Raw genomic sequence first — 144,179 nt, 5'->3', positions numbered from 1 at the left:
AGTCAATTCACTTCATTAATCATTTCCATCCCTGCCTCCAAATACGAAACCTGAGCTTAAGGGAACAATGTCTAAGCTTTATACGAACATATTCGAGATGGAGGACTCGTCACTCTCAATAATAAAGGGGCACTGGGAAAAGGACTTTAAAACAAACATATCAGAAGAGGTGTGGTCAAGAATACTTAAACATTTTCACTCTTCATCTATCTGTGTGAGACACAGGCGTATTCAATTCAAGATTGTACATCGGCTACATTATGTCCAAACTCAAGCTGTCTATAGAATTTTCCCTGAGGTTAGTCCTACTTGTAACAGATGCAAACAAGCCCCGGCCGGTCTGTATCACACATTTTGGTCATGTCCTAGCCTAGCAGCTTTCTGGTCCTCCATATTTGAGCTCTACTCAGAGCTTGCAGGTCGGGTACTTGAACCGTGTCATTTCCTGGGACTTTTTGGTGTTCTCTCTGGGGATTCGTATCTACCAAAAGCACAATTGAACTGTATTGCTTACTCCTCCCTTCTAGCAAGGCGTCTCATCTTCTGAACTGGAAAAACTATCGCCCTCCCTCATTTGGCAGGTGGATTTGTGATGTTATGTATCATTTAAAAGGGGAAAAGATCAAATATACATTGCGGGGATCAAGTGGAAAGTTTGATGTGGTGTGGCAACCCTTTATTTCTTATGTGGAATGGTTGACTATGTCTCTCACCTCCTGAAATAATGACACTGTATAGTAATGATTCTGTAATACGTTTCTTGGTTTTTTGTTTTGTTTTTGTTTATGTGCATATGTTTGTTACATCTGTATTGTCTACTGTAATGTCTAAAAAATTGTAATAAAAACACATTGACTAAAAATAAATAAATATATACCGGTATATATATATATATATATATATATATATATATATATATATATATATATATAAAAGAATTATAAAGAAAATCCTCCGATACCCGATCTAGCTATTTTAGTCATATTGGGACCGATATCCAATATCAATATCGGATCGGTGCATCCCTAGTTTTAGCCATATAGAGTCGGTCTTTGTCCTCTCTGATAGACTGTTACTGTATGTTTCACCAATGAAGTGAGAATCAATCACTCCGTAGCTTGATCAGAGGAGCACATTTAGCTGTAAAGATGTCAGACTGGCAGTAATGACTCAGTCACTTGCCACCTACTGTGAGATGCCAACTATTCGGCATCTCTTTTCTCTTCCACTTGTACACTCTCTCTCGCTCTCTCTCTCTCTCTCTGTCTCTCTCTCCCTCCCTCTCTCCCCCATCTCTCCATCCCTCCCTCCCTCCCTGTCATCTTGCTGTCTCCTTCATCCTCCCTCCCTCTCTGGTTTTCTGTTGCAGTGATGACCAGCCCGCAGCGTTTCTTGGGTAACAGTGTGTTGCAGTGGACCAACATGGCGGTGGTGATGACGGTACCCTGGCATGTGGAGCTCATGTTCCGCACGCGGCAGCCCAGCGCCACTCTGGTCCACATCTCTGCTGGTCAACAGCATAACCTCACCCTACAGGTGAGAGCACACACACACACATGCACACACACACACACACGCATGCATACACACACACACATGCATACACACACACACACACGCATGTGCATATACACACACACACACACACACATGCATGCACACACATGCACACACACACACACACACACATGCATGCACACACACACACGCATGCATACACACACACACACACACACACACACGCATGTGCATATACACACACACACACATGCACACACATGCACACACACATGTGCATACACACACACATGCACACACACGTGCATACACATACACACACACATACACACACACGTGCATACATACACACATGCACACACACACATATACACACGCGTGCGCACACACATATATATAAACATATACTGTCTTTAAATAGCCTACTTCATTCCAGTCAGTAAATCACAGTCACACATACAGGATCCACACACACACACACACACACACACACACACACATACACATACACATACACATACACACGCACACGCACGCACGCACACATACACACACACACCTACTCACTCACATACTCTTTCTTTTAAATGGCCTACTTTATTCCAATCAGTCAATCACAGTCACACATACAGGATCCAGAAACGTACAGAGGTTCAATATGCTTTCGAGGACAAGTTATAGATACGGAAAACATAGTTTCTGCCAGGCAGCCTATTAAAACTGGAGGTTGAACAAAGTCTTGTTGTGGTCCTTCTCCTTGATTGGCCTGCAATAAGCCAATTACAGCAAGTTTATGGACATGGCTGCTGGATATCAGAACCATCAGGCAGAAGCAACGTATGCTGCCCCATGGTGATCCAGTACATAGCCAGATCAACAACGTAATCATATCTAACACACACATACACACACACATGCATGCACGCACACTTGCTCACACACACACACACATACGTGCGTATAGTACAGAGCCCATACGGTCTCATGCTGCTTGAGGCCAAGTTACATCATACTGTACAGTACGTCCCTCAACAGACAACTCCATCACCATTGAAATACTACAATGTATCATAATGTCGGTTTATCCTAAGGGGGAGGAAGTGTAGTGTACATAATGTCACTGGACACTTTATATTTAACAACATATATCTGTACAGATGAACTCATATGGCCAGAGAGAGAGCAGGCAACACTGTATGGCAAAGGGCAGTACTGTATATTCAATTATTTACTGAGATAGTCCATCAACTGAGATATTATTGTGATGAGCTGAGAGATATCGTCAAATAGTGTACTGACCTGGGACCAGTTTGTCTCCGAAGTCATCATGATAATGTTTCTATAGTCATGTGACCTGTTCAGTGACCCAAGGTCAGTATCAGGATATGTTTATCTGGTTGAATGTGTGTTGAATGTGACCAGTAAATGTGTCATCCAGTCTTGCCTGGCTTTATTACACCACACTCCTACGCAGAGCTGTCTCTACGCTCCGTGTGGCTATAACTTTGAATTGGGTGTGTATACTGAGTATCACTAATAACCAAAGATTAAGCTTATTTGAACGTTTATGAGTTATGCAGTGATGTAGTTATCAGAAAAGTAAACGGACAATTTTCTCTGCGTCAGGAAACCATACCTTTATGGCTGCATTCAACACAATTTCTATGGACACAGTGAATAAACAAGGCTGCACAGACGCTGTGAAATTTAATTATTTCACTTTTTTCCAACTCCTTTTCAGTTCTTACTTACAAAAGAGACAATAAATATGGGGGGAACAATAATATAACATAATGTTTGACAATGGAACACAAGTGGAACCGCATCCAACTCTCTGAGGAATGAAGCTCCACCTGTTGGCTTTCTGAATAGCAGCACCACTGTATTAATATACACGGCTGTTGGCCGTCTGAATAGCAGCATGGCTGTGTTATTATACATGGCTCTAAATAATTGATGGCACAGAGACAAAGCAAACCAAATAATGAGCAGCTCATCCTCGCATCGAAGAGCTGCTATTTCCAGTCCCTATGTGTTGTTGTTTAACCTGTCTAGACTGACGCCTCTTTGATGTTCCATAACTGCCCGACATCTATTTCTAGCTAAGAATATCTATCATGAGCAGCAATGTCAGCTTTTTTTTTTATAAGTGAATCTGAACCTTTCTCTTTCCGGTCTCTCTCTCTCTTTTCCCCCTTCATCCCCTCTCTTCCATTCCTCCAACCACTTCTCTCTCTATCCATGCTTTCTGATCTACCTCCGATCCTCTCTCTCTGTCTCTCTTCCGCATGCTGAAGCTGCGTGGGGGCAGCGTGGTGATGGGTCTGCAGAGGGGGGAGGATTCCACCTTGTCCAGGGTGGAGGAGGTGTTGGTGAACGACGGGGACTGGCATCACTTACAGCTGGACGTCAGTGGACACAAGGCAGTCCTCACTTTAGACCATGGACTCTATCTGGTGAGTTAGGCTAGGTCGGGTATTAACCAGTGTTAATGGTTAAATGTTTTCATCGGTGTGTAGAGCAGTGGTTCTCAATGTGGGGTCCGTGGACCCCCAGGGGTCCTGGAGGGGCTTCTAGGAGGTCCCCAGAAAAACGGGGTAATAGAATTTCACTGTTACACCTAATGAATGAGAGACTAAAGAGTGATTATTCTGATATTCTATTCCACTGTTATCTCTATAAAGCACAGACGGCTATGGAATTCTGCACTTAATCATATCTAACAACAACTATCTTCTCAGTTGGGGGGGTGTAGAATAATCCCTTTGGTTTGTTCCAAGACAATATCTTAAATTTCACACCTTGGTTAGAGCCTACAGCCCCGTCCCTCCCTACTCTTAAGGCCAGTGTCTCCTTCTCTCTCTTTGGTATTCTAGTTGGCTAGAGTGGAAGCACTGCTTTTAGCCAAGCTCACTTGATTTACATGTACTTTGATCCATGTGTCTCACTATTAGATCTATATTGATCATGAAGATCTGTCCACGAGCATAATTGATGAATCCGGTTCCACCACAAGGAGGTTCCTTATCAAAGACTGAGGCCTAGTTTGTATCAATCTGGGGGATTGAGGAAATTGTTCGAACCACTGGTATAGAATAGCATGAAAATGTTGTTGTTTTGCAGTCAGCAGACCTGTATTGACTGTGTGGTTCCCTCTCAGGCCAGTATGGAGGTGGATGGGAAGCTGAAAGAAGCCAAGCTGAAGACTGTTAGCGTTGGAGGACTAATGAGAGATGGGAAATTACAACATGGCTTCCGTGGTTGTATACAGGTCAGTCCTCTGCCTCCCACAGCTGGAACCTAAACTCTGTAACAAATACTGTACTTATTAAACTTACTTATTAAACTAAGTAACTTTACTCCAGTATGAAGAATAGCATGGATTGTGCTGATAAATGACGCTCAACAACATAGGAAATATGGCTAGGGGTCCAGAATTCTGAACCTACCCTTGGTTATATTTTTCACTCCTGCTGGCTCTTTTATATGGTCTTTCACATAAGATACAGTAGGTGTGTTTGTTTTCATTGAACGGTGTGCGGTGATGTAGTGGGGGGGGGGTATAGTGGGGGCCCCCACTTTGTATTTTCAAAGGTTAAACTAAATGTAGGCACCCTACACTCTATAAACATAGTCAGACAATAGATGCGCTCCCCCACTTCCAGAACTGGCACTCAAAGACAGAGACTTGACTATCAGCTTCTTCCCCCAGGCCATCAGAACACTCAACACTGATCTCTCCACACACAAGCACACATGAACACACACACACACACACACACACACACTACACATCCTCACTTACACCCTCTCACGCACCCCTACATACATAATATACCAAAAAAAAGTATACATCTTTGCACATATTTTATATTCTAAATCCACTTATTACTTATGACTTCTTACGTTTAGTACTGTATTTTATTCGTATAACTTTATATTTTATTTATTTTATTTATTTTATTTATTTTATTTATTTTATTTATTTTATTTATTTTATTTATTTTATTTATTTCATTTATTTTATTTATTTTATTTATTTTATTTATTTTATTTATTTTATTTATTTTATTTATTTTATTTATTTTATTTATTTTAGTTGTTTTATTTATCCTTTATTTATCCAGGAATGTCCCATTGAGATACAAGATCTCTTCTTCCAGGGAGTCCTGACCAACACGGCACACAACAATTTTCAACATAAAACAGGGCATTAAACAAAAAACATATAATTCAAATATAAATACAGAAGGTAATTTGTGCAGTGGGAAGAAGCATAATCAGATCAGCAATAGCAACAGTTACATGTTTCGTGAAGGGCTAATCGTAGCATACCTTTAAAAGCATTCACAGTAGGAAGTTCCTGTAGACAAAGTTTTACTTGCAGCGTATTCCATAAAAAGGGAGCATAGTGGGAGAATGCAGCTTTACCAAGCTCTGACTGCATCAAAGGAACATTTAAAAGCATCCCATTTGCTGCTCGTCTGGTATTAAAAAAGCAAGTATAAAAGGACAGAAGTCTGGAGATATATAAGGGCAGCTTACCTAGCAATGACTTAAGGATAAAAATCAACATGTGTGATTGTCTTCTTTGGTACAGAGAGGACCATCCTAAGGACTGATACAGAGTGCAGTGGTGGGTGCGAGAGCCTGCACCCGTTACAAAACGTATGGCAGTATGGTACGCAGAATCCAGCTTTTTAAGCAGGGAGGAAGGAGCATGCATATAGATCACATCGCCATACTCTAATACACGCAGAAAGGAACTCTGCACAATTCTCCTCTTGGCTTCAGACGGGAAACATTTCTTTAGACGGAAGAAAAAGCCCAGTTTAGGTCTACGTTTTCTCAGTAGGTTCCCAATAACCAATATGAACATCATTCAAAGGCCATCTTGTCATCAATCCATATGCCCAGATATTTGTAGGATGTTACTTTGTCAAGGTTGTTTTTATCATGTCTATTATTGTTTTTTTGCACAATCCAGGCGGTCATGGCCACCTACATTTCACTGCATGTCTTGTGTACGTATGTGACAAATAAAACTCTTGAATCTTGACTCTGTGTTCTCCTGTGATGCTTACCAGGGTCTGCGTGTGGGGGAGGCTCTCACTCTGTCCCAGGCCAGGAAGGTCAACATTGAGCAGGGGTGCAACGTGCCTGACCCCTGTGGCTCCAGCCCCTGTCCGTTCAACAGCTACTGTAGCGATGACTGGGACAGTCACTCCTGTACCTGCCTCACTGGTCAGTCTTATCTATCATACTACTATAATATACACCTGTCTGCCTCACTGGTCAGTCTTATCTATCATCCTCATCACTACTATAATATACACCTGTCTTCCTTACTGGTCAGTCTTATCTATCATACTACTATAATATACACCTGTCTGCCTCACTGGTCAGTCTTATCTAGTATCATCCTCATCACTACTATAATATACACCTGTCTGCCTCACTGGTCAGTCTTATCTATCATACTACTATAATATACACCTGTCTGCCTCACTGGTCAGTCTTATCTATCATCCTCATCACTACTATAATATACACCTGTCTGCCTCACTGGTCAGTCTTATCTATCATCCTCATCACTACTATAATATACACCTGTCTGCCTCACTGGTCAGTCTTATCTATTGTCCTCAATTATTACTACTTCTATGATATACAATATAATATTACCACTACTATGATATTATATAGTATACTATTAGCACTACTATGATATACAGAATAATGTGTACTGATCAGTCTATTTTGATTTTAGTTATTAATAATAGTAATAATAATAAACTTTATTTGTATAGCACCTTTCATACAAGAAATGCAGCTCAAAGTGATTCACAACAGCAAAAAAAGTTAAAAAAAGAAAAAAACAGGCATAAAATGAGCAAAACAGACAAAGCCAAGGTAAGACATAGAACACCAGACCACAGTTCCCCATATTAGGATCCAACATCCCAACAGGCCTCCCTGTTTATGGCTTGATCGTCACACATAAAATAGACAATTTAAAATGATAAAAGAGTAGCAAAATAGTGCAATAGTGTAGTGCAATGAAACAGTTAACTGGTTAGTCAAATAGAATAGACAGAGTAAAATAATACAATAGTGCAGTTCTGAGAATAGACAACACAAAGGCGGTGGAGCCACACCATCAATACAGGCTATAAAGACAGCTGTCGCTGCCTGTACGTTACTGCAAGCTGGGGCGTGGTTTAAGGTACCCCACCATCTAATCCTGCTGTCCAGGGGTTCCCACCCGTTGTCTCGCTAGGACAACCCTAATAATATCAGATACAAATTATGCAATAGTGCAGTTCTGAATTACAAAACCTGACAGTTTAAAATCTGTAATAAAAAGTAATACAATAGTCAAATAGAATAAAATGGTTATTAATTATTATTAAAAGGCTATGGTGAAGAGGTAACTATTTAGAGATCTAGCCTCCTAATGTCCATAGGTAGGGTGTTTCATATATTTGGTGCATAATTTGCGAAGGCTGCGTCCCCAAAATGTATTTTGGCTGTGGTTGGGAACCTTCAATAGACCAGTAGTAGATGATCATAAATATTCTAGAAGAAGGCACATAGTTGACTAGAGAATTTGCAATGTAGCTTGGTCCTGTTCCATTTAGTGCTTTGTATTTAAGGAGGAGGACCTTGAAATCTATTCTAAATGTTACCGGAAGCCAGTGCAGAGTAGCTAATACTGGACTGATACTCTCTCCTCTTGGTTCTAGTTAGTAGCCTAGCTGCAGAGTTTTGAATGACTTGGAGTCGTTCTGTGTTTTTTTTCGGAGGCCGGTAAGGAGTGCATTGCAGTAGTCAAGTCGGCTTGAGATAAAGGCATGGATAATTCTTTCAGCGTCCTTTTGATTTATAAACGGTCGTACCTTAGCTATGTTTCCAAGATGGAAGAATGATGTTTTTGTCAACTTGTTGATGTGTGATTTAAAGCTTAGGTCTGAGTCTATTATAACACCAAGACTTGTAACTTTGGGTTTGATCCAAGAAGTAAGTTGCCCCATATTGCTCTAACATTTCTCTTTTTGTTATAGGGCCGACTAGTAGGATTTCAGTTTTGTCCTCATTTAATTTTAGGAAGTTGTTTGTCAATAATTTGTTTATTGCTAAGAGACAGGCGGAAATGGAGTTAATAGCTGTGGGATCATTTGGTTCGTCGGAGATGTACAATTATGTGTCATCTGTGTAACTAATGAAACATACATTGTGTTTTCTAATGATGTCTCCAAGTGGCAGCATGTATAGTGAGAATAATTATGGACCAAGACAGCTCCCCCCTGTGGAAGTAGGTGTTATGTTTCTCAGAAGAATGATCTCCAAGCCTCCAGACCAACTCACTTTTCTAAACGATTTATTAGGATATCATGGTCAATCGCATAGAACGCTGTGCTTAGTTCTAATAGGATGAGAATTTAGACTTTATTTGTATCCGAGTTTAGTCTGAGGTCACTAATTATTTTAGTAAGAGCAGTTTCAGTGCTGTGGTGCATTCTGAAGCCTGATTTAAATTCCTCCATCATGTTGTTTTCTTTGACAAAGGAGTTTATTTGTATTGAGACAATTTTTTCAAGTATCTTGCTGATGAATGGGAGGTTGGATATCGGCCTATAGTTGGTCAGTACATTACTGTCTAGTTTGGGTTTATTTAGTAAGGGTAGTAAGTGTCTGGAAAAATGCCTGTCAGAAGTATATTTATAATCTTTAGGACATGGCTTGAAATACTCTGGAATATTCGCTTAATAAATGCTGTGGTTATAGGGTCAATACAGGAAGTGGAGGAGTTACGTTCCATGGCCAGTTTTGTAAAGTTCAGTTGATGTAATGCAAGCAAATCTTCCTAAGGTAACTTTTTTGCAGAGTTTGCTGATGGTGTCCATGTTTCAGGACTAATGCTGACTCTAATTTAACACTTTGATTGCCTAAGGCTAAATTCATGATATACCATCCCTTGCCAGCTCTATTTGTCTATGGAGAAGTTCCCCTTCTTTGCAGGGCTATAACTTTTTAAATTCTATTGCTAAATTGCCATTATTAGGGCCCATTCAATGTCCTATATGTATTGTTCAGGGTGTATGAACGTTAAACTTTTTCATTCACATATTCATACTAAAATATGATCTAAAGTATAAGTATGTTTTCATCTCTTTCTGCAGCTTTCTCCAGAACGTGATTTATAGCCCCAAATGCATTATATTGATGATAAAATACAGTTTGATAGCAATCGGCGCGATATAAAAAAATCCAACTGGACGGACTTCTGGAAGTTACTACACGTCATCTGATGTTGACCGGATGGGCGAGGGGTTTATAGGGCTTATAGGGTTTATAATTCCGTGGGCAGCGTTATACCATTCATCTAATGTGGGTCAAATGTTCATCATAGCAGTTAGTGTCGAACACGGTAATATTACACGCTAAAACTCACCCCAGTCTCCGCGGGCCGTTGGGCGATCAGCGTGGGGTAGACAGTTTTCCATTATGGGATGTCGAAATACCCGGTCCATTTCCATGTTGTATAATACTATACGTCCAAATCATGTTGTTTATCGAGTTATTTGCAACCGATCGATGTCCAGTGTATCAAGATGGAGTCCCGGGACCTATAGCGAGTGCCCGGAAGTAATATGGGTGATCAGCACTTCATCCACATAACTTCCTGTTTGGCGCTTCTGCCGATCGGCCACCAGATGGCGCTCTTGAACCGCTAGAGGATTGAGAGGAGCTCAGAACTGTGTGTGAAGGCTGCGGATGGAAAATATGATTCCGATCACAGATTTTTGAAATATTGATATTAAAGACGAGTTACGGCGTCCTCGGCAACTTGAGCATGGCGGGGAAGGACGCCTAAACACGTTTTCGGCACTTAAAGTGTTAAGTAACAATGTTTTTGTTATTGAAGAATAATGCGAGTTCTTCACATTTTGATGCAGATGACTGTGGAAGGGTGAGGGCAGTGTTGAGTAGCTGGTCGATGGCGGAGAATAATATAATAATTTCCAGCATTCTCTGTGATAATCTCCTTTCTTTCCACTCGTATTTCTTTGTTATACAGGCAGTCATGGCTTCTTTATATATATCGCAGTGGACTGTGAGCTTGGTTGTCCTCCATTTTCATTCAGCAGCTCTACAGATTATCTTAGTCTGACGAACACTGCTATTATTTAACCAGGGGAGATTTTGTCACTTGACTTTTTTTTATAATTAATTTTTTAATGGAGTGACAGCATCCAGTGTATATGATAGGGTGTTGTTGAGATTTTCAACCATGCAGTTTAAAGAGCAGTCCAGGCTGTATGGTTAGTCTCATGATATTTGAGAACTTCTCTTCTGCCAAGTCATCTAGTACTCTTCACTTTACAATGGTTACCGTTTTTGTCTCCGTTAAGTTTAGGTTATCATCAAAAAATACACAGTGAAGATCAGATATAGGTAATTCGATTACTGATACTTTATCAATGTTCAACCTATCACTAAGTCTAGGGTGTTACCATGTTGGTGAGTGGGTTCATTTACATATTGTATTAGCTCAAAGCTGTCCAGTAGGTTGATAAGCTCAATAGCCTTGGGGTCGTTCTTCTTATTTATATGTATATTCAGATCTCCATGTATGATTAATCTTTCACATCTAATGATACCGACTGAGATTAGCTGTGAGAATTCCTTCAGAAATATTGTGTTTTACCACTACCAGCTATAGTTGTAGCTATAAGGTGTAGAATACAACCATCCATTATCATTGTGTGTGTCATTGTGTGTGGTTGCAGCTATTGCAGATTTGCGCTTGTTTTTCAGTGTTTGTATGTATTGTATAAAGAAGGTCTCAATGATGCTGGTCTGAATCTTTCACACAGAACATGAAGCCGCCAATATCCCAGCCTTTTCTTTCAGTGTGAAAAGGGGCTTTAGTAATCCAACATGTAGTCATCAGTTTTTCTTTTAAGATGGCCTCTAATCTGATAGCTGTGTCTTTACAATGACTATGATAGAGTAGCTACTATTTTGTAATGAGATTACTGTAAATCCTGTTAAATGTACGCCTTACTTTCCAACCTTGCTTCCCACAGTGTTCAAGCATTACCCCTAACCTTGAAAACACAGGCTACCTCCTCATTTCCCTTGTGTCTGTATCTTATATAGGTTACTATGGCAACAACTGTACTGATGCATGTTCATTAAACCCATGTGAACATGAGTCGTCGTGCACCAGGAAGCCAAGCTCTGCCCACGGCTACACCTGTGACTGTCCCAGCAACTACTTTGGCCAGTACTGCGAGAAAAAGTTGAGTGCCGCTCTCCAAAATTCACATGAACTATTTCCTATATCAAGGTGTATTGTATTGTTGGTCCTGTACTTAACATTATACTTGTCTCTTCAGGACTGACCTGCCGTGTCCCAGAGGTTGGTGGGGACACAAGACCTGTGGTCCCTGTGACTGTCAGACAGAGAAGGGTTATGATTCTGACTGTAACAAGACCAGCGGAGAGTGCCGTTGCAAGGTGAGCGGAGCAGAGCAGCCCTGCCTGAAGCCTAGTAAGCCTAATGTCTCCCTTGGCCAGGGAGCATGGAGATACCTAATCATAGAAAGCTAATGTTATGCTAGCAGGCATTACGGTCACTAGCATTCTATAAGGTATTGGTGTCTAAGGTGTTATTTGTCATATTAATGATTTTGGTTGGAAGTGACTACGTGATGGTAGGCTATATGGAGCCTTCATCTGCCTTGCCCTCAGAACCACACAGGGTGGCAATAAAGTACCACACAACTTGCTACTTGAATCCGCTGCTGACAGTGGGGGGGGGGGGGGGGGGGGGGGCTGGATAGCTACCTAAGCTTTGTGTTAAACCTACTGCTAGATCATTCACTGTTTGCAATGCTAGCAACCATAATGCCTGCAATTAGCTTTTTAGCTGATGATAACAAACTAGTTCCAGGTATTATTCTGAGTGTCATACGTGTTAACACTTTCCCATGTGGTAAGAAGGCCACCGCTTTAAAGTATACGGATACATGGCGGTGTTTGCGGGGCTCAAACTATATTAAATATCATAGCTATGGAAATAATAATATTGCTCATTTGACATCGAGTATCTATTGTTCAATTTGTGAAAAAGAAATAATTCTTTCATCCATACATTCCCATTTTATACCGTGGTGAATATGAGTGTGACGGCACGGCTCCGTCACTGACTCCGAGCAGCACGCATGCACACATACACACACCAAACATTCATCATTGGACTAAAATCAGATTGGAGACTGGATCAGATTGGACTGAGAACTGCAACCCCCCCCCCTCTCCCCCATCATTAATTTCATATTATCATATACACCTTCATATACATTATCATGCATACATACATTCATCTTATCATACATACATACATTCATCTTATCATACATACATACATTCATCTTATCATACATACATTCATCTTATCATACATACATACATTCATTTTATCATACATACATACATTCATCTTATCATACATACATTCACTCATTATCATATATACATTCATATGTATAATCAAACATGCATACATATTCATTAATCTTATCATACATGCATTCATACATATTACCATACATTCATATATACATTCATACATATATTTATTTATTGGGTTATGTTTATATATTTATTTATTGGGTTGTTGTGAGGGTATTGGTGTTGCGGGTTGTTTGGTATAATGTGTGTAGGAAACGGCAAATGAATTGATGTGTAGCACCTGTTTAGTCTTGTTAATTAATTATGTGTGGCACCTGTGGAGGGGGAGGAGTCCAGGTGTTCATGAGGGCTGCGTGGCCCAAGGAAGTGGGTTCTTGCCCTGCATCAGTTACACTGAAGGTGACTGAGGGAAGCGCCGTGAGTGTTTTGTTAGTCTGTTTGTCTCTGTGTCGGGCTTCACCAGATAAAAGGTTACAGTGTAGGTAATTGAGGGAAACGCCTCACAGTAAGTGTTGGAATGTCATCGTGAAGTTATTGTGGAACACACCTGACATTCGAGGTAGTATAGTATTTTTGTTATTTTGATTACGTCACTGTTTTTGAAATGTTACCTCTGCACCGTGGATGGCCGGCAATAAAGCAACACCAACATATTTTATTCCGACTACGCCATCATTTGTGTGAGTTTGGATGGGAGAGAAAAAGGACCACGTCACAATGAGTATAGTTTTAGAGTAATCCTGTCTAATCCCAGAAAACGACGCTATGCAGCGTTTAGTGCATTTCACTCAAAACCGTGCCGTTTCTCAATTTGAAATCAACGCTATATTATCAGTATTATGGGGGGGGGGGTCGTTTCTCTATGCTTTGATCGCCACCAACGGGATACATTACACACACACATTACACACATACAGTCGGATCGCTGTGAATGGATTCTTGGATCAACGTAAGATTGATACCATATAGCCCTTACCTTGACTAGGATGTACTCCAAAAAGAATATTCCAATTATCTGATCGCCATTCCAAGTATTGATGTTGATCGTGTTGCCAACATAATCCACCAAAGAACATGAACCGGGAGTGCTTGATTCTCCTCAAGCATTATAAACGCTTGTCCTGCTCGACAAGGAAAACCCGGACCGGACTTTTTAGATAGACGCACAGACCAAGCCAGAGAGTTTCCAAGGATGTGCAATACCGGCTGCAAGGCGGCAGGCGGCGGTGTTGGACGTTTGCAATCTCAGATCCATTCCCAATGATAACATCAGGCTCCCTCGATGGATTATGAATGGAAATAGCGAATAAAAGAAATAACGACCAAAACCCGACTATACTCTGGTCTGGCGCCGAACGTTCGGCGAGTTAACCCGACTATACTCTGGTCCGGCACTGAAAGTGTTGAATGCAAAACACATGGAAACATGAATAAATGCTCCTTATTTCTATATATTTTTTTATGTTTGACCGTCGGCAATGGTATAAGCAGGATAATGCCCTTCCAACTGTAGATTAACATATTTTAATGTACTCTGCGGAGGCAACTGTTCTCTGCCTCCATCTCGTCTATTAAAATATGTTAATGTAGAGCTCGCCTGGTGTTATCCCTTCCATAACGGATAGACAGGTGTGATGCTTGAAATTGTACCGTAATCCTGTCTTTTTCCTTGCACCCTGCCAGGATAACCATTACCGTCCTGAGGACAGCGACGCTTGCCTGCTGTGTGACTGCTACCCAATAGGCTCCTTCTCCAGGGCGTGTGACAGGCAGAGCGGCCAGTGCCAATGTAAACCGGGTGTGATTGGACACCAGTGTGACCGCTGTGACAACCCCTTTGCCGAGGTGTCCCCGAACGGTTGTGAAGGTCAGGATCATGCTGTGAAGTGTATATTATTATAGACTCATCTCAGGTAGCCATACGTTCTTGTTCTTGTCAGGAAGTGGGAAGTAGAAAAGGTGCTGCATCATCATTATTCATTAAGTCACATTTTATTCAGATGGAGCAGAGCAGAATAAAAAAATTTATGAACCAGAAATGCCTCTTCCAGGCTGTGTGAGAACTTAAAATTGCTATAGATAAAATATTGAATACATCCATAGAGCTTTTAGAAAGGTGTAGAATAAAAGTATTGCTCCCCCCCCCAAAGAAATGATTGATTTATGAATATATCATTTAAAGAATGTTTTCGTTTACATGTTGCGTGCATGTATCCGCTCCCTACTTCCCATTTCCCCACGTGGAATGCACCTGATTGGATAAACATGCTGCTAACTGAGACATGCTGACATGCTGCTCTAGTGGGACATCTAGTGGCTCAGTGTTATCTATAGCAGGGGTTCCCAAACTTTTCAGGCCGGGGCCCAGAAAATAAGGCGTCAGAGAGCCGCGGCCCAATGCACATCGTCAGGCTTTTTTTTTTTTTTTTTGCCAGGCGACCGATTTTTTAAGCCAAATATCACTTCAATCCTATTAAGTTAGTTCAAGTTAGTTATTCATTTATATGTGCTATTTATGAGAGGGCTAACTTGTTGCAAAATAATAATGATAATAATAATAGCCTCATTAAAATACTATTATTGCTTCGGTTGTTTTCAGCGTTTTATGTGCATAATCTGTTATTTAGTTTGAAATGTTCGTTGAAATAAGTAGATTTTTCGTTTTTGTTTAAGTTAATATAAAACCATATAGTCACATTTTAGAATACAATAGAATATAATTTTAGAATACAACTAGAAACACTGTCCTGGCCTGCTTCTAAGTTCAGTGGCCTAAAAAAAAAAAAAAAACATTTTTTTTTTCTTTTTTAAATCATCTCGCGGCCCTCCCGTGGCTGCTCGCGGCCCACCTTTGGGTCGCAACCCCGACTTTGGGAACCACTGATCTATAGCACCTTTTAAAGCGAAGAGCATTGTTCAAACTGCATTTTAATTTGGAGCCAGTCATATTGCTGCCAATGGTGCCCCTTCCACAGTCACTTCTAACACCGGTTTCTCCAGGTGAGAGCCAGAGGTGTGGCTACATGATAATTATCATAGTCAACAACACTATGTGATATGAAATCTGATTTGACGTTTACTTTTCATTATTAATTCAGACAACAACATTGTGTATCACGACTCATGATGTCAAAGAAATCCCACGATACAGATTGACGAGAAACCATACATATCATTATATTTTCTAGCCCTAATAGACGCAAGCTGGTCTTTCTTTTCCCCCTCCCACACACATATTCCATCTTTCCATTCCATCCCTCCTGTATTTCAGTCATCTATGACAGCTGTCCTCAGGCCATTGAGGCTGGGATCTGGTGGCCCCGGACTAAGTTTGGACTGCCTGCAGCAGTTCCCTGCCCCAGGGGATCTATCGGTAAGATAGGCTTCTCGCATTACAATACCATAATGAAACATTTGCCTCTAGCCCTTTTTTTCCCATTCCATTCCATCTCACATTACATGTCGTCACTCTCTCCTCTCTTCCTCAGGCACGGCTATCCGCCACTGTGATGAACACAAGGGATGGTTGCCGCCAAACCTCTTCAACTGTACTTCTGTCACCTTCACCAAGCTCAAGGCTCTGGTGGGTACATCTTCTCTGCAGCTGCTCTCTTACATTACAGAGCATGTCATCGGACACTAGTAGGAAGAATAAATTAAATGCCATACGAATTCACGATCCTGCATTCACTCACTCTCTTAAAGCTGTTTGTCACCAACGCCGGAGACGCTGGATTCGCCTGTTCGAATCCAGCTCCCAGCTCCGGCGTTGTCACCAGCTTGGCTGGCCGTTCACACTAATACAATTGGCAGGGTCCGGGTCATTGTAAACAGCGACTCCTACAGTTCGGTCAGGGCGCCTGCTCAGCGCGGATAGGATCTAAGGGGGGTAGTTGATTGGCTAGACGTGTGTCGGAGGAAGCACGTGATAGCCTCCACTCTCCCAGACCGACTGTGGGGGGTAAGTGCGCAGCGACCAGGAAGGGGATTGGGAATTGGCATAACGACTAACATTGGGATGGGAGAAAAATCGGAGGAAAAAGGAGGGGGAAAAAGATCACAAAAAAAAAAAAAAAAAAAAAGCTGCACTGCCATAACTACGATTTTCGATAATTTGAAATAAGGACGGTGTAAACCCAATTCTCCTCAAATTCTGTGCTTATTTCGCTTAATTGTAGGCGGTTGAGTCTTCATTCCAAATGATTGAAAGACCTTTGTAATTATTTTTCAACAAGCAGTTTGGACTCACAAAAGTGCTGGTAAACAATGTTTATGTTTTATTTTGACTGTAAAGCATCAACCGGTCAATAATAGTTGCTTGTTGTGTTTTCCACAGTCTGAGAAGCTGTCCAGGAATGTATCGTTCCTGGACTCTGGCCATGTCCAGCAGACAGCCGCCATGTTGGCCAATGCCACCCTGCACACGAGTCAGTTCTATGGCAGCGACGTGAAGGTGGCCTACCACCTCACCCAGAGCCTGCTGCAGCACGAGAGCAGCCAGCAGGGGTTCAACCTCACGGCCACGCAGGACGTGCACTTCACTGAGGTAAACAACACGCTCATCAGAAAACATAAAGAAAGTACTAATCAACCACAGGAAAAAAGGTACATAATGTACATTATAGTCATAAGTAATATATTTAAGTCTTGTATAAGTAATATAGTTACATTTTGTATTGGCAATAGTCCAAAACAAACACTGTGACCAGGAGTCGAACCAACTATGATTTGTGGTCGCGGGGGCGAGTGCTCTCGCCACTAGACTAAACCACCCACCCACCCTGATACAAACACAGCTAGAAATGGAAACGTTTAATGGTTAGGGTTAAGATATAAAGTTAGGGCTCAGTGGTTATGGTTAGTTTAAACTTTAGGGTAACCGTGTGGTTATGGTTAAGGTTTGGGTGAGGCTAAAGTGAGTCTTGGTAGTCTTGAGTTAAAGGCACTTGCCTCCCATGTGAGGACACTGGATTCGTTCCCCAGCAGCGGAGCTCAAACGTTTTCTGAAAATGTTAAAAGTTAAAAGAAAATTGCATATATATCTTGGTCTATATGATCACTTACTGTTTATGTGTCTTGTAAGCCCATATGGGCTGGGCAGTGGGCATACATCTGTATGTAAGACACAAACATTTAAATATCAATCATATAATATATGTACTCATTTGTTATACACTGTGGCAGATATCACCCCCCCCTCTCATGGATATGTGAAGGACGGGAGATATTACTGCCACGTAAGGAGTGGAAACAATTAGGTAGCTGATTAGTACTGATAGAACACACCTGTGCATCATTAGTTCACCCACATCTCACACGCACACACCCCAGACACACACACTACAAATACACTAGGTTAGTGAGAGGTGAGTTGAGTGGAGGTGAGGTTGGAGTTGTTGCATTGAGAGAGAGAGATTGTTATATTCTGAGTTTTGTGAGGTGAGAGGTAGTGAGAGGAGAGGTGAAGGCCAGTAGGTGTTCATTGTGTACTGGACCCTGGACTGGCTGAGAAACCCCCTTGTGTACTGACCCTGGATCGGACCACTACTTAGTATTGAACAATCCCTTTTTTTTGTACGAGAGCCTGTTTTGTGTTTTGACCATCGGACTGTATTACGACCATTGTATTTGCCCATCGAACTATATTCTGCCTGAAATCAATAAATATTTCATGAATGAATATGAATTTGTTTGTTTTTGAACTGTGACGAGTCTGAACACCACCAGGCTCGTCACAGTACACATTGTACCTTTTTGTAAATATGTTAACCCTTTATTCGCCAATGACGTGTTACCACGTCATTCTCCGCCATGCATAATCTGCCAATGACGCCGTAAGGCGTCTTTGAGATCAATATTTCAAAAATCTGTGATGGCAATCATATTTCACCCACGGAGACTTGAGATCTCCTGTTGATCTCCTCTCAACTCTCCAACGGTTCAAGAGCGCCATCTGGGCGATCGGCGGATCGCCCAAACAGGAAGTGACGCACCGGAAGTGGTGCTCATCCATATTCGGTCCGGGCACTCGCTATCGTTAGCGGGACTCCAGCTCGACACACTGGACAGCGATCCGTTGCCAATAACTCGATAAACAACATGATTTGGACGTATATATTATTATACAACCTGGAAATGGATCGCATATATCAACATCCCATAATCGAGAACTTTCTGCTCCACGCTGACCACCCAACGGTCAGAGGAAGCTGCGGTAAGTTTCAGCGTGTTTGAATATTATGATCCATATAAACTGCTGTGATCTATGTATCGCCCATACTACATAAATGATTTAACGTCGGCCACGGACTTATAAACCCCCCCCTCCCCCCTCCGGTCACCAGCAGATGATGAGGCATGACGCTTAGGACCTTGTACAATTGAATTTTTTTATCTGACATCAATCGGTATCAAACTACATTTGATCTAATATATGTATTTGTGGCTATAAATCACGTTCTGCAGAATGCTGCAGAAAACGATAAAAACATATTTATACTTTAGACCGTATTTTAGTATGAATATGTGAATGAAAAAGTAGAACGTTGCTACATCCTAAACGATAGATACTTGACGTTGAATGGGCCATAGTAATGTCAATTTAGCAATACAATTTAAAAAGTTATAGCCCTGCAAAGAAGGGGAACATCTCCATAGACTTACAGTACTGGCAGACAGTGGATTAAGATCAGAATAATCCCTGGCAGATAAAGGGTTAATATATTAATTGTGGCTATAACATAACATATAATATGTACCTTTTTCCTGTACCTTTTTGTAAATATGTTAATATATTAATTGTGGCTATAACATAACATATAATATGTACCTTTTTCCTGTGGTCGATTAGTACTTTATTTACATATTTTAAGCAAGAACGGGCTGGAGGTAAACAACAGCAGACATCTTTTATTTCAATCTGAAAAGACTACATTGACACAGACTCCTCCCAACCACTGCATGAAAACATAATGAAACAATAGACTCCCTCACCTGCAACGAACACCGTCATTAAATATAACCCACTCTGGCTCAGTCAGACATCGGAACGTCACAGTGACACAGTGTGATCACAGCATTATTCACAGGAGCGCGTGGGAGGGAGAGGATGGTAAAAACACAAAATGTCATCTCACTCCCCCCCCTGTTGTCCCTCGTCCCGTCACACTGACCCCCCTGCGGTGTGTTGACAGAACCTGGTGCGCGTGGGCAGTGCCATCCTGTCCCCAGAGACGCGGCCTCACTGGGAGCTGATCCAGTACACGGAGGGGGGCACGGCGGCCCTGCTGCGCCAGTACGAGGACTATGCCAACGCGCTGGCGCAGAACATGAGGAAGACCTACCTCAGCCCCTTCACCATTGTTACCCCACATATAGGTGAGCAGCATTGTCCTGACGTCCTCCAAAGCTACCCAGCATGCAACATGATCACCCCGTGATTCTCTCAGCGTATGACAGTGGATACGTATATTGGTCTTTTGGCAGACAGGTCCTGCCATTTTCATGTTCATTCGAATTTTTCTTTCTATGTAGCTGTGCATTGCTGTCTGACTGTGCCTATATGTCTCCCCACTAGTTATCTCAGTGGATCGTCTGAAGAAAATGAACTTCGCTGGAGCCAAGCTCCCTCGCTACCAGTCCGTGAGAGGCCCTCGTCCTGACGACCTGGAGACGGCCGTCACCCTCCCCGACACGGTCTTTGAACCGGCGGTGGAGACCAAGGGCCACCGGCACCTGGACGTCTTCCCAGAACCCCCCCAGAGTAACCACTCCGCCTCCCGGAAGAGACGCCACCCAGATGACAGCCAGCAGGACGCCGTGGCCAGTGTGATCATCTTCCACAGCCTGGCCTCATTATTACCCGAGAACTACGACCCTGACAAGAGAAGCCTCCGGTAGGAGAAAATAAATGTAGGGAAGTCTTAGCCTTGTCTTGTAGAGAGAGACATGCAAAGAGGAGGAAGGGGAGAGAGGGAATAAAGTCTGACTGACAAGAGAACCTTATGTATCTGCTTTCCTGCTTTTCACATTGGATATTTAATTTGATGTCATATTAAATCCAGGGCTCACTTTGGTCGGAATTATATAAGTTATATATTTTAATCAACCTCTGAGTCTTTTCTCCCCACATGAAATTACATGCAAATGCGTGTCCCATCAGTAATAATTGGGGGGGTTGCTGATTGATTGTCACTTTTCAGATGTAGTGGGTCACAAGGTCAGTTTGTGGAGTCTTTGTAGCCCATCCATGGCATTTGCTGTGAAATGTGCGTTTCCACGTCCCCCTCCCCCAGTCGTCACATGATATTGACGGTGCCCGTGGTGGTGGGCTCAGCAGAATCTCAATTAACGATGCGCTGATACCAGTTCAGAGTCAGAAACGTTCAGTATCGGCCGATAACAAGTACTGATCCAATCCATCATTTTTAGAAGTAGACCATCAGTTTGGGGTCATTCGACAGAAATGATTGAGATATATAATAATCTTTCCCCCATTACAGAGATCTAACACGATTCTATGTGTCAGAAATGCAGCAAATGAGTTAGGACTAGGGATGCTCGATATTGACTTTTTTACCGATACCGATATTCCGATATTGTCCAACTCTTAATTTCCGATACCGATATCAACCGATATCAACCGATACCGATATATGCAGGGTTTCCCCGTCCAAAAAACTGAATAATTTCAGGTAACTAATAATTTCACTGGATATATATATAACAAATATTGTTATTGTTTTTTATTTTTTTTAAACCGATACCGATATTTTCCGATATCACATTTTACTGCCGATATCGGCCGATAATATCGGTCGGCCGATAATATCGGACATCCCTAGTTAGGACTGGTATCAGATACCAGTTTGGTTATGGGTCTGTCCCTGGTCTTTGGGTTGGTGTGGCAGCCAGTCGAGACCTCTCGCAGAACTCCACAATTTCCACGCGGTCCCTTCCTGCTGTGCCTACCGCGGACCGGAACACCACATTGAAGTATCATCATGTAATCTTAAGGGATGGACAATGACCTTCTACGTTGTGTCATGTGAATTCCATCAGGGTGCCCAAGCGTCCGGTCATCAACACCCCAGTGGTCAGCATTACTGTGCATGACAACGACGAGCTGCTGCAGCACACGCTGGACAAACCAATCACCGTGCAGTTCCGCCTGGTCGCCACCGAGGAGCGCTCTAAACCCATCTGTGTGTTCTGGAACCACTCCATACTGTGAGTGCACACACATACACACATACATACATACATACATACATACATACATACATACCTACCTACCTACCTACCTACCTACCTACCTACCTACCTACCCACCCACCCACCCACCCACCCACCCACCCACCCTATCTGACTCGGTCAAATGACTTGTGCTTAACAGTTTGAGTGCCAGCCATTAACATTGGAAACCCTGTTGAATGCCAGCACCCACTTCAATGATAGCGTTGTGAACGCATAATCTCTCTTAAATTATGGCTATGTGTCTAATCTGCCTGTCGTTTATCAATGACTTGTTTGCAGTCAACATTGTCGAAACTGATCGTTTTTTTATCGGTTCATTTTCGTTTTATAGCATTTTGAAAAGCCCTCGTTTTCAAGGAAAATATATAGATTCCGTGATAAACTGCATTTACTGGAATATTCTAGCATACACAAACGTTTTCGGCCTATTTATGAATCGTTTTCAAAAACGCTCGATTATCGATAGTATATGTGTACTTATGCACGCTATAGAGGCGGGCTGAAAAATATATTCTCTCATTTCCTCATCAGCGATCACCGCACACACACACACACACACACGCATAGGGCAAAAGCTTATATCTCTGTGAAAACAGGTCTGATTATCCTAAGACTGGTCAAATAAATTCCTTACCTGAGATCAGATGTTATCCAAAAAGATGATTCCAATTCCTGATCGCCATTCCAAATATCGATCACGCTTATTGATTACAGTGTTGGTACTGTAAATACATAATCCACGCTGTTCTGATGGCCGGCGATCACTTGGTATCTTCAGTTGGCTTGACGGAAAAGTAAAATGAGCAAACTGACCACTCCCCCTGCATCAGTCTAAGTAATGGGGTGCAGTTACACAGGGAGAGACGATAGGGGGCGGTATCTTCCCAATTGAGCTCAGAGAGACTCTGCAGCACTAACCCGAGGCTCGATTGATGAAATATGAATTCAAATCGCCAATAAAGAAAATACGGCAAGCACTCAAAGGTCGGCATGAACTAACGACAAAAAGCGTCCGTGGCATCCAATGTGTTAAAGGGGAACTATCTTATAAATTGCCTTTTCCAGTGTTTAGCATTGTTTTCTAGCAATGTGGGGTTGTACCAACACTGTCTATGTCTCAAATTCAAATGTTTGCGCATTCCTCCAGTTCAGATGAGACAAGGTCCTCCCCCAGTGAACTAAGCCATTCTGAATTTAGCGTACCTGTGACGTGTAAGGATTCTGATCTGCATACCTCAGCTCCTTCTGTGGTTGTAGCCACCGCCCACAATCAACAATTCGCTCAACAACGGAGCGAGTGGAAATAATGCAAAAGCGGTTTCCCTGTCACAGACACTTCCTCAAAAAGAGAGAGAGAGAGGGAGAGACAGACAAATGGAGAGAGGGAGAGAGAGGCTCTCATACGGTGCACTCGTCTCGGAGCATTTACACACACTCACGATTGCGTGTGTGTGTGGGGAAACACACACGCACACTCTCGGAGGATCTCCTCTCTCCCTCTCTGTCTCTCTCCCTCTATCTGTCTCTCCCTCTCTATCTCTCTCTCTCCCTCGCTCGTTGTCTCTCTCGCTCTCTCTCTATCAGCACCCGCGTCACGTCAACCTGTTGCAAAATATCAAAGGGCACGCTCCCACGCGTATTCCGATCCGTGCAATAATATTCACGGGGGTATATATTGTAATTTGAAACAAGTTACCAATGCAATGCATTGTCCCGTGGGATTATGCCCCCTGCGGCGAAATTAATTAGTCTCCCTCTCTATCTCTCTTATCTCTCTCTCTGTCTGCCAGTGCAGACTGTGGGTGACTGTCACTCAAAGCGCATTGGGAGTATGGGCGGAGACCAGCCAAAAACAGCTTGGAATCTGGAAATGCAGAAAATGCTGCTCTAGAGTACTTGATTAGAAATACAAAACAATGCATTTTTTTTTTTTTTTTTTTTTTTTTTTTATAAACCTTACAGATGTGTTCCATAGACTGTAAAATTGCCCAAATAGTGAAAGAAATAGTAAGATAGTTCCCCTTTTAAGGTTCCTCAAGCTTGTTCTGATCTTGGAAGGTCTGCCTTTTCTGTTGATGCTCCTGACTCAGGGAACATCCTTCAATGCACTTTAAAGATCAATACCCTTCCAACCTGCATAGTGCAAAGCCCTGATCACTAACCACTGTGTATCAATCTGTTTTAGCTGATTTTCTTTGTTTTTAGCTTTGTTTTTATCCTGTTGTGTTACTACTTTTAATTCTGTCTAATTTATTTTACTCTGTTTACTCGTCTTCATTGGAGATCAGGACAACCTCAATGTTTAGGAGTTTTAAATAAAGGTTTAATGATGATAGTTAATGATACATTCACAGGCATGTGCACACACTCATACACACACACACACACACACACACACACACGCTCACACACACACACACACACACACACACACACACACACACACACACACACACACACACACACACACACACACACACACACACACACACAGAGAACATATTCAGCCTTTAAACAGGAATTAAATTGAAGTGTCTTCATATTGTTCTCTCTCCATGCTGTTGTCAGAGCGGGGAAGGGAGGCTGGTCAGCCAAGGGCTGTGAGGTGGTTTTCAGAAACAACACCCACATCAGCTGCCAGTGTTACCACATGACCAGCTTTGCTGTCCTGATGGACATCTCCAGGAGAGAGGTTGGTGTAAAGCTGTGCTGGATACAGTCGTGGATGTGCTTCAGACTACATAGGGCAGTGTATTGATTATTATAGTTTATCAGTGTTATCGTATCGTATTCGTTTTTTATACTATAAATTGCAATATACAATTTTATTAATTTGTTGTCTCAAACCCTGCCCTCTTTCTTGATCTTCCAATCACAACTGTTGCTTTCCTTTGACAAACTTTACAATTGACCTATCCCGAGCTCTGCCCTCTCTTAGCTTGACCGAGGAAAGTAACACCTGTGATAGGAGGGTCAAGAAAAGAGGGTGGAGCTCCCTATTGTCCAGCCCTACTTCATCAGGAACAGATTCAGCTCCTACAGTATATTAGATGTATGTAAGTATTATGGACTCGGATGTGTTAAACTGCAACTCCAACCTTTTCAGAATGGAGAGATCCTGCCTGTCAGGCTGGTGACCTGGAGCACGGTGGGCGTGACGCTGGGCTTCCTCTTCATCACCACCCTCTTCCTCTTCTGCCTGAGGGCCATGCAGTGTAACAAGACCAGTATCGTCAACAACGGGGCCACCGCACTCTTCATCTCCGAGCTCATCTTCATCCTGGGCATCAACCAGGCAGACAACCCGGTAAGGCTTTGTTCACACAGCAGGCAAATTATTATTATTTTCACATTCTTTTTAGGCTGACTATCTACTTTGTAAACTAAGGCCCTCGTCGCACGAGGCCCGGAAGAGCTGGACCATTTCACTGTTTTCACCGTTGGGAAGAATATTTCTTCTTCAGCTGAGTTCTGTGATTTAGCTACTAAAGAAGCAATGCTTTTTTAATGAAAAGGTTCCATAGTGCAGAATTAGTGCAGACAGGACAGTATAGTTATGAACATAATGCTAATAAGCAGGATATTTTTAGCAGGTATCAAGTTTAAACACAATTTATCTCTGTGTAGCATTCCACCTCAGTACAGGGCTGTCTTATCTCTCACTTGCAATCTCTCTCTCATCTATATTTGGAACAGGAAGTGTCTGACAGAGCTGACTGATCAAAAGGAAGGATGTGATCATCTTCTTAGCTCAGGATAATTTGAGCCCTGTCATATATTATTTACTACAATGTCTTTAACAACACTTTAATGAACCCCCTCTCCCCCCTCTCTGCCTGTAGTTCTTATGCACAGTCATCGCCATCCTGCTGCACTTCTTCTACCTGTGCACCTTCTCCTGGTTGTTTCTGGAGGGGCTGCACGTCTACCGCATGCTCAGCGAAGCTCGAGACATCAACTATGGACCCATGAGATTCTACTACCTGATTGGCTGGGGAGTACCAGCCTTCATCACAGGTCTGTGTGTGTTGAGGGTGTGTCATTAAAGACCATTGAGTGGAAGTAGGAGGAAGCTGTTCCTCACTGCACAGTATGCCAGGGTTAGGTTTATATATATAAACAAACGTTTTAGGTGAAAATTATGACTTCCGGCGTTGCAGTCATTCCTTGTTCCAGCTGCCTACATAGTGTTTTTTTTCTTTTTTTTTCTTTTTAATATATATATATTTTTTAATATACTCTTAAGGGGGAACTATCTTATAAATGGCCTTTTTGAGTGTTTAGCATTGTTTCCTAGCTATGTGAACTTATATTAATATGATCTATGTCTCTAATTCTCATATTGGCGCTTTCTTCCAATTCTCCTCTCACAATATTCACCCTCACTGAACTGAGTCATCTGAAAATGTGCTGATTTGTGATGTCAGAGAGACTCAGCTGCATGATAATGTGGCTGTGTGGCATCAGGCTCATGATGAGCTGCACACAGTGGTTGGAGCCCAGGCTCAAGACGGCTTAAGATCTTGAGGTAGAAAAATGCTGTTTTTGAGGACTTGGTTAAAAAAAAAAATTACAGAGGTGTTCTCTAGACTCACAGGAATTGTGTAAAAGTGCCCAAATAGTGAAAGAAATAGTAAAATAGTTCCCCTTTAAGGCATTTCTGCTTTATTAAACAGGACAGTGGGTGACAGTAAATCAGGGGGAGAAAGGAGGGGGGGGGGTGACATGTAACAAAGGTCACAAACCACATTCACAAGTGGGATGTTGTCATTACATGGCATGCGCCTTAGTGTGGTGAGTCACCAGGACGCCCATAATCCAATGTGCTTTCCCCTCAACCCCACTCTGTTTTCCAGTTAGATTAATAACAACCACAGAAAACCTTCCCAGGTAGCTAACTACACGTCTATAGTCATGTCCAGTAGCCATTATGCCTCTAACTACACGTCTATAGTCATGTCCAGTAGCCATTATGCCTCTAACTACACGTCTATAGTCATGTCCAGTAGTCATTATGCCTCTAACTACACATCTCATCATATGCAGCCAAGGGCTGATACTTAGATTAGATTAAAATGTATTGTCATTATACAGCGCAAGTACAGTGGGGCGGCTTTGGCTCAGGGGTAGAGCGGGTCGTCCAATGATCGAAGGGTTGGTGGTTCGAATCCCGCTCAAGCCCATGTCCATCCCATCGCCGTTGTGTCCTTGGGCAAGACACTTAACCTACTTGCCTCGTATGAATGTGTATGCATGTGAATGAATGTTGGTGGTGGTCGGAGGGGCCGTAGGCGATGATTATTCGCCACGCTTCCGTGAGTCTGCCTCAGGGCAGCTCTGGCTGCAATTGTAGCTTACCACCACCGGTATGACTGTGTATGAACGAATAATGGACTCTGTGAAGCGCTCTGGGTGTCATGAAGAGCGCTATATAAATCCAAGCCATTATTATTATTATTACTACAGTACAACGAAAATAAGTTTGACATCCAACCAGAGTGCAAATGTAACAGTAAAGTGCAATCGTATGATACAATGTACAGGTGATTAAACTGGGTATAAAATATACAAATGAGTACTACTGAGTAATAGTGCTAATCAGATGTATGTATATCATTGTAGTATTAATGTACAGTGATACAGGTATAACGCCAAGACGGCTAGTTCCATATTGCAGGTCTATTAGACAACCTGTCTCAAGGTTAAGCACTTCTCTCTGATCTTGTGATGTCAGGAGTATTTGGAATATGCACGCATGCACACACACACGCACACACACACACGCACACATGCACACGCACGCACACACTCTCTCACACACACACACACGCACACACTCAAAGGCTATTGAAAGATTAGTAGACGTTGCCTGATATAAGGTCTGGTATTATAGACAGTTTAAGTGGAATTGCTTTGCTAGGGAGCAGCTTGTTTCCTGTTGCAGTGTTAATATCAATAACTGACAAGAAATCAGATGTAGTCCATTTAGAATGTTGGTATTGAAAGTGTCTGTCTCCGGCTCCAGGCCTGGCGGTGGGACTGGACCCAGAGGGATACGGGAACCCAGACTTCTGCTGGCTGTCCGTGTACGACACTCTCATCTGGAGCTTTGCTGGACCCATCGCCATGGTCGTGTCGGTGAGTCTCTTCAGCTCCCCTCAGTCCTCTGTCCCCTCAGTCCTCTGTCACCTCAGTCCTCTGTCCCCTCAGTCCTCTGTCCTGTCTGTCCCCTCAGTCCTCTGTCCCCTCAGTCCTCTGTCCTGTCTGTCCCCTCAGTCCTCTGTCCCCTCAGTCCTCTGTCCTGTCTGTCCCCTCAGTCCTCTGTCCTGTCTGTCCCCTCAGTCCTCTGTCCCCTCAGTCCTCTGTCCTGTCTGTCCCCTCAGTCCCCTGTCCCCTCAGTCCTCTGTCCTGTCTGTCCCCTCAGTCCTCTGTCCCCTCAGTCCTCTGTCCTGTCTGTCCCCTCAGTCCCCTGTCCCCTCAGTCCTCTGTCACCTCAGTCCTCTGTCACCTCAGTCCTCTGTCCTGTCTGTCCCCTCAGTCCTCTGTCCCCTCAGTCCTCTGTCCTGTCTGTCCCCTCAGTCCTCTGTCCCCTCAGTCCTCTGTCCTGTCTGTCCCCTCAGTCCTCTGTCCTGTCTGTCCCCTCAGTCCTCTGTCCTGTCTGTCCCCTCAGTCCTCTGTCCCCTCAGTCCTCTGTCACCTCAGTCCTCTGCCCCCTCAGTCCTCTGTCCTGTCTGTCCCCTCAGTCCTCTGTCCCCTCAGTCCTCTGTCCTGTCTGTCCCCTCAGTCCTCTGTCCTGTCTGTCCCCTCAGTCCTCTGTCCCCTCAGTCCTCTGTCCTGTCTGTCCCCTCAGTCCTCTGTCCTGTCTGTCCTCTCAGTCCTGTCTGTCCTCTCAGTCCTGTCTGTCCCCTCAGTCCTCTGTCCCCTCAGTCCTCTGTCCTGTCTGTCCTCTCAGTCCTGTCTGTCCCCTCAGTCCTCTGTCCCCTCAGTCCTCTGTCCTGTCTGTCCTCTCAGTCCTGTCTGTCCCCTCAGTCCTCTGTCCCCTCAGTCCTCTGTCCTGTCTGTCCCCTCAGTCCTCTGTCCTGTCTGTCCCCTCAGTCCCCTGTCCTGTCTGTCCCCTCAGTCCTCTGTCCCCTCAGTCCTCTGTCCCCTCAGTCCTCTGTCTCCTCAGTCCTCTGCCCCCTCAGTCCTCTGCCCCCTCAGTCCTCTGCCCCCTCAGTCCTCTGCCCGCTCAGTCCTCTGTCTCCTCAGTCCTCAGTCCTCTGCCCCCTCAGTCCTCTGCCCCCTCAGTCCTCTGCCCGCTCAGTCCTCTGTCTCCTCAGTCCTCAGTCCTCTGCCCCCTCAGTCCTCTGCCCCCTCAGTCCTCAGTCCTCTGCCCCCTCAGTCCTCTGCCCCCTCAGTCCTCTGTCCTCTGCCCCCTCTGTCCTCTGCCCCCTCAGTCCTCTGCCCGCTCAGTCCTCTGTCTCCTCAGTCCTCAGTCCTCTGCCCCCTCAGTCCTCTGTCTCCTCAGTCCTCTGTCCTCTGCCCCCTCAGTCCTCTGTCTCCTCAGTCCTCAGTCCTCTGTCTCCTCAGTCCTCTGTCCCTTCAGTCATCTGCCCCCTCGATCCTCTGTCTCCTCGGTCCGCTCAGCTCCCCTCTCTCCCCTCAGTCCCCCTTTCTTTTGTAACCAATGTCAAATCCGTTCTAACACTGATTTTCCGTTATAGGGGATTTTATGACTGTAGCAATAGAGATGTAACGTCACAGTGACCAAATGCGTCCACATTTTTATAGGATTCTATCACATTTTCATAACAATAGCGAATATAACTTACCCTGCGCCGTTTTCATTGAGGTTTCTTACAAATTAACAATGTTTTATTTGTCCTTTATATGCGGATAACATTTAAAATCTTAAATTGTACCATTATGTTTCCCTTTAGACAACAAACATAATGCTAATGATGCACTTTTGTTAAGATAATTAGGTGACCATTCTCGGTCACTGTACTGAGGTCGCATTAATAGTTTAACGCTCCCATGTTCAGATCGCGTTTTCCTCACTTTTAATCCGGTGCTGACCTGTGAACTAAGGTGACAAAGGTCTTAGGACTTGTAGTCATTTTGTTTTGACATACCATTTCACCTTTTAAACCAATGCTGCCATCTACTGACAACAGAAAGATAGTGTACATAACGTTAGACCCCCGTCGCCCAAAACACATTCTAGAGATTCCCACTTCTTGGTAACATACGTTCATATCTAATAGTCTTTAGATGACTAAATATAGATGAATACTAGTGGAATTTGATATATATACTCTAAAATAAGTATTATTTCACATCACCTACCTTTCAACGTCAAAATCCGAGAATGCCACGCAAAAGGGGGCGTGGCCGAATTTGGATAGGTTGGTTCTGAGTGGACGATAATGGCTTACGTTCCGTTATGTATGAAAAGGAGTGAGCCTCTACAAGTCTGTTTCTCTTTCTTTCTAATGTTATTCCATTCACTATAACACAACATTGATTTTCTTTTCCTTTCATACCAGCTGGTGATATTTTATTTTATTTTAATTGACTGCATTCTACAGTCTGCCAACCCTTTCATGTCCCACTACAACACTGAGGAGTGCAGATGGTGGTTCTGAGCCCTGCCTCTGCTACCAAATGCACCCCTTGCTGATCGAGGGTCGAGTCTCACCAGACCTTCCTACTCTTCCTCCCTTCTGTCTTCAATCAAACAAAACCCCAGGAGGAGAGACATCGCCTGCTCTCTCTTGATACAGAATGTCATTGTCTCCACAGATGAATGTCTTCCTGTACATCTTGGCCTCCAGAGCCTCCTGTTCTCTAAGACAACACAGCTTTGAGAAGAAAGATCCTCCTGTGTGAGTGTCCTACTTTCATCTTAATGCAAACACTTAAGTAGGATACATAGTCTTAATTTAAACACTTAAGTAGGATACATAGTCTTAATATAAACACTTAAGTAGGATACATAGTCTTAATACAAACACTTAAGTAGGATACATAGTCTTAATGCAAACACTTAAGTAGGATACATAGTCTTAATGCAAACACTTAAGTAGGATACATAGTCTTAATATAAACACTTAAGTAGGATACATAGTCTTAATGCAAACACTTAAGTAGGATACATAGTCTTAATGCAAACACTTAAGTAGGATGCATAGTCTTAATATAAACACTTAAGTAGGATACATAGTCTTAATATAAACACTTAAGTAGGATACATAGTCTTAATGCAAACACTTAAGTAGGATACATAGTCTTAATATAAACACTTAAGTAGGATACATAATCTTAATGCAAACACTTAAGTAGGACACATAGTCTTAATGCAAACACTTAAGTAGGATACATAGTCTTAATGCAAACACTTAAGTAGGATACATAGTCTTAATACAAACACTTAAGTAGGATACATAGTCTTTATACAAAGACTTAAGAAAGTACTAAAAACCTGATACCAAGAGCCATGAGTAACATGTCGGGCATCAAAACAAAGCTTAATTTTGGATATTAGATGGATATTAGATGTCTCTAATGGGGAAAATGGATTATAATCTCAATTACTTTGGTCCAGTTACCCTTAAGTAATCATGGTCTATACTGTTCAGTTAAAGTAATGGATGAGATTGGTGTTTGGTATTGGGCTATACTTAAGGTTTATAGTTTAGAATAGTGAAAAAGTGGTATTGGGCTTTACCAGCACTAAGGTCTACTTTCTCTCTTGTCAATGGTGCGCTTTTAGGGTCTAGTAATAAAGTATTTTTACTCGAATACTATCTTTAGATTTTGAGGTATGTGTACTTAACTGTTTTTACTTCACAGTTCCACACATTGAAAACGTGATAAATCCATCTTAATTATGAAAGTTTCGACTATAAACGGCCAACTTCAAAGCAAGTAAGACTAAACCATCTATGGGTCAACACGTCAAAGATGGACTGTTTACTAGCGCTGGAATACAAGGACATTGAACATTTGACTTTTGATACACAGGTGCATTTGGTAGCAAATACTTAAATATTACTTTTACTTATACAAAGTACATGTCTAGGCACCAGAGTATTGCCAATTGTATTGAGGTTCTGGATTTCAGTACTTCTTGCACCACTATGTGCTGTTGCACCTGAGGATTGTGAGCCAAACAAAAGAAGGCTTTGTTTCTCTGTCTGAATCTACTGTAGTGCTGATGTTATTGTCCATGCCTTTTGGTGTCGTCCATAAAGTCCATATAAATGCACAACCTGCATCTTGGGGTCACAGGCACATAACTAATTTGTAGCATGTAACAAATTCTTGCTTAGTGTATTTCGTCTTACTACTTTTATCTTTCATCTCTGCATCTGTATGCTGACGTACAGCTATAGTTCTGGCCTGAGGACAGCAGGCGGGGTTCTCTTGCTGGTTACTGTCACATGTCTGCTGGCTCTCCTCTCCGTCAACAGCGACATGATCATCTTCCACTACCTGTTCGCCGGGTTCAACTGTGTGCAGGTAAAGCCTCATGGTTTGAAATGCTAAGTCGCTAGACCTGGATTAAATAGTATTTTACAAGTCATTCTTAGTATTTATTTAAAACGTATATTTCAGATAGTGTCAGGTAAGTTGTCAAACACTGAAAGGCATACTAGTAAAGCTGTCCACTACTTTCTGTTACTCACTATGCTGTTCTGTGTGGCAGACCCCACCCGTCTGGCTCTCAAAGCAGTTTAAAACAAACACCAAGAATTATCACTATATTTATTAAAAATACTATTTAACACTGGTCTGTTTAGAAACTTTAGATTGATTGTTTCTCCTCGTGTTGTGGCATCGCAGGGTCCCTTCATCTTCTTCTTCCGCATCGTCTTCAGTAAGGAGGCGAGGCATGCCATGAAATACTGCTGCAGCCGCAAGCGGCCAGATCACATGATCAAGTCCAAGGCCTCGGTGAGTCTCCAAGTCTAAACACTGAATACACTTTGACTGAGTCATTCCGCCCTACCTCACAGAACTATCTCAGGCCTCTGGAATGTAGACTAATTAAGCTTTAAGTTGCACATTAGGACTGTAGCTAAAGCCATAATACTACATTAAACATATTAGGACTGTAACTAAAGCCATAATACTACATTAACCCATTCTCCGCCGATGACGCGTTAACACGTCATTCTCCGCCATGCGTAATCTGCCAATGACGCCGTAAGGCGTCTTTGAGATCAATATTTCATATTTTCGTCATGGTATTCATATGTCACCCACGGAGTCTTGGCTGGTGCTGTAGGACTCCGCTCAACTCTGCAACGCTTCAATACTGCCATCTGGTGGCCGATCGACGAGTTGCCAAACCGGAAGTGGCCGGAAGTGCTTGGTCCGTCCCCTATTTTCGTCCGGCCACTCGCTCAGCGTCCCGGGGCTCAATACAGACACCGTGGATATTGATCTTTGCCATAACTCAATAATCAACATGATTTGGACGTGTATTAGTCATATACAACCCGGAAATGGATCACATCAATCAACATCCCATAATAGCGATATTTTTGCTCCACTCTCATCACCCAACGCTACGAGGAGACTGGGGTAAGTTTCAGCGTTTTTCTTTACCATTTTCGATACAAACTGCTCTGATCTATATATCACCCATACTACATGAATCATTTAACGTCGGTCATTGAATTATAAACGACCCCCCCCCCCCCCCCCCCTCCGTTCACCCGCAGATGACCAGTCATGACGTTTAGGACCATGTACAGTTGACATTTTTAATCTGGCGTCGATCGGTATCAAACTGCATTTGATGATCTAATATATGCATTTATGGCTATATCTCACGTTCTATGAAATACTGCAGAAAACGATAAAAACATATTTATACTCTAGACCGTATTTTTGTATGAATGTGTGAATGAAAAAGTAAAACGTTCCTACATCCTGAACGATAGATAATTGATGTTGAATGGGCCATAGTAATGTCAATTTAGCAATACAATTTAAAAAGTTATAGCCCTGCAAAGAAGGTGAACATCTCCATAGACAAATAGTGCTGGCAGAGGATGGTTTAGGATGGATCAAAGTGGTGGCGGAGAATGGGTTAAACATATTAGGACTGTAGCTAAAGCCATAATACTACATTAAACATATTAGGACTGTAGCTGAAGCCATAATACTACATTCAATTTGGATCCACCCAGTTTACATCTTTGTTATTTTTACCAATATTTGTGAACATGAAACCGGAGAGCAAAGACTGGTGGAGCCGGCACATTCCAACTCACTGCAACTGCATTAAGATCATTTCAAGCACGTGGGCTGTGCAGCATGTCCACCTGATGCTTTGTGCACCAAACCTGTTATCTACACTGAGAAGGATGCGCCTGTGGACCTGTGGACCATGCGCCTGTGATGGTCATGTATATGTAAATAGATTAGATTTGTAGATTGATTTTTGCAGCCTAATGTGAAGTAGTTTCACTTAACGTTCCACAACCACATCAACTCTGTGTGGCACAACTTAAGCACAAATAAGATGTTTTGAAAGGTGGCACTGGTCTTAGTGGAGTGTGATCAGTCTTGTTCAGAAGTCTTGTTCAGAATGATTGCTGTCATCACATGTATATAGAATTGATCATGTACAGATATCCTGGTTAAATTAATAATAATAATAATAATAATAATAATAATAATAATAATAATAATAATAATAATAATAATAATAATAATAATAATAATAATAATAATAATAATAATAATTTTATTTGTATAGCACTTTTCATACAGAAATTGCAATTCAAAGTGCTTCACAACAGTAAAAAATACAGGCATAAGCGAGCATAAAAAATGTAATACAAAAGATAGAGAGGTAGCAAGGTAAGGTAAATCACAGTTTTTCAGTAATACAAATAATAAAATAGAATAGATTAGATGGAGTAAAAAAGTGCGGATTGATTCAGTTTAAAATAGGCAATTTTTTTAAAAAATATAACGGACAGTAAAAAGTGTGATAAAATTGTCCCAAGACCACACGGATAACTTGTGACCTGTGACTTGTTGTTCTCATATCACCCCCCCCCCCCCCCCCCTCCTGCTCTTCTCTCTGTATTTCAGTCCTACAAATGTAACACCAACTATATGGACGGACGGCTGTACCACCTACCGTTTGGAGACTCCAGTGTGTCTCTGAACGGCACCATGCAGAGTGGCAAGAGCCAGCAGAGCTACGTTCCATTTGTCCTCAGGTATGTCAACCCTACAGGGACTAGAGCTGTCCCCAGGTATGGACTAGAGACTAGAGCTGTCCCCAGGTATGGACTAGAGCAGGGGTGGCCAACCAGTCAGAGACTAAGAGCCACAAAAATTACTGTGGTACCACAAAGAGCCACACCATATGCGTTTCTCAACCTTTTTTTTCAGTCACGGCACCCTTCATGTGTTTATAGGTCTCACCCTCTGGCCTCTGAAGTTGCTAATGTCTTTTTAATTTGGGCCTCACAGGGTTAACCTCTTAAGCCTGAGATATACAGTAAAAGTGTATATTTTCAGCATTACGTTTGTTTACCAATTATTTTAACTGTTAGTGAAATATAAGATTATAGAAATCTCAGGGCATTGAGTCGGAAACCGGCGCATATTGACAGGAGGAAGTGGCACATCCAAAAGTGAGTGTAGTCTTTTGAAGGAAGAGACTCAGGGCTTTCAAATTTCGAAAAACTACCCTACCCAGCTCACACCAGCCCCTGTCAATCATCTGACTTCTGGATTTACTTTTTTATTTCTCTTATTTTTTGGGATTATCTCCCACAAACCTGAACATTATTGCCATAAAACAGAACATAGTTAGTTTCTCTACCTTTCTGTGAACGTCTTGCAAAAAACGGTGTTGCAATATGATGAAAAATGGTGGCGAAATTTACATTATAAAAAAGATGGCAGAATTCAGTACTGTATCTACAAAACCTTCTGTTTAATCATCTTCCCTTTATTCATTTGCTTAGATTTTTCAGGTCTGGTCAATTTTAGCATGGTGTTATTCACAGTCAAAGATAAATTTTTTTTTAAATAGAATTGATATTCTCCTTTGGTTCATTACAATTTACTCAAGCCTAGTAACAGACACACTATTTCTGACACTGATCCATATATGTCCCTAGATTCAGATACCAAGAACATGCAAATGGGCCATTTAAAAAAAAATTGTAAATGTTTATTCTACATCCTTATGGAATGAGTGACATAAAAAAAAAGAAAAAAGAAAAAGTAAAAAAAAAAAATATATATATATTTTATGGATGGAAGAGCCGCACATTGACGGGCAAAGAGCCGCATGCGGCTCGCGAGCCGCGGGTTGGCCACCCCTGGACTAGAGACTAGAGCTGTCCCCGGGTATGGACTAGAGACCAAAGCTGTCCTCTGGTATGGACTAGAGACCAAAGCTGTCCTCTGGTATGGACTAGAGACTAGAGCTGTCCTCTGGTATGGACTAGAGACTAGAGCTGTCCTCTGGTATGGACTAGAGACTAGAGCTGTCCTCTGGTATGGACTAGAGATCAAAGCTGTCCTCTGGTATGGACTAGAGACTAGAGCTGTCCTCTGGTATGGACTAGAGACTAGAGCTATCTATCCTATGGTATGGACTGGAGACTAGAGCTGTTTGCGGGGGGGGGATGCTAAAACGAATTGCCCTAGAACTTGTGGACTAATTGATTTGTTGATTTAATTTACACACAGACTTCCCTAAATCTAGTGCTTACCAGAGATACACTTATCATTGTTTCCAGGAAATTATAAATAATAAATCATTCAACATGGAAAAAGCATAAAAAACAACTAATCAAAGTCAACTAAGACCAAACCGACCAATTAATCGAGTAATAGACTATGAGGGGACAGCCCTAACAGGGACACCCTAATAATAGACTATGAGGGGACAGTCCTAACAGGGGCACCCTAATAATAGACTATGAGGGGACAGTCCTAACAGGGACACCCTAATAATAGACTATGAGGGGACAGTCCTAACAGGGGCACCCTAATAATAGACTATGAGGGGACAGTCCTAACAGGGACACCCTAGTAATAGACTAGGAGAGGACAGTCCTAACAGGGACACCCTAGTAATAGACTAGGAAGGGACAGTCCTAACAGAAGGTTTTCTAAATGAAGGACACCTCATGTATAGCAGCGGTTCTAAATTTGCAGTCCAGGGACCAATAAGTGTCCTTAAGAGAGTTGGTCCCCATCAAATTTCATATTGTTTGATATCACTATTGTTTATTTTACTAGTGAGCACAATTCATTGTTAGTTGTTAGCCAAATGCCAAGGGATTCTTCACATTCTCCCTGGCATCTTCTTCTTCTTTCGTGTAACGTCAGAGGTCCAACTCTGTATCTTGTAGCCATGCCCTTAACTCTGGTCCCACATCAAAGAGGCTGGCTTCCGAGGGTGGTTTGTATAGGGGGCAGATGGTCAGGATGTGGTCAACAGTCTGCTCAGGGTCTCCACACTCACATGCAGCGCTGTCTGCCAGGCCCCACTTCTTTAATGATGCTTTAAAGCGACCAACCCCAGATCTTAAACGATTCAGCAGAACCCATTGCCGGCGTGGAAGATCGTCTCCTGTGGCGCCATCTCCTGGATCCCAGATGTAGTGGTGGATACGGGTTGGCCCAGCACTCTCCCACTCTCTCTTCCAGGCTGCCGCCAGCCATCCATTTCTGGATAGGTCCTCAGTGGTGGAACGGAGCATCTCTTGTGCCACCTTGTTGTAGGGGTGGCGGGACTTGAGTCTGCTCATAGGTGCTGTTGTTGTTGTGGTGTTGTGTAGGATGTGCCAGTCATGCTTCACTGCCTTCCTTGCTAGGTCGAGAGTGGCAGCCTCTCGTCGTAGGCCAGCTGGTGCGATTCCTGCAAGGACTGGCAGCAGGAAGACGGGTGTAGCCTTCAGGCATCCACTGATGATCCGGAGGGCGTTGTTAGTAGCCGCATCAACTTTTTTAACGTGTGGGCTTCTGCTCCAGACTGGTTTGACAACCACTTATATGTACGAGTTGATGTTATTTTAACAGTCCTCTTGTTTATTCCAGGGACGATGGGCTAAATAACAGCCAGGCACATATCGCTCTGAATGACCACGGGTCTCCCTTCCATGAAACTAAAGAGCATTTGGAGGGTATGTTCTCCTGTCTCACTGTACTGTTGTTGATCTGGTCTCACGTTAAATAGGCATCAAATTCAGTCATGTTGTTTGTCTGCGTGTAGATCGTGACAGTGACTCGGACAGCGACCTGTCCATGGAGGACGACCAGAGCGGCTCATACGCCTCCACGCACTCCTCCGACAGCGAGGATGAGGAGGGGCCCTACCCCCCAGAGGAATGCTGGGAGAGCCTAGCTTCCAACGGGCCCAAGAGACCACACTCACATGGTAGGTGACTTCAGCCTATAGGAGGCTCTGGTCACTCTCGTCTTACTGTGTTCTGTCATTTTTAATGAATAGGTAGTTGGGTACTGCAGACTATTTAAGGGATAACAAATGCAGCATTGTTCGTTACAATGGAATAATTTAACAATGCGATGTGGTGCGGTCTCCCAAGTACTACACAACACACTATCTCACCTTGACAGTCAGAAGGGGGGCTATGTGAGATTGCTGTTCATTGACTATAGTTCAGCTTTCAACACCATAGTCCCCACCAGACTGGTTGACAAACTGATCGATCAGGGTCTGAACTCCATCCTGAGCGCCTGGATTCTGGACTTTCTAAGTGACAGGCCCCAGGCGGTCAGGGTGGGGGGTCATACCTCCAGCAAAATCACCCTGAGTATCGGGTCCCCCCAGGGCTGCATTCTGAGCCCCCTGCTGTACTCACTGTACACACATGACTGTGTGGCCAGGTTCAGCTCCAACTCCATAGTGAAGTTTGCGGACGACACGTGGTGGTGGGGCTGAGCTCTAACAATGATGAGAAGGGCTTTCGGGAGGAGGTTGATGAACTGGCACGCTGGTGCTGGGATAGCAGCCTACTCCTGAACATTGGTAAAACCAAAGAGCTGATCGTGGATTTTAGGAGAATACAGCAGGGGACACACACGCCACTGTGGATAAATGGGACTATCAGGGACAGGGTGAGCAGTTTCAAGTACCTGGGAGTCCACATCACAGAGGACCTGACATGGTCAACACACATAGATTCTGTGGTGAAAAAGGCGAAACAGCGCCTCTATCACCTGAGACAGCTAAGGAAGTTCAGAGTATCGGGTAAGATACTCCACTCCTTCTATTCCGGGGCTGTAGAGAGCATTCTGACTGGAAACATCACTGCCTGGTTTGGAAATGGCACGGCACAGGACAGGAAGGCACTCCAGAGAGTGGTGCGCTCAGCAGAGCGTACTACGGGTATTGCACTACCACCCCTGCAGGACTTATATAACAGGAGGTGCAGAATTATGAAAGACCCCCACCACCCCAACAACAGCCTGTTCAAGCTGTTGCGGTCAGGCAAGCGCCAGTGTTGGAAAAGTTCACTTTCTACATGAACTAGTTCAGTTCACAGTTCACAAATTTTAGAATGAACTAGTTCAGTTCATGGTTCATAATTCAAAATTTTTAACTAAAGTTCATAGTTTCAAAAATGAACACATTTATAGTTTATAGTTCTTTTTTCAATATGTTGCTGCGAGCTATTATTTGTCAAATGTATTGCCACAACCCATATAGAATCACAGACGGCAATCAGAATACTGGCATTTCCATAACGCTTTGTTCAGTTCAGTAGCAGCTGCAGCTTTCATCTCTACAGTATATTTTCAAAAACATGAGGAAAAACGTGCTGCTTGAATGGTCTTTATTAAGTATAATAATCTAAATATACTTAAAGTACCAAAAGTGAAAGTAGTCATTGTGCAAACATATAACAACATATGCTAAACATTTACTGACTTTAACTAAAACTCTTTTAAATGCTCATACGCCGATGCCTTAAAGTCTGACTCTGAGCGAGTGCTGCTGCTATACTACCCGGTTCCACATTGTTGTTGTGAGGAGTCTGATGACGTATATTTGTGTGCGACAGCCAGGGGTGACAGGCAGCGTACGCATCACAGGCAGCATGCGGTTGCCAGATTGGGTGGTTTTCTGCATTATTTTGAAGCCTGTTTACGGTGTGTTTTAACTGGGTTTTCGGCTGAAAGGCATATGAAATCTGGCACACTTTTGAATGCCGTTATAATACAGTGCTGAGAATGAATGCACTTTTGAACGCTGTTATACAGCGCTGAGAATGAACGCGTTCTCAATTACGTTCATCTAGCGGAAATACAATATGTTCAGTTCACGTTCGCCCAAAATACGAACGCGTTCATGAACGATCGTTCATTGTGTCTCCTCTGTGAAGTGGAAAAATTCCCTCTGTAATGAGCAAGGTGAAGTCGGCTAGCCCTTATGTACCACGGTTAATCATCAGTAGCAAAACTAACGAGATTCTTTGCACCATAGAGGCCAAATCTGTAAGCCCATGTCACTTGCTGACCTACTGACTTTAACTCATTGGGGGCCAAACACGTAATATGCGTTTCACCGCCAACGCTTGAGCACCAAACACGTAATAATACGTTTTTAGATCCTTTGATATTTTTCCTTTGATCCCCGTTCTAAACGATCATCCGGATCACTCTAGCCGTCCCTGGCTCGTTTGCCTACGTTGGAATTGCAATGCCGATCGAATCTCACCAGGTGGCAGTATTTCCTACCTTTTAAACTCTGATAGAAAGGGATCAGTAGAGGGCGGCTACGTGGCGTAGTGGGCAAGGCGCTCGCCACGAATGACGGAGACGCTGGGCTTGCCTGTTCGAGCCCAGCGCTCCACATTGCTTTCAGTTTAGCTGGTCGTTCATACTAATACACATTGGCCGTATTAGGGGGTGGGAAACTGATGGGTGGGGATCGGGCGTTGTGGACAGCGACTCCTACAGGTCGGTTGGTGCGCCTGCGCAGTAGAATCAGGAAGTGTCGGGGGCAGCGTGAGCCTCCCACGCGTTACTCCTCGCCACTGAGAGATCGAGCTGCGCAGGTGAAAAGATGCGACTGCTGTTACCTCAAGTACCGGAGGGGACTTGTGCTATGTATGACTTAGTCCACATTGCAGCCGGCTTGTGGGAGGCAAGAAACAGCGTTCGTGACAGGGGAGGGTTGAATTGGATGATACGAAATTGGGATGGGAGAAAATATAGAAAAAATGGGAGTGGATCAAAAAAAAAAAAAGGGATCAGTAGAGACAATGAATGAACTCGACTATCAAGACTCGCTCTGAGGGGGAGGAGCTCTTGCTAGAAGATCGGATCATTGGAATTATTCTTTCTGGAGTACCTTCTGGCTAAGGTAAGGACCCCCTATGTCTATTTTACCGAACCTGAAACATGTTTCTGTAACGATCACAGTGTCTTACTTTACCGGACATAAACCAAGCGTTTTGTAGCGATCGCATTTTCGGGGGAAGACACTGCATGGCTTTTCCGTCTACAGCATGGCAAAAACAATACAAACTGCATTGTGTTGTTGATGGAAAAAGCATCCACATGCTTGGAATGCTCCTCAACAAATCGTAAAGTATTGGACCAAGCGGTGGAAGAAAAAACTGTGAATAATGATTAGAATATTGGAGTCATAGAACTAATTAACCCTTTAATCGCCAATGACGTGTTTAGACGTCATTCCTCGCCTTGCGTAATCTGCCAAATGACGTTTTACAGCGTCTTTGAGATCAATATTTCAAAAATCTGTCATGGCAATCATATTTCACCCACGGAGACTTGACGGGTGCTGTAGATCTTCTCTCAACTCTCCAACGGTTCAAGACCGCCATCTGGTGGCCGATCGGCGAGGTGCCAAAACCGGAAGTGAGCGGCCGGAAGTGGTGCTCACCCATATTTCGTCCGGCCACTCGCTATCGCTCGCGGGACTCCATCTTGATACACTGGATATCGATCCGTTGCCATCCGTTGTGGTGGCAGAGAAGGGATTAAGATCAGAATAATCTCTGCCAGATAAAGGGTTAACGATGAAATGGATTCATTGACTTAGTCTATCTCTATGGCTGTGTCCTAGATAACAATGTCAGTCAGATGTACTGGCCTGGGGAAGCAGCAGCCGGTGACGGTGAGGGCCTGGTGGGAGGGGCAGACAGGCTGGAGACCCAGGCCCCCTGTCGGGAGGGCAGAGCCATGCCTGAGGACCGGTCAGGGGACAACGACAACATGATGCTGCTGCCCAGTCTACCCAACCTCAACGCACACCCTCAGAAAGGTTAGCAGTAGAACACAATGATGCATTTGGTTATGTGGGTGGGTAGGTTTGTAGGCAGGCGGGTGGGTGGTTATGTATTATTATGTACGCAGTATATTATGCATGTATGTACTGTGTGTATGTATGTATGTTTGTATTAACACATATCTTTTGAATGTATTACTGGTATTTTTTAAATATGTTTATTTTTGTATGTTTGATTTTACAAAACAGGGGAAGTTCTCGATAAGCCTCTAAGCTTCTAAACTTCTCCTACACAATATGGTTATGTAGGGTTCGAGCCCAGCTCTCGGCGTTGCTACCAGCTTGGCTGGTCGTTCATACTAATACAATTGGCAGTATTAGGGGGTGGGAACGGAAGCTGGTGGGTGGGGATCGGACGTTGTGGACAGCGACTCCTACAGGTTGGTTGGTGCGCCTGCGCAGTAGAATCAGGAAGCGACGAGGGCGGCGTGTCCCTCCCACGCAGACCCTCGCCGCTGAGAGATCGCGCTGTGCAGGTGAAAAGATGCGACGGCTGCCTCCTCGAGTACCGGAGGAGACACATGATGCAAGGCTTCGTTCACATTGCAGCCGGCTTGTGGGAGGCATGGTCTAACAACGTTCGAGACAGGGGAGGGTAGAATTGGACAATATGAAATTGGGGACGGGAGAAAAATAGAAAAATGGGGAGGAAAAAGTAGATAAGAAAAAGCAATATGGTTATGTATTTCTTTTAACTTTTGTTTAACTCTTTGTGTTAATAAATAAATACAAAAAAATACATTGCTTTCAGTTTAGCTGGTCGTCCGTACTAATACACATTGGCAGTATTAGGGGGTGGGAAACTGATGGGTGGGGATCGGGCGTTGTGGACAGCGACTCCTACAGGTCGGTTGGTGCGCCTGCGCAGTAGAATCAGGAAGCGATGGGGGCGGCGCCCCTCCAAAGCGCAGACCCCTGACGCTGAAAGATCGCGCCGCGCAGGTGAAAAGATGCGACGGCTGCTACCTCGAGTATCGGAGGGGACTCGTGCTATGTATGGCTTCGTCCACATTGCAGCCGGCTTGTGGGAGGCAAGAAACAGCGTTCGAGACAGGGGAGGGTTGAATTGGACGATACGAAATTGGGATGGGAGAAAAATAGAAATGGGAGAAAAAGTGGATAAAAAAAAACCATGGCATGTTTGTGAAGAGATTATCAATACTTTTTTTCTTTTTCTTTTCATCAAATACAGGAATCCTGAAGAAGAAGCAGCTATCTCCTATTGCAGAGAGAAATGGTATCAGTCGTATTCACAATGAACTGTCTGAGGCCCCGGGCCCCACTTCCCCACAAGGCTCCTCTTCTAGTGACAGCAGAGCGAGCCCAGCCAAGCCTAGCGTCCCGGCCAAGCCTAGCGTCCCGGCCAAGCCTAGCGTCCCGGCCAAGCCTAGCGTCCCGGCCAAGCCTAGCGTCCCGGCCAAGCCTAGCGTCCCGGCCAAGCCTAGCGTCCCGGACCAGCTGAATGGTGTCGCCATGAGCATCAGAGCAGGAACAGTGGATGGAGATTCATCAGGCTCAGAGTGAGTATGAACACGAACCTGAGGACCAAACGTCACACCGAGCTAATAACTCAGTATCAGGGGTGCAGTCGTAATTTCAGAAGTGCCTGTACTCTGTTTAAATGACGTCACCTGCACGCGCATGCGCATACATGTTCCCTCGTGTGCGCACAGAACAGATGATTATTATGCATAAATAGTAGGAAACATGTTTGTATAGGAAATTACTAGTTTTAGTTTAGTTTTTGTAAATATTGCCTTGAAATAGAGAAGCTGAAAAGGTAGGATGTAGCCTTCAATATATAAAGAAATTATATTGTCAGCAGATATGGTTGAAAAACAAACAATGTTTTAAATGTAGATACAATATTGTAGTTACAATTTCTTTAATTGAATTAACTTAAACTAGAAAAGTAAATACAAACTAAATTAACAATGTAACTTACAGTTTACAGAAGGACAGTTTCCTTCTGAAGCACAATTTAAGAAATGTCTCATCCTTCCAGTCGGGACCATTTGTAGTGGCAGGTTCCACAGCTCAAGCAAACCCCCACCAATTGGTACAGGGCTTGTATTTTGGTTTTGCACTTCTCGTTCTTTGTTATGCTATTGCTATGCTATTGTTATGCAAAGACTATAGGTGATAGATAGGTGAGTACCGGTACTTGGCACGTCTAGTGAAAGTTGTGAACGCATTTTTGTGTGCACATCCGTGCACGTTCTTCTGCTCAGAAAAGTGCTGGGACGGCGTGGTACCGCGTGGCATGCCCACTGCACCCCTGCTCAGTATACAGTATACATACAGGATCCAGAACACCATCGACTAGAGCAGGTACTAATACTAGAGTTTAGAGAATCCAGAACACCATCTAGAGCAGGGGTTCTAAAGTTGTCAGGCCGCGACCCCCGAAATAACAGTGTCAGAGAGCCGTGACCCCCACTATTATAGGAGGTGGTATAAAAAAACGATAAAAAAGTTAAAAAAAAAAAAAACATATATATATATATATATATATATATATCTAACCCTAACTAACCTTACTGTCAACACTTTTATTTTTTTGTATCTCTCTTTCTCAGATTTTTCTCTGTTTTCTCCCCGTCCCAATTTAGTCGTTGTGCCAATTCCCCCCCCCTCCCCTACCTGGTTGTTGTGCGCATGTTCTCCTACTGGTCGGTACAAGGGAACCCTGAAGTATCCGCACGCTTCCTCCGACACGTGCGGTGACAGCCAGTGGCTCTCTTATCACTTGGCAGCGAGGGCTCTCATTGGTGAAGTGTAACGCGTGGGAGGTCACGCTGCCTTCCTCAAGTCCTGCCTCCGCTGAGCAAGCGCCCAGACCTGACCTGTAGGCGTCGCTGTCCACAACGCCAGTTTCCCACCCACGGCTTCCCTCCCCCTAACCCAGCCAAACGAGTTAGTATAGCGATCAGCCCAAGCCAAGGCAATGCTGACTCTGGGAGTCGAGACCGCAGCCTCTTGCATTGGTGACGAGCGCAATCTCCGCTACACCACCTGACCGCCTATGCACTCAACACTTTGATGAACATTGTTACTCAGCTGATAGAGTTGTGCCCTTCCCTTCCTGATGACTTGTCCTAAGAACTTGTAAGTCGCTTTGGATAAAAGCGTCAGCTAAATGACTAAATGTAATGCACTAATAAGCATTGGAGGCTTTTAACCAGGGCCGGACTGAAGAAATCACTCAGGCCAAGAAATATAGTGCAAAATATAGCCACAGTCAGGCCACTTTTTAAGCGGAGAGTCTGGGGGTCCCCCACCAGGAAATCTTTTGTTACAAAGACTAATTTCCTGCATTCTGGTGCAGGAATTTTAGAATTTGTAGTAGTATTTTGTACCCTTTAAATGCCAGTGTTTGTGATGGCATCACAAATTATTGTTAAAAAAAACAGGCTAGCATAATGTCAATGATTAGCAACAACACTGATTTTGATGGATTTTTTGTGTGTGTGTGTGTGTGAGAGAGAGAGAGAGAGAGAGAGAGAGAGAGAGATCCAACTTGTGTGAGTTTAGACTGTGTTACCCTCTGTTGCAGTGATCTCCTGGTTGTTCCCCACCTAGGTTATCTAACTATCGTGCCGCTGCAACTAGAAACACTGGCCTGGACTGCTTCTAAGTTCAGTGAAAAGAAATATACCAATAATTTTTTTAATCGATAGATTCTGGAAATCATCTCACGGCCCCCACTTTGGGAACCACTGATCTAGACCAGGTACTAATACTAGAGTTTAGAGAATCAGAACACCATCTAGACCAGGTACTAATACTAGAGTTTAGAGCAGACCTGGGCGTCCGTGTCCGGCCCGCAGTACATTTTTCAATGGGAGATAATGAATATTGAGCAGAATTAAGTTCAAGTTATCATTGGTTCGGCCCTCCAACACAGTTCAGGTTTCTCATGTGGCCCCTTGTAAAAGTGAATTGCCCACCCCTGGTTTAGAGAATCAGAACACCATCTAGACCAGGTACTAATACTGAGTTTAGAGAATCAGAACACCATCTAGACCAGGTACTAATACTGAGTTTAGAGAATCAGAACACCATCTAGACCAGGTACTAATACTGAGTTTAGAGAATCCAGAACACCATCTAGACCAGGCACTAATACTGAGTTTAGAGAATCCAGAACACCATCTAGACCAGGTACTAATAAAGTACCGTATACAGGTTATTATTGGTGTTTGTTTGGGCACCAGGGCTGAGACCAGGTTAAATGAGGTCTGATACCATGTGTGGCCAATTCTTTTTAGCATTTCTGACACATAGAATGATGTTCGATGTCTCTAATGGTGAAAATATTAATTGGTTTTGTGCAGTGACCAAAAAAGTCCATACTGTTCTGTAGAAGTTGTGGATTAGATTGGTATTTGTTATGAGCAGATTCAAAATCACTATCAGCGAAGAAGAAGAAATTACATCGTTGGAGTATTTGAGATCAATTTCTCGACTAATATTTTTCAGATGGTTTTATATATTGTGAATGTTAATGTTGTCAATTCCTTTCACCAATTTATCTAACACCTTTCTGTGCTGCTGTCCTTTAGTGTAATGTCCCCCTGGTTGTCATTGTGTGCAGTCTGTCCCATAATCCTAACCCAAATACTGAAACACGGTCTGTTAGCTCACCACCAGGGTCATGGATACCAACTTTAAGATTAAAATAGTAAGTTAGATAAGTGTGTTTTTTTGCATTTAAAATCTGCAAATAACAGTTTTATAAATATATGTTTTAGTGCACTAACCAATCCTTTTTGCCCTATCTCTATGTCCAAAAACCATAGATTCTTATACTTAAATTGTATTCACTGAAGTGCTGAATCAGGATCACTGTCTTCATATCTGAGCTGCTAACACCGCTCTCTCTCTGTGTGTGTGTGTGTGTGTGTGTGTGTGTCACTGATTTATTTTCCTGTTCCTTCTGTTCTTTCCTGTGTTGTTCCTTTTTGTCATCATTCCGTTGCCTGTCCATGCTAACCCCCCACCCCACCTCTCCCTCCTCCAACCACCACCACCTGTTGTCCCACCCTACAGCACCCACCCAAACACCTCCATGTGACCCAGCTGATGGAGGGGTGTGTCTTTGCAGGTCATAGAGCCTTGCTCCTCAACACTACCAGCCCTGCTGCTCTCCATCCAGTGACGGCAAGCTCCGTCAGAGAGGAGACACATGCAGAGCATTGGACTTTCCTCAGCCTGGAGAACCATGGGACTTCCTCTCCTCGAGACGCTCTAAATGAGTGCATGTGTGTGTGTGTGTGTGTGTGTCTGTGTGTTTTTGTGTCATCCAAATTTGTGTGTGTGATTGAGAGAGCGTGTTCTTGCATGTGTGTAAGTGCCAAACCTCAGGAGTCGCTGCACTGGCCCAGGCTCAAGCACACTATTATTAGAATGAGTCTCACTCTCCCTTTTAAAGAAATCATTGTTTTGTTTACATACTTGAAGCAATGCACTTTTTTTTATTAATGCCACCTGATTTGGTGGTAGTCAACTTTTTGTATGTTTTTGGTTTGCTCGTTTTTTTTTGTTCTGGGAATTATATTTTGTTTTGGAAGCTTATGGAACAATGAAGAAGTCATCCTTTGGCTGGTTCATTTAGCTGTAGTTAGTATTTCAAACATTCAGGGAATTTCCGCTTCAATTAGTTTGTAACATCATAAAGAATGGCCTGTATAGTCAACGTTGTTCATGGTTGGTTAGAAGCGTTAGTATTTGTGCTGAGGGACAGTGCCAGTCTGTCATTTGGCCGGGTGGAGTTCTGTCTCAGGTACGGTCGGTTGGAGAATGAGGAACACAGCACGCGTACAGCTTGTCCACAGACTGAGGGGGTTTCTTAAAAGAGGAGATTTATAATGCCAGACTCAACTCCTTGACAGACCCACCCCCCACGTTGTTTGTGTGTGTGTGAATGGTGACCCTGGAACAGAGAGGACACACAATCACTGTATTATATTGTACCTGCCCCCGTGATGGACACTATTTTTCTCGTTATTAATGAAGGACGGTTCCCAAGGCCACAGCTATTCACCACTGGTGAGCTGACTTGTGTGCATATCTGAGCAAGAGTGACTGCCTTGTCCACCAACACCACCACCACCACCACCACCATGAGCCTTCATTCCCCAATATCAACAAAGAGGGGAAAAAAACCTTCAAGTTCAGATCTCATTAAGCAAGTACTTTTGATATAAATTTTTGTAAATTGTCGGGAGCACATTTTTTATGGACACTAAAAGTGCTCTCCTTTTCTCAATGCTTTTGTCAGAGGGATAAATGCCTTCATTTGACTTCATTGACTAAACAACTGTATTTTATAGACTAGGTATGAAGCCTTTTTTTGTTTTTTGTAAAATACTTACTGAAATACATGCAAACTTGTGCTGTAATACTATTTTAAATGTATTCCAATTTACTGTACAGAGTTTCCCGTCAACAAAACGTGAATTTCATGAAACGTATCATGAAATGAGTCTTACTGCATAAATGTTTATACTTGACACGGTCAGTACTATATACTAATATAATGGGCCATTACATTTACTTGGGAGAAATCACTCTTGATGTATAGGAAAGAAATATCTTTTATCTCAGTTAGTTACAATTATCAGTGTACTTTGTGATCTTATTGTGGATATCATTTGTCAACCATTATGAGGTTACAAATGTGCAACAATTTTTACAATACCACCAGTCCAATTGTGTAAAAAAAAAAGATGTGCAACTCTAAAGAGGGTTGAACATAATGTCATGCTCAGGTTGGGATTCCTTTCCACCCTGTTCCCAGATTAATTTTTTTTAACGTTACCTCAATATTTGTGCCAAGTCAAGTAACTGCATTGCCACGTGTTCCTTTTTTTATATATATATATATTTAAATTGTCTTTATTAGGCGTACAGCTACAGCTCGCCGATATCAAGGTACATACCACTACTGTGCATACAAGTTGGGAAACTGGAACCTTTGTCCTACAAGAGTAGGCTACAAACTCGTTAATTTAGATATAGCGGCCTGTTTTAAAATAACTAGTCTGTTGTGACACAACTGTTAAAGAGTACTGGATGTAGGGCGCTTAAGCTCATTCACTGTTTTATTGAAAATCATTCACTGTTCAATTGCTCTCTGGTTTAAACTGCTCCCTTGTTTGACTGTTTACTGGTCTGTGAACGCTGTTTAATCAGAGCGCCAAGCAATCAACTGCTTCAAAACCAAGACCTGTTTTTATTAGGTGACTGATCAAAGCTTTGGTAATGCAGGGTAGTCGCTAGAAAAAAGTCTTGTATTTTTCTATGTGAAACTGCTTTGTAAAGGATTTCACAAACTCAATGAGTAAAACAGACAAATGTGGTTTTTAATGATGGTATTATTGTGTTTCTGCTCTTCTTGAAGAATCACTGAGTATAATTACCTGGCAGTAAATCTAACTTGCCTGGTCAGTATAGTGTAATGCATGGAACATTGAATGTGTAACGAGGTAGATCCCTTTGTGTAAACTCGCCCACTTCACCACCTGAAGTGGATCTTTTTCAGGTGGCACAATGGATAAGATTGTGGTATATAACGAAGATGGAAGTAAACATGGAGGACATTGAAGTCAGTTTATAATTAAATGTATAATGTGCAGTGGAGGCCAGCTAATTTGTGAGCAGGTGATAATGGGGTGAGGAGCATGTGAAAGACATTTCTTTCTATACGTTTTCAAACACAGACCGGTTATGAAAACTCCCCTCAAGATTTGCTTGTATAGAAGTATCACCCCAAATACTTATAAGATAAACACCCCACTGTCCCTCCACTGATCTTCAAGTCAAAACTTGCCATTAACACATTGGGTGCCAACGACGAGAAATCTCATTGTTGGCCGCCATGCGTTGAGTGCCAATGACGAGAAATCATTATTTAATCGTTATTTCTTTTATTAGTGATATGATATCCATTCATTTTTCATCCATCCAGCCTCACATTATCATTGGGACTGGTTCTGAGCTCAAAAAGGACAAATACCGCCACCTATCGTCTCCCGGATGGTATTGCACCCATTGGAATAAAGTCAATGAAAATGCATGAGAAAAAAAAACTCCGAGCTCCACATTTTACTTCTGAGCCATGTAACCTGAGACTATTGCATCCACTGAGGGCACTGGAAGAAGCGTCTATTATGTGTTTCGAGGTATAACGTTGGATCAATAAACGCGATCGATATTTGGAATGGCGATCAGGAATTGGATTAATCTTTTTGCAGAACATCTGATCTGAGGTAAGGAATCCATTTTACCAGTTTTGGGGTAATCAGATGTTTTTTCACAGATTTCACAACGTATGTGTGTGCGTGTATGACGTTAGCGCTGACCAGGTCATGGATAATCGATTTTTCAGCCCACTTCTCTAGCGTGCATAAGTACACATATACTATCGATAATCTAGCGTTTATTTGAAAACGATTCATAAATAGGCCGAAAAATTACTGTGTTTTGTGTATTCCACTAAAGAGCTATTTTCACGAATTTTTCTGGAATCACTAGAAATCTTCAAAACTATACTCGTATTCAAAACGGTATAAAACGGAAATGTACTGATGAAAAAACAATCTGTTTCATACATGTTGACTGCAAGCAAGTCATTGATAAGCGACCAGTGTATTAGACACATAGCCATAATTTAAGATATAGTTTATGCTTTCGCAAATGTGTTCGTCCTCTCATTGACTAAAGCGCTGGCACTTAAGCGATAAATCAACAACCAATGTGTTAAAAACGTGTTAAAAACAATTTTAAAAAATGCGTATTTGCCAGCTACGTTAGAAGCACTATTAGTTGGAATTTCTTCAGCTTTGTTAGCCAGATCAGCTACAGTACATCCAGAAAGTATGCATACCCAACTTTGTTATGCCTTATTCCAAAATGTATTAAATAATCCCCCCGCCTCAAAATTTCACACAATACCCCATAATGACAAAATGAAGTATTTTAGAATTGTTTGCGAACGTATTTTAAAGAATAAATCGCCTGAGCTCGGGTGCATCCCGTTTCCTCTGATCATCCTTGAGATGTTTCTACAACTTGATTGGAGTCTACCTGTGGTAAATTCAATTGATTAGACATGATTTATAAAAGGCACACACTTGTCTATAAGGTCCCACGGTTGACAGTGCATGTCGGAGCACAAACCAAGCCATGAAGTCCAAGAAATTGTCTGTAGACCTCCGAGACAGGATTGTATCGAGGCACATATCTGGGGAAGGGTACAAAAAAAATGGCTGCAGCATTGAAGGTGCCAACGAGCACAGTGGTATGAAAACCTGCTCCAGAGCGCTCTGGACCTCAGACTGGGGCAAAGGTTCACCTTCCAACAGGACAACGACCCTAAGCACACAGCCAGGATAACAAAGGAGTGGCTTCAGCCTTCAGGACAAGTCTGAATGTCCTTGAGTGGCCCAGCCAGAGCCCAGACTTGAACCCGATTTGAACATCTCTGGAAAGATCTGAAAATGGCTGTGCACCGATGCTCCCCATCCAACCTGATGGAGCTTGAGACGATCTGCAAAGAAGAATGGGAGAAACTGCCCAAAAATAGGGGTGCCAAGCTTGTAGCATTATACTCACGAAGACTTAGTTGAGGCTGTAATTGCTGCCAAAGGTGCTTCAACAAAGTATAGAGTAAAGGGTGTGTGAATACGTATGTGTTGTGTTTATTATAAAAACATTAATACATTTGCAAAGAATTGTTTGTAGAATATTGAGAAGAAAATTTATTTAATCCATTTTGGAATAAGGCTGTAACAAAGTGGAAAAAGTGAAGGTATGAATACTTTCTGGATGCACATGTAAAGAAGCCTCTAAATCCTGCCTGAAACTAAATCAAACTTTCATTCATACAATTAAAAAACAAGCAGTTTGTTTTAACAAATCATTTTATTAAAAAAAAGAAGAAAAGTTATACGTTCAGTTTAAATACAATCTAAAATTAATCTTTTTTTATATATATATATTTTCATAATACTGGGAATGGACTACTTTTAAAACATTTAGTCTAGTAACAATCCTATGACCAAGCAGCAATTAGCATGGCAGCTAAGAGAAAAGCATGCTAGAGTTTGTATACAAATACACAAGGCAACAAACAAATAAAACATACATATTTGTGAACATGTTTGTATCAGCTCATTATAAATAATGTAAATCTAACAATTGTGAACAAGAAGGAAAACATCATGACATTATTGGTCACCTGTCCAGGATCTTTCTCTTTCAGAAATACTCACGCTTAAATACAACAAAAATACCTTTTTGATCATAATCTTTGCCAAATGTACGCCTTCTTGCTTGGAGTGTTTCAGTTTGAGTCCTCAAGACTACTGCTTTTCTGGTCTAAGCCACAGTTACAGAGCCGGCCCACGATGCTTAGTAGACTGGGTTCCACGATGCCGAGCAGAGGCCTCTGGGAAGGGTCTCCGTTCCAGCAGGCCTCCATCAGCTGCCAGCATTCCTCATCAAAACTGGGCAACCGCTCTGGCCTGGCACCTGAAGACATCATTAGCACACATAAGTTTCTGGCAGCACATTCGGCTAACGGGGAACACATTATGCCAACAGACCAGAGAGACACACAGACGGATAGCGTGCCCACAAACAAGTATTGTGTCAATTAGATCAGATCATTTGCTTTTGCTTCATTTGCATTGTCAAAGGATTGTTGCAGTCTTATGTCCGGGTAGCCCGACACGTCACATCCATGGAACGTACGCAGGCGAACCGTGGCCAATGAGTTGTCGCAATGCGCCGTGTTGTATGGCAAACCGCATCATGAGAATACTATGAATACACAAGCTAGGTTAGGGCCTATGGTTGGTCCTAGTCTGACAGATCACTTCAGTAGTCATTCACCTTTTTTAACATTGTTCCATAGCTGGTCCTTGCTGGAGCATTTCTCAAAGGCTTCTGGGAGTTTTACTGAACCCGTGCAGAGGTACCAGAAAAGGATCCCGAATGCGTAGACATCTACCGAGTTATCATACTTTCCTGTGGAGAGAAGAGTTAATATACAGTAATCAATTATATTTCTGTACATATATATTTGGCACACACAAGCTGTAAAATGTATCAAACAATATATAAAATGGACATGTAATTGTGCTCTATAATATGTAGTATGTACACTACATTGTACAGTATAAGACAGGATGTAACATGTGAGCCAGTGAAGGCTCTGATGAAGGCAGTGGCCCACATCTATTAACTCTGACAACATACTGCAAAGTGTGTGTGGTGCATATTGATACTCTGTGAGCACCAGCGCGCAATCTGGCACTAAACTATACATTCAGCGCTCTCAGAATTCCTGTTATTTTCAACAGTGGGGAATACCATCAAGCTAAACCTGCTAGCAAGTTGGCTACCGTTCCACAGCAATACATCTTTGTAAGAACATAACTTGCCACAGCGTTGATATGCTTGGAGGGGGAATTATTTGTTTAAACGTAATGGACACATTTATTATCTGAACCAGTCATAAATCCCTTCTATTCTCCACTTGGTTCCTATGGAACTGGAATGCTCTTTAGTTTGGATGGAGAGTCCGATGATATTTATTAACACACCCAGTGACTATTTGGAGAACTGACCTGTAAACAGTTCTGGGGCCATGTGGATGGGAGTCCCAACAATACTGCCAGACATCATGGCTTCTGGTTTACAGAAGCCCAGGTCTGTGATCTTGGCCCGGTTCTGTTTGTCCAACTAGGAAGGAGATGAAGAACAGCAGACATTAGGAAAGAGGAAGAAGCTTGTTTGGCTGAATTAAAGTAATGCTGTGGCTGGATGTGGGCCTCAATAGATTCTGTAGTATAAGTAACAACTAGAGGTACACTAATAATAGTAACAACTAGAGGTACATCAATAATATCAGTAACAACTAGAGGTACAGCAATAATATAAGTAACAACTAGAGGTACAGCAATAATATCAGTAACAACTAGGGGTACACCAATAATATCAGTAACAACAACTACCACCACAGACTCTGGGACCGAATCCAGCCGTCAGCGGTACCTCCGGCTTGGTCAGTCGTCCCTACTAACACAATTGGCAGTGTTAGCGGGTGGGAAGCCGGTGGGGTATTTGTCCTGGTCGTTGTATACTGAGACTCCTACTGGTCGGTCTGTTCAGCAGGGAGGGGATCTGGGGGAAATAACGTGAACCTCTGCACACGTTACGTTCCCCCAGTGAAACTCCTCGCCGTCAGGTGAAAATAAGCGGCTGGCGACTCCACATGTATCAGAGGAGGCATGTGGTAGTTCTACACCCTCCCCAGGCCGACAGTGGGGGAATGCGCGTAACGACCAGGAAGGGAATTGGCATAGCGACTAAATTGGGATGGGTGAAAAAATACAGAAAGCCCAAAAAAATAAATGTAGCGTCTGTATAAAGAATGTCTACTGTACCTCCCAAGTAGCTGTCAACATGATTTCAATTATATTATCTTATATCAGTACTTTGTATTAGTGAGTAGTACTCCGATCAGTGAGTAGTACTCATCAGTTCTCTGCATCAGTGAGTACTCAAATGAAGTACACCGCAGTCATACTCTTAATTGACAAGTGAAGCTGTCCTGATACCAATGCCTTTCATTTACTGCCTATTTTATATTAGTATTTTTCATGATTTTAGGAAGGGCTCTGCTCGCTACTCAACACTTTTCATTAACATGGAACTGGTTCCGTTCCGGTTCACGCACCTAATTATGAACCGCTCTGAGAATTACTAACCATTCTGACGAAAAATATAATTGGTACTGGGCGGCTGGGTGGCGTAGCGGAGATTGCGCTCGTCACCAATGCAAGAGACTCCGGTATCGAATCCCAGTCTCAGCATTGCCTTCGACTTGGGCCGGTCATCGTACTGGCTCATTTGGCAGAGTCAGCGGGTGGAAGTCGATGGGTGGGGATTGGACGTTGTGGACAGCGACTCCTACAGGTCGGTTGGGTGACGCCTGCACAGCAGAGACAGGAAGTATCGGGGGCAGCGTGAGCCTCCCACGCGTTACTCCTCGCCACAGAGTCCACGCTGTCTGGTAAAAAGATGCGACAGGCTGCCTCCTCATGTACCGGAGGGGACACATGATGCAAGGCTTCTATCCTCACTACAACCGACCAGTGGGGGGCATAGTCTAGCAACGTTCAAGACAGGGGAGGGGTGAATTGGCAATACGAAATTGGGATGGGAGGAAAATAGAAAATAGAGAGAAAAAAAGAAAAGAAAAATGGAATTGGTTCGGAACACGAAAAGTTCCTTGGATTGCAATGGCTCCAGCTCAAAGCTGGTGGAAACACAGGCTGGTTCGCTAGATTGAACCAAGGTTCCAAGAATCCTGAAGGGAACCGGTTCAAGAAACAGAGCTAATGTGGTGGAACAGAAACACTGTTCAGCTGTGTTGGGCCTCAAACTGAAATGTGATCCCATTAGTCTGTACTAACCAGAACATTCTTTAGCTTTATATCTCTGTGCAGGAGGCCCTGGCTGTGTAAGAAGCGAATCCCCTCCACCACATCCAGAGCTATCTGTAGTCTCTCCCTTAGTGATAAACCGGCCTGGGGGAGAGAGATGACACACAGGAGGGTCAGAGAAATACAGTATTCTTCATAGTATTCTTCATGACGTCAAGCATTTCCTACCCATATGGCGCGACACCATTAATGCAGCTCATTTTCTATTATTTGGAATTTGATTTCAATCACCGGTTGTTTGCCTACCATCATCATCACATAATGTTATATACTAATATAATTAATGTACAAATATAACTATAAACTATTCCCTTCCATGGAAACACAGTATAAAGTCACCTTTAAGCCTGTGTAGAGGTCTCTGTGTAGTCTCTCCATAATAAGCAACACGGCAATACTGGAGCCTCCTCCATAGGTATGGTCAATGACGGAGCCATGTAGGTCCACCAGGCGCTCGTGCTTGGGCAGGGACCTGTGGTAATGCACAAAGATGACTGATAAGGACAGAGAACTAGCAAAATTACGCATTGTTCATATTTTGCACTCAGTTAATGCTTGTATTTACAATACATACAACACTGACAGGCCAACAAAAAACTGGGGGGGGGGGTTCCTACCTCAAATTTACTGACAATGTAAAAATGCTATGCTTTTGCTGGGTGTCTATTGGTGGGCATTAAAACAAAGTAAAGTGTCTGACTGAAGACTCTATTTGAGACATTCTTCTAGTTGTCCACAAGGGGGCAGACCTACCCCAGCCCCCACCATCTGAACAACACAGATCCTACCCAATACAGGCGGGCCTTCCTACATTTAACAACAGTTTCATGACTCATGATGAGTACCGTATATTAGAAACATGGGTGTGATGGTTGGACCAGATATAATATGATATAACCCGTTATGCCTAATAAAGGGAGTTGTTGCTTTGGAACACTTTCATCCACTTTCACTTTTGGAATAATGTCCTTGTGCTACAAAATTAAAAAATACAACAAAAAATGTAGCTTTCATACGAGATCTACAAAGAAAATTTGTATTTTTTGGTGATGGCTACCCATTTTTTATGTCTTTCCTTCCAAAACTGGCCATATGTAGTCTTTCTTGCCAACAAAGCTTGATGATGAAAGAATTATGGAGGGAACTCAGGCCCCGTTTAGACGGAAACGCTAGCAGGTGAATCCACAAAAATATTTTTTCGGATGTGCCTTTCGTTTATACGGAAACAGCGTTTTTACGGGGTGAAACCGTAAAAAAGTGAGACCACCTTCCAGGGTGAAATTCCTAGAAACGATAAACCTTTGCGCTCTCATCTAAACTGTCAAACCGCATAAAACGATGACGAAAGGGTTGTCAAGGCTCTCGTCGCGTGTACTGCTTACATCACAGGCATGCGTCAGTAGCCTAGAAGCGTAAAAAAAGCATGTCTGATTATATCCATGGCGATCACCTGAAGGCTACATTGGCAGTACTTTTAAATACACAAGAATCTGTCCCGCGGCGTGACTGGACCCACTGTCTGTGAGTGACTCTGCTTTGGTCCAATCACATTCCCCACCCACAGTCTGCGAATCAGAGGCAGAGTAGGGCGGGTCTTCACAGCACGTCATGTGACATATGCGCCAATCGTGTGACAGCGGGGCTCCGTTGTCTCGAGTTGTTACAGCCTCGTCTGCACGGAGAATTCCATTCCAAAACGCTTGTCTAAACGCAAAATTAAAAGTGAAACCGTAAGACGACTTTTGCGGTTTCTGTTCAGACTCTCTCCGTCTAAACGTAGCCTCAGTAATCCTTCATAATGTAGGATTTTGCTTGTACAGTTGTAGTTTCCCCCACCCTGTCTACCGAACGCCCCCCCCCCACCTCCAATGTACAGTTCCCCCCCCACCCCACCTACCCAACCTCCTCCAATGTACAGTTTCTGTCAAATGTATATACTCTCTTTTTTAGTATACTCTTTTTGTATCACAAACAGTACTGTATTTGTAAATCTGGTATGTCATAAATGTATAGATGTAGCAGTACTCTATCTGTATGTCATGTATGTCATATGTTATGATGAATTGAAAATGGGGGACCCTGATGAATTGAAAATGGGGGACCCTGATGTAAACAAGACGAAAGTCTCTCTGGTCTGCATCCCCTTAACAATTGTGTGTATTGAGCTGTACTGTATTGTACCCATTCTGCAATCTGTTAATAAAGTAATCAATCAATCAATAGTCCAGCATAAAGTGGGGATTAATATGTTGTTTATTTGTCAAGAAAGTACAGTTATGAATAAAAGATAAATCAATGATAATCTTGTGATTGATTCTTACTGAAACCAAGTGGGTGGGTGAATAATACGTTTCAATATTTCAAATTTGACTGGTTTGCCAAAAAAAAATAAACTACAATTTATTTTCCACTTTGAGATACAGATGTGAGGATTGGAGTAAAAATAGATGTATGTAGGTCTATGATGGAGATGTGCCACCTGTATAATTAGACCCACTAGGGATGCATTTCACAGAGAGCCTGGTGTGTCTATACAATTACGAGTATGATGTTTGGACCTGGAAAACCCCCTTTCAGCCAACGTGAACTTGGTTCTAGTTCTGGGATGGTTCTAGTTCTGGGCTGGTGCTAGTTCTAGTTCTGGGCTGGTTCTAGTTATGTGCTGGTGCTAATTCTAGTTCTGGGCTGGTGCTAGTTCTGGGCTGGTTCTAGTTCTAGTTCTGGGATGGTTCTAGTTCTGAGCTAGTGCTAGTTCTAGTTCTGGGCTAGTTCTAGTTCTGGGCTGGTTCTAGTTCTAGTTCTGGGCTGGTTCTAGTTCTGAGCTAGTGCTAGTTCTAGTTCTGGGCTGGTGCTAGTTCTAGTTCTGAGCTAGTGCTAGTTCTGGGCTGGTGCTAGTTCTAGTTCTGGGCTGGTGTTAGTTCTAGTTCTGGGCTGGTGCTAGTTCTGGGCTGGTGCTAGTTCTAGTGCTAGTTCTGGACTGGTACTAGTTCTAGTTCTGGGCTGGTGCTAGTTCTAGGCTGGTGCTAGTTCTAGTTCTGGGCTGGTGCTAGTTCTAGTTCTGGGCTGGTGCTAGTTCTAGTTCTGGGCTGGTGCTGGTTCTAGTTCTGGGCTGGTGCTAGTTCTAGTTCTGGGATGGTGCTAGTTCTAGTTCTGGGCTAGTTCTAGTTCTGGGCTGGTGCTAGTTCTAGTTCTGGGCTGGTGCTAGTTCTGGGCTGGTGCTAGTTCTAGTTCTGGGCTGGTGCTAGTTCTAGTTCTGGGCTGGTGCTGGTTCTAGTTCTGGGCTGGTGCTAGTTCTGGGATGGTGCTAGTTCTAGTTCTGGGCTAGTGCTAGTTCTAGTTCTGGGCTAGTTCTAGTTCTGGGCTGGTGCTAGTTCTAGTTCTGGGCTGGTTCTAGTTCTGGGCTGGTGCTAGTTCTAGTTCTGGGCTGGTGCTGGTTCTAGTTCTGGGCTGGTGTTAGTTCTAGTTCTGGGCTAGTTCTGGGCTGGTGCTAGTTCTGGGCTGGTGCTAGTTCTAGTTCTGGGCTAGTTCTAGTTCTGGGCTGGTGCTAGTTCTGGGCTGGTGCTAGTTCTGGGCTGGTGCTAGTTCTAGTTCTGGGCTGGTGCTGGTTCTAGTTCTGGGCTAGTGTTAGTTCTAGTTCTGGGCTGGTGTTAGTTCTAGTTCTGGGCTAGTTCTAGTTCTGGGCTGGTGCTAGTTCTGGGCTGGTGCTAGTTCTAGTTCTGGGCTAGTTCTAGTTCTGGGCTGGTGCTAGTTCTGGGCTGGTGCTAGTTCTAGTTCTGGGCTGGTGCTAGTTCTAGTTCTGGGCTGGTGCTGGTTCTAGTTCTGGGCTGGTGTTAGTTCTAGTTCTGGGCTGGTGTTAGTTCTAGTTCTGGGCTGGTGCTAGTTCTGGGCTGGTGCTAGTTCTGGGCTTGATTGATTGAAAATTTTATTAACAGATTGCAGAATGGGTACAGTACAGCAGGCACGTGCACACATAGAGGCCAAGGGGTGCTTGAGCACCTGCCTTTTTGAGCCTCATCAAAAAAGTGCCCTTTTTGAAAATAAATTTATATAATTTTTTTTTTTTTTTTTACCGTTACGCATATAGACTGCCCTTCCAACTGAAAAATTTCAGGATAGAATCAAAATATTAGGTAAAGAGAGAGATATGCCCCATATTCCATTGCAGTTTGCACGGCCTCCTCACGAAGAAGTCAAGTCCGATGGGATTTGGGAATCTCAAATACAAATCGGGATTGGAATAAAAATTGCATTTATATTAAACAATACAGAATATACAGCACTTCTTGGGGTCTGTAGGGTAAGCACTTATTCCCTCCCCCCTGAACATTTATGGAGATGTATGGGCCTTTTAAGTCAGTGATAAAAGTGTCTTTCAAGGATAAGTGAGCTCCTGCACTGCTTATTATAGTTCAATATTCAATATTTTATCACCAAAACCCCCCAAAAAGCATAAAAAGGGGGCCCCCCGCCCGAAAAGGGCCCTTAAAAATCGTGCTCGCACGCTATGCGCGCTCGGTTAATATACACACACAAGTGTAGTGCCCTTTTCAGCCTTTGAGCACCTGCCCCTCTAAAGTCCTGTGCACGTCCCTGCAGTACAGTACTCACACTGTACAACTGTACAAGCAAAACTGTACATTGGAATATTGACAAAACCATACGTGGTCATTTACTGTACATTGGAGGGGGTTGGGTTAGGACATTTACAGGGGCCAGTTTCGAATAGCAGCCTCCCGTATGAGTGTTTTTGAAAGTGGGTAGTGATTCACATTCCTTTACAGCTTTGGGTAGGGCGTTCCACATTGATGTGGCATAATTGCGAAACATGTTTAGTCCCTTGTTTGAGCCGAATCTGGGTTTAACATGATTTGTGGAGCTCCCTCTGGTGTTGTGATTGTGGTATTCACTGACCTTTGGGAAGTATTTTGACATGTACATGGGTACCTTGGTCGTGTAGTGTATCTTGTAGACCAGGCCCATTGCAAGTTGCTGTACTCTGTCGTCTACTCTAAGCCATCCTAGGTTGTCAAAGTGGGCAGGGGTGAGGTGGGTTCTAGGAGTAAGGTCAAGCAGTAGTCTGACCAGTTTGTTTTGAGATGTTTGTAATTTAGTTTTTAGTGCCTTTGAGGTGCTTTGGTACCATGAGGTGCAAGCATAGTCGTAGTACCCTTGAATGAGTGCTCCTGCCAGAGTCTTCAGGGTATTCTTGTTTACCAGAGAGGATATCCGGTACAAGAATAGAGTTTGTTGGTTGACTTTTTTGATTACATTGGATGCCATTTTGTCACAGGAAAGATTTGCCTCTAGGATTCTTGTACCGGATCTCCTCTCTGGTAAACAAGAATACCCTGAAGACTCTGGCAGGAGCACTCATTCAAGGGTACTACGACTATGCTTGCACCTCATGGTACCAAGAAGCAGTTTGCTTTTCCACAAGCTAGAGAGCCACGTCATTCTCACAGCAGGCGGTTCACACCTCTCCACAATGTACACATCAGGGAGTCCAGTCATTCACACATCTGGATAGGGGTGTGTGCGTATGTATGTCTCTGTGTGTGTGCATGTGTGTGTGTGTGTCTGTATGGGGGGGGGGGGGGGGGGGTGCCCCCAGACCCTGACATAGCAGTTCTTTGTTCTAGACCAGCAAGGAGTTGGGGCTAGCTTGGCACAGTCTTCTTGGCCGAGAGGCTAGACTGTCTAAAGTGGAAGAACTGGTGCCAGATTAGATACTGACCCAGTAGCAGCCCTCACAATGTCTTGGTGGAAAAGGGGTATGAGTGACATGATAAGTTCCTGCTGATCTAGCAGGTTTAAACAGGTTTGAGTAACTACTGCAACGTTCTCTAACAACGTGTAACTTATTCATTCACACAATCGATATTGCTTTTGAGGATCGATACAGTATTGCCAAAAACTGAATTTAACCACTCAAAGGGTATCAATATTTCGGTACAATCCCTAGACTTCATGTGGTTTTTAACCCTATGTATGTTTAACCTTTCAACGCCTACTACTGCAGTCTCACCTTGTGTAGTGAAACTCAAGAGCCAGGTCGTTCCAGTGTTTATCGTCAGGTGGAACCACAGATTTCAGGGCGCAGGGGTAACGTCCTCCCCAGCTGTCACACAGGTACACCACTCCGTACTGTCCCCGGCCCAACTCTCGTCCCAGTTTGGGCTTGCCTGACAGAACAACACATGTGTCAATGCAGGAATATCCTCTCTCACTCTCGACATATCTGTATGTCGTGTATGTCATAAATAAAACAAAGCGGGGCTCGACCGACCCTTCCGGTCTTTTTCAAGTATGTGTACTGTATGTCATAAATGTCATGATGAATTGAAAATGGGGGACCCTGATGTAAACAAGACGAAAGTCTTTCTCTGGTCTGCATCCCCTTAACAGTTTCCCGGCCAACCACGGAGATGTCCGTGTTTCGGATCCACCGCTAGAGGGCCAACCACGGACATGTCCGTGGCAAGGTTGTTTTGGCTTTTATTCCATTTTAATATCCTACTCAATGTCACGAGCAGCACTGCAGAAGTACCCTACGCTTTGAATTCGAAAAAGTGCATTACCGGCCAGATCCTCTTAGGGGCGCTATCTCGATAATGCAGTGTTCCCTGTGGCAGAAGTTGTCTTGTTTTTTCTGGATCTTCAATATAGTTTTCTGCCAACCTGAAGCTATGCCTATAGCATATAGCACGGAATACGTTTTGGGACGCGGATTTCAGTGTGCAGTAAAGGAATATATGATCAGCCAATGGACATATCGATCTACCAGATGGCGATCGATAACTGGGAAATCCTTTGGGGGATCCAACCGACCCACAATAAGATCTTTTTCACGTAAATTACACGCTGATCAGGCCTTGTTATGATAGCCATCCACCCGATCAGCGAATGTGGCTACTGAGGCTAACGCGGTTATTGGTAATCAATAATCAGAAACGACGTCCCCCGCCCCCCCCCCCCCTTTCATGCATTCATGGTGGACCATCATATCGATCATATGCAGTTTGATTTTTAACTCTAGCTTCTGTAGTGCCGAAATACCATTGGATTTAACGTTACTAGCTTAGCGCCCTGTATCTCGCCATCCAGGAAATATACTAGTCCAAATCCCATATAACGCTTATATTCAAGACGCTATAAACGTATTGATACATTTTTTTTTTCTTTAAGCCATTTTGAAGGGACGGTTTATGGTCTCAATTGACAATGAGAATGGACAGATACCAATACTATAAAGTATAGATTTAGCTCTACAAACAGCCTCACGAACTATGCAAGTCCGTTTAGAAATGCTGGCCGTCTAGACAGTGATATTAGACAGCCCCAAATGGCCCTGAATGTGTTAACACTTTCACGGACGCGGTTTGTCGTTAGTTCATGCCGCCAGTTGAATGCCAGCAACGCTATATAGCGTTTGTTTGTCGTATTTTTTTTTATTAGCGATTTGAATTCATATTTCATCAATCGAGCCTCACGCTAGCGTTGTAGACTCTCTCTGAGCTCCATTAGGAAAATACCGCCCCCTATCGTCTCTCCCTGTGTAACTGCACCCCATTTGATTAGACTGGTGGGGGGGGGGGGGGGGGTCCAGCCTCCTCATTGTACTTCTCCGGCGAGGCATCTTAAGAGACCCAAGTGATCGCCGAGCCGGAAAACGCGTGGAATACATATTTACAGTACCCAACGCTGAATCAATAAACGCGATCGATATTTGGAATGGCGATCAGGAATTGGAATAATTTTTTTGGAGAACATCTGATCTGAGGTAAGCAATTAATTTTACCAGTCTTGGGGTAATCGGATCTGTTTTGACCTATATATCAGCGTGTGCCCCATGTGTGTGTGTGTGTGTGTGTGTGTGTGTGTGTGTGTGTGTGTGCGCGCTGATCAGGAAATGAGAATATATTTTTCAGATCGCTTATATAGCGTGCATAAGTACACATATACTATCGATAATCTAGCGTTTATTTGAAAACGATTCATAAATAGGCAGAAAAATTACAACGTTTTTTTGTGTATGCCAGAGTATTCCAGTAAAGGGCGTTTATCACGGAATCTATATATTTTCCTGAAAAACGAGGGCTTTTCAAAATGCTATAAAACGGAAATGAACCGATTAAAAAACAATCCGTTTCGACAATGTTGACTGCAAACAAGTCATTGATAAACAACGGGCAGATTAGACACATAGCCATAATTTAACACTTTAATCGCCATGGGTTAAATTCATAATTTACCATCCCTCGCCAGCTCTATTTGTCTATGGAGAAGTTCCCCTTCTTTGCAGGGCTATAACTTTTTAAATTCTATTGCTACATTGCCATTATTATGGCCCATTCAATGTCCTATATGTATTGTGTAGCAACGTTAAACTTTTTCATTCACATATTCATACTAAAATATGGTCTAAAGTATAAGTATGTTTTTATCGTTTTCTGCAGCTTTCTTCAGAACGTGATTTATAGCCCTAAATGCATTATATTGATGATCAAATACAGTTTGGTAGGAATCTGTGCGAGATAAAAAGTTTCAACTGGACGTGGTTCTAGAATCATCATAATTTCTACGCATCATCTGATGATGACCGGATGGGCGGGGGATCGTTTATAATTCCGTGGGCAGCGTTAGATGATTCATCCAGAGTGGGTCATATGTTCATCAGATCAGTTAGTATAGAATACGTTAGAAAATAACGCTGAATCTTACCGTGGCTTCCTCGCGCCGCTGGCAGATGAGCGTGGAACAGATTTTTTTCTATTATGGGATGTAGAAATGCCCGATCCATTTCCAGGTTGTATAATAGTATATATGTCCAAATAACGTTGTTTATTGAGTTAGGGCGAGCGATCTATTATCCAGTGTTTCAAGATGGAGTCGCGGGAGCTATAGCGAGTGGCCGGACCACATTTGGATGAGTACTACCGGTTCAAAGGTTAATATCCGGTTGGCGATCTGCCGATCGGCCACCAGATGGCACTCTTGAACCGCTAGAGAGTTGAGAGGAGATCAGCAGTGTGTCTCAGGGCTCCGGAAAGGAAATATGATTTCGATGACAGATTTTTTAAATATCGACATCAAAGACGAGTTACGGCGTCTTCGGCAGAATGAGCATGGCTCGGAATGACGTGAAAACTCGTTCCCGGCGATCATAGTGTTAAGACGGAGATTATGCGTTCACAACGCTATCATTGAAGTGGGTGCTGGCATCCAACCACGTTTTACCATGTTAACAAGTGGCAACCAAAGTGTTAACAATTGTGTGTATTGAGCCGTACTGTATTGTACCCATTCTGCAATCTGTAAAATTTTCAATCAATCAATCCCTCTCTCTCTGATGGATGGAGCAAAATAAGAGTTCTTCTGAGAAAGATGAGGGACAGACTCGGCCCAACAAGCCTCTCTCTCTCTCAATTAAATCAAATGCAGGAATTTATTCTCTCTTGCTCTTTTATACCAAATCAAATGCAGGAATTTGTTTATCTTGTACTGTAAACAAGTTCCAAGAATTATCTATAATAATAATAATAAAACAGACCGTTGTTCAGATTTTCTTGTTTGTTTGGCTGGCATACATACGTATGCTATAAAGGAAATACTTGATTTGAGCAAGCTGAGTTTGTGTGTGTGTGGTTAAGTTGTGTAACTTTAACTAGAGGGTGTGTTGAAAATGCTGATATATATTTAACTTTGTGTGCGTATGTGTGCGCATGCATGCGTATCTCTGTGTTGTGTTGCTGACTCACCATGCAGCAGCACATCCCTGAGGGAGCGGCTCTCCAGAGACAAGCGGGCAAGACGCGGGGCGTGATCCTTCCTCACACGCAGCCACAGGTCCTCCGTCCTCTCCAGCCTCCCTGTGTGCCCCTCCTCCAGCTGCACAACACAACAACACATTCAACATAAAGGACCAGGGACCTCATTTATCAACAATGCTTAGAAAGGGTTCTATTTTCGTTCTTAAGCACAGAATTTAGAATGTCTCTACGCACAGAAAAATCTGGATTTATCACATGTGCGTACACAGGTCGTACGCACACCTGCAAGTACTCCGTGTTGATAAATGCCACTTGTTCTACGCTCCGAGCTCGTACACGATTTTAAGTATTTTCATATAGAACCGCCTGTAATTAACCATATACGGTAATGAAACACCGTATATGGTTAATGTGGAAAAGTGCACTAAACCGAGCGAACGCATGGGAGAAATACGCGACAGGCTGACACAGACGTGTACACGGTGATGTCGGAAACAGTCGGATATGATATCTATTAACTTCCTAAAGACCATTGCTGCCTGGGCAGCGCAAACACTAATAAAGACCGTTAACCACTGTTTGGCGTTGGTGTCATTAATAATAACCATGCTGGAATATGAATGCCCTTTTTCGTTTCGTTCTTTTAAAGTTCGCTTACCCAGGGATTAAAGTTCTCCGTCAATTTGATTCCAAATCGCGATGGATTTTCCGTCAATTTTCTACCTGCATGGTTTAATATGATTTGTAGGGGCATACAATCTATTTTGATGTCGGTATTAGGTATAGCCTATATAAATTATATATGCATAGCCTACATTATGCAACAGTAATTTGCGCATAACGCAGCATGGCACAGACATGTCACACGGAGCCCCGCGCCTGCATACAGTAAACTAACTTGATCGTTAATATAACTGTTGTCCTTGTATCTTTACGCTTATGAAAACATTAAATAATATGTATAGGCTATAGGCCGTCGTTTTGCCTTAATAGCCTATATTCTCAAATGGCATTTAATGGCTATCCGCTGTGGGCTATCTCCTCGCTGACGGACCAGTATACCTTTATATCATATCATATTCCTATGTCTCCAATGAATCGTGGGGCTCTGGGGAATAAAGGTTCGGAACCCCTGCTATAGCCTATCCTAGGCTATTTTATTTACAGTAGTCTATTTATGATTTGTTTCCATAGCCGGTCTCAGTTATGCTGTGGCTGAGATGGGTCGGGATTAATGAAGCTGATAGGAGACTGCTTCTCGGCTATACGAATTAAAGCCACGATTGAAAATAATGTACTTCCTTCTTGACAATAGCATATACTATAACAATAATACGAGAGTACAAGAACAATGAATCTCACTGCCATGAAGCCTACGCCATGTATAGCCTGTGATCAATAAAAACGCGAACTTGAATTCCATCATCATATTTATATGTTGTGTCTGTCAACTATGTTTGTTACTTTGTTATTTTTTTCCCCTATGTAAAGCGACCTTGGGTCTCTTGAAAGGCGCTATATAAAATGAAGCTATTATTATTATCACGTCTGTGCAGGAGCTCACAAATAGACTGGTCTCAGTGAAGTTTCAATGGAGGTCATCTATTCTAACCAACAAATTGAAGTAGAAAGCATTTCGTTGTGACCAATCTTATTCGGAAACATGGTGTTCTGCATCTGCCCCCCCCCCCCCCCCCCGTGCCAAACAAGCAGGCCAACCTCTTGTTCGCGCGTGAGCCCGTTATAATTACACTACTGTCGCTATTTTACAATCAACTATAATGAATTACGGGTCATACAGAACACGCCAGTGTTGAAACTAATGCACGGAAGCTTATGCACGGAAGCTTATTTCCACGTTGCAATATTCATATTCTACCGCTGGGCGCCAGGTACGCATGCTCTGAGCTGTGCGTAAATATACGCACAAAGTCAAGCACACGTTCAAATTGATAAGTCACACTTATAAATGATCGTACGCACGGGTTACGCACATATCTGTGCTTACGCACCATTGATAAATGAGGGCCCAGGACACTTCTCTTTCCCACAGGCCTGGTCATTAACACAGAGCACTGGTCTCATACTAAACCCCTTTCCTCTGGATACAAGTCAGTGTCACATTCCTCTACATCTTCCATTGGGGTGAAAGGAACCAGCACCTTTTTATTTTACCTAGAGCACATATTGCATACAGTGTAAACAGAAATAAAAATTTTCACATATCCCACCAAGATGCTGGCATTTCACCAGAGGGGTCCGAGCTCAGGATTGACCATTTGGACAACGCTTTTAGATCTGGTGACAAGCAGGCCTACTGTTCAGCCAGGGCCAACCTGAAAAGGGGAATCAAGCGAGCCAAGCACAGCCACAAGCTAAGGGTTGAAGAGCATTTCAACAACTCCGACCACCGACGCATGTGGCAGGGCATCCAGGCCATCATAGACTATAGACCCACCAACAACTCTCCCCCAACCACTGACCCCTCCCTCCCTGATGTGCTCAATAACCTTTATGCCCACTTTGACAGGGACAACCATCTATCCATCAGAAACGGTGTCTGACACGCCGCATTGTCAAGGAAACCCCTCATCCCAATCATGGACTGTTTGCCCTCCTCCCCTCTGGGAAGCACTACAGGAACCTCCGCTCCAAGTCAAGCAGACTCAGGCTTCTTTCCCTCAGCTGTCGACGATAACTCTGAATGATAGCATGTACAATAGTGCTGTATATACACATTTATATTATATTTGACCACATATATATATCCTTATCCCTCTGAATATACCTGCATATAATTATTCTATATACCTACTTATACACCTGCATATAACGCTGTATGATAGCATGTACAATAATGCTATATATACACTGTATATTTTTATACACACACACACACGATATATATATATACCGTTCTGCCTCACATATAAATAACACCAAACGTTTACGGAACATAATATGAAGAGTGCGTGTCGCAACACAGTAGCACATTTCTTTCCGTTTCCTGCCTGCGTCTCTCTTGCCCACCCCGACCTGCTGCTCTCACCACCACAAATAACCTGAAGACCAGTGCAAGAGAAGAAACCAAAAGACAAAAACTTGTAATCAATGTGTTCTAGTGTTTTGTGCAGTGCCTGCTGATTAGAGCAGTTATTTCAGATGACTAGCCTATTTGAAGCCTTCTAATTGTCAGTTGGAAGCTAATCACAGAGGCCTTTTAAAACCTAAAACAAAACTAAATCAATGGCACAATCCCTACATTCATATGCACACAATAAGGCGATTATTCCCCTTAAATTATGTCTGAGAATACTTTGATTCATCTGATTATTTTGCTTCCTAACAGAGTTAACTTCCCTTGTAAATTTCCCTCCTGTCATTAACAGTCATGTTTATCCCTTAGTGTTTCATATCCCTCCTGTATAATTTACCATCCATGTTAACCAACACTGAGACTTAAGAAGCATGGAGGCTGGATATAAACAAAGATAGCAAATGTAAAGATGACCAACCACGCTGATTCTACATTGGATTTGGTGTCGCAACTCATCAACTAAGCTAAATTCTGCCAGGCTGACTCAGTCTACATCTGCTTTTAATCCAACTATAAAAGGAAGGAATCTGTGTGCGTCTGCCTACATGCTTGTCTGTGGCGCGCACATCTCGGGAACCGTTCATCCGATCGGCTTCGCGCTCAGCAGATGTATTGCAGAGAACTCGGGATAGTGCATGGTCAGATTTTGTGCCATTTGGCCAGATGGTGGTGCTATAACAATGAACATATGCACGTTTGTGACGCGCATATCTCAAGAACCGTTTATCCGGTCGGAGTGCAGCGTGAAATGTGGTGCCAATTGGCCAGATGGTGGTGCTATAACAACTAGTGTTTGTTACCGATACCAGCCTCACGATGACGATACTGGTTCTAAAACAATACCACGGCAAAAAACTAAAATATCATGAAAAGTAGTGGAATATAATATAATAATATTTTGACGCTGTTGAAACTTAAATAATCACACAAATTATTCTGCTGAGCTAATCTCCATTTGTTATGTGTATTATGGGTTCTCTCTCCACCGTCAGCTTTGATATAATCTTTACAAATCTTTTTTACAGTTCGTAATTTTTTACGCAAAGGCGAGTGAAACGCTTGCACCCTGGGAACATGGGACCCTGGGAACATGGGACCCTGGGAACATAGGACCCTGGGAACATAGTACATTGGGAACAGAGGTCTGTTTGTCATGGTTAGCTAACTTACAGTACATTAACACTTTGAGCGCCACGCCCGAGATTTCTGGTTGAATGCCCACTCACGAGAATTCGTGTATTTTTTATTTTTATTTTTTATTAGCGATCTGAAATCATATTGCATCAAGCGAGCCTACCGTTGGATATTCCAGTCACCCCAGGCTCTCAGATGTGAAAAAAGCACCCCCTATCGTCTCCCAGATGGTAAATCACCCTTTTGGATTAGACTCAATGAAAGTGAATGGGATAAAGGATTTCTGACTCCACATTTTACGTCTCACTGATGCAGCCGGGGTTACCAGAGTTCATTCTGGAGCCGCTGAGCCGCGGCGATTATGTGTTATACTGTACATACGGTGGATCAATACAATTATCGATTTTTTCGAATGGTGATCAGGAATTGGAATATACCATTTGGATACCATCTGATGTCAGGTAAGGAATCTATGTTATCAGTCTTAGGATAATCAGACTCGTTTTCACGGAGATATAAGCGTTTCCACTATATGTGATATTGCTGTTTCACTGTAAAAGCCATCAGGAAATAAGAGCAGCGATTATCAGCGTGAGGCACGAGCGTGCGTGCGCACACATATACTATCGATCATCTAGCGTTTATTTGAAAACGATTTATAAATAGGCAGACAAATGACAACGTTCTGGAATATTCCAGTAAAAGGCGATTACCGTAATTCCTCTAATAGTAACCAGTATTCAATTAAAAACCGGGTCTCTATTAATGACCGGGTGCGCTGTTGAGCTAAGCAATTATAAGCCGGCCTCCTAATACAAGCCGGGTTTATTAGAGGAATTACAGTATTTCCCTCAACGGATTTACCATAGGCAATATATTTTGTTATTGTTGTTATATGCTGGCCTGACTGTGCAGTAAATACCATATAATGGTATGGTGTTAATGTTTACCAAGAGAGTAAGCCTACCTCAGAATTGTATAAAACAAAGTTATTATTATTATTATTATTATTATTATTATTATTATTATTATTATTATTATTATTATTATTATACCAGTATTGTGATTGCACTATTTTACTTTATTTAACTTTTTTTGACCACCTGTAATTGCACTGTTTACTACCGTATTTCATACAGTACTTGGTTTCAATAAATGAACCCAGTACATTTTACTGGGTTCAAACTGACACAAAATGTTGATTTATTCATTATGATCTGTTTGAAAATTAGAAATATAGGCCTCTCTCTTATACATGCCTCCTCCTAATACAAGCCTGGTATCCGCTACAGTTGAAACAAATACAAGCCGGGGTTACTATTAGAGGAATTACGGTATCATAGAATGGGTCGTTTTTTCCGCGAAAACGAGTGATTTTCAAAATGCTATCAAACGGAAATGAAGCGATAAAAAAACAATCTGCCTTGACAAAAAAGACTGGAAAATGAGTCTTTGATAAGCGACAGGCAGATTAGACACATAGCCATAATTTAAAACATAGATTAGGCGATATTAAGTTAACATTGGAGTGGGTTTGGGCATCAAGGGGGTAAAGAGGAAAACACGGCGTGGCATCCAAAGTGTTAAGGCTTCCCTTAATGTGGCTGAGGTAGCGCCAGTGGGAGATACATGAACCTGTCTGGACAGGTAATTAGTCATTCATTCTTTTTACAAACCAGCCAAAGTATCTAAAGGAGGTGCACTTCTACTAAGTAAACACACCATGGCAAAGGAATATGTAGAAAAACAGGGCAAGGGGCCTGGCATTTTTCATTAAAAACTGACTGTAGGAGCCATAATGTAAGTTTCAGTATTATCTTTGGTGTTGTATTATTAGTTGTACTGTCACTTTAGGTGGTGGGCGTGTTCACGGGGTTTGGCGGTAATGGGAGTGTTCATGTGGAATTTCGTTCACCTTTTCACTTGGTTGACAGTTTTACGGAAAGAGGGGGTGAGATTGGAGCACATAATTTCTTTTGACCGCAATAGTTTATAGGAACGTGATCGTGAACAAAAAGCAAACGCAAGCAAGAATGCAAGATAGTATCATTAGAACGCAACGGTATTAGGGCGGTTAGGTGGCCGAGCGGAGATTGCGTTCGTCACCAGCCCCGGAGCTGAGCTGGATTTGCCTGTTCGAATCCAGCTCACAGCTCCGGGGTTGTCACCAGCTTGGCTGGCCGTCTGCACTGATACAATTGGCTGTATCAGAGGGTGGGAGAAGCTGGCGGGGTGGGTCCGGGTCGTTGTAAACAGCGACTCCTACAGTTCGGTCGGGGCGCCTGCTAAGCGCGGATTGGACGTGAGGGGGATAGTGTGGTCCTCCCACACGCTACGCCCTCTCAATGAGAATCCGCGCTGCCAGGTGAAAAGAAGCGGTGATTGGCTGGACGTGTGTCGGAGGAAGCACGTGGTAGCCTCCACTCTCCCAGATGATCTGACTGTGGGGGGTAAGTGCGCAGCGACCAGGAAGGGACTGGGAATTGGCATACGACTAACATTGGGATGGGAGAAAATCGGAGGAAAATGGAGGGGGAAAAAGACCAACAAAAAAATAAAAGAACGCAACGGTATTAGTATATTAGTGTATGTAATTAAGTGTATATTGTTTGTTTCACAAAGCAAAGAATAAAAGCTAGAAAAGCATATTCTGGACGTGGAACGGAGTTATTTTACGACGCGCGCCAAATGTTTGTACTCCTCTGCTTAGCCTCTCGGCACGGCTTGTTTATGATAGCCTCCTGCCGCAACACTGACTGTCCTCCAAGGCTCAAATAAACAAGCTGGCAGCGCCATATTTTTGCCTAGAAACACAAGGCAGTATTTCCCACAAACAGACTTTACTTGGGTCATGGCCCAAATAGGTACATCTTCACCCACCCAGATGTTCCAAACCACCACTGCTTTCAGTCGACTCCCTGCACGACTCCCATGATCCCTCATCAATCTCATGATCTCTCCTCAGACAACAGCAGCCGTGCCCTCAGAGGCTCCATGGACCTACAACTGTAGTAACAGTCCAACCCCCATCCCTCAACCCCCTCGACAAGCCCTGCCCACTGGTGAGCGCTGCAAATAAACTGCCAACCTGTGGGAAAACCATAGCTGCGTTCAGTTCCACAGTGAACATAAACAGTACTCCCTGCTCAGGGAATGTTGGTTAAAGGAAAATTCCCTTGACAAAATTCCTCCATTCGGAACACCCTGCAACGTCACCAAAGCAGACATCCCTTCCTCCGTGCATTACCGTGGTAATGTAAACACCTCAGATACCTGTGTCCACTACTGTGGAAATTTGACACTACTAAAAACAAATATTATATATATTGAAACTAAAACTGACACCAGTTTTATATCTACATAAATCTGCTCAGTTTGAGTGGCAACAACTCAATAATTATTTTTACAGTGCATTTAAATAGTTTATTAGTGTAGTCAGGAAAGCGTTTCAGGAAATACCACACCATCTACTTTGTATTTGTTCTACTGGTCTCTTTTCATTCAAATATTAAACCTGAGGTCCCTCTTTGTTCTGATGTTAGATTATATTACTGCTTTTGATTTTATTGTAAAAATAAAACGAACTTCTATTTTGAAGGCAAAATTTCCAGTCTTTGCTGCAGGTATAGGAAAATGAATAAACTATTAATATATCACTCCTAGCTTCATCTGTGGTTCATGCAGCTGTGGTCCTGTGAACAAAGCCTTCTAATATACATGTCTCTCTCTGGTAAGGCAGGGGATTTCAAATTTTAAGCGGCAGTTAAAAGAATCGCCAAAACTAGCTTAGTGTTGCAGATCAGGTCCCCGACGTCACCAGTGTCAATACATTTTTTTTTTCTTTTTTTTTAAATCTTTTTCCCCCTCCATTTTCCTCCGATTTTCTCCCATCCCAATGTTAGTCGTATGCCAATTCCCAATCCCCTTCCTGGTCGCTGCGCACTTACCCCCCACAGTCAGATCATCTGGGAGAGTGGAGGCTATCACGTGCTTCCTCCGACACACGTCCAGCCAATCAACCGCTTCTTTTCACCTGGCAGCGTGGATCCTCCCTGAGAGGGCGTAGCGTGTGGAAGGATCACACTATCCCACTCAGGTCCTATCCGCGCTTAGCAGGCGCCCCGACCGAACTGTAGGAGTCGCTGTTTACAACGACCCGGACCCACCCCGCCAGCTTCTCCCACCCTCTAATACAGCCAATTGTCACAGATCCGGGGTTGGTGACGAACGCAATCTCCGCTACGCCACCTAACCGCCCTAGTGTCAATACATTCTATGAAACATCTGGTCATTTAGTGTTTTAGCAATTTGGCTTTAAAAATCTGAACGTTAACAAAACATAAAACCCTTTGGTGAAACACAATTAATTATAATAATAAATTCAATTTGTAACGCACTTTATATTTGTGACAAATACAAAGTTAGAAAAGTTATGAATAAAAACTATTAAAATGAATAAAACAACTAATGAAATGGAAAAAACACACAAGACAGTAGTCAGTCAATTTAGGCAAATGCCTTGTTAAAAATAAATGTTTTAGACCCCTTTTAAAAGCCTCAACGGACTGTGGTGCTCTCAGATGGTCGGGGAGGGCATTCCACAGCCGAGGAGCAGCTGAGCAGAAGGCCCGGTGGCCTAAATATTAAAGGCAACCAACTTGTGTCTAACCACGCCCAACTTGCGTCTAGCCACGCCCCCGCGGCAGCAGCAGGCAATAGGCAATAGACAGCCTATTTCCGCGCTGCAGCTCTCTCACGCTGCCGTGGTCACATGGGCGTATTGGCCAATCAGAGAAACGCTAAACACAAGTTGGTTGCCTAAAATATTCACGCGGCCCGGTCGCCCATGGACACAGGAGGTGTGTCCTGTGTATGGGTTGGAGTGTGTTTGAGTATCCAGAGCGGAGGGAGCGGGTGGAGGTCGGGGGAGCGATGAGTTCCTTTAGATAGGATTCATCAATTTTCCCAATAACCTCACATACAGTGTCAAGGACCATTCATTTCTGCCACAGGTGAAAGAAGAAATGCCCCGGGGCTCGTCATAATGACGTGAACGTGTGAGAAGTCTATACCGGATGTGAAACTGCTGCCAGATGCTATTGCCCTGACAGAGATACGTTAGTTAGCAGAGTCCGAACACCAGGCAAGTGATTTAATGACATTCTAGAAACAAATTACTGTACTGAAATTAAGTAATGTGATTCCATATTAACGATTGACATAAGAAGAAAGAGATAGATGTTTTTTTTTTGGAAAATTCATTTTGGCATTTATTTAAGCAGATGTTGGGGGTTAGCGAGGCACAATGACTGATGGGTAATCTTTCTCGTCAACTTCCGGCGAACTGATGAACCAGTTCAGTTCTTCCCTACACAGTTCCCTTAAGATTTCTTTGCTCCCTAGTAGAAGCTCACTTCACACGGCCGAGTACCCTGTCCAGTCCACTTCGCAGGGAACTACTAGGCAATCGGAACGCAGCTACCGATCAGGTGAACAGAGGAGAAGTTCAGAGGTCAAAGGAGGGTCACCTGGCGCAGGGAAGCAGCGAAGGCATCATGGGAGCTGTTGAGGCGCGTTCTGAACTGGGAGCAGATGCTTCTGGCCAGTTTGGCAGCACTGAGGCTTTCTATGGCGTCCTGGGCCACCTTCCTCTTCCACTCTGGGCTGATGGCAGGAGGGTTCACAAACGTTATCCTCTGGATTATCTGGAGGAGGGAGGAAGAGTTGTACCGATTAGTACAATGCCATAGGAAAACTGAAAAAAGAAATGTTTTGGCAGTAATCAAACAGTTTCCCCGACTCCTGTGATTATCGTGGGACCCACCTGTTTGATTTGCTCCCAGACGAGTCGCGTAACGGAGGATCCTGAATGAAAGGTCACCTCCACATGGTAGGCAGCATTCAAGATCTGTGGCAGAGCAACATGTGTGGAAAAGCAGAAAATATGAAGAAAAGAAAAAACACGCCACAAGCAGGTGGGAAACATCAGGCACATGCAGGTCAACTCAAATTCAAACTCTCTGATTGATCCACCAATCACACGGTTGCTTCCCTCGGACAAACTTTGGTCAAACTTTTGACCAACGTTTGTTTATTGACCCATCCTTTAACAACCAGACTCTCCTCTAAATTACATTTGGCTGGTAAGGGTCAGAAGACTCCACCAGTCACTGTGGCCAGTTGTTGAAAGTTACAGCCAGTTGTTGAAAGTTATGACACCATCATTTGTGAGTGAGTGTGTGAGTGAGGTGAGTGAGGTGAGTGAGGTGAGTTGAGTGAGCGAGCAACATGGATCTAGTACATAGCACATAGAGCAACATGGATCTAGTACATAGCACATAGAGCAACATGGATCTAGTATAGCACACAGAGCAACATGGATCTAGTATAGCACATAGAGCAACATGGATCTAGTATAGCACATAGAGCAACATGGATCTAGTATAGCACATAGAGCAACATGGATCTAGTATATAGCACATAGAGCAACATGGATCTAGTATAGCACATAGAGCAACATGGATCTAGTATATAGCACATAGAGCAACATGGATCTAGTATATAGCACATAGAGCAACATGGATCTAGTATAGCACATAGAGCAACACGGATTTCGTTGCAAAATAGCATTCAAGATCACCAACCTGGTGATTATTTGTCAGATAATAATCGGCATTACAAAATGTCCCGATCACAGCAGCCCTGTTTCAGACCCTGTTTCAGACCCTCTGCTCGTTTGTTTTGGTTTATTAGGTAAACCATATTTTGTTATCCGATATATTTAACTGAAGCAGCTTTATTTGGACCCTTCTAACAACATTCATCTGATGACATGACAACAATATTGGTAGTCTTTCAGCAAATTACAAGGTTCTGTTGTCAGTCATGTCATTTTCTATGCTTATCTTAGCTCTGATAAGCAGATAAAAGGTTTCTTTTAGTCATGCTTTTTTCAGTTGAAACATTTTTATCCTTTGGCGATATGAGGAAAGTCATCCACGCTCTCATTTCTATTCACTATTGCAACTCATTCAACAATCTTAAGTGTCTTTAAAAGCCTATTTTAAGAAGCCTATTTAATTTATGATTTGTCACAAACTGAAAGTCATTTTAGTATCCACTGAGATAGGCTTCTTAAAATAGAACATCCCTTTCATAATAAGGGCAGGGCGTCTTATCACAAGGAGTAGAGAGTTCCACCAACGTTCCTGGCCAAATTCCCAATCAGGTCTCTGACATCAAGGCCACCTAATCACCCCCCCATCATTCATCATTCATTCATTCAAGAGCCAAGATATATGATAATAACTTATTATTTATAATTTTTTTATGGAGTGGGGGGGGGGGGGGGGGGGGGGGGGTTGGGTAGGAGGGGTGGGTGGGGGACACTGTACAACTGTACAAGCAAAACTGTACATTGGAATATTGACAAGACCATACTTGGTAATTTTTACTGTACATTGGAGGGGGTTGTGTTAGGACATTTACAGGGGCCAGTTCCGAATTGCAGTCTTCCGTAGGTGTTTTTTGAGAGTGTTTTTGAAAGTGGGTAGTGATTCACATTCCTTTACAGCTTTGGGTAGGGCGTTCCACATTGATGTGGCATAATTGTGAAACGTATTTAGTCCCTTGTTTGAGCCGAATCTGGGTTCATAACTCCAAAAACCTATTAACACATTGAGTGCCACGCCCCTTCCGGGAAGTGACCACTTCCGTGCCGTCCATTAACCCCATGTAAACGTAGTTGTATTTTGTAGACCTAACCCTATATTTTATAGTATAGCTATGTCGAGTCGCATTGAGCTGCTTCTGGTCAACGTGCAAAAAACAGATTATTTTTTCATCCATACATTTCCGTTTTATACCGTTTTGAATATGAACATAGTCCGGCCACTTCTGAGCAATTCCAGGGAAAAGACACGAAAACAGAGTTTTTGTGTAATTCAATAAACACGTTGTCATTTTTCGCCTGATTATCGGATCTTCCTGAAATCAACGCTAGATCATCACTATTATCCTTCCTCGTGCACGCATGCAATGTGATTTAGACCGGTGCAACCCAACGGCATACAGCCAAACAGCTATAACACAGATAGCTTCAATCGAAGTAGAAATAAATATCAGATCAACGCAAGCTTTCATATATGGTGTCCTTACCTGGTCTCTGAAGTAATGCAAACAAAATAATCCAATAATCTCATCGCCATTCCAGTTATCCACAGCGATCGTGCCTCCGACATTGTAGGACATTGCACTTCAACGGGCGGGCGGGGTCAGTAGTCCAAACCACCCCTACAAGCGTGTGTTTTGCCGGAGTGTTTAGGACCCGCCCCCATGCCACAGCTCGGTAGAGAAAAGAAACCAACCCGCTTCTAACGGGCTGCATTACTGGCCGAAGGCGTTAGAGGGCGGTATAATACCGTCTGCCAGCTCAGACACACTCAGAACAGTATGCACAAGCTGCCCCGCTGAATTATGAAGGCAATAGATAATAAAAGAAATACCGTGACAGAAACGTAGATCTACGTTTCTGGCACTCAACAATCGGACGACAGAAACGTATATATCTACGTGAACGGCACTCAATGTGTTAAAGATTTTATCATATATTTACACAAAAATATCATAGAGCCCACAGAAATGTAATTGTTATGTTAATGTTGGTGTTAACTTGGTTCCAGGGCTGCTCAAGGTAGGGCTCATGGGTCAAATGTGTACAAAATGTGTCCCTCTAAAGTAGGGGTGTACAAAATGTGTCCCTCTAAAGTAGGGGTGGGCGATATGACGATATTAAATAAATATCGGGTACAGTTGCATTAACGATACACTTCTGAAACGTATCATGGACATCGCGATGTTTTGCACAAACCCTGTATTTGGATGTAAGCCTAGTTGTATATGTTGTCGCGTCCGCTTCTAAGCCGCTGCGGCTGAGATGAGACTTGCTTTAGCGCAGTGCTTTCCTCTCTCCCTCACAGAAAAAATATTTATACACATGATGCACAAACACCTTTACAGGATGTTATAACATTGCTGATAATAAAAATTATTATTTTCTCACAGTACTAATGTACTTGGTGGAGCCTGAACACTAAGTAACACCGGTACCACCATGGCAAGCCTAGTGTGTGTGTGTGTGTGTGTGTGTGTGTGTGTGTGTGTGTGTGTGTGTGTGTGTGTGTGTGTGTGTGTGTGTGTGTGTGTGTATGTATTTTTGGCTAAAGTGGAAAGAAAACACAGTACTGTGCAAAAGTCTCAAGAGTTTACTTTTTATATAAATGGTCTTAGATGTTAATATAAAAAATCTGTATTAGTGTGTCAGTAGACTACTCTTTCAGATTTTTAGAAACTTTTAATTTAATAATTTTTGAAAGCATCTCCATGGTTTAATGCAGACATATGTTGCAGGGACTATTATAATCATCATGTTGGCGTGACTGTATGCATCAAAGGGTTAAATCAAGCATTTTTAAGTGCTTTAGAGGAAATGTCAAAATATCACGATAATTATATATTGTGTATCGTGACATAGCTGAAAAAATATCACATTATCATTTAGAGGCCGTATCGCCCAGCCCTACTCTAAAGTATTTCAGAGTGTAAAATGTTATATCTGATCTGGTTTGATTCAACTCAATAGCACCTATTTAGTTATTTTGAGGACAATATTATAGGGCAAGCATCTTGATCATAAGGCTATTTTTACTTATACCATTTTTAAATAACACATGTCCAACAGGAGTATTTATGCAGCTCACTGGAGCACGTTATATTGAAGTCTCTCACTCTATACCAAAAGAGAAGGGTTCATGCCCCACACCACACCACCATAGCCCACCTGTTTGAGGTGATTGGAGGTGACGTTGTGTACGGAGGAGTCCATGTTGGACTTCTCCAGGCTGCTGAGACAACGCTCCAGGGTCCCTACGAAGCTCTCTCTGAGGTAGTCCACGGAACTGATGAGCTTATTGGCCACCGCCTGGTTCAGACGAACCACTATCAGCTCCTGGATCTGGTGGATGCAGGACTTGATCTCTTTTGAGGTAACAGGGTCTCCGTTAGTCGTCACGATGATGTCTGTGGTTAAGAGAGATAAAAGGAGAAAGCAGAGAGAGGGGGGGGGGGGGGGGGGGGGGGGGGGTCAGGTCACTGTGGGAGAAGAACACTGGCCCAAATACCATACCATGACATGTTTGAGTTAATAATGTCAAGTACTAGGTCAGTAATGTCGAGGGGCCTGAGAAGAGCATTGAGGCAAGGGAAAAAGTGGGATTTCACAGTTGTATTTTAAGATCGTGACAGGATTGTGATGAGGACAAAACCAAGCAGAAAATAGAACATTAGGAAGAGTGATGGTGAATGTCCTAAACTTTGGAAATTTGGAATAGACTAATAGTCATTGGATTTAGCCAACTAATCGATTAGTAGATTAACACTTTGAATGCCATCCACGAGTTTCTCGTGTTTACCCCCCGCGGGTTGCATGCCCACTCACGAGAATATTCGTTTTATTCGTTTTTTTTTTAATTATTATTAGCGATCTGAAATCATATTGCATCAAGCGAGTATCGTTGGAGATCCAGGCACCCCCGGCGCTCAGATGTGAAAAAAGCGCCCCCTATAGTCTCCCAGATGGTAATTCACCCTTTTGGATTGAACTCAATGAAAATGAAGAAAAAGAAACCCGCACTCCACATTTTCCTTCTCACTCATGCAACAGGCGTCTACCAGCTTCATGCTGGACTCACGGAGCAGCGGGGAATATGTGTTATACAGTATCACGGTGGATCACTAAAAGGAGCGTTTTTTTCAAATGGCAATCAGGAATTGGAATAATCCATTTGGATACCATCTGATCTCAGGTAAGGAATCTATGTTACCAGTCTAAGGATAATCAGATCCGTTTTCACGGATATATAAGCGTTTGTGATTATGTGATATCGCTGTTAGACTGTGCGCGCCGTCAGGAAATAGGAGCAGCGATTATCAGCGCACGGCACGAGCGTGCATGCATACACATACTATCGATCATCTAGCGTTTATTTGAAAACGATTCATAAATAGGCCGACAAATGACAACGTTCTAGAATATTCCAGGAAAAGGCGATTATCAGGGAATCTCTTCTTTTTTCAGTGAAACCGAGTGCTTTTCAGAATGGTAGAACACGGAAATGAAGCGATAAAAAAACAATCTGCTTTGACAATGTTGACTGGAAAACGAGTCTTTGATAAGTCCTAAACACCAGCAAGACCAAAGTTATGAGGTTCGGCCACAAGGGTACCTCCCAGACTGGCACCATTGTAGCCGCCGATGGCAAAAAGCTTGAACTGGTCACCTCTATAAATACCTGGGAGTGTGGATCGACACCAAACTCTCCTTCTCTGAACACCTAACTAAACTGCAGGCCAAAGTCAAAGCAAGGCTTAGCTTTCTGTATAGGAACCGTTCCTCCTTCACTAGATCTGCTAAACTCACCCTGGTCCAGATGACTGTCCTGCCGCTATTTGATTTTAGTGATGTAATCTACCGCTTGGCCCGTAAAGGTGATCTAGAGCGCTTAGATATCCTATATCACTCAGCCATTCGCTTCGCTACCAATGCCCCCTACAGGACCCACCACTGCGAGCTATACTCCCTAGTAAACTGGCCCTCCCTGGAGATTAGACTGGCTGGCCTTTGTATATAAAACACTTCTAGGCCGTAATCCCCCTTACCTTACTCGCCTAGTCCACCCTCGTCCACTCCCAAATTACCACACCCGGTCAGCCACACATATCCTGGTAAACGCCCCCCATGCCAACTCCTCACAAGGCCGTTCCTCCTTTCAGTACGCAGCAGTTGATAGCTGGAACACACTACAAAAAACCTTAAATATGGAAACGTTTATTTCAATTAGATTGTTTAAGGAAACTTTAACAAACTCCCTAGAGCACTCATGTAGATGTTTCTCCATGTGCTAACACCATGCTGCCACTATTGTTCTGTTGTCTGCCAGTTGTTGTTCAGTTCAGTTGTTGCTCTGTATGTATGTCCTGCCTTTTTAATAATGTTCCTTTGTGTTTTATTTTTATTTATTTAATTTTATCCCCCATCCCCTTTCCCCTAGGGGGCTTTTTACCCCCAAATAGGCCGTTATTGAAAATAAGAACTTGTTCTTAATTAACCTGCTTATTCAAATAAAGGTTTGAAGGTGTTTGATGATGATAAGCGACAGGCAAATTAGACACATAGCCATAATTTAAAACATAGATTAGGCGATATTAACGTTAACATTGAAGTGGCCCTGGGCATTCAAGGGACTAATAATGAATTAACCTTGGGCAGTCAAAGTGTTAAAGGGGAACGCCACTCAAATATAATAAGTTATTTTCTAAGACAGTTCAATCAATATTTGTGAACATGAGCTACTCTCTCCCAAAGCCAGAAACCAGGAAAACTCCAACATTTTGGGAAATTTGCTTATTTAACATCTTCCCTGGAGTTGGACAAGAAGATACATACCTTTTTCGTCTCTCTGCATGCATTGGGCTTAGGGAACGCCTGGACCGTTAGCCTAGCTTAGCTTCATCACTGGAAGTGGAGCAGACATCTAGCCTAGTTCACTACAGTCAGGAAATATACAATCAAAATACAACTCCCAAACGTTCCTGTAAACATGTTGTGACCTGTGTATTTACCACGTCTCCCAGTCACACAAGTCTCCCAGTCACACAAGTCACACGGGTCTCCCAGTCACACAAGTCTCCCAGTCACACAAGTCTCCCAGTCACACAAGTCTCCAAGTCACATGAGTCTCCCAGTCACACAAGTCTCCAAGTCACACAAGTCTCCCAGTCACACAAGTCTCCAAGTCACTTGTGTGACTGGGAGACTTGTGTGACTTGTGTGACTGGGAGACTCATGTGACTTGGAGACTTGTGTGTCTGGGAGACTTGTGTGACTGGGAGACTTGTGTGACTTGGAGACTTGTGTGACTGGGAGACTCATGTGACTGGGAGACTTGTGTGACTTGGAGACTCGTGTGACTTGTGTGACTTGTGTGACTGGGAGACTTGTGTGACTTGGAGACTTGTGTGACTAGGAGACTCGTGTGACTTGGAGACTTGTGTGACTGGATACTCGTGTGACTTGGAGACTTGTGACTGGGAGACTCATGTGACTTGGAGACTTGTGTGACTGGGAGACTCGTGTGACTTGTGTGACTTGGAGACTTGTGTGACGGAGACTCGTGTGACGGGGAGACTTGTGTGTCTGGGAGACTTGTGTGACTGGGAGACTTGTGTGACTGGGAGACTGGTGTGACTGGGAGACGTGGTAAATACACCGGTCACAACATGTTTACAGGAACGTTTTGGGAGTTGTATTTTGATTGTATATTTCCTGACTGTAGTGAACTAGGCTAGATGTCTGCCCCACTTCCAGTGATGAAGCTAAGCTAGGCTAACGGTCCAGGCGTTCCCTAAGGCCAATGCATGCAGAGAGACAAAAAAGGTATGTATCTTCTTGTCTAACTCCAGGGAAGATGTTAAATACCATACTTTTCGGACTATAAGCCGCGGCTTTTCCCCCCATGGTGATGGTGAATGTCCTAAACTTAAGAAATTTGGAATAGACTAATAGTCATTGGATTTAGCCAACTAATCGATTAGTAGATTAACACTTTGAATGCCATCCACGAGTTTCTCGTGTTTACCCCCCGCGGGTTGCATGCCCACTCACGAGAATATTCGTTTTATTCGTTTTTTTTTAAATTATTATTAGCGATCTGAAATCATATTGCATCAAGCGAGTATCGTTGGAGATCCAGGCACCCCCGGCGCTCAGATGTGAAAAAAGCGCCCCCTATAGTCTCCCAGATGGTAATTCACCCTTTTGGATTGAACTCAATGAAAATGAAGAAAAAGAAACCCGCACTCCACATTTTCCTTCTCACTCATGCAACAGGCGTCTACCAGCTTCATGCTGGACTCACGGAGCAGCGGGGAATATGTGTTATACAGTATCACGGTGGATCACTAAAAGGAGCGTTTTTTTCAAATGGCAATCAGGAATTGGAATAATCCATTTGGATACCATCTGATCTCAGGTAAGGAATCTATGTTACCAGTCTAAGGATAATCAGATCCGTTTTCACGGATATATAAGCGTTTGTGATTATGTGATATCGCTGTTAGACTGTGCGCGCCGTCAGGAAATAGGAGCAGCGATTATCAGCGCATGGCACGAGCGTGCATGCATACACATACTATCGATCATCTAGCGTTTATTTGAAAACGATTCATAAATAGGCCGACAAATGACAACGTTCTAGAATATTCCAGGAAAAGGCGATTATCAGGGAATCTCTTCTTTTTTCAGTGAAACCGAGTGCTTTTCAGAATGGTAGAACACGGAAATGAAGCGATAAAAAAACAATCTGCTTTGACAATGTTGACTGGAAAACGAGTCTTTGATAAGTCCTAAACACCAGCAAGACCAAAGTTATGAGGTTCGGCCACAAGGGTACCTCCCAGACTGGCACCATTGTAGCCGCCGATGGCAAAAAGCTTGAACTGGTCACCTCTATAAATACCTGGGAGTGTGGATCGACACCAAACTCTCCTTCTCTGAACACCTAACTAAACTGCAGGCCAAAGTCAAAGCAAGGCTTAGCTTTCTGTATAGGAACCGTTCCTCCTTCACTAGATCTGCTAAACTCACCCTGGTCCAGATGACTGTCCTGCCGCTATTTGATTTTAGTGATGTAATCTACCGCTTGGCCCGTAAAGGTGATCTAGAGCGCTTAGATATCCTATATCACTCAGCCATTCGCTTCGCTACCAATGCCCCCTACAGGACCCACCACTGCGAGCTATACTCCCTAGTAAACTGGCCCTCCCTGGAGATTAGACTGGCTGGCCTTTGTATATAAAACACTTCTAGGCCGTAATCCCCCTTACCTTACTCGCCTAGTCCACCCTCGTCCACTCCCAAATTACCACACCCGGTCAGCCACACATATCCTGGTAAACGCCCCCCATGCCAACTCCTCACAAGGCCGTTCCTCCTTTCAGTACGCAGCAGCTGATAGCTGGAACACACTACAAAAAACCTTAAATATGGAAACGTTTATTTCAATTAGATTGTTTAAGGAAACTTTAACAAACTCCCTAGAGCACTCATGTAGATGTTTCTCCATGTGCTAACACCATGCTGCCACTATTGTTCTGTTGTCTGCCAGTTGTTGTTCAGTTCAGTTGTTGCTCTGTATGTATGTCCTGCCTTTTTAATAATGTTCCTTTGTGTTTTATTTTTATTTATTTAATTTTATCCCCCATCCCCTTTCCCCTAGGGGGCTTTTTACCCCCAAATAGGCCGTTATTGAAAATAAGAACTTGTTCTTAATTAACCTGCTTATTCAAATAAAGGTTTGAAGGTGTTTGATGATGATAAGCGACAGGCAAATTAGACACATAGCCATAATTTAAAACATAGATTAGGCGATATTAACGTTAACATTGAAGTGGCCCTGGGCATTCAAGGGACTAATAATGAATTAACCTTGGGCAGTCAAAGTGTTAAAGGGGAACGCCACTCAAATATAATAAGTTATTTTCTAAGACAGTTCAATCAATATTTGTGAACATGAGCTACTCTCTCCCAAAGCCAGAAACCAGGAAAACTCCAACATTTTGGGAAATTTGCTTATTTAACATCTTCCCTGGAGTTGGACAAGAAGATACATACCTTTTTCGTCTCTCTGCATGCATTGGGCTTAGGGAACGCCTGGACCGTTAGCCTAGCTTAGCTTCATCACTGGAAGTGGAGCAGACATCTAGCCTAGTTCACTACAGTCAGGAAATATACAATCAAAATACAACTCCCAAACGTTCCTGTAAACATGTTGTGACCTGTGTATTTACCACGTCTCCCAGTCACACAAGTCTCCCAGTCACACAAGTCACACGGGTCTCCCAGTCACACAAGTCTCCCAGTCACACGAGTCTCCCAGTCACACAAGTCTCCAAGTCACATGAGTCTCCCAGTCACACAAGTCTCCAAGTCACACAAGTCACACAAGTCTCCCAGTCACACAAGTCTCCAAGTCACTTGTGTGACTGGGAGACTTGTGTGACTTGTGTGACTGGGAGACTCATGTGACTTGGAGACTTGTGTGTCTGGGAGACTTGTGTGACTGGGAGACTTGTGTGACTGAGAGACTTGTTACTGGGAGACTTGTGTGACTTGGAGACTTGTGTGACTGGGAGACTCGTGTGACTGGGAGACTTGTGTGACTTGGAGACTCGTGTGACTTGTGTGACTTGTGTGACTGGGAGACTTGTGTGACTTGGAGACTTGTGTGACTTGGAGACTTGTGTGACTTGGAGACTCGTGTGACTTGGAGACTTGTGTGACTGGATACTCGTGTGACTTGGAGACTTGTGACTGGGAGACTCATGTGACTTGGAGACTTGTGTGACTGGGAGACTCGTGTGACTTGTGTGACTTGGAGACTTGTGTGACGGAGACTCGTGTGACGGGGAGACTTGTGTGTCTGGGAGACTTGTGTGACTGGGAGACTTGTGTGACTGGGAGACTGGTGTGACTGGGAGACGTGGTAAATACACCGGTCACAACATGTTTACAGGAACGTTTGGGAGTTGTATTTTGATTGTATATTTCCTGACTGTAGTGAACTAGGCTAGATGTCTGCCCCACTTCCAGTGATGAAGCTAAGCTAGGCTAACGGTCCAGGCGTTCCCTAAGGCCAATGCATGCAGAGAGACAAAAAAGGTATGTATCTTCTTGTCTAACTCCAGGGAAGATGTTAAATACCGTACTTTTCGGACTATAAGCCGCGGCTTTTCCGCCCATTTTTCGACCCTGCGGCTTATATAACGGTGCGGCTTATATGTGACTCGACGTGACCAAACCCGAAAATGTAAAAATCTAAATATTGCTTTTTTGACTGCATTGAAATGTTATTTATCTGTTCCCTTATTTGCTAAACTTAATACAACTTGTAAATGAGTTAATTCTTGTTATTTGTCCGACAGTATTGTGTCCCAATGCTAATTACATATGGTAATTAAACATTAAAACACCTGCGGCTTATAGTCCAGTGCGGCTTATATATGTACACATCATTCAATTTAGCTGCTGCGGCTTATAGTCAGGTGCGGCTTATAGTGCGAAAAGTACGGTAAGCTAATTTCCCAAAATGTTGGAGTTTTCCTTTAAACACAAAGTCTGGAGCTGCTGCATTGACCCACAGGATGTTAGTTTTTTTATATCCAAATGAGCTTTATTCTATAGTAGATAGTAGATAGTAAGAGGGCAGTAATAAAGGCAAAACGGGGCTACAGGGATAAGGTTGAACTTCAGTTTGAACAGACTGATTCCAGAGGTATGTGACAGGGCCTCAGAACGATGACAGATTACAAAGGCACCTCCCTCAAGCTGAACAGTGACATCTCCTTGGCAAAATGATCTCAATACCTTCTATGCGAGGTTTGAGGCTGTAAATAACACCAGCCTACAAACCAGCGAAGCAGCGCCTCTACCACCTGAGACAGTTAAGGAAGTTCAGAGTATCTGGGAAGATACTCCAGTCCTTCTACTCCGGAGCTGTAGAGAGCATCTTGACTGGAAACATCACTGCCTGGTATGGAAACAGCACGGCACAGAACAAGAAGGCCCTACAGAGAGTGGTGCGCTCAGCCGAGCGTACCACGGGTATTGCACTACCTCCCCTGCAGGTTCTATACAACAAGAGGTGCAAATCCAGAGCCTGCAGAATAATGAAAGACCCTCACCACCCCAACAACAGCCTGTTCCAGCTGCTGAGGTCAGGCAGACGCCTGCGAACCCCAGCTACTAGGACAGAAAGGCTTCGGCTCAGCTTCTTCCCCCAGGCCATCAGAGCCTTGAACACTGAGTGCCACAGAACACTGAATTCTCCACACACAAGCACACATGAGCACACACGACACGCACGCTGTACACGCTCGCACACTAGCAGCCACTTTAACATGAGCAAGCACACACTCATGCTGCACATGCCCACACTTATGGCCACAAAGGAAAGGTCACTTTAAAAATAGTATAGCAACAGTAACAGTGTATTGCACTACCAAAGGACCTAGCATGTCCTCCATGCTCTGTAAATAACTTATGTACAAATACCGATATGCCCTACTATGTTACCTGTTTACTGCACAATGTTGTTTTATTGGATTCTATTATATGTTGTACTACTGTATTGCACATCGTTGCGGGCAAGACCACCCGCATTTCATTGTATACTTGTATGCCGTGACAAATAAAACTCTTGACTTAACCACTGCAATGGAGGAGGGGGCCACTGCCGATGGAGACTCAGTGTTCAGGATAACAGAACATGAGGTGAGGAGGACCTTTAACACGAGTGCCAGCGACGCTATATGTCGTTAGTTCATGCTGACCGTTGAATGCCAGCAACGCTATATAACATTTTTTTATTTTTTTTTAATTAGCGATTTGAATTCATATTTCATCAATCTAGCCTCACGCTAGTGCAGCAACATCTCTCTGAGCTCCATTAGGAAAATACCGCCCCCTATCGTCTCTCCCTGTGTAACTGCACCCCATTGGATTAGACTGATGGGGGGGGGGGGGGGATCCAGTTTCCTCATTTAACTTTTCCGGCAAGCCATCCGAAGAGATTGCAGTGATTGCCGAGCCGGAAAACAGTGTGGAATACATATTTACAGTACCCAGCACTGAATCAATAAACGCGATCGAAAAATGACAAAGTTTTTTGTGTATTCCAGTAAATGCCGTTTATCACGGAATCTTTATATTTTCCTGAACTTTCAAGAAAACAAGGGCTTTTCAAAATGCTATAAAACGGAAATGAACCGATTAAAAAAACAATCCGTTTCGACAATGTTGACTGCAAACAAGTCATTGATAAGCGACGGCCAGATTAGACACATAATTTAACACTTTGAATGCCCAGCAGGGGGCGCACATTTAGTGCTTGAATGCCCACATCCACTCCAATGTTAACGTTAATATCGCCTAATCTATGTTTTAAATTATGGCTATGTGTCTAATCTGCCCGTCGCATTATCAATGACACATTTCCAGTCAACATTGTCAAAGCAGATTGTTTTTTTATCGGTTAATTTCCATTTTCTAGCATTTTGAAAAGCACTTGTTTTCACGGAAAAAATAAGAGATTCCATGATAATCGCCCTTTACTGGAATATTCTAGAACGTTGTCATTTTTCGGCCTATTTATGAATCGTTTTCAAATAAACGCTAGATTATCGATAGTATATGTGTACGCATGCACGCTCGTGCCGTGATTCTCCTAGTTCCTGACCGCTCGCACAGTCAAACAGCCTGGGGGACACATATGGAAAACGCTTATATCTCCGTGAAAACGGGTCTGATTATCCTAAGACTGGTAAAATAGATTCCTTACCTGAGATCAGATGGTATCCAAATGGATTATTCCAATTCCTGATCACCATTCCGAAAATCGATCCTTTTATTGATCCCACGCGTATACTGTAAAACACATAATCCCCGCTGCTCTGAGGGTCCAGAATGAAGCTGATCGTCTCTCACCGGTTACGGTGAGAAGTCAAATGTGGAGTCCGGGTTTTTTTTTCTCATTCATTTAAATTGAGTCCAATCCAAAAGGGTGAATTACCATCTGGGAGACGATAGGGGGTGCTTTTTTCACATCCGAGCGCCTGGGGTGGCTGATTGACCAACGTTAGACTGGGTTGATGAAATATGAATTCAGATCGCTAATAAATTTAAAAAAAACGAATATTCTCGTTATGGGCATTCAACCCGCGGGGGCTAAACCAGAGAAATCTCGGGTTGGGCAATCAAAGTGTTAAAGGAAAACGCCAATTTTTTGCCGAACCACTCCTCTCGGGGCGCAGTCAATGATTTCACGCAACGCAGTGATACTTACTAACGTGATGCCGTGTTTGTTTACATTCTCATTTCATTCAAAGGATCCGAACCGATTGAAGTTTATGGATACTGTTGTGAAGGGCCAGATTAAACCGAATATATATATTTATTTATATATATATATTTGGTTGTATTTGTATATTCTCTAATATTCCCTGATATCCCTTGTATATTCCTTGTACAATATGCATTGAATATCCATTCTAGCCTACTGAACATCCCATAATAGTCTCCATTCTACTATTGGTCGAGACCTTGGTGCCAGGCTGCCATACCCCTCAGACCCAGTTCAAACGTACCGCTCGACATGTACGAACAAGTCCTAGTTCCGCGTAGGAATTTGGCTACCGCACCACTAATGGGACTATTTGTTCATAGTGCGTATATATACTGCGCTACTAAAGTAGGACTTTCTTTTCAGTCCAGTTTCTTACCCTCCAATAGAGTCACAGACGTAAAGCCTCCCCGCGATGCCACGTGTGGGAGTAAGGCCAAGTTCGGCCTACCATCGGTATTGAGACATCGTGTATATTAATATTTGAATAGTCATATTTGGCACTATATCGTCGAGTTGGACGTAGTCTATTAAGCTAATAATAGTCTGTTAATATATAGTGCTTCGTGCGGTGAGAATACTACCGTAGTCAGTACCCCATCGTTTCGGGCAGAGAACTGGCTGCTTACCCAGGGTGGTTGACCCTATGTGAAGCTGCACCCGAGGAGCCCCAGAGCCGACGAGCGAGTGGACCTGTATACCGGATTATTCTACCGACGACAGCCCGCCTTCCCAGGCACGGATTATGCTTTGGATACTTTGATTATTCTATGGATAAAGACCCCCGACACTACCGTGTGTTGGAACCCCCCCCCCTGGAGAGGACGCAAGGTGAGGAGACGCTCTGCAAGACGAGGTCTCTCCACATCTCTCCCCCGTGGACCGGAGAGAGCCGGCCCACAAAGAGTCCACCTGCTTTCATCTGTGGTCCAAGGATCGCCGGCGCATTGAACGGCACTACAGTGGGTTCACCTGGGATACCCTTGGCCGGACGAGGCAGCTGGATTCTACCCCCCCCCCCCCCTCCTACTCCTGTCGGCTTACAAGCGACCGGATTAACCCCCTCTAGTGTATCCAGCCTATAATCATTAAAGTATCATTGCTGTTATTCCTTAACTATTCCAGGTCGTATATTTACCACCTGCGCCTTCAGAGATTGGACATTATCTATTGATATACCGACGAATACTCCTTGCCATAAAAGTGCATACTATTTCAATTCATAAATGTAATTAAGTGATTAAGTGCTTATTCTACACACCATCGCTGTGTAGGAAATAAAGACCTGTTTCTAATTCGTACATTTGTGTTGGATCCGTTTCATCTACGTGAGAGTGATGATAATATATTTATGCCGTGTACTGGGTGGCCGAATATTAAGTACAAAGGTAGTGGTAGTAAGTATCATATCTAGTAATACAGTCAGGGAATTGTACCCCTCAGTTACAATTGGTCCTTCGAGCCGGAGGGTAATTAGTGTAATATTAATATAGTGTTATTAATATTGAAATGGCCTATGATGAACACTCCACGAAACGATCCTCCTAACCAACGCCCGCAGCGCGAACGACGGCTCCCTCAGTACTTAGAGGCTTACGCTGTCAGTCAACAACCTAGTCTTCTACTAACAGTAAACGCGGTAAAACTAGAAAGTAAAAGTATGTCTAACCCCAACGCCCAGACTACCCCGACCATAGAGGCCCCTACGGGCTCTAATGTAACTGACCAAGTTCACGGTGGGGACCAGTGGGAACCAGACATGACTTCACACCCCGCCAGTACTGAAGAAGTAGTCCCCGATGAGTCCCGGGAGGAATACAACGCTACCGAGAGAGAACTCGGCACGGAAGAAGACGGGGAGAGCACCGTGGAGATAGAGCTCCAAGGCTCCGCAAGGAGTACCCCGAGGGAAGGCTCCCCTATACAACCGCCTTCTCCCAGCGAGGCAGAGAGGACCCTACAGCAGGCATTCCTCGTCAGCCTGAAAGCCTCTACTGAACGCGATAGACTCCAGGGTGAACGCGATCGATTGCAGCTACAGCAACGGAGCGAAGAAGAGCACATACGCCTGGAAATAAGACGCATTCAGATGGAAGAGAATGTGGCCCGAGACCGAGCAGACAGCCAGCGAGCAGCTGCTGGTGCTCTACGGGACGCAGAGCGCGACAGACAGCAAGCGCAACTAATAGAACAGCTGATCAGACGGACAACACCCTCTCCCTCCGCCAGAGGCTCCAGGAACTCGTCTAGACACACCTCCAGGGCGGCATCCCCTAGCCGAGTAAACAACCCTGAACTTGACCAACAGACGAGGTCTATACCCCCCACAGACCACCTCCCCCCACCGGTCCAAGCGAGACCTAGCAACCGGGAAGGAGCAGCATATCCTGTGGAGAGGCTAAACCAGAGACTACAAGCACTGGATGACCTAACTGAAGACGAAGAGGAAGAGGAGGAGAACCGCGCCCGAAGACAGCACAGTACTCTACCGGACCAGGAGGTCCGGTACAGCCCAGGCTATACTCCCGCGGAGCTGCGCTACAGACCCCCGACTCTATACACGGGTGAGCACGACGCACGACCCGCACCGAGGAACAGCACCTGGACAAGCGGGCCATGGTACACTGCCGGTACCAGCCCATACCAAGGAGCGGGAGGAGACTCGCCTAGGAGGCCTCTCCCCCAACGCTCGCCGATGTATCCACAGTCAGCGTCATACATTGGCACGCCTATGGTACCCGACTTCACCCAAGAGAACCGGGCCCAGTATACAGAACTCCGCATGTGTCTGGAGACCATGTTGGTGGATGTATTGGATGAACGCCACAAATACGCCATCCTACTGCAGCACTTAAAGGTGCCCCGCGCACATAATATAGCGCTCGCCTACGCGACTTCCACCACCCCATACACAGCAGCGCTGGTAGCATTGGACCAGAGGTATGGGCGCATATGGGATTACGTGATCCAGGAGATCCGACACATCGACCGCTTACCCCCAGCAATAGACAATCGAGCACTGGACGACCTGTCCATCAGAGTGCAGTCCCTGGTAGGGATGTTGGGAGCGCAAAGAGAGAAGGGGAAGTATGAACTTTACGCCAACTCAAATGTGGAAAGGATCCTGGAGAAGCTGCCGCCCGCTCGTCAGGAGCGCTTTAGGCGGCAGAGGGACCACAGAGACCCGAATGGCCCCGAACCGAACCTCCTCGATCTAGCAGACTTCCTGGCGAGAGAAGTCAGCAGCCTACGGCTAGATACATTCGGACGGAGCACCCCTGGCTCCAGAGAAGGAACCAGACGACTAAATGATGGAAGAAGATCGGTGACTGTGATGCACCAATCGGAGTCAGTACCGAGCAGCAGGAGCCACAGTACCCCCTCCAGAACGGAGAAGTGGAAGATAGTGTGCCCCTACTGTGAGAAAGAACACTGGCTAGCGCAATGTGACTCCTTCCCCAAGCTGAACGCGGAGGAAGCAGGTCAATGGATAAAGTCCAACAAGCGCTGTTTTCGCTGTGCGCGCTCACACATGGCAGCCGAATGCCGCTTAAAGAAAAGGTGCACCAAGTGCGATGGAGCCCATCTGGACATACTTCACGACAGTAACAGACGGCGCCCTTCACCTGCACCATCCAGCCGCAAAGCGAGCGTCATGTACATCGATCCCGCCAGCAGCAATGGAGCCCGAGTACTCCTAAAAGTAGTGCGTGTGACACTAAGCTACCAGAATAAAGTCCTGGACACTTACGCCGTCCTCGATGACGGGTCAGAGAAGACTCTGCTGCTCGCCTCCGCTGCGGCCCAGCTAGGGCTGCGGGGAAGCGAAACCCAAATGACAATTCGGACAATAAGACGAGATTTGAAGACGATAAAGGGCGAGAATGTCTCATTCTCTATCGCAGCAAGCGGCCAGCCTGAGCGACGGTACCAGATTGCAGACGCTTTCACCAGCCAAGAAATAGGACTGTCGCGGTACACATACCCCGTCGCCAAGCTGATGGAGAAATATGCACATCTGCGCAAGTTACCGATCCCGCTCATAGACAATGCTATGCCGACCCTGTTGATAGGCTCCGACCATGCAGACCTCATTGTCCCGATAGACCGGGTTCATACCGGACCCCGAGGCTGTCCTGCAGCAGTCGAGACCCGTTTGGGATGGACTCTCCAACCGAAGTACAGCCACTAGATGTCTCCACTCCCGAGTCACAGAGGGAGAAACCGCACTCCTGCAACACGTAGAGCGGCTATGGAGCTTGGAACAAATGCCATTTAAGAATGGAAAGAAAGACATTCGCTCTAAAGATGACATTTACGCCATTCACCTCCTCGAGACAGGGACCAAGAGAGTCCCGGTCAACGGCGTGTTGAGATACGCCACGCCACTCCTGCGGCGAGAAGGAATGCCTACTTTCCACGCCAAGACAGACGCCATAGAACGGTACCTGCTGAACACGGAGCGGCGCTTAGCCAAGAACCCCGCCCAAGAGAGTGTATACCGCGCTGAGATTGAGAAGCTCATCACAGCGGGACACGTCACAAAGATGGACATTAAAGAGGCTGACCAGACCACTGAATCGTGGTACGTGCCCCACCACAAGGTCCATCACAACGGTAAAGACCGCATAGTATTTAACTGCAGCTACCAGATCGGATCCCAAAATCTGAATAAAGAGTTACTGCCCGGTCCCACACTCGGCCCCTCCCTACTCGGCGTTCTACTCCGCTTCCGCCAGGAAAAGGTGGCCATCAGCGGGGACATTAAAGGAATGTTCCTGCAGGTGAGATTAGTAGAGGCGGACAAGCCCCTGTTACGGTTCCTATGGAGAGAGAAGCCAGGAGATGAGCACCCAGCCATCTACCAATGGGAAGTCCTCCCCTTCGGAACGACGTGCAGCCCCTGCTGTGCGACATTTGCACTACAGAAACATGTAGCAGAGGACCCAGCAGCGGACGAAGAGGTCCGACACAGCGTAAAGAACAGCTTCTACGTAGACAACTGTCTACAAAGCCTTTCAACCCAGGAAGAAGCCGAGGCTCTCCTGATTAAACTCTGCGCCTCATTGATCAAAGGCGGCTTTGATCTCAGGCAGTGGGCCAGCAGCGATCCGCAAGTACTGCGCAGCCTCTCCTCCGAGGACAAGGCAGCCAGCAGCGAGACCTGGATGGCTACAATCCCGGGAGAAGCCCAGGAGATGACCCTGGGATTGGTGTGGCGATTCAAAACAGATTCGCTTCACTACAGACACAAGCCCCTGACTACGGAGCAGGGAAGGCCGGCGGCGGCGCCGACCACCAGACGGAGTGTGTACACAACACTCGCCCGACAATATGACCCGCTAGGATGTATTCTACCGTACCCCACCAGGGCAAAAATGATTGTACGAGCATTGTGGGACAAGGACCAGGGCTGGGACGACCCCATTCCCGCACACCTTGCATCCACCTGGAGAGAGTGGGAGATGGAGCTCCACTCACTCCCAGGCGTTAATATGCGCCGAAGCTACTTCCCACCCACGGTGAGGCCAGAGACATGTAAAATGGACTTACACGTCTTCAGTGACGCCTCAGAGGTCGCATACGGATCAGTAGCCTACTTGCGGGCCCAAGACCAGGGGGGAGAGATCTACACAGCATTTGTCCTCGCCCGCTCGAGAATAGCCCCACGCAAGCAACAATCTATCCCACGTCTAGAGCTCTGCGCAGCCCTAGCCGGAGCGCACCTAGCCACGCTCATCCAACGTGAGCTCACCATACCGGTGTCTAGAACAATCCTGTGGTCAGATTCCACGACGGTACTCGCCTGGATCAAATCGGACTCATGCAAGTACAAAGTCTTCGTGGGAGTCAGAGTCACCGAGATTCAAGACCTAACCGAAGAGTTAACCGGAGAAACAGAGTGGCGCTACGTTGATACAAAACAGAACCCAGCTGACGTCATCACCCGGGGGATGCCCCTGGATGACCTCACCCGTCGCAATGTCTACAGTGACGGCCCCGCATTCCTAAGACTCCCGGAAGGACAGTGGCCCATGCCTATCCCGAGGGAAGCAAGTCCAGAGGAGGTGGAAATTAAGAAGTCTGTGTTCTGTGGATTGAGCACCGTAGCCTCCACCGACCCTAACATAAACGATTGCACGTCCATAGAGAGTGCACAACAAAGAACATTCCTGCGGTACCACCCGGAGTGCAAGTCCCCCGCTGATATGTCAGCAGCTAACTACGAGGAAGCAGAATTGCTTCTACTGCAGCGAGCCCAGAGAGACTCGTTCCCCGATGAATTGGCCTGTCTACAGGGAGGAAAGCCCGTCCCATCCGACAGCAGATTAATTCACCTGGCCCCCGAGAGCGACGCTCACACCCTCATCAGAGTGGGTGGTCGCCTACGCAGAGCCCCCAATCTACCGGATGACATTAAATACCCGATCGTATTGAACAGCCGACACAAGGTCACAGAGCTGATTATAAAGAAATACGATGAGGATGTACATCACGCAGGAGCAGAAAGAGTCTTCGCGGAAATCAGACGTCGTTACTGGATCCTACAAGGAAGAGAGGCGGTACGACGCTTCCAACGAACATGTCTAGACTGCCGCAAGTGGCGCGCGCAGCCCAGCATACCAAGGATGGCTGACCTTCCTCCATGTCGCCTCCGAATCGGTGACAAGCCATTCCACTCAACGGGTATGGACTGCTTTGGCCCGCTGCACATAAAGAAAGGAAGAGGAACCGAGAAGCGGTGGGGTATTGTATTCAAATGCATGACCACCAGAGCGATACACATCGAGCTTCTCCCGACCATGAGCACAGACTCATTCCTTATGGCCTTCCGTAGATTCATATCACGGAAAGGAAGACCGTCTACCCTATTGTCCGATCATGGGACAAACTTTAAAGGCGGCGAAAGAGAGCTGAGAGAGAGCTTCCAAGCTATGGGCCCAGAACTTAAGACCCACCTCGCTCCAGCACAGGTTGATTTCCAATTCAACCCCCCAAACGCACCCCACTTCGGTGGCACTTGGGAACGAGAAGTGCGCTCCATAAAGACAGCCCTGTACGCAGTACTTGGGGCCCAGACTGTGGCGGAAGAAGTCCTAATGACAGTCCTCACGGAGATTGAGGGAGTACTTAACTCGAAGCCCCTCGGATATGTCTCCAGTGATGTGGCGGATATCGACCCAGTTACCCCCAACACACTCCTGATGGGGCGGCTAGATCCCACATTACCCCAGACAATGTACCGGCCTGAAGAAGCGAACGGCCGACGAATGTGGAGGTACAGCCAAGTATTAGCCGACAAGTTTTGGAACAGTTTCCTACTGCACTACCTACCGTCTCTACAGACCCGCCAGAAGTGGGTAAAGGAGAGAGACAATTTGACAGAAGGAACAGTCGTCATGATTATTGATCAATCACTGCCCAGAGCTATGTGGCCGGCCGGCCGCGTAAGCAAAGTGATCACCGGTGCCGACGGCAAGGTCCGAGCAGCTGAAGTGCTCGTCCAGGGTCGCACTTACACCCGTCCCGTGGCAAGGCTCATAGAACTGCCTCGACTCCCAGACACAATCGATGATGACCATGACCCTACAACCCTATGACTTTGTGAAGTTGACTGACCCCTACAGCAAACCCTTATGTGTAAATAGACAACGCGATTAATCTGTCTCCGTTTAACTGATTAGGTCTGGGACCTATTCAGGGGGTGGCTGTTGTGAAGGGCCAGATTAAACCGAATATATATATTTATTTATATATATATATTTGGTTGTATTTGTATATTCTCTAATATTCCCTGATATCCCTTGTATATTCCTTGTACAATATGCATTGAATATCCATTCTAGCCTACTGAACATCCCATAATAGTCTCCATTCTACTATTGGTCGAGACCTTGGTGCCAGGCTGCCATACCCCTCAGACCCAGTTCAAACGTACCGCTCGACATGTACGAACAAGTCCTAGTTCCGCGTAGGAATTTGGCTACCGCACCACTAATGGGACTATTTGTTCATAGTGCGTATATATACTGCGCTACTAAAGTAGGACTTTCTTTTCAGTCCAGTTTCTTACCCTCCAATAGAGTCACAGACGTAAAGCCTCCCCGCGATGCCACGTGTGGGAGTAAGGCCAAGTTCGGCCTACCATCGGTATTGAGACATCGTGTATATTAATATTTGAATAGTCATATTTGGCACTATATCGTCGAGTTGGACGTAGTCTATTAAGCTAATAATAGTCTGTTAATATATAGTGCTTCGTGCGGTGAGAATACTACCGTAGTCAGTACCCCATCGTTTCGGGCAGAGAACTGGCTGCTTACCCAGGGTGGTTGACCCTATGTGAAGCTGCACCCGAGGAGCCCCAGAGCCGACGAGCGAGTGGACCTGTATACCGGATTATTCTACCGACGACAGCCCGCCTTCCCAGGCACGGATTATACTTTGGATACTTTGATTATTCTATGGATAAAGACCCCCGACACTACCGTGTGTTGGAACCCCCCCCCCTGGAGAGGACGCAAGGTGAGGAGACGCTCTGCAAGACGAGGTCTCTCCACATCTCTCCCCCGTGGACCGGAGAGAGCCGGCCCACAAAGAGTCCACCTGCTTTCATCTGTGGTCCAAGGATCGCCGGCGCATTGAACGGCACTACAGTGGGTTCACCTGGGATACCCTTGGCCGGACGAGGCAGCTGGATTCTACCCCCCCCCCCCCTCCTACTCCTGTCGGCTTACAAGCGACCGGATTAACCCCCTCTAGTGTATCCAGCCTATAATCATTAAAGTATCATTGCTGTTATTCCTTAACTATTCCAGGTCGTATATTTACCACCTGCGCCTTCAGAGATTGGACATTATCTATTGATATACCGACGAATACTCCTTGCCATAAAAGTGCATACTATTTCAATTCATAAATGTAATTAAGTGATTAAGTGCTTATTCTACACACCATCGCTGTGTAGGAAATAAAGACCTGTTTCTAATTCGTACATTTGTGTTGGATCCGTTTCATCTACGTGAGAGTGTTCATGATAATATATTTATGCCGTGTACTGGGTGGCCGAATATTAAGTACAAAGGTAGTGGTAGTAAGTATCATATCTAGTAATACAGTCAGGGAATTGTACCCCTCAGTTACAGATACCATGACTTAAAATCCTCTTACCTTGACGATTAAAAGCCTCCCCAATTTAGAAAACAGTATTCCCATGGCTGGTGTTGATATTCTGCTACTAGCAGCCTGCTAGCTAACGAAAACCAACAACCGGACACTCAAGCAGATAACGAGGGTAATAACTTCCGGTCGGGGGGTTCCAAAATAAAAGAGCAACATCTATAGCAGCGGAAATACGTTTATTTTGTACATTATCTAACGTTAACACGAACCTAAACTAACTTTAGGTTAGTTGTAACGTTAGTTTAGGTTCCAGGTTTCCAGGTAATAACTCATTCAGCATGAACCCCACTCCCCAAAACAAAAACATCAGATGGACTAAAAACTAAAGGTCTTGGTTGATTAACACGTTGGGTGCCGTTAACGTAGAACTACGTTTCTGTCGCCCAACCGTTGAGTGCCGGCTACGTCACAGAAACGTAGATCTACGTTTTTCTCACAGTATTTATTTTAATCGCTATTGCCATTCATAATTCAGCGGGGCACCTTGTGCATACTGTTCTGAGTGTGTCTGAGCTGGCAGACGGTCTTATACCGCCCTCTAACACCTTCAGCCATTATTGCACCCCGTTAGTAAGTAAGTAAGTATTTATAAAGCACCTTTCATACATGTCATGTAGCTCAAAGTGCTGTACACAAACATAGGCATATATAACGATAAAAGCAATAAATTCACAGTGATCAGTTAAGATCAATGTTTAAAAAAAATAATAATAATAATAATAATAATAATAATAATAATAATAATAATAATAACGTAAATTGCTCTCATAACGTGCACTAAACCAATGCACTTGTACTTGTTTAGCAGCAACCGGAAGTAGGAAGTGCACTAAACCAATGCACTTGTACAGTACGTAGCAGCGTTGGCTCTCATAACGTCAGTTAGCCAGCAGTTCCGGGTACAGCAGGTAGCAACGTTAGCTCTCATAACGTTAGCCAGTTAGCAGCTCCGGGTACTAAAAATAAAGCATCACATTAATAAGACAACAGTAATAAAAGTACGGCAAACGGTTAGAAACGGGTTAGTTTCTTCTCTCTACCGAGCTGCGCCGTGGGGGCGGTCCTAAACACTCCGGCAAAACACATGCTTGTAGGGATGGTTTGGACTACTGACCCCGCCCGCCCGTTGAAGTGCAATGCCCAACAACGTCGGAGACAGGATCGCTGTGGATAACTGGAATGGTGATAAGATAATTGCATTTTTTTGCATTACATCAGAGACCAGGTAAGGACACTATATATGAAAGCTTGCGTTGATCTGATATTTATTTCTACCGCGATTGAAGCTATCTGTGTTTTATGTTTCTGGCTGTCTGCCGTTGGGTTGCAGGAGGGGGGGGGGGGGGGGGGGGGGGCGCGCTCCAGGGCACATTTCATGTATTCATGAGGAAGGCTAATAATGATAATCTAGCGTTGATTTCAGGAAGATCAGATAATCAGGCGAAATGACGTGTTCATTGAATTACACAAAAACGCAGTTTTCGCATCTTTTCCCTGGAATTACTCAGAAGCAACCAAACTATATTCATATTCAAAACGGTATAAAACGGAAATGTACGGATGAAAAAAGAATCAGTTTTTTGCACATTGACCAGAAGCAACTCACTGAGACTCGACAGCATTATTAGACCCATAGTTATTGTTACAAAGGGTCAGATTAAACCGAATATATATATTTATTGCTTGAGATCCCTTGTATAATATTTGTATATCGTTTGATATCCCCTGTATATTATTTGTATATATACACGGAATATCCCTTTACCTGCGTACAAACCAGAGTAATATCCGCTCTCCTATTGGACACCCCCCCCCAGGCTCCAGGCAGTCTCGTACTCAGACAGGTGCAGTGGGCGAGTTTGGGGCATGTTACAACATGCCTTTGGCAGTGTAGTGTTTTCAGGACCAGAGTGACCAGGTTGGGACTAGATATTCACCTTACGTATAAATACGGCGCAGGTGTAAACAGCAGCACTTCGTTCATTACTAGTAAAGCCTTCACCACGAGTCAACGTGCAAGTGAAGTGAGCAACCTTGCATCTAAATAGAGCACTTAGAACATGTGCGAATAGGATAGTAAAAGTGTCAGAGTTTAGTGAAGTAACGTCAAGTTCAACCTAGTTTAATGTGAAGTATAGTGCACAGGAGAATCTACACCGGCGACTGCAGAACCTTTTCTGGTTGGATTATATTGCTTTGGTACCGTGACTGCTGGAGCAGAGAACCGTCTACCCCACTATCGTGTGGGATCTACCCCCCGTGAGGAGCATCACTCGAGCCCGCCTCTAGGAAGAGGCTGGCTAGCTTTCATCCATGCTGTCGAGCATACTGGATTGTGGCTGCTGCTTTGTCTGCCGATCAAGGGAGTACATGTACCGACTCCCGTAGCTGGAGCTTCTTTGTTCCTCGTTGACCCAGACTTTGTACCCGAACGTTCCTCTGCCCTGCCGGCCTTGCACCCGGGGGGAAACCCCCAGTGTCTCCAGCTGGTACTAGTGTGCCTTATGTAATTGCTATGCCACAGGTGGCGTCAGTTTAGACCCATCTTAGTATTCTCATTGACTTACGCTCTTGACCTACTTTACGTGTGTTCTTCGCCTTACAAGCGCGAGTATAATTCTCAATCTGTAACCTAACGTTGCTTGCTCTGATAATAATAAATACCCTCCAAATAGAACTTTATGTGTCAATGCCGTGTTCTTGTGTGGGTGTTCACCATATATATTCATGTACTGTATGGCCAGTAATTAAAGTACATAACTAAGTAGTGGTTTAATATACCATACTCTCAATACAGTCAGGGAATTGTACCCCTCAGTTACAGTCAGGGTTAGAAATTAACATTTTTTTTCAAGGGCTTTTTTTGCCCCCCTTAATTGCTTTTCGGAGGCTTTTTTTATTTATTTCGGGGGCACAACATTTTTATAATGAAAATTAACATAAAGATTATAAAACATTCTTGACACTTTTTTTTACAGTCTTCGTCCCTATGTTTGATAACGTAATGTTAATGTCTCCATATATAGGGCTCTACGCTAACCTTTTTCCCAAGGAGCACATGTGCTCCTAAATAAAATGTTAATAAATAAAATCTAAATACAAATTTAGGAGCACACAGAAATTTAGGAGCACAGTGACAATTGTTCAAGTAACACACACACTCACACGATGTGTGACATCATGGCTTGGTTTCATGTTTTGAGGTACCTTCAATTATCTGTAAATAATACATACATACTCTATCTAAATAGATTAAATATTATTGTCCCTGAGTGAGGGCAAGTTGTGTTGTTGTCTTGATATAATAACCGGTTGCCTCTGGATCAATGAATGTCTAATATTGAATAATATTATTAGATATTTTATTTTTAACATCCCTAATTCCAACAGTCAAGAGGCTTGTTTCAAATTGATGAAAAACCCCACACACGCAACGTTTGTGAGTATAGGCTCTGGCCAGATCGATCAATGAAATACGTTGCGCGCTCAGCGCTGTGGAATGAAGGAAATGCGCATCGGGATCGGATTTGGATGTTATTCTTTTGGAGTTGTGTTTACAAATGGAATGGTCTTTCCCCGCCGAACACAAGTTACTTAACGTTACACGGGTCGCGCTATGCAGATGCTTAGCTTGCTAACGTTAAGATAGCAGTGTAATGCTTGATGAGAGCAGAGCGCTCTCTGTGTTCGCAGCACCTCTCAAGTGCCTGTAACACGCAGCGGGCCCCGCCTCCCTCCTCCTTGGAACAAACATTCTTCCCAAAAACTGAATTTCAGTCCAGTTTCAATCTGAACTATTAACAGCGGAGCTGTTTTGTAATCTTCACAATCACTCGTCTGTCTCGCACACTGCAAGTAAATGATTTTTCCGGTTTGCACACACACATATTATTAGGGGCAATACGAGGGAAATGCTCGCACTGTAGAGCATATATATAATTATATATATAATTAGTAAACTGTCGGGGGCTTTTTTTGCCCCCCTTAACTGAGTTTCGAGGGCATTTGGTCAATTTTCGAGGGCATTTTGCCCCAAGCCCCCGTTAATTTCGAACCCTGGTTACAGTTATACTATAAAATATAGGTTTAGCTCTACAAACTACAACTACGTTTACATGGGGTTAATGGACGGCAAGGAAGGGGTCACTTCCCGGAAGGGGTGTGGCACTCAATGTGTTAAGACCCTAATCACTAATTAGTTGTCTTATGGACTGAGCAGCAGTAGCCCTCAAGGATTCTACTGGGAGAGATATGTACCAGCTTGGAGGATTCTACTGGGAGAGATATGTACCAGCTTGGAGGATTCTACTGGGAGAGATATGTACCAGCTTTGAGGATTCTACTGGGAGAGATATGTACCAGCTTGGAGGATTCTACTGGGAGAGATATGTACCAGCTTTGAGGATTCTACTGGGAGAGATATGTACCAGCTTGGAGGATTCTACTGGGAAAGATATGTACCAGCTTGGAGGATTCTACTGGGAGAGATATGTACCAGCTTGGCTCCAACACTAAGCTAAATAAGAGTGGCACACGCATCTCCTAGGACGAAAACTGTGGCCGGGGGTAAGGACACTTTTGTGGTCCGTCCAACCAAGTGCCCGACCAACCAACTGAGCTGATAGTCACAAAAACGAAATAATAATGATAATGATTGGGACATCCCTCCTCTTTAACATGGAGATGGATAAACAAAATGCATTATTATGGCAGTGCAGTGGTTAGCACTGTTGCCTCACAGCAATAATGTCCTGGGTTCAAACCTGTCATTGCCCTTGACCAAGGTACTGGCATTACCACTGGACTTGATCCCTGGGCTGTGGTCTGTGGCTGCCCACTGCTCATCAGTAGGGGTGGGGGAAAAAAATCGATAATTAGTAGTAGTATCACGATACTTTGCGTGGCGATACTGTATCGATACAGGGATATTTAATTATTCATTAAAAAAATAATTGTATAAGGAAGTTGCATTGTTCATTTCAATACCTGTAATAGCACAGTAGTCCACACACACATGTGCATTGTTGGAATATGACTAATACAAACAGTTCAGTTTGTCAGGTACAACAAAGATTACAGTGTTTACATCTGTCTGCTTGAGAAAATACCATGTTCTGGTGCAGGGCTGTACAGTGAGAGATATATATTGCATGTGCTACAGCAACATCGGTCTGTGCAATGAATGGATTTACTTCAGTAGCACTGGTGCGATAGGCATTCGGTTCATATCGATACTCTTATTTTGAAAATCATGTGGCAAGTCTCCTTTCCACCCAAGCGCAGCTCCGGCCATATATCTATGGCTCCGGCAGCTAACAACGTTCGGTTCATATCGATACCCTTATTTTGAAAATCCCGTGGAGTTGTATCCGCTCGGATCAACAGCACACAGCAGTAGCGTCTGAAACGGACATTGCAACATAGCAAAGCTAGTGTGACTATTTCGCGACCCAAAACAAATCCCTGCTGTTTTATTCCGCAACGGGTCAAATGCATCTAACATGCTTTGCAATGCTCGCCATTCCTTTATGATCACGTTGTGTTAAAGACCGAAATTAACTTTACGTTAGCGTAAGCTAACAACAAGCTAACTCTGTTCAGAGTCAGCAGACGAGTGAGGACTGGGGAAGGGAAGGGGGGGGGCAGGCATTCTCCCATCTGTGTGTGTGTGTGTGTGTGTGTGTGTGTGTGTGTGTGTGCGTGTGCGTTTGAAAAGATCAGATGAAGTCAGAGGAGTATATTATATTGATAGTTACTGAGGGTGGACAGATAATGTTGATATTTAAACATAAAAAATACAATACATAATAAATGTATTCATGATCATCATGCAACATAAAACAATTGTAGGAATTGTTTGGGAGAGGGAGGGGTTTTAGGTTGCGTGTTGCGAGTTCCAAAAAGATTTACTTAAAGTTTAAAGCCCAATATATCAAAACGTGGCACTTTACAGTGAACAGGAGGTCTATTTGTATTAAAAACAATATTGTTTTTCATTTAAATGTCTGGAAGAGCTAAATAAATCTTTTTTTGAGTTGATCTAAATGTTACCGATTGTGTTAAATGGGCTTATGATATCGTCTCATATCGATTGCAGGCACCTGCATCGTATCGTATTGTATCGTGGCAGATATCGGCAAATATTGTATCGTTGTCCAAAGAATCGATATCGTATTGTGATGAAACTGGTGATTCCCACCCCTAGTAGAGTCCATACACCCAACACCAAATCCCATAATTCCTTACACGTAACGTGTCTGGCTGTGTGACATCAACTTGTCAGCATGAAAATGACAGCTAAACATGGCACTGCAACTAAATAGGCACATTTGTGACTGTTACAAATATAACACGTTTTATACTTGTGCTACAAGATTTTGGCATGTGCTACAAAACTATCAACCTCTGTAGCACCAGTGCTATGTGCAAAAAAAGTTAACGTACAGCCCTGAAGTGAGATGAACAGATTGAACTTTATTTTATTAGATAAAACATGTTGACAAAGTTTTACTTTGCAGTTGAAAAAAGGTAATAAATCGCAATATATCGCAATATTAATATCGCAATATATTTAGTATTGCAATACTATCGTACCGTGACTCGAGTATCGTGATAGTATCGTATCGTGAGGCCTCTGGTGATTCCCACCCCTACTCATCAGTGATCAGGACGGGTCAGATGTGTGGAATAATTTCCCCACAAGGATTAATAAAGTATAAATTCACTGAAGTAAGAAAAAGCAAATCAGATTTCCATGCGGTACTTCCAAACGTTCCACCACTAGCCTTTGCTGAGAGGGAGATAATATAATTTCTACCCTTGTGACTCTGGTATTCTTTTGTCCGTAGTAATTCTTGGCAGCATAGTTAACAGAACAACCAGGCTTTAACTATGTTGTTTTCTGGCTCGGGTCCGAACAGACTATACTGACAGACTGCCAGCTGTTGGTGGCCAGTCAAACCCACACTGTCGTCTACACACAGTAGCATTATAACGAACAGGAAGCCCAGAACATATAGTAGAGGCTTAATATGTCTCGTTTATTTTTTATTTGTCATAATATGAAGCATGTGCTGCAAAACCAGATAACTTCAGGAGAAAGACCCAATATATGAAAAGCATTCATTGTTCTCATCCTCAGTGTACCATGAATGCCAAGCTTTTTCTGATGATTCTGAGATTGCCAAGCTGATAAGTTAATAACTTTACATATTGCTGGTGTCATGTGAAAACCTTGTAACTTTTAGTCTTCTTTATATATATAGTTTTATAAATGTTTTTACTTCAGGCAAATTGGTGACTTTTCTGAGGTCTAATAAAAAATTATTTTATAATTCCAAAAAGTTGCCGGCCATCAAATGCAAGATTTTCACCTTAGGGCAGCGGTATGCAGAGTCAGGCACACAGTGACACAGAAAACTGCTGTGACTGCAGTTGTGACCAGCTGTTGTAACAAAAGCTCCTGGATTAAAGTTGAAGCCCCAAGCACTCTGTGGTTATTGATCAGACTCAACCCACACAGTATTCCAGATAGCAGCAACTATCCCCATTAACGTCTTAAATCAGAACAGGCTCTGTATTTATCTTCATATCTCAAAACGCGAATATCTATAATATATATGAAACAGAATATGGCAAGTATTAATTACCATGGAAATGTAACCAACAGAGACTTTAAAACTCAACCATTAACTTAGGGCTGGGCGATATGACGATATTATATAAATATCGGGTACAGTTCATTAACGATACACTTTTTAAACGTATCGTGGATATGGTGATGTTTTTCTCTCCCCGCTGTATGTATATTTCTCTCCCACCCAACCACCCCCTCCAAATGTACAGTCTCCTCCCCACCGTATGTATATTTCTCTCCCACCCACCCACCCCCTCCTAATGTACAGTCCCCTCCCCATCATATGTATATACTCTTGTCAGGATCTATGGGTAACAGTACTGTATATTTGAATACCGTATATGAATATGTCACAAATGTATCAGTACTAAATACCTGTATGTCCCTATGTCATAAATGTCAATATGAATTGAAAATGGGGGACCCTGATGTAAACAAGGCAAACGTCTTCCTGGTAGTCTACTCGTGGGTGGCGGGGAGCTAACGTTATTAGCTCCGGTAGGGTTGTTATTGAATCTCTCGTGTAGATCAATGGCGGACTTCCCGGAAGTAAAAAAATGAATAAACGCTTGCCGATTGGTGGTAAGAACAGCAGAGGCGGGTGCAAGCGGTGTGACGTAATTGGCAGAATCGACTGTCAATCAAAATTGTTCTGTTGCCGTCTACCTGAGAGATAGTGCTCTCTTATTAAAACTCATAAACAAGTCTTGAGCAAGACAAGTTAGTCTGTTAGGTTATGAAAGCCAGTGAGTATTGTATGACTCAGACTTCAGCAATAATCATGACTCATGAGAATTATAAAATAAAAACACACACATGGCATGGTGGAATACCATAAACATATTTCTTGATGTTTCCTTTTTTTAAGTAAGTAAAGAGGCCTATGTTCATATTGGTGAGCACAATTTGTAACACAAAAAGAGAGACGTGTAGCCTATTTATTTATTTAATATTTTATTTATTCATTTTATTATTATTATTTTATTTGTTGCCATGCCTAAAATAATAAAGTCAAGCATAGGGCTAAAACATTTTCATAAACAATATAATTTTTTGTTATATGGTTATAATAAAAGCTTTTCTATACATTTGTCTGATTGATTGAAAACTTTATTAACATATTGCAGAATGGGTACAATACAGTACAGCTCAATACAACAACAGTGGACTGGAGGATGAAGACCAGAAATAGACTTTCGGCTTTTTTACATAAGGGTCCTCCATTTTCAATTCATCAAAACATTTAGAGACATACAAATATACAGTAGTTTCATAAAAATGCAAAAAATATGCAATATATAATCTAATAATCCAATAATCTAAATCTAATACATAATATAAAAATGCTAAATGCATGAGTCTTTTGTCTTTAATGTTAGCTTGCAAACTCAAATACTGTCTTGGTAAGCCTCATAATGAATTGTTTGGGGGAAAAAGGAAAAACATTGTGATGTGTATCGCCAAAAGGTCAGAAAATATCATGATATCATATTAAAATTTTAGGCCATATCGCCCAGCCCTACATTAACTTCATAGTGGCTGTGAGAGGTTGTAAGACCAGGTGCCTCTTAGGTGCTACTGTGGAGGACATAAACTATATGCTTCCATGCTCAATGTCAAGTGTCTTTTGATACACGTAGGATCAAATGACGTTAAAGCTGGGGGAAAAAAGGGTTAAAGAGTGACTTCTGCCGACTCTTTGACACCGATAACAACTTCATTATCTCAGGTCCACTGCCCTTCTGATAAACGTGGGGACATTTACCTACACTTAAGGCTGAACAGTTACTGTATGGGATTATGGGATATTAGATTAGATTAAAATGTATTGATTGATTGTATCATCATACAGCACAAGTACAGTACAACGAAAAGAGGTTTTGCAAATGTAACAGTAAAGTGCAATAGTAATATACAATGTACAGGTGATTAAAATGAATATAAAATATATAAACTGGTACTACCGAGTATGAGTAATGGTGCTAATCAGATGTATACAGAATAGTATTAATATGTAACATTACTTACATTGAAAATGTATCAAATCTATTTTGTGACAGACAAGAACTGTTTAAATGGGATTGGATTCATCTAAATATGGATGGAGCCAAGTTACTGTTATAAAACATGCTACAAACATTACAATCTCTCTTGTGGGAGCCAGACACTTATACAGTGCATCCGGAAAATATTCATACCCCTTCACCTTTTCCACATTTTGTTATGTTACAGCTGTATTCCAAAATGGATTAAATATTTTTCCCCCTCAAATTCTACACACAATACCCAATAATGACAAAGTGAAAAAGGTTTTTTAGAATTTTTTGCAAATTTATAAAGAATGTTAAAGAAGAAACAATAAAGAATAGAATAAAGTACATAAGTATTCACACCCTTTACTCAATACTTTGTTGAAGCACCTTTGGCATCAATTACAGCCTCAAGTATTCTTGAGTATGATGCTACAAGCTTGGCACACCTATTTTTGGGCAGTTTCTCCCATTCTTCTTTGCAGATTGTCTCAAGCTCCATCAGGTTGGATGGGGAGAGTCAGTGCACAGCTATTTTCAGATCTTTCCAGAGATGTTCAATCAGGTTCAAGTCAGAGCTATGGCTGGGCCACTCAAGGACATTCACAGACTTGTCCCGAAGCCACTCCTTTGTTATCTTGGCTGTGTGCTTAGGGTCGGTGTCCTGTTGGAAGGTGAACCTTCACCCCCAGTCTGAGGTCCACAGCGCTCTGGAGCAGGTTTTCATCAAGGATCTCTCTCTACATTGCTGCATTAATCTTTCCCTTGATCCTGACTAGTCTCCCAGTTCCTGCCGCTGAAAAACATCCCCACAGCATGATGCTGCCACCACCATGCTTCACTGTAGGGATGGTATTGACCAGGTGATAAGCGGTGCCTGATTTCCTCCAAACATGGCGCTTGGCATTCGGGCCAAAGAGTTACATCTTGGTTTCATCAGACCAGACAATATTGTTTCTCATGGTCCGAGAGTCCTTTAGGTGCCTTTTGGCAAACTCCATGCGGGCTGTCGTGTGTGTTTTACTGAGGAGTGGCTTCCGTCTGGCCACTCTACCATAAAGGCCTGATTGGTAAGAGTGCTGCAGAGATGGTTGTCCTTCTGGAAGGTTCTCCCATCTCCACAGAGGAACACTGGAGCTCTGTCAGAGTGACCATCGGGTTCTTGGTCACCTCCCTGGCCAAGGCCCTTCTCCCCCGATAGCTCAGTTTGGCCGGGCAGCCAGCTCTAGGAAGAGTCCTGGTGGTTCCAAACTTCTTCCATTTGCTAATGATGGAGACGACTGAATTTACCACAGGTGGACTCCAATCATGTTGTAGAAACATCTCAAAGATGATCAGAGGAAACAGGATGGACCTGAGCTCAATTTTGAGTGTCATAGCAAAGGGTGTGAATACTTATGTACATGTGATATTAAATCTTTTTATTTTTAATACAATTGCAAACAATTCTAAAAATCTTTTTTCATTTAGTCATTATGGGGTATTGTGTGTAGAAGTTTGAGGGAAATAATTTATTTAATACATTTTGGAATAAGGCTGTAACATAACAAAATGTGGAAAAAGGGAAGGGGTATGAATATTTCCCGGATGCACTGTATGCCCTCTGTTTGATGTCAATTAAGTCCAAGCCTCCCCTAACTGCTCCCAATGAGCAGGTTGACACATTGCATGGTTGCCTCCGCCGTCAGTGTGTGAATGTGTGAGTGAATGGGTGAATGTGAGGCATAAGTTGTAAGAGCTTTGGCAAAAAGTGCTGTATAAATGCAGTCCATTTACCATTTACTCCCATTCCAATCTAGAACCAAAGTGATAGCCAGCTATAAATCAAATGTCCAAAAATGTATTGATTATATTTAGGGCTGGGACTTTATCGCATTAATTTCGATTAATTAACTACAAAAATAATTAAAAGTAAAATAAAATGTATGCATTTAATCGCATGATGATTTTTCTTTATTGTGTAAGAATGTTACCTTTCAAAGGAGACCAGACTCATGCATGTGCTATAAGTATAAAGTATAATAAATCGCAAATAACTTTTTCTTAGTCTGGTTTGTTCATAAAAAATAAATTAGAAATTGAGATCAATCAAGAGTTTTCTTTTTCCAATGGTCAACTGTTCTGGAATGTACTTGAAAGTACTGCATTTTACTTTCACCTCGAAAGTGCTTGAGGCTACGTTTAGACGGAGAGAGTCTGAACAGAAACCGCAAAAGTCGTCTTACGGTTTCACTTTTAATTTTGCTTTTAGACTATCGTTTTGGGATGGAATTCTCCGTGCAGACGAGGCTGTAACGACTCCAGACGACTGAGCCCTGCTGTCACACGATTGGCGCATATGTCACATGACGTGCTGTGAAGACCCGCCCTACTCTGCCTCTGATTCGCAGACTGTGGGTGGGGAATGTGATTGGACCAAAGCAGAGTCACTCACAGACAGTGGGTCCAGTCACGCCACGGGACAGATTCTTGTGTATTTAAAAGTACTGCCAATGTAGCCTTCAGGTGATCGCCATGGATAGAATCAGACATGCTTTGTTTACGCTTCTAGGCTACTGACGCATGCCTGTGATGTAAGCAGTACACGCGACGAGAGCCTTGACAACCCTTTCGTCATCGTTTTATGCGGTTTGACAGTTTAGATGAGTGCAAAGGTTTATCGTTTTTAGGAATTCCACCCTGGAAGGTAGTCTCACTTTTTTGCGGTTTCACCCCGTAAAAACGCCGTTTCCGTATAAACGAAAGGCACATCCGAAAAAATATTTTTGCGGATTCACCTGCTAGCGTTTCCGTCTAAACGGGGCCTCAGTTTACAAAAGGTCCTTTGCACTATATATATATATTATTCCTAAAATTGCTGCACTTTGTTAAATATTGCATTGATCTGTTGGTCTGTGTAGTAGCTAATACAGGATTTTGCTGCTTAAAACGTGTATGTATATTCATTGATTCACTCGTATACCAAAATTCATTTGAATTGAAAATGTTAGCTTTTCGCATAAAATATTGATATGCGATTAAAATGTGATTAATTTCGATCAATTAACTATAAAGTCTCGAATTAATTCGATAAAAATGTTTAATCGAGTCCCACCACTAATTATATTATATATTACCATGAGTTGTCCAAATATGACAAAAATAACAAGTGTGGTCCTGATTCAGGGCTAATTAAAATGTTCGATATTATTTCTTTTCAATTTCAATCTTAACTAGCAGTAAAATAATCAAGAGGAGGATAGTATGCGACACGTGACCCAACAGTGTGTTGTATCGTTAGTCAGTCAACTCTGCAGGCACCTGGGGAGGCAGGATAGCCTAGAGATAAAGAGGCTGGTCAGTAACCGAAAGGTCGCCGGTTAGATCCCCGCCACTGACAGGAGGGTGTATTCCAGCTCTGAGGTGGTGACTGGGACCATGTCCAGACTAAACCGATTTTGGTCGTATCAAGCAAAGTATTTGATCATATGTACCCTTCATCCACACGGAACTGCGTTCTGGCAGCCTGAAGACGCTACTTTCTGAGACCGGCTCTCAGAGTGCGCAATTCTGAAGACCCCCCCCCCCCTTGCATCACCATCTTTACAAGCGATACGCGTCTTCTCCTGAACTGATGACGCGATAGCCCACCTCTCCCTTACCCCGTGTGTGCAAACTCAGCCAAACATCACAACATCAATGGCATGTACAGAGTAGTTGCGTTCGTGTTACAGAAGCTATTGAGCTTGATCAGGCTTTTACAGCTAAATGTACTGTGCCTGTACTACCACTGTCGACAACAGATTGACATCTCCCTTAATCTGCATGCAAACCCAACCAACAAAAGAAATAACATGATACATATATGTCCAGATATGTCCTGGCTAGAAGTGTTTATTAAACACCGGGAGTTATTACTAATCAACAATGGCATCAGAGTGGTTGCGTTCGTGTTACAGAAGCTATTGAGCTTGATCGGGAGGCTACTGTGATGCAATACACGATACTAGCTAGAGATTAGCGTCACATAGCTGGCCTTTTTCTGAAAACCCAAGTAGTAGCCAAGCACATACTGTTCCATAGCATACGCCTTCAGTTGATCATGACAAATCCTCTCTTACCTTGACGATTAAAAAGCCTCCATCATTTAGTAAATAGTATTCCCATGGCTCGTGTTGAGCTATAGCCAGCGAACTAGCGTTGATGCTATGCTATCAACATTAGCCAAATAGCTAACCAACTAAATACAATAGACAGTGGTATCCTGAGGTAACGTTAAATACAGACAACGTTTGCTAGTCGAAAAGACTGGACACACACAGGGACAAGTTAAACATCAATCAATTAATTTAATACAACACAGGTAGTTTGAGCTGCCTCCGACCGCACCACAGGGCTATTATATTATATACGGCTTTGAGCTCTCTCTCTCTCTCCTGCCGATTAAAATCAGCAGCTCTTCCTCCTCCTCATCACCGGCTGCCTGTGAAGCTGCATTTGCGCCGCGTGTGTGTCTCTCTCCTATCCGTTGGAAACTAGCATCGGCTCAAGGAGCACAGAACCGGACACACAAGTTATCGAAAACAACGACAACACTTCCGGTCGGGGGTTTTCAAAATAAAACAGCGACGTCTAAAACAGGAAAGACATTTATTTAGTAAATTTGTGGCATGCACTTACCGTATTATCTTGAGACGTTTTCGTTTTTACGGAAACCTTTTTTTAAATGAAAACGAAAAAGATCAAAATCGTTTTAGTCTGGAAAAGGCCTGAAGGGTGTATGCCTGGTATTACATCTACAGTGCCCACCATCCTTGCCCTCGAGCAAGGCACTGAACCCCAAAAATGCTCGAGGGGCGCTGTATTGCACACGGCTCTGTGGGGGACTGTGTGTATGTGTAACTACTAGGAGGGATATGACGACTGTGTGTATGTGTAACTAGGAGGGGTATGAGGACTGTGTGTATGTGTAACTAGGAGGGATACGAGGACTGTGTGTATGTGTAACTAGGAGGGATAGGAAGACTGTGTGTATGTGTAACTAGGAGGGATAGGAGGACTGTGTGTATGTGTAACTAGGAGGGATAGGAGGACTGTGTGTATGTGTAACTACTAGGAGGGATATGAGGACTGTGTGTATGTGTAATTGGGAGGGATACGAGTGTGTTCTGACTTTAATCTCAGAGAAATTTGTACTAAATTAGACCTGTAACTTACAGTGAAGTTTATAATATGTATAGGCTTAAACACAAAGAAATCAAAGGGTGAGGATGATTTTGATCCTTGCCTCCTGCTTCTTAATGTTTTCCCCCCCTCAATTTAGTCGTTATGCCAATTCCCTTCCTGGTCGTTGCGTGCATTGCCCTACTGTCGGTCTGGGGAGGGTGTGTAGACTATCACATGCCTCCTCCGATACATGTGGATGGAGTCGCCAGCCGCTTCTTTTCACCCGACGTGTGAAAGAGTTTCACTGGGAGAACGTAATGCGTAGGGACGACTGACCAAGCCGGAGGTACCACTGACTGACAGCTGGATTCGATCCCAGAGTCTCTGCTGTGGTAGGGCCTAAGGCGAGTGCTTAGTCCTCTACGCTACCCAGTCGCCCAGCTCACATTTTCAATCAAACATTTATCTCTGGTAAAATCCCAAGTGTGTGTGGAAAGCTGCTCAAGTTGTTCCTTTACATAATCATTGGTGGTGATTGCAATGACTGATTGATTGAAAACTTTATTAACAGATTGCAGAATGGGTACAATACAGTACGGCTCAATACACACAATTGTTAAGGGGATGCAGACCAGAGAAAGACTTTCGTCTACTTAAAATCATCCGTTAGCTGGTTTTCTATCATGGAGTCATTGAGAAATAAGTGGGTGTTAAGCAGATTGATAAATGTGTGGGGATGAGTCAGTGAGCATGTGTTCACTGAAAGCAGGAACTTATCACCAATAAAGGTCAGCTAAACGGCTTGAAGCTTGTGATACATTGACGGAGGGAATAGTAGCCGGCTACATGCCTTTCGTGTAGCTTTGTGTGGGTTTTGTCCCATTTGGTTTAAGATGGTGAGTAGTAACGTCTAGCTAGAGATGGTGGAATTTCTCATTGCGGCTTTACACCTGCCTGAGGACAAGAGAAAGGGAGATGGAACATGAACTGAGGGAACAAGAGCTGAAGGCAAAAGAGAGGAGGAGGGAGCATGAGGTGTGTGAAGTGTGTGAAGTGTGTGAAGTGTGTGAGTGAGTGAGTGAGTGAGTGAGTGAGTGAGTGAGTGAGTGAGTGAGTGAGTGAGTGAGTGAGTGAGTGAGTGAGTGAGTGAGTGAATGAGTGAGTGAGTATGAGAGAGAATGAGAGCGAATGAGAGCAGAGGGCAAGAGAGCAGAGGGCAAGAGAACAAGAACTTCAGCTGGAGGTGGCAGAGGTGGCATTAGAACAGGAAAGCCTTAAACAGAGTAATAGTGCTCTACAGCGGAAGCACAAGACCCGTTTAGAGCTTTCATTTTGTCTTAGGCTCATGCCAAGGATTAATCAAGATGGTGTGACGTCACCTCAGTCAGACAAGAAGATAGATACCAATTTCCTCTCTGTGTGTTCAGTAGAAAACTAATGAAAAGCACAAATTGGAAGCAGATATGGACCACTAGAAGAGTTTGTGGCCAACAGTTTCACATTTCCCCAATACTATACTTCAATGTTAGGTCTAGAGCTTGGCTCAGTACACTTCATACATCTTGGCTGCTCTAGTTCGTAACATATTAAAATGATGCTGCTTAGCCAAAAGGTTAATTCTCGGTTAGGAGCCTTCCTGGATGCTTATAACAGTTTACAACCACAGCAGGGTTTAGACCAGGGCACTACAGCAGGGTTTAGACCAGGGCACCACAGCAGGGTTTAGACCAGGGCACTACAGCAGGGTTTAGACCAGGGCACTACAGCAGGGTTTAGACCAGGGCACCACAGCAGGGTTTAGACCAGGGCACCACAGCAGGGTTTAGACCAGGGCACCACAGCAGGGTTCAGACCAGGGCACCACAGCAGGGTTTAGACCAGGGCACCACAGCAGGGTTTAGACCAGGGCACCACAGCAGGGTTTAGACCAGGGCACCACAGCAGGGTTTAGACCAGGGGACCACAGCAGGGTTTAGACCAGGGCACCACAGCAGGGTTTAGACCAGGGCACCACAGCAGGGTTTAGACCAGGGCACCACAGCAGGGTTTAGACCAGGGCACTACAGCAGGGTTTAGACCAGGGCACCACAGCAGGGTTTAGACCAGGGCACCACAGCAGGGTTTAGACCAGGGCACTACAGCAGGGTTTAGACCAGGGCATCACAGCAGGGTTTAGACCAGGGCACCACAGCAGGGTTTAGACCAGGGCACCACAGCAGGGTCATAGTCCAGGGCACTACAGCAGGGTTTAGACCAGGGCACCACAGCAGGGTTTAGACCAGGGCACTACAGCAGGGTTTAGACCAGGGCATCACAGCAGGGTTTAGACCAGGGCACCACAGCAGGGTTTAGACCAGGGCACCACAGCAGGGTCATAGTCCAGGGCACTACAGCAGGGTTTAGACCAGGGCACCACAGCAGGGTTTAGACCAGGGCACCACAGCAGGGTCATAGTCAGCACTGTGCTGCACCTTTTATTGATTTATCATTTAAAAACATTTGGAGGGTCTACATTTGCAAGCCCTACTTCCCATTTCCCCACATGTAATGCACCCGATTGTATTACATGCAGGTGCTCTAGTGCGACATCTAGTGGCTGAATGTTTATCTATACGCAGTGTTTCTCAACTGGTGGGTCGCGACCCAAGAGTGGGTCGCAGGGCCATTTTGAGTGGGTCGCAGATGTGTGTGTGTAAAAAAAAAAATCATTATCATTTTTCTTTTGCACTACCTATCTTTGTGAAAGTGGCTTCTCAGCTCTGGTCCAGCTGAAGACAAAGCGGAGGAACAGATTGGACATTGAGCATGACCTCAGAGTTGCTTTGTCTACCATCACCCCAGACTTTGAGACTCTTGTCAGGAGCAAACAACATCCCCAGTTATCCCATTAGTTCCCTGGGATGTTAAGCTAAGAAGTCTGCTAAGAAGGATATATTATTTATTATTATTATTATTATTATTATTATTATTATTATTATTATTATTATTATTATTATTATTATTATTATTATTATTATTATTTTATTTCACTGTGTTTTTAGCCTTTAGTTGCACTTTTGTTGCAACCCCAGTTATCCCATTAGTTCCCCCAAACTTACTGTAGTCTGTTATGTTAAGCTAAGAAGTCTGCTAAGAAGCATAATTATTTATTATTATTATTTTATTTCATTGGGTTTTTAGCCCTAGTTGCACTTTTGTTGCAACCCCAGTTATCCCATTAGTTCCCCCAAATTTAGGTCTGTTATGTTAAGCTAAGAAATCTGCTAAGAAGCATATATTATTTATTATTATTTTATTTCATTGGGTTTTTAGCAATAGTTGCACTTTTGTTGCACTTTTTGTGTTTACTTCATGTTTTGAAAGATTGCGTATTACTGCAATTTTTTTTTTTTTTTTTACATAAATCATAGTGGTTCAAAATTTTGGGTCGCGACTTAATGACTAAGGAAAATGTTGGGTCCCGAGGCTAGACCAGTTGAGAACCATAGCACCTTTTAACAGTCTGCTTTTGATGCCTTTCATAAAGCAATATTTTAGTATTTTAGGGACATTTTAACTTTTACTTCACTACATTACAAAGGAAATATTGTATTTTATTACCCCACTACATGTATCTGATCACATCATGGTAAAATTATCCAAAGCGCTTTACAACTTATGCCTCACATTCACCCATTCACTCACACATTCACACTTCTATGGCGGCGGCGACCATGCAAGGTGCCAACCTGCTCATCGGAGCACTTAGTGGTTAAGTGTCTTGCTCAAGGACACTTCGACACGCTGCCGGGAGGAGCCATGTCAGTTAATAGAAGAAAAAGATTTTGCATAGAGAACATGGAAAAGATTTATGAAGATTCATGTACTTTCAATTATTTCAGATTCAAGAGGATGTAATCCTCTTGCAGCATAACCGGACCACATACCACTTTAACATAACCTTTAGATGTCAATGGATTGAGGATGGAACACTCACAAGTGATGGAAGATACGAACGGCTTATAGAATGTGTACTTTTACTATTGATACTAAAGTACATACAATATCAAAGACTTCTCACTTAAGTAGAATTTTGAACGAGGACTTTTTCTTTTACCAGAGTACTATTTTTCTACTAAAATATCTACCTTTACTTAAAGGGGAACTAGCTTATAAATAGCCTTTTCCAGTGTTTAGCATTGTTTTCTAGCAATGTGGGGTTGTATCAACACTATCTATGTCACAAATTATATTTTTTGCGCATTGCTCCAGTTCAGATGAGACAAGGTCCTCCCCCACTGAACCAAGCCATTTGGTTCGCTGCCGTGAATTAGGCACTGATCTGCATATCTCAGCCCCTGGTTGTAGCCACTGCCCACAAATCAACAATTCGCTCAACAACGGAGCGAGTGGAAATAATGCGAAAGCGGTTTCCCCGTCACTGACACTTCCTCAAACAGGTTGACATGACATGAGTGCTGATAGAGCGCGAGAGCGAGCAAGTGAGAGAAAGAGAGAGGGGGAGAGACAGACAGATAGAGAGAGGGAGAGAGGCTCTCATACGGTGCAACTCGAGTCATCTCGGAGCATCTCTCGGAGCATCTCTCCTCTCTCTCTCTCTCTCTCTGTCTGTCTCTCCCTCTCTCTCCCTCCCTCGCCCTCTCTCTAGCTTGTTCTCTCTCGCTCTCTCTCTATCAGCACTCGCGTCACGTCAACCTGTTGCAAAATATCATAGCGCACTCCCACACGTATTCCGATCCGTGCAATAATATTCACGGTGGTATATATTGTCATTTGAAACAAGTTACCAATGCATTGTCCCGTGGGATTATGCCCCCCGCGGCGAAATTAATTTGTCTGTCTGTCTGTCTGTCTGTCTGTCTGTCTGTCTGCCAGTGCAGACTGTGGGTGACTGTCATACAGTGCATTGAGAGTATGGGCGGAGACCAGCCAAAAACAGCTTGGAATCTGGAAGTGCAGAAAATGCTGCTCTAGAGGACTTGATTAGAAATACAAAACAATGAATTTCTTTGGAAAAAAACCTTACAGATGTGTTCCATAGACTCACAGTAATTGTGTAAAATTGCCCAAATAGTGAATGAAATAGTAAGATAGTTCCCCTTTAAGTAAAAGGAACTGTGCACTTCTTCCATCACTAGTAGTAGGGGTGTCTGGTGCTGCTGACCTGTGAACTCCAAGTTGGTAGCGTCCTCCAGCAGCTGCTCCTTCATGCTACCGAGCGTCTCCATAATCATCTCCTTCATCTCCTCCTGTTTGCGGTTGGCGATGGCCATCAGAGATGTGAAGAGCTCGCCCTCCTTCTCCCTGGTGTACTCCAGCCTCCGTGGGGTTATCTGCAGGTCCCTCTGCATGTCAAACGCCTGCAGACAGAGGAGTCGGAGTCAGAGATGGAACATTATGCTGCATAAGTCATCGTCATTCTAGGAGGGGATGGATGGGATTGACCATATTCACACGGTGGCTATTCTGCTGTGGGAATAGGGTGGAAAGGAATCCCAACTCGAGCATGGCATGAGATCAAAATGGCCACATGTGAATATGGTCAATAGAGACCAAGCTCACCTGTAGGGTCCTGTCAGGTACACAAATGTAACATTAGAAGGGGGACGACGACAATATTGAATCGTTTAATCTGAATCAAATCCCAAGATAATTTTTTTTATCTATGCCTTTTTTCAGTGGATATGTGGAGGTTTTCACTGCACATTACACCTCCCGTCCTGCAGATATCTCTTGAGCCGAGTTTCTGCTCAACTACTATGGAAACTCAGTTGACCAAATTACATCTTTAAAAAAAATTTAAATAAACCAGAGGCGGCGGCAAGCCTAATTGAATCTATATAAAATCAAATTGAGTCGAATCAGGACCTTGTTGAACCAAATTGAAATCAAATCGGATAATCAGTGCTTATACCCAGCCCTACACAAATCAGTTGATTCCAATCATTAACAAGGTCTAACAATAGGCGGCTGGGTGGCGCAGCGGACATTGCGCTCGTCACCAACGCAAGAGACACTGGGTTCGACTCCGGCTGTCTGCGTTGCCTCCGGCTTGGGCCAGCCGTCATACTAATTCAATTGGCAGAATTAGCGGGTGGAAGTCGATGGGTGGTAATCTGGACGTTGTGGACAGTGACTCCTACAGGTCGGTTGGGGACGCCTGCACAGCAGAGAAAGGAAATGGCGGGAGTAGTGTGAGCCTCCCACACGTTACACCTCGCCAATGAGAGTCCGCGCTGGCAGGTGAAAAGATGTGACAGGCTGCCTCCTCGTGTACCGGAGGGGACACGTGATGCAAGGCTTCTATCCTCCCTACAACCGGCCAGTGGGGGGCATATGCGAGCAACGTTCAAGACAGGGGAGGCAAGAATTGGCACAATGGAATTGGGATGGGAGGAAAAATTGAAAAAGAGAAAAAGTGGATCCAAAAAAAAAACAAGGTCTAACAATCTTCCCACTTTGCCGTTACTGTCACATTGTACTGGGTCACAGAAACAAGAGTTGCTGATATTAACACTTTAGTTGCCAAATGACGAGTTTAGGCGTCCTTCCCCGCCATGCTCAAGTTGCCGAAGACGCCGTAACTCGTCTTTGATATCAATATTTCAAAAATCTGTGATCGGAATCATATTTCCTTTCCGGGGCCCTGAGACACAAGTGTGATCTCCTCTCAATCCTCTAGCGGTTCAAGACCGCCATTTGGTGGCCGATCGGCAGATCGAAAAAACGGATGTTACCTTTAACCCGGCAGGACTCACTCCATATGTGGTCCGGGCACTCGCTAATGTTAGAGAGACTCAAGTCTTCACACAGTGAACATCGATCGCTGCAAATAACTCGAAAAAACAACATGATTTGGACGTATATAAGTATTATACAACCTGGAAATGGACCGGGTATTTCAACATCCCATAATGGAAAACTGTCTACCCCATGCTGATCGCCCAACGGCCCGCGGAGACTGGGGTGAGTTTTAGCGTGTAATATTGCCGTGTTCGACACTAACTGCTATGATGAACATTTGACCCACATTAGATGAATGATATAATGTTGCCCACGGAATTATAAACGATCCCCCGCCCATCCGGTCAACATCAGATGATACGTAGAAAGTTCTAGAAGTACGTCCAATTGACATTTTTGATCTCGCACAGATTCCTACCAAACTGTATTTCATCATCAATATAATGCATTTGGGGCTATAAATCACGTTCTGGAGAAAGCTGCAGAAAGAGATGAAAACATACTTATACTTTAGATCATATTTTAGTATGAATATGTGAATGAAAAATGAACAATACATATAAGACCTTGAATGGGCCCTAATAATGGCAATCTAGCAATAGAATTTAAAAAGTTATAGCCCTGCAAAGAAGGGGAACTTCTCCATGTTAAATAGAGCTGGCAACGGATGGTATATCATGAATTTAACCTTAGGCAATCAAAGTGTTAACAGTCTCAACAAACCTAGGAAAGCGCAAGAGGAAAGGTCATGGGTTCACCAAAGTCAACAGGTTTCACCCTCTACTCCTCTAGGGGTCATGAACATTAAAAGATAGTTTTGTGATTGTATGACTAACGGGTCAGGAGCTCATTCGAAAATGTAAAGTTTGACCTGATGCACTAGAGGAAAGATGGTCACTAAAATAAATTGTTTTATTCCTTATGGATCATGAATGTACACCGCAAACGTCATGGAAAACTGGCAATTACTGTTTTCATAATGGGTTAGTTGGGTCTTTTTTAAAACAGGTTAGGGTTAGGGGGGTTGTTAAAAAAACTACATTTTTGCATTTTCATGTACAGTATACATTTATGTTTGCTTTCTTTTTTATAACTGTCAATTTGCAAGCGCATTTGAAAAAAGCATTGTACAAGTAGAGGAATACGATTTTTAAATTTTATCCGATTCATCGATTTATCATTTCAATAATATGATCATTCAATAATATAATATGAAAATAGTCGTTAGTTACAGCCCTAGCAGACAAGCACACAATTACGAAATGTAGTGGTCGATTCCAGATTTCAGAATTTCACTAGCCAGTAGCCACTTTTACATTCTGACCAGCCAAATGATGGTTTGTTTACCTGCCAATGTGGACTTGTAATAGAGTAGACCAACTTACCAGCCAGAGACAGAATTGACCAGCATTTGGCTGGTGTTAATGGATCTGGGTTCCAGCTGGGTTGTACACAAGTTTGACATGTTTTTCTTCTTCTTTTTGCCTTCCGTGTTCTTATTGCACAAGTAGCACAAGCCACACTGCTGGACTATGCCCCCAAATTTCAGACACTATTTTGGAGCCTAGGACGACATGGATCGGAACATACCGGTAATCGGCCGCCTGTTAGACTGAAACGCCCCAAATCAGCTTATCAACATTGGCAGTGAAAAGATTGTACCCTTACATGCAATATCATTAAAGGGGACATGTCTTGCTATTCCTTTCACTATTTGGGCAACTTTACACAATTTCTGAGAGTCTATGGAACACATCTGTAAAGTTTTCAAAAATATTCATTGTTTATTTTATTTCTAATCAAGTACTCTAAAGCATCATTTTTCCACTTCAACATTTCAACATTTCAAGCTGTTTTGGGCTGGGCTTCGCCCATAAGCGATTTGAGTGACCGTCACCCACAGTCTGCACTGGCAGACAGAGAGAGAGAGAGATCGAAGGGGATTCTAATCAATTTCACCACGGGGGCATAATCCCACGGGACAATGCATTGGTAACTTGTTTCGAATGACAATATATACTAGGGATGTGCATCTCCATCACTGAGGCTGATGCGATGCGCATCTCGATACGGTGCCAATGATACGATACATTAACGATACATTTGCAGCACCGGGCGATGCGATACGATTCACCCCAGTTGAGATACGATTCCATATTCGGGGCGATACGATGCGATTCAACACGATGCAAAATAATGATACAATTTTATGGTATGACAGAGGATGTGGTTGTATTCCTTATATGCAGCTTATATTATTATTTTTTTTTTGATCCACTTTTTCTCCCATTTTCTATATTTTCTCCCATCCAAATTTCGTATCATCCAATTCAACCCTCCCCTGTCACGAACGCTGTTTCTTGCCTCCCACAAGCCGGCTGCAATGTGGACTAAGTCATACATAGCACAAGTCCCCTCCGGTACTTGAGGTAACAGCAGTCGCATCTTTTCACCTGCGCAGCTCGATCTCTCAGTGTCGAGGAGTAACGCGTGGGAGGCTCACGCTGCCCCCGACACTTCCTGATTCTACTGCGCAGGCGCACCAACCGACTTGTAGGAGTCGCTTGTTCACAACGTTCGATCCCCACCCTTCAGTTTTCCCTCCCCGTAATACGGCCAATGTGTATTACTGCGGACGACCAGCTAAACTGAAAACAATGTGGAGAGCTGGATTCGAACACGCGAATCCTAGCGTCTCCACATTGGTGGCGAGTGCCTTGCCCACTACACCACCTAGCCGCCACCAGCTTATATTATTATAAGAAATTAAATAATCTACTGTAAGACAATTTATATAAAAACTCTTGGGTGGCTAAGACTTTTGCACAGTACTGTGTTTTCTATCCACTTTAGCTAAAAACACACACACACAATTTATATATACACACTACTGTGAGACAATAATAATCACACACAAAGGGATAATGGCTTATAGCAGACTTAATGATTTTATAATATTTCAGATAATGAAATTAAATGTTTATCATCAACTATCCAGTTAGTATTTATATTGTAACGATTGGCCACTTTTAATCATTGAACGTAGAGAGAGAGAGAGCGCGAGAGAGAGAGAGAGAGAGAGAGCGAGAGAGAGAGCGCGTTTGAGTTTGAGCGTTCTGATGTTCCGTAGCGAACCACACCATGATGGCATTTTGTCAACACAGTTGGAACCTGGAGGAAGCGATAGCCAATAAATGTGAAGTTATCTTTGAACCGGTTGTCAAGCGTAGTCAATATACCCCCCCCTCCCCATCCCAATTTCGGCTCGAACCCAGCATCTCCTGTGTTAGTGGCGAGCGCCTTGCCCACTGTGCCACTTAGCCGCCATGGAAAAGGCAATTTATAAGACAGGGAACCTTTAACACTAGTCCCATGTGGATGAAGGGAGGAAGAAAAGACAAGACAGACAAGACTGCAGTAACGGACACACCATCTTTCCCCTCTCCCACAGACACCAACCTGGTTGATGAAAAGATCCAGGCAGCGACAATGTACCGCGTTAAGAAGGCTGGCGGCGTCCACCTGTTGGTGATGAAGCACCTGGCGAGCAAAGGGCACCAGCAGCCGGTGCAGCCTCTCGAAGGCCTCCACCAGCACGCTCTGGGGCTTGGCGGCGGGGCCGGGCGTCTGTGTGGGGGCACCACAGGAGCAGTTTCCCGCAGGGCTGCTCAGGAAGCCCAGCGAGAGCAGCTCCTTATAAAGGACGCTCTTCTCCCTCTCCCTCTCCCTCTCCTTCTCCTTCTCAGCGCGGCGGCCGGGCTCCGGGGATGCCTCGGGCAGCGTGGCGGGGATACGAATGAAGCAGACGGGGAACGAGAGCATCACTTTGACCTTCCGGAGCTCAGCCGCCTGCTCTGCACTGAGGGTGTCCTGGTTAAGGGCGTAGAAGATAATGGGGACGACGCTGCGGGTGCAGTCGCCCAGGGCCTCCTCTATGGGCTGCACGCTTGGACATGGCAACACCATAATCTTCGATTCCTGAAGCAATTACAAAAAGACATTCAGCATTATTTTATTATCGTTTTAATTTTAATTTTTTTATTATTAGGAAATTACACATTTCTTGATCCCCCCCCCAATAACATGATTTGTATGATAGGATACATTGTGATCCAGCCAACACAATCATGTTACAAAGATTAAAAAAAAAAAAAAAAAAGGACCACCACCCCCCCCCCCCCCAACCAACCACCTCCAATGTACAGTTTGATGCATTCATGATGAAACATAATTCCTATTATATACCTTTGATTTTGAAATAGTAACGTGTCCAGGCGAGCAAGGCAAACGACTTTAGCAAAATTCACACAGCGCTCCATAACTCAGCTTTTCAGGAATTAGCCCGGATCACTCTGAAACTATACAATATTCACCACGGGATAACACGCAAACATATACATGAGAAAATGTACTCTTTTTTACATGTTGGACGAGAGATAGTGACTGTCAAATGAGCCATAGTATTGTCTCTATAGCTCTAATATAGAATATAGATATAGCTCTGCAAACATCGTAATGCACGGTGAAAATAGGCAAAAGCTGGTGCATTGACTACAGGGATGAGGGTAATAGCTGGCACTGAATGAGTTAAAGGGGCATTTGACCAATGTCTCCATTTCATCAACTATTCATTCATCTTTCCTAGAGTTGGGCCAACTGCAGTTGAAAATAGTTAGAGGCGGCCTGCCCTCTGCAAGGTGATGTCATCCGGAGGAGTGTCTTGGGGGGGGGCCGAGCTCTCGAGAGACGGAACACGTTGGAAAGTCTTATGTCTGATTATCACATGTCCTCCTCACAAGAGAATGCTAGGATTCACCTAAGAAATCTGCAAAACGCCCCTATAAGCTCTGCTTATATTGAAAAAACAAGTGGCGACAGTGGCTCAGGAGTTAGAGCAGTCGTCTGGCAATCCGGAGGTTCCCGGTTCGATTCCCGCTCCTCCCGGGCAGCGTGTCGATGTGTCCTTGAGCAAGACACTACTTAACCCCTAATTGCTCCCGATGAGCAGGTTGGCACCTTGCATGGTTGGCACCTTGCATGGTTGCCTTCGCCGTCGGTGTGTGAATGTGTGAGTGAATGGGTAAAAATGTGAGTAACAAATCGTAAAGCGCTTTGGATAAAAGCGCTATATAAAAAAGCAGCCATTTACCATTTACCCCTAGTAACTACTGAGCAATATGTTACATGTAGCCTAATCGCTTGGTTTTCAACTGAATTTACAATAATATTCTCAGAACATTTCCACTGCAAGAGAAGAAAAGTTCTCCCATACATAATATCATAGACATGTACTACTCCATTTCAGAACCCACACATACACAAGGGTGTCGTGGGAAAGGCTGTGGCAGGGCAAAGAAAACAAAGTTATACGGGCAAAATATTTTGCTCAACATTTGATGAATTACAACCACAAAATAAACAGAAATGGAGAGAGAGCGTGAGAGGGAGTCAGTGACAAGGAGAAAGAGAGAGATGGAGTGAAACAGCAGAAAGAGAGAGAGGCAGAAATTACTAACAGAGACACACAAAGGAGACAGTCAGTCCTGTCTCCAAGAAACAAGAGCCCAGACCAACTCAACAGTCTCTTTGGAACAAAGATAGCCTGCAAACATTTTCTCCTTTCTTTTGCAAACATTTTCTCCTTTCTTTTACAACCAATCAAAACAAACAAGAATGTCTGAAATGCCTTCATACGGTATATTTTCAACAGAAGTCCTCAACAAATGTGTGTACATATGTGTAAATATTTAAATAACTTTTCTAAATGTTAACGGCGATTATGAAAAGTTTATGATAAAGAAAGAAGGAAAACATGTGCAACTTGAGATTCAAAGTAAGGACAGGAATATGTTTTTCTTCCCCGTTTCAATTCAGGAGTGCATGCATTTCCTGGGGGGGTGCCAGGGCAGGCAAGTGAGATAGACCGATTGAGGGATCTAAAACAGGCATGTTCTTACAACAACACTTCGAGAGTCTATGCTAATATCTCAAGCTGTTGCTAATAAGCAGGGTCCCTCCTATATGGACGGATGGTTCTCTGGCGGTGAGAAGTCATGTTAGGTTATGCAGCTCCAAAGCATTTGAGAAATGTGGCAATAGGTTAGCGCCACTCCTGTCCACCGTGTTACCGTCTGCCTAAGTTGAGGTGAAAAGCATGGGGGGGGGGGCAACAGGATTGAAGAGAGGGCCAATTAGAGAGCTGCTATTTATTGTCCTGGCCTCCAAAAACATGCTCTTGTGATTATCCCAGGGTTGTGTGAATATCACAGTGAGCAGAGAGCTTCCCTGCCTTAATTTGACGCTGAGTAAACAAGTACACAACCCCCATCATTACACCACAAACCCAATTCAAAATGGTATATTGCATTAGTCAGTAGGTTTCAGACGGGACACGAAGACACATTATTTCCAACATTCCAACAGCTTGCGCCACATGCAACAGCGGCACAGGTACAGCATGCCACTTGGCAGGTTCGCGGCCAAGGTTCATCAATCTGATTTAATTTTTGCACTGGACTGTCAAAAGGCCCCCCCGAGTTGCTATAGGAGGGAGAGGCAGCCAGGCAGACGGAGAACGGAGGAAAAGTTGATCATGAATAGGGCTGCTGTCCATGACTGTAGAAACTCATAGTAGACTAATAGGCATAGGACTTTGTTCATTAATCACTTAGTTGATTAACTGACAAATTTGTAAAATTGTGAATGATTTTATTTTTGTGTCTGGCGACTCTGGCCATTCCAACACCAATCCAATCTTACAGGATTATTCAGGCACATTTTCTTTTCTAGTGCCATCACACTGACTGACACACAAATGAAAAACAAAAACAAAACAAATACAAAATACAGATCAAACAAAAAATAATAATAATAAGATAAACAAATCAAAACTACTAAACAGATGACAAAACAAAGCGATGGAGCGAGAGAGAGAAAGAGAGCTTCCCACATGCAATAATTTCAAAGGACCTCTTTAAATCTAGGTGCTTTTCACAGAGCATTTTTCAGGAAATTAAAATTGTATTAAATTAAATGTTATATATTCAGCATGGAAAAAGGTAAAAAGGAACAAATAATTGAATAATAATGTCTTGGTCGGCTAAGACCAAACCAACCGATTAATTGATTTGACAAATACAAAAAGGTAGACCTAATAATGACAATGTCGGTATTACCTGAATTGTACAACCATATTTCTGACTAAGCGTGAATGCTATGGTTCGACCGATATATTGGGGCGATATTGCCTGTTTAAAAATATCGATAGATATATTGTATTTTGACGGCCCACCAACATTACAATCTATAGACGAGATTAACGCAAGCAAATCATGCGATTAACTTGTTCAAAATGTTTTAATTTCCTGCTATCATACATGGAAGGGACTAAATAGTGCTCCAAATTTCCCAGATATTTTGAAGAGAAAAGATACTGCAATATTTTACATCGTCAGCAATATTTTCGCAGGGTAAATCTAATCCAACTCCATGTTTATTTAGGTTAGAAACAAAACAGAATAATCACAAATAACTACTCAACAAGAGTAAGGTGTCATTCAAGTTCAAGATCATTCACTGAGACAGATTGACTGACAAACAATGCTTGACTGAGCACAACCTTATTTTCTTGACCCTCCAATCATACCTTAACAACCGTTGCTAAACAACTTAGGTTGACCATGGTCAGGTTCAGCCCAGCAAAACCTTTTCAGATTGAATGTGACCCTGCATTCACTACAATTGCTAACACTAGGACCGATGATGACAGACATGGTAGCGTTAACCTCCTAATCCTATTTTTACCCGGCTGGCTAACTTTACATAGAGCTATCACTGCTAACTAGCTTTAATGCTACATAACACAGTCAAGGACTAGCAAGGGGTTGTGTTCAAGTTGTTCAATAGTATTATGAGGTTAATGCTACCGTTAGCCTTTGCTGAGCATCTGTTTTAGAGGGATAGCAAACATGATCTGCCATGCACAAGTAGTAGAGATGTTCCGATACCATTTTTTCCTTCCCGATCCGATTCCGATACCTAAGCTTTGGGTATCGGCCGATACCGATACTGATCCGATACCAGTGCATACATTTAAAAAAAATTAAAAAAAAAATTAGATAAATTATAAAAAAAAAATAAAAAATGTATACAGCTACCGTTTTATATATACTGTTTTTTAGTAATAACTATAAAGTAATGGTATTTATTCAACAACAGGTGATTGTATAGATTAGTATCAGTAATTGAAAACTATCTCAATGAGTTCACCCACGGAAAGGTTGTTGGCACATTAGTTCCACACGGACATTATTCGTTGCTGCACTTGCTTCCACAAGGCTCCGTTTAAGTAGCAGAGGCTCTGTTGTGATTTTTGCACAATAAATATTCAACATTCTCTTTTGAGACTCCGCCTCAGACTCTTATCATTTGGCACTAAAAGCTAAACATTGTCACCGATATGGCTGTCCGCAACATGTCATTAATTGTGTATGCGAGGTGGTCGACCACTAGCATGAGCTACCGGTAGATGGAAAGACTAACTCTACTGGTGAAAATGTGATTTACGTTGTAATACTCCTTTGCCAACTTGCTGTACTTTGCTTGCAGGTCTGCAGCCATTATTGCTGGATTATGAATAGCCCCAACTTTAGCCAAGGTAACGTTAAAGCTAGCTTTCGGTTAGCTGTTCAATGCTAATAACACCACCAAGCGAACGCATCAGAGCTCCCCGTCAATACCGCTCTGTCGGGATGATGGCATTTAAGAAAGTATCTGCTGTTAAAATGACAAACAGCATTGACACTTTAATTCACGGTCGGTTAAAAACACGTTTGTTTTATAATGCTCACTCAGCAGACCGCAGTGTTGTTGATAAATTACGTCATATGGTATCGGAGCGCAGAATTAGAGGGTACTCGCCGATACCAGCATTTTAGGCAGTATCGGCAGCATTTCCGATACTGGTATCGGTACAACTCTAACAAGTAGTATGCTAATATGTTTGTTATTGTCCGGCTGCACATTGCCTACCGTTATAGTCTAACCAGAGACATCTGTATAGCACCTATTAATGCTAAAGTAAATGAGGTCTTCCCATACTAGATAGATCTTCCACATAAATAATGCTGACATTTGAGCTAATTTGTTTACCATGTCAAGGCTCTAGACTAACTTGAGTCTTTAACTCTAGACTAGTTAACAATTTTAACCCCTCCCCTAACACTAAATAGAAATTGGAGTACATTAGCATGGTTCTCTCAGAGTTGATCGTAGCTCAAAAGTGTAGCATATCAAAGCCAATGTTAACCGTTTCATGCATGCAAATGGAAAATTCTTTAATTAAGGGAAGCTAGGCTCCCTTAAGCTACGCTAAAGTTTTAAGCTAGGCTAGTGGTCCATATCTGCTTCCATGCATTTGTGCTAAGCTAGGCTAGCTTGCAGCCGAATATCTTTCTACTGAATACACAGAGAGGAAATTGGTACCCATCTTCTTGTCTGACTCTGGAGAAGACTGTAAGCGCATTTCTCATAATGTCGGCATGTTCCTTTAACACCGCCTGGTGCTTGTATTTCTGCTGTGAATGTTTTACCTGAAAGTGATTCAACTGACCCTGGGGGTGGGGGGGGGGTTGTAAACATGCTGTTGGGCCACACTGCTCATGTCGAGCCCTGTACTACAATTAAATATCGGTTTTCGGCCCTAAAAGCCCATATCGGTCTATCCCAGAGCATACCAGTGTTTAAATAATGTAATGCAGATTAGCTCTTATATCGGTCTTTCTGCTCTTTAACCCCACATATTTTCCCCTCTCCTCTGCCACTTCTCCAGACAATCTAGTCATTTGCAATCTGTTAATAAAGTTTTTAATCAAGCAATCAAATTTGCACTCAACCGAGCGCAGAGCAAACTGTTAAAATCTGAAAGACCAAGCATGTTTGCAGAGTGCAGACTGATTTTAAATAACCGACTCCTTATCAGATTTTAACACAGCACACAACAAGCAAAAATGTTTACAAAGTACAGCCAATAGGGATGGGATGACATTCTTATCTCACAACACAATTCGACACAGGGTTCACGATTAGATATAACCACGACACATGTGGGAAAGCCGAAACGCTGCCACCCTGATGATTTCAGTGCAGATGGAGCATCTCCCCATCTCAGGTTTGTCAGGCATTTGACTACCGCCTGCTGCCATTATTTAGTTGACATTGTAACGTTTCCAGAGATGGATCGATCCCTCGGCTGTACAAACTAACTGGTGGCACTGTAACACTACACTGTAACACTACAACTAAATAAAATGTAGTCATTATCGCAATACATTTCTCTGACCCAGGCCAGGATACATATTATCGGCACCTTCTTGTATCGCAATATATTGAAATTCAATATACCGTCTTGTCCCCAACAGTCAAGGTAAGAGACTTGCCAAGAAACAATCATCAAAGCAGCCAGGTTCCACATCTCAGATCACAGTTCATTCTGTATGGATTATGGAAGCTCACAAATATAAATTTTTAGTCTATGGATTAAGAGGCGCAAAGGTGCTTGCCATTTCCTGAGAATCTTAAGTGCAAGGTGGTATTGTAATTGCATCTCTGTGTCTTTGTCTCTCTTTGTGTCCGTCTGTATGGAGGGCAGGGTTCATAGGTCGACATATGCTGTAGCATTCTCTGAGTGACATTCTACTTCTAAATGTATAGGCTATTTTGTCCACCATCAATTGTCATTACTACCCACTCAGACCCTGATGCAGCACTTCTATCATCATGTTGCATTGTCTGATTTCTTAGCAGTATGGTTTGTTATGTAGTTAAATGTAGGCCCATGTCTCCTAAACAACAACTCAGTTGTTTAAAGTCCAATTCTTACGGCCAACATAAACAAAAGGGTAATCAGATTTTCAAAACAGGACTTAAGACAACTCTTCATTCTCAAACCAATGGACTGAGTGTTATATAAAAGGGCTAACAGAATGTGATTACTTATCACCTCCCAAGTGAATTTTTTAAATGATATGGTGTGAATGCTTATGTTTGCATTGTTTGTAAACACTGGAGTTAATAGATCTGGGATATATAGTGTTATTATGGTAGCTCAGAAAGATGTGACCACACTTCAGTAGCCGACATAGGACTCTAAGTCCCGGACTTGGAGGCTTAAAAAATAAAACATTAAAATAGCTAAATGTTTTTTTGCATATAAAATGTCCTACAATGACATGAACAAACAATGCCCCAGGATTCAGTTGTAACTTGTAACCATGGCGATTTCCTCACAGCAAAGGGTTTGGATTTTTTATGCGGCCTGGTCATGTGAATCGCACCAGACCAGGGCCATTACGTAAGGGGGGATGGGCTGGGGGGCTCAGCCTACAAAGAAATCCTACGCCTAGTTTCTGAAGCTGTCTGAGGCTTGGCTTCCGCGACCTGCTATGTTAGGCTTTTGTCTAAAGGATTAAAACAAAATTGTCCATGCTTCACGCATGACAAGGAATGACTACAATCCTGAGACCAAAGCAAATCAATTCACCCAACAAGCCAGTGTGAACATCAGGTCCTACTGGCTGGAGTCCAATCTGACTATCACTACGACACAACATCTTCCTAGTGACTGGTGACATCAACCCTCACCTATTGATATGTTTATCAGAGAGGAAAAGCAAATACTGCAGAACAAAAGCAAATTCTAAAATGGCCATACTTCAACAGTACCACAGGTCAGGTAAGGAAAGGGCTGAAAAACACAGGGAATAATCTGCTCAATTAATTCAGTAATCTGTATGCCAGCTAAGCCATGTGTGAGAGTAATAAGCCATTTCTAACAAGAGAGAACAATGAAAAATAGCCTATATCTCACTAGGGTGACCAAATGTTCTGATTTGTGCAGGACAGTCCCACATTGTAGCCCTTTGTCCCGTGTACCGCAACAGAGGAGAATGTTCCACATTTCAATAAACTCATGTGAAATGCTAAATATCAAAATTTTATGAAGATGCTCTTCATCAGAAGGCTCCACGGTCCAGCAAGAAATATTAAGTCATCAAAAGGCCTAAATGGTGCACCGTGCTTCAATGCTTCATGGTGCTGAAACCTTTGTCTCAGATTTACCTAATTATGTTTTGGGAGAGGTAGGCTAATGTTAAACGCACCCAGTAACAACTATGAAGACATGACTGATCAGCCTACAATTTATGTTCCATTCTACAGTGTTTCTGCTGCTTAGCTATTTGCCCCAATTTACCCATACATCACCCTATGATCATAGTTAATTAAATGTCATGAGACATATCTTCCAAAACCTAAAGATCCAACCATTAAAAATATCAAACCACAAACATAGAATAATTAAACCAGATATAGCCTAATTTTGTATTTATTTTCATCACTATTGGGCAAAATTACAAATAGGTGAAGCAATGTTGGATGAATGGTTGGATCTTGCCTGTCAGGCACTTCCAGTGTGACTGAAACGCCAACGCTACTGAGCCGTGTTGGTCTGCCATCACCTTTGGTCTACTATGCTTTAATAAATTAGCTAATCTAAATGGTTGTATTTAGATCAAACGCTTTATACGTAAACATAAAGCGTAAACAATACTTTTACACAGGTATTCAGTATTACTTTACTGTGGATTTGGTCACCCTACATCTTACAATTCTGTCCAATACAAGAAGAGTCCAAATCAAAGATGCCATTTACAAGGCAATCAGGTGGCGTAGCGGAGATTGCGTTCGTCACCAACGCTGGAGATGCTGGATTCGCGTGTTCGAGTCCAGCTCCCGCCGTTGCTATCAGCTTGGCTGGTCGTTCACACTAATACAATTGGCAGTATTAGAGGGTGGGAAAGCTGAAGGGTGGGTCCTGGGCGTTGTGGACAGCAACCCCTACAGTTCGGACGGGGCGCCTGCTCAGCAAGGGTAGGATCTAGGGAGAGATAGTGCGGCCTCCCACACGCTACACTCTCCCCGGTGAGAATCTGCGCGGCCAGGCTGGCCTACCGGCTGGCTGCACATGCGTCGGAGGAAAGCATGTGACAGTCTCCGGTCTCTCGGACCAACAGTAGGGGAAAGTGCGCAACAACCAGGAAGGGTGGGATGGGAGAAAATCGGAAAAAAAGGAGGGGGAAAAAGATTAAAAAAAAAAAAAAAAAATGCCATTTACATTAATAGCATCAAAAACCCAATCTAGTTAAAGGCTCACATCAGCGATCCAAGTGGAAATAAATGGGTGGCCCCACCACCAAAAACAAGAAATGGAAATAGACATGTTTCCATTCTCTAGTTGGTTGACTGAGCTCTTGATACAAGGACTAACATTAGACATTACCTGAGTATTTGTTGTATTTCTTGGCTGTAAAAGCAGGGATGTCCCGATCTGTACATATTTAACTAATCGGTATCGGCTATATTAAGCCTGATCAAATACAGATCCTTTTTTTGTTTTGAAAAACTATGAAAACCAGGGGTAGCGCAGCGGACTAAGCGTCTGCCTACCACCGCAGAGACAGTGGGATCGAATCCAGCTGCCAGCGGTACCTCCGGCTTGGTCGGTCGTCTATACTGACACAATTGGCAGTGTCAGCGGGTGGGAAGCCGGTGGGGTGGGTCCTGGTCGTTGTAAACAGTGACTCCTACAGGTCGGTCGGGGCGCCTGCTCAGCGAGGAAGGGATCTGGGTGAGGTAGTGTGATCCTCCCACGCGTTACACTCAACCAATGAGAGTCCTCGCTGTTGGAATATCCAACCTCACCAACACTTGGTCACAGAAGAAATAGAGCAACACCACCGATTTATACAGTCTTGATGTCCATTTACTCTGGGTTGCCAAGAAGTGCAGGAATAATTAAGCGTAGTGTATGACGATGATAAGACGGTTTCTCAATGTAATCGGACAACACATATCGCCCATACAAAGCCTGGTTTCATTCATGTCATTATACTAAACTAACTCAATTTAAATCTTCTTTGGTCAATGGCAGATTATTTATATGGACAAAAAAAATTATGTGATCTCCACCTTGGCTTGTTGCACAAATTAAATACTATAAGTTTTCCAATTCACTGTCAGAAATGAATGTGCCACTGTCCAGACAACTGTAACCTGAATTACACATATGCAATAGTATCATGACATTATTTGGCTATTTTTTAATCACCAGCTGCTAAAATAATAATGTTATGATGGAAATATACGGGAAGTGTCAACAAAAACTGCCCAATCAACTTGATTAAATGAAGGTTTTTCAGGTCTTTTCCTGCTTTTGGTGCAGTTACTTTCCCATCTCAAATGAACCGGGCCAAGACCACATCTTCAACAAGGTCTTGATCTAGTTGTTTTGGTTATGGCCTCTTCAACAAGGTCTTGATCTGGTTGCTTTGGTTATGGCCTCTTCAACAAGGTCTCGATCTGGTTGTTTTGGTTATGGCCTCTTCAACAAGGTCTTGATCTGGTTGTTTTGGTTATGGCCTCTTAAACAAGGTCTTGATCTGGTTGCTTTGGTTATGGCCTCTTCAACAAGGTCTTGATCTGGTTGTTTTGTTTATGACCTCTTCAACAAGGTCTCGGTCTGGTTGTTTTGGTTATGACCTCTTAAACAAGGTCTTGATCTGGTTGCTTTGGTTATGGCCTCTTAAACAAGGTCTTGATCTAGTTGTTTTGGTTATGGCCTCTTCAACAAGGTCTTGATCTGGTTGCTTTGTTTATGGCCTCTTCAACAAGGTCTCGATCTGGTTGCTTTGTTTATGACCTCGTCAACAAGGTCTCGATCTAGTTGTTTTGGTTATGGCCTCTTAAACAAGGTCTTGATCTGGTTGTTTTGGTTATGGCCTCTTCAACATGGTCTCGGTCTGGTTGTTTTGGTTATGGCCTCTTGAACAAGGTCTTGATCTGGTTGCTTTGTTTATGACCTCTTCAACAAGGTCTCGATCTAGTTGTTTTGGTTATGGCCTCTTAAACAAGGTCTTGATCTGGTTGTTTTGGTTATGGCCTCTTCAACAAGGTCTCGGTCTGGTTGTTTTGGTTATGGCCTCTTGAACAAGGTCTCGATCTGTTTTTTCTGGTGCTACACTCGAGTGTAATTGCTGTGTTCACACTAGGGCTGGGCGATTCTTGCTAAAATGTGAATTTCTCTCTTAGAATTAAGATCACGATTCTCTCACTGTTCTTATTTTTTCAATAAAATCATTTAAAAAGTAAAGTAAAAATAAAAATAAATTGTATACGTTTTCTTTTTTTTATACAAAAAAAACGTCCTAACTTAGAAATTAGATTGCATAGGTCTATGAATCGAGATTGTGATTTTTTTTCGATTAATTGCCCAACCCTAGTTCACACCTGCCCAAACAAACCGCACAAAGAGGCTAAACGAACCAGGTTTAACACACTCAACTAAGAGCTCCAGGTGCAGACAGGGGAATACACCAGAGAATAAACTGATTGACCGCACATTACAATTCAGATGTCTGAACTGCCCCATTGAATCTCAGCCTACCTGTAACAGTGGGTGGTGTAGGGTGATCTCCAGCTCTGCTAGCCTGTGAGCTGGGTCCTCACACTCCTCGTGGATCTCCAGATCCTCCCGGGGCACAGTGTCCCAGCGGCCACAGTTGGCTGCCAGCTGGTGTACCAACTCATACTGGCCAGGCAGTGCCAGGCTGAGTCGCGTCTGCCTCCCATGTGTGAAACACAGCTTCCTCCTCTTGCAGGCTGTCCCCTGGACCCCATCACAAGCCTCCCCAGCCTCAGGGCCCAGTGGTAGAAGTCTCTCCCCGAGGAGACAATTCAGCAGTTGGTAGCGGGCGGCACAGTCCTGGCCCAGTACCAGGATGTAAGGGGCTGCTCCCACCGTGTTGCGTAGGAAATCTTCTTCTTGGCTAGAGAAAGAGATGGAGCTAAGCTGGCCTAGGGGGATGGACAGGGGAAAAGAGGTGACATGTTAAGTAGTTTATTGGGAATAGAATTGGTTGCCTCCTATATGTCACAACTTTTGCCCCATTTATTACTGATCAACTTGATGATGTCTTGGCATTGGCATATTAATCTTTGAGAATTTCAACATTGAGTCTTATATTAAAAAGACATAGCCAAGTGATGAACTCCATTGAGCCTTATATTAAAAGACATAGAAAATGCTCCCCCAGTTATCACATTAGCTATCTGGTATCTTTCCATGGGCCTTTTTTTCTGACGTAACCTTGAGGCTTAGAGAACAAACAGAAGACCCAATTCAACCTTATTATTTGCAGGAAATGGACATAATCCACAATTATGCCAAGTCACAGTCCCAAGCAGTTATACAACAGACAAAGAACAGCAGCCAGCAGCGTTCTGGTCTATGTGCAGTAACACACCCTCTCTCTCTCATTCTGTCCAGTCTTTCACTGAAACCATTAGCCTAATCTGGTATTACCCTGCTACTTGCACCATTCTCCACTTGATTTGTATCTAACGTGATACACTGAAGCTTAGCCCAACTTGTGCTAGATGTCCTACAGTGTGAAACATGTTGAGAGGGGATAGGCTACATTAAATAACCTCAGTGTCACCAGGAGGCTGTATTATCAGATCTACAGTACAGTGGGGTCTATCTGAATCATAAATGGAGAGCTATTTCATGATCCCGCTGTGTCATGTGATGTTGCTGCATTTTAGCACAGATAAATAGGCCTAGCCAAAACATGTGCAAGAGAAATCAGGTTAGCCAGCTCGGTTTGCCCATGAAATGTGGCGTGAAGGGTCTGGTTTAATTTGTCAATTAATCCTACTTTTAAGCTTAACATTGTTTGTTCCTTCGACTTCAACAAGAAAACCTTAGATTTGTCTTTGTTCTGTACAGCAGCACTGGTAGCATAAGCTGTACACAGTACACACACTGTAGCCGAGATGCAGAACAAATACTATAAAACCATAATATCATTGAGATCAGTGTCGTCATCCTGTGTGTAAAATCAGTTTTCGACACAGATAAGTAGCAGAACAGCATGGTGTGAGACCAAGATAGGGTTAGTTAGCCTACATCTACCTTTCCCATGGGATGGTAGATGTATGACTAAAATTGTTCAAACAGTCTTCAGTAGAACTTGCATTACTCTGTGAAGTAAAACATTAGGCATGCCAGGATTCATAACAATAGGTTAGGCATCACAATCACTCTAAATATTGGCCTACAAGATATTTTAAGTTGGCCATGGCCTGGTGGTAGGCTACCTTTCTTTGGAAATGTCCCTGATGAATATAGAACACTCTACTACATGTAGAAAATTACATGTCTGACATGAGAATCCCAGGTTCACTAGTGAAGCTCTAGCTGTTCATGAGCATAGATCTTAACATATTTGGTGCACTTAGTCTGCTCATGCTTTTAAGAGGGGCCTTAATCTCTTGTTTTCCCAAACCCCAATGAATGCATTTTTTCCAGCTGAAGTGTTGGCAAAGAAATCCCTTGGCAGATTAGTTAAAGAAACGCATAAAATCAACTAGATTTTCCATCATCCTTGCTAGTCAGGCAGCGTTGGTGGAATGATCTTGATGAAAACGTTTAATAAATGTGTACCTTTGTTGTGACATGTATGCCAGCCTACTGTAGTTATATTCTCGGACGCTGCCTGTGACAGGTGCTGAAACTTACCTGCCTCAAATGGAGTTCCATCCGCGCTGACGAGCGACGCACAGGCATTGCTATAGTTCTGTCTGATCTCCCGGAAGAATATGTTAGTCTCTTTCAGATTCTTTTTCAGTTGTATGGAGTGCTTGTTGTAGCTGCTTAATATCCGTGTTAATTCTCGAGCTAAAGGGGTCGTTTTCTGATGATTCCCCTCCATGACGGTGGCAAGTAGTCGGCGTCACCTGCTTCGACCAGCAGCTCTGTTCAAGTCTGGACAGGTCACCGCTGGTAGCCTTGCAGACGTGTTGGCTGGGAGATGGTCAAATACACTTAATTAATTTAAATGTCAGTGAGTCACTTGGTCTATCTGATAACTAAAGTTTCATGTTATCTTTGTGTTTTAAAAAGTAATGGTTCTAGTGTGTAGCCTAATCCCCGTTAGTGTGCGACAGCAGCCACGGCGGTCCCCGAGGTCTCCAGTGAATAAAGGCAAAGCGTCTGGATGGCATCGGTCTGACCTGCTGCACAGCTGGCGAAAGTTTGCTACTTAACGGGACTAATGTTGGCCCATGTGAAGATGTTTAAGAAATAAAAGTAGCTATCGAAACGAGCAGCTATTTGCCAACTAGCTAGACCGTTTCAAATAAGTGCCTGGAGATAAAACGCCAGTGAAGTCAAGTGTCAGTGTTGTTTATGGCTAGCTAGCAGAAAGCTAGGTGGGCTAGCTAGCCAGCATGAATCTCCGGATCCTCGCCTTGTCTTGGTACAGCAACATGCCCACTCACTTCACGAAAGCAGTCCCGGCCATCGTTTTTCCGCATAAACAGCCGAATGTGACTCGCCTCTAAGTGACAGTGGCCTCTATAGTCACTGTCCACAACAATTGCAACGTTAGTTACTGTTTTCCCGGGGTTCCTTGGAAAATTTCTTCATAAACTGGCCTTGATCCAACGAAGCTTTCAGACAACATCTTCAACGTCAACGAATGAGGTCCACAAATGAATGTTCTGATGTTTGTTTGTGGTGATGCTGATGGTTCGGGTAAATATATTGGGTCGTTGCTTTGTATGTGTCACATCACATCACACACAGGCAATCAAATCAGAGCAGAAAAGTACTCAACAAGTGAAGGGAGGGTCAGGGAGGGGAGGGTCAGTCTGTAGAAGCGCAGCATTCTGGGACATGTAGGCACATTTAGAGGTAGGCTAATTTCCCAACATAGACCACTACACTTCCGCGTTACATTGAAATCAGGGAGGTGATTGACTGCGGTCAAGTGAGCCGTCTTTTGCTTTTGCGTGGTCAAATCAGCCGCTCTTGTTTTTCGAGTGCGCGATTAGTTCCAGGTTTACGGTAATGCATTAAAACAAGCCTGGGACGCTGTTGTAATGAACCGACGTGACTTTTGAACACAGTCTCACAAGTAGATCTTACAGAAATACTTAATATGACATTGAATGCGCATCGAATCAATAGGACGTTTAGTCTAATCAATAGGACGTTTCGTATGTGCAGTATTATTGAACATCGAATCAATAGGACGCGCAGTATATTCGACCACTAAACTAAAGCTACAGACAATTCCACAGAGGAACACTTCCGGTGAGGATTTCAAAGTAAAGGATGGCATGTGGTTCATTTCTATTATTTCATACGTAGTTTATTACACTGCCATGTTTGTACTTAATACTTCTCAAGACTACTTGCACAAATAATATTAACTACTTTTACTGTGTACTTTGAGTAATTTGAGTTTCAAAGTCCTTTTTATAGAACAATGAGTATTTTCGACTAACTTTGATGTGGGATAAAAAAAGATTTTCCCATAAGCACTTTATGAAACTGCCATGGTTGTACTTAGTACCTCTTAGACTACTTGTACAAATTATATGAAATATTTTTACTGTGTACTTTTTGAGTAATTTGAGTTTCAAAGTCCTCAGAATCAGCATTTTCGACTAACTTTGATGTGGGATAAAAAAAGATTTTCACATAAACACTTTATGAAACTGCCATGGTTGTACTTAGTACCTCTTAGACTACTTGTACAAATTATATGAAATATTTTTACTGTGTACTTTTTGAGTAATTTCAGTTTTAAAGTCCTCAGAATCAGCATTTTCGACTAACTTTGATGTGGGATAAAAAAAGATTTTCCCATAAGCACTTTATGAAACTGCCATGGTTGTACTTAGTACCTCTTAGACTACTTGTACAAATTATATGAAATATTTTTACTGTGTACTTTTTGAGTAATTTCAGTTTCAAAGTCCTCAGAATCAGCATTTTCGACTAACTTTGATGTTGGATAAAAACAATTCTTCCCATAAGCACTTTATGAAACTGCCATGGTTGTACTTAGTACCTCTTAGACTACCTGTACAAATTATATGAAATATTTTTACTGTGTACTTTTTGAGTAATTTGAGTTTCAAAGTCCCCAGAATCAGCATTTTCGACTAACTTTGATGTGGGATAAAAAAAGATTTTCCCATAAGCACTTTATGAAACTGCCATGGTTGTACTTAGTACCTCTTAGACTACTTGTACAAATTATATGAAATATTTTTACTGTGTACTTTTTGAGTAATTTCAGTTTTAAAGTCCTCAGAATCAGCATTTTCGACTAACTTTGATGTGGGATAAAAAAAGATTTTCCCATAAGCACTTTATGAAACTGCCATGGTTGTACTTAGTACCTCTTAGACTACTTGTACAAATTATATGAAATATTTTTACTGTGTACTTTTTGAGTAATTTCAGTTTCAAAGTCCTCAGAATCAGCATTTTCGACTAACTTTGATGTTGGATAAAAACAATTCTTCCCATAAGCACTTTATGAAACTGCCATGGTTGTACTTAGTACCTCTTAGACTACTTGTACAAATTATATGAAATATTTTTACTGTGTACTTTTTGAGTAATTTGAGTTTCAAAGTCCCCAGAATCAGCATTTTCGACTAACTTTGATGTGGGATAAAAAAAGATTTTCCCATAAGCACTTTATGAAACTGCCATGGTTGTACTTAGTACCTCTTAGACTACTTGTACAAATTATATGAAATATTTTTACTGTGTACTTTTTGAGTAATTTGAGTTTCAAAGTCCTCAGAATCAGCATTTTCGACTAACTTTGATGTGGGATAAAAACAATTCTTCCCATAAGCACTTTATGAAACTGCCATGGTTGTACTTAGTACCTCTTAGACTACCTGTACAAATTATATGAAATATTTTTACTGTGTACTTTTTGAGTAATTTGAGTTTCAAAGTCCCCAGAATCAGCATTTTCGACTAACTTTGATGTGGGATAAAAAAAGATTTTCCCATAAGCACTTTATGAAACTGCCATGGTTGTACTTAGTACCTCTTAGACTACTTGTACAAATTATATGAAATATTTTTACTGTGTACTTTTTGAGTAATTTGAGTTTCAAAGTCCCCAGAATCAGCATTTTCGACTAACTTTGATGTGGGATAAAAAAAGATTTTCCCATAAGCACTTTATGAAACTGCCATGGTTGTACTTAGTACCTCTTAGACTACTTGTACAAATTATATGAAATATTTTTACTGTGTACTTTTTGAGTAATTTGAGTTTCAAAGTCCCCAGAATCAGCATTTTCGACTAACTTTGATGTGGGATAAAAAAAGATTTTCCCATAAGCACTTTATGAAACTGCCATGGTTGTACTTAGTACCTCTTAGACTACTTGTACAAATTATATGAAATTTCATATAATTTGTACAAGAAGTCTAAGAGGTACTAAGTACAACCATGGCAGTTTCATAAAGTGCTTATGGGAAAATCTTTTTTTATCCCACATCAAAGTTAGTCGAAAATGCTGATTCTGGGGACTTTGAAACTCAAATTACTCAAAAAGTACACAGTAAAAATATTTCATATAATTTGTACAAGTAGTCTAAGAGGTACTAAGTACAACCATGGCAGTTTCATAAAGTGCTTATGGGAAAATCTTTTTTTATCCCACATCAAAGTTAGTCGAAAATGCTGATTCTGGGGACTTTGAAACTCAAATTACTCAAAAAGTACACAGTAAAAATATTTCATATAATTTGTACAGGTAGTCTAAGAGGTACTAAGTACAACCATGGCAGTTTCATAAAGTGCTTATGGGAAAATCTTTTTTTATCCCACATCAAAGTTAGTCGAAAATGCTGATTCTGGGGACTTTGAAACTCAAATTACTCAAAAAGTACACAGTAAAAATATTTCATATAATTTGTACAAGTAGTCTAAGAGGTACTAAGTACAACCATGGCAGTTTCATAAAGTGCTTATGGAAAAATCTTTTTTTATCCCACATCAAAGTTAGTCGAAAATGCTGATTCTGAGGACTTTAAAACTGAAATTACTCAAAAAGTACACAGTAAAAATATTTCATATAATTTGTACAAGTAGTCTAAGAGGTACTAAGTACAACCATGGCAGTTTCATAAAGTGCTTATGGGAAAATCTTTTTTTATCCCACATCAAAGTTAGTCGAAAATGCTGATTCTGAGGACTTTTAAACTGAAATTACTCAAAAAGTACACAGTAAAAATATTTCATATAATTTGTACAAGTAGTCTAAGAGGTACTAAGTACAACCATGGCAGTTTCATAAAGTGCTTATGGGGAAATCTTTTTTTATCCCACATCAAAGTTAGTCGAAAATGCTGATTCTGGGGACTTTGAAACTCAAATTACTCAAAAAGTACACAGTAAAAATATTTCATATAATTTGTACAGGTAGTCTAAGAGGTACTAAGTACAACCATGGCAGTTTCATAAAGTGCTTATGGGAAGAATTGTTTTTATCCAACATCAAAGTTAGTCGAAAATGCTGATTCTGAGGACTTTGAAACTGAAATTACTCAAAAAGTACACAGTAAAAATATTTCATATAATTTGTACAAGTAGTCTAAGAGGTACTAAGTACAACCATGGCAGTTTCATAAAGTGCTTATGGGAAAATCTTTTTTTATCCCACATCAAAGTTAGTCGAAAATGCTGATTCTGGGGACTTTGAAACTCAAATTACTCAAAAAGTACACAGTAAAAATATTTCATATAATTTGTACAGGTAGTCTAAGAGGTACTAAGTACAACCATGGCAGTTTCATAAAGTGCTTATGGGAAAATCTTTTTTTATCCCACATCAAAGTTAGTCGAAAATGCTGATTCTGGGGACTTTGAAACTCAAATTACTCAAAAAGTACACAGTAAAAATATTTCATATAATTTGTACAAGTAGTCTAAGAGGTACTAAGTACAACCATGGCAGTTTCATAAAGTGCTTATGGAAAAATCTTTTTTTATCCCACATCAAAGTTAGTCGAAAATGCTGATTCTGAGGACTTTAAAACTGAAATTACTCAAAAAGTACACAGTAAAAATATTTCATATAATTTGTACAAGTAGTCTAAGAGGTACTAAGTACAACCATGGCAGTTTCATAAAGTGCTTATGGGAAAATCTTTTTTTATCCCACATCAAAGTTAGTCGAAAATGCTGATTCTGAGGACTTTTAAACTGAAATTACTCAAAAAGTACACAGTAAAAATATTTCATATAATTTGTACAAGTAGTCTAAGAGGTACTAAGTACAACCATGGCAGTTTCATAAAGTGCTTATGGGGAAATCTTTTTTTATCCCACATCAAAGTTAGTCGAAAATGCTGATTCTGGGGACTTTGAAACTCAAATTACTCAAAAAGTACACAGTAAA

General features: G+C 43.1%; 2 protein-coding genes across 2 annotated transcripts in view; one reads left to right on the top strand and one right to left on the bottom strand.

Moving 5' to 3' along the window:
* celsr2 (cadherin, EGF LAG seven-pass G-type receptor 2) overlaps positions 1-44,092 on the top strand; it is a gene marked incomplete at both ends in the record, with an annotated part of 169,827 nt that extends 125,735 nt beyond the window's left edge. Inside the window, 25 exons of the mRNA XM_084315750.1 lie at positions 1,370-1,536; positions 3,816-3,974; positions 4,679-4,789; positions 6,606-6,762; positions 11,686-11,827; positions 11,925-12,045; positions 14,686-14,869; positions 16,274-16,375; positions 16,491-16,585; positions 17,339-17,548; positions 20,196-20,379; positions 20,579-20,897; positions 22,063-22,230; positions 24,826-24,949; positions 25,364-25,564; positions 26,100-26,274; positions 28,283-28,395; positions 31,042-31,124; positions 32,634-32,760; positions 33,085-33,195; positions 35,353-35,483; positions 38,329-38,414; positions 38,504-38,668; positions 42,347-42,544; positions 43,761-44,092. Of these exons, the coding sequence (XP_084171876.1) occupies positions 1,370-1,536; positions 3,816-3,974; positions 4,679-4,789; positions 6,606-6,762; positions 11,686-11,827; positions 11,925-12,045; positions 14,686-14,869; positions 16,274-16,375; positions 16,491-16,585; positions 17,339-17,548; positions 20,196-20,379; positions 20,579-20,897; positions 22,063-22,230; positions 24,826-24,949; positions 25,364-25,564; positions 26,100-26,274; positions 28,283-28,395; positions 31,042-31,124; positions 32,634-32,760; positions 33,085-33,195; positions 35,353-35,483; positions 38,329-38,414; positions 38,504-38,668; positions 42,347-42,544; positions 43,761-44,092 (3,965 nt within the window). The remainder of the gene's footprint in view (positions 1-1,369; positions 1,537-3,815; positions 3,975-4,678; positions 4,790-6,605; positions 6,763-11,685; positions 11,828-11,924; positions 12,046-14,685; positions 14,870-16,273; positions 16,376-16,490; positions 16,586-17,338; positions 17,549-20,195; positions 20,380-20,578; positions 20,898-22,062; positions 22,231-24,825; positions 24,950-25,363; positions 25,565-26,099; positions 26,275-28,282; positions 28,396-31,041; positions 31,125-32,633; positions 32,761-33,084; positions 33,196-35,352; positions 35,484-38,328; positions 38,415-38,503; positions 38,669-42,346; positions 42,545-43,760) is intronic.
* An 8,437-nt stretch (positions 44,093-52,529) lies between these two features.
* On the bottom strand, positions 52,530-139,537 carry dstyk (dual serine/threonine and tyrosine protein kinase). Its single transcript, XM_084316284.1, has 14 exons — positions 138,472-139,537; positions 136,336-136,745; positions 124,296-124,814; positions 119,257-119,452; positions 79,925-80,163; positions 75,911-75,994; positions 75,615-75,791; positions 65,844-65,973; positions 62,111-62,267; positions 56,425-56,557; positions 56,056-56,169; positions 54,205-54,319; positions 53,468-53,602; positions 52,530-53,104 (listed from the first exon to the last, which is right to left on the bottom strand). Exons 1-14 carry the CDS (start codon positions 138,662-138,664, stop codon positions 52,917-52,919), a joined length of 2,790 nt encoding a protein of 929 aa, XP_084172410.1. The 5' UTR covers positions 138,665-139,537; the 3' UTR covers positions 52,530-52,916.
* Positions 139,538-144,179: the final 4,642 nt, after the last annotated feature.

Source organism: Notolepis coatsorum, assembly GCF_963971535.1.
Source record: "Notolepis coatsorum genome assembly, chromosome: 6".
Lineage (NCBI taxonomy): Eukaryota > Metazoa > Chordata > Actinopteri > Aulopiformes > Paralepididae > Notolepis > Notolepis coatsorum.
Note: the sequence above shows the minus strand (reverse complement) of the source record. Positions and strands in the feature narration are given on the sequence as shown.

What these genes read in the sequence shown, in the direction of transcription:
- dstyk (XM_084316284.1), bottom strand. Translation starts at nt 138,664, where the DNA reads ATGGAGGGGAATCATCAGAAAACGACCCCTTTAGCTCGAGAATTAACA. An exon ending in TGGATCTTTTCATCAACCAG is followed by an intron (nt 119,453 to 124,295) that starts GTTGGTGTCTGT and finishes CTCTGTCTGCAG; the next exon opens with GCGTTTGACATGCAGAGGGA. An exon ending in TCGCTGCTTCCCTGCGCCAG is followed by an intron (nt 65,974 to 75,614) that starts GTGACCCTCCTT and finishes TGTGTTGTGCAG; the next exon opens with CTGGAGGAGGGGCACACAGG.